At 41.0% G+C, this 144,179-nt stretch overlaps 4 protein-coding genes and 1 long non-coding RNA gene across 9 annotated transcripts; 3 read left to right on the forward strand and 2 right to left on the reverse strand.

Moving 5' to 3' along the window:
* Nucleotides 1-3,326: 3,326 nt before the first annotated feature.
* LOC136713928 (uncharacterized) lies at nt 3,327-6,878 on the reverse strand. Its single transcript, XR_010804991.1, has 3 exons — nt 6,778-6,878; nt 4,585-4,699; nt 3,327-4,377 (listed from the first exon to the last, which is right to left on the reverse strand). It is a non-coding gene; the product is annotated as an uncharacterized LOC136713928 (long non-coding RNA).
* A 4,568-nt stretch (nt 6,879-11,446) lies between these two features.
* Nucleotides 11,447-19,497, forward strand: LOC136713876 (up-regulator of cell proliferation). 3 transcript variants are annotated; one of them, XM_066691101.1, is made up of 4 exons: nt 11,447-11,526; nt 11,635-11,695; nt 13,249-13,419; nt 13,772-19,497. In XM_066691101.1, the coding sequence occupies exons 3-4, from the start codon at nt 13,395-13,397 to the stop codon at nt 18,502-18,504; spliced, it is 4,758 nt and encodes a 1,585-aa protein (XP_066547198.1). In that variant the 5' UTR covers nt 11,447-11,526; nt 11,635-11,695; nt 13,249-13,394; the 3' UTR covers nt 18,505-19,497. The 3 variants fall into 3 exon arrangements, with proteins under 3 accessions (XP_066547198.1, XP_066547200.1, XP_066547199.1); XM_066691103.1 differs by lacking the exon at nt 13,249-13,419; XM_066691102.1 differs by having other exon boundaries at nt 11,450-11,695.
* Nucleotides 19,498-41,776: 22,279 nt separating this feature from the next.
* Nucleotides 41,777-63,489, forward strand: cldn19 (claudin 19). 2 transcript variants are annotated; one of them, XM_066690617.1, is made up of 5 exons: nt 41,777-42,692; nt 50,066-50,230; nt 52,964-53,048; nt 53,284-53,430; nt 59,492-63,489. In XM_066690617.1, exons 1-5 carry the CDS (start codon nt 42,470-42,472, stop codon nt 59,538-59,540), a joined length of 669 nt encoding a protein of 222 aa, XP_066546714.1. In that variant the 5' UTR covers nt 41,777-42,469; the 3' UTR covers nt 59,541-63,489. The 2 variants fall into 2 exon arrangements, with proteins under 2 accessions (XP_066546714.1, XP_066546715.1); XM_066690618.1 differs by having other exon boundaries at nt 41,779-42,692; nt 58,979-63,489.
* Nucleotides 63,490-64,764: 1,275 nt separating this feature from the next.
* On the forward strand, nt 64,765-77,003 carry LOC136713936 (claudin-16-like). 2 transcript variants are annotated; one of them, XM_066691184.1, is made up of 6 exons: nt 64,765-64,923; nt 67,179-67,308; nt 69,566-69,668; nt 71,232-71,396; nt 71,910-72,101; nt 72,956-77,003. In XM_066691184.1, the coding sequence occupies exons 1-6, from the start codon at nt 64,898-64,900 to the stop codon at nt 73,042-73,044; spliced, it is 705 nt and encodes a 234-aa protein (XP_066547281.1). In that variant the 5' UTR covers nt 64,765-64,897; the 3' UTR covers nt 73,045-77,003. The 2 variants fall into 2 exon arrangements, with proteins under 2 accessions (XP_066547281.1, XP_066547282.1); XM_066691185.1 differs by having other exon boundaries at nt 67,187-67,308.
* A 2,082-nt stretch (nt 77,004-79,085) lies between these two features.
* LOC136713547 (claudin-16-like) lies at nt 79,086-81,839 on the reverse strand. Its single transcript, XM_066690665.1, has 5 exons — nt 81,747-81,839; nt 80,631-80,766; nt 79,823-79,956; nt 79,228-79,288; nt 79,086-79,165 (listed from the first exon to the last, which is right to left on the reverse strand). Exons 1-5 carry the CDS (start codon nt 81,837-81,839, stop codon nt 79,086-79,088), a joined length of 504 nt encoding a protein of 167 aa, XP_066546762.1.
* Between the last annotated feature and the right edge of the window lie 62,340 nt (nt 81,840-144,179).

A 144,179-nucleotide genomic window follows, 5' to 3' on the forward strand; every position in this document is an offset into this window, starting at 1 on the left:
CAACGTGATTTCAGTAAATTAAGCTACCAATTATAAAAAAAAAAACATTAAAAACACCCTTATTAGTCACAGTATGTTGTAATCCTGAAAACTGTGACACTGCCTTGGTGTCTCAGTACACAAACACCCCCGAGTTGACATAACCCAGACCACCCCAGCCTGAAGCCACAGTGGGTGCTATGCCAGTGAGATCTTCTGCTCCTTCTCTGGGTTCTTGTGCTCCTCCTGCTCTGCAGTGAACGCCCGAGACAAAAGCAGGACAACAGACAGGCAGGGAAAGAGCAGCTCAGAGGGACTGGACTGAGGATCTTGGCCATTGTACACAGTGCTAATATTAGATGTCTATGAAAGCATTCTGCACTAATGAAGACAGGAGGATTTCAAACTATAGGTCCCCACTGCAGTTCTTATAACATTCAGAGATATCAAAATTGAATGCATAAGAGTTTCACTTTCACTTTGTATTAATCACATAGTGTGCAGTGTGTCTTTACATAGTTGTTTATTTTGTGTTAGTTCTTTCTGGTGGGGTCCCAAAATTGCAACAACCGAGTTACAATTCTCTAGTATTTAAGGTGTAAGAAATCCTATTTCTAAGGAATCCACAGGACCACAGTGAATCAATAAGATGATTGTCGCTAATGAATTGAGGAAGTGTTTTTGTTAATCAACGTTTTTCGTCACCTGTCCTTGCAGAGTTGGCGGTAGCTTTTGACTTAGGTGCTACAAAGTCACTATCACTATAAGTATCGACCTAGAACACATCTAGGGCTATTCCCACTATTTCTTATGGATATCAATTCCCCTTAATTCGTCGTTTCGCAATTTGTCGCAATCTTCAAGAACGCATCCCTGGTGATGTTCGAGGACCCCCTGTAATACAGTAATATAGAGAAATAGGTGACAGAGATACAGAGGATCCCCAGATTCAGCAAAGGTTCTGAGTCCTGAGCAAAATAGGTACGGTCATTTATAGGACGAGACCTAGAAACCAAACAAAGAAAAAGTCCAATAATGGGAAGAATTGGAAGAATTAATGAATATTCATCAAATGCTGATTAATATGCCAGTTGAGTGTCTGTGTGACTGAAGCTCCTGCCATTCGCGCCCCAATAATGCCCCCTCTTTCACAGTCACTAAGATCCTTTCCTCTTGCCATCATGATCCAAAATCAAGGTCAGCTGGCCCTGCTCACCAGTTGTATACATGCCACAGAGCGCAATAGGATGTTAATTGCTTAATTGTATCATGCAGTACACCTGTTTGGAGGCATCTGCATTCGTTATGTTCCTCCACTCATTCATTCAGGTTTATCCCTTAATTTGTCGCTCGTCTGTATGTCTTAACCTTTGATACATTTCCACCTCAACACTTTTGTAACCTAGTGGATGACTCTCTGAAACAACAGGAAGGTTTGTTATCAACATAGACAAGTTTACCTCGTCAGGAAGGCAGGAACATTAAATCTTATGGGTATTAATTTAAACAAATATGGGGTAAATGTTGCACAAAGAGAAAGCTGAAAAAAAAACACAAGGTAGTCATTGATGTAAATAATACAAAATAAAAGATGAGCATTCCCCATTAATTTAGTTTTGTCACCATGCTGGGGGCTCTGTAGACGGGATCTAGGAAATGGTCTCACACTAGGAAGGTGTAGCGTTAAGTGGGGGTGTATTTTGATAAGAGCATTCATAGCTCTGATCTGAAGAAGACCTCTCTCCCAAAGTTATCAGATTTCCTGATAGGCATGTGAACTGTTCTATATCAAAGTGGCAGTCTTGGGAGGATGGCACCGAGAATGGGCCGAATGGCTTGGGATCCCTGCTGTGAAATGTCTGGGGAATAGGGCCTAGAGGTAATAAAAAAGTGGACGAGAGCTGAAAAGATGGCATGGATTGACATCAGTCATAAATCAAGCCCCCTCCAATAGGACACTGGGGGCTGAAACCAAAATCCAATCTCACAAACTCAAGAACCAATCATCTATTGATCTGACAGGCATTTAAAGGCAATGCACGGCACCTTTCTCGCTCTCTCTCACCTGAACCAGTAACTCGCTGCCACAGCTCAACCTGTAGCTCTGTTGCCAGAACCGGAACCAGAAACCAACCAAGTCTTTGCTGGCAACAGAAGAGTTAAACTGGGAGAAGGAGATTGAGCCGTATGAAGAATTCCTTTAAAGGACTTTATTCAGTTAAAGAATTTTATAAACTGCGCTGCCCGCCTGTGCCCACCTGATCAGTGGAGTGTATGCAGCTGAACAATTGACTAAGTCGACTGTATACGAAAGTGTTCAGTCATTTAAATAGCTATTGAGTCTTGGAACGAACAGGGCCCTGCTTTCCTCAAAGACTTTCTCTTCAAGTAACTACGGTGGAAACCCTGCATGCAAAGAAGATTTTGTGCACAACCTTGGAGCCTTCAAACCAGTGGAAAATCTGTTTGGAAAAGACTCTACTTTCACGAAACCCCAACTTCCAGGTGCATCGACTGAGTGTAGGTTCTTGGACAAAGCCGAACCGGACTGCCTTTGTTCCAAACCACACGGACCTCGTGCCGTGTGCTGTTATCTGAGCCCGAAGCCAGAGAGGCCTCTCTGCGACGAAGTTCAGATAAGTTTAACAGTTTGGAGTTCATGATTCGTGACATTTGAGAAATTAGAAATGTTATTCTGTGAATCATAAACTTTAGAATGTGTAATATCATTTAGTATTTTCTTAAATATAAATGCGTGTTGCATTAAACTGTTTTGTTTGACAATTTTATAAATAAAATCTGTCAATGCCAAGAAAAATCTTCTCATTCCTGTTTAATGGTTTAGTCTGAAATTGACACAAGTTAATAAACAACAGAACAGACACCAGCAAACCATCCAACTCAAAGTCTGTAATCAGCAATTCAAGTCTGTAAAGTCATTAAAGTGAAACCATTAGTTGTCTTGTACCACTCCTCATTAAGACAACCGCAGTGAGAACATCCTAATCATATCTAGACGCTGTCTGTCTTGTTTTAAAGTCTTACAAGATTGCAGGGCCAGCTGCCAAACACGTCCACTGATAAAGGAGCGCATGTCACATGACCGGCTCCCCCTCCGTCTCCAAGTGTGGACGCTACGAGAGCCATGGTGCGGTGGGGGACTGAGGGAGTTCCTGCTGCTGGGGAACTGGGAGAAGCAGGAAGTGGACACCAGTCTGACCTGCCAGCAGAGCAGCGCTTTATAAAGGGGGCCACGGACCCCCACAGGCTGCTGTTCGGGCCTGTGCTTTAGTCAACTGTGCCACAAGCTTTTCTGTATGTACTGAATTAAAAAAAAACACACAAAATCAAACAACTATTTTATTAATCAAAATATTAAGCAAAGTCGTGCATTTCCTGTATCTAGATTAAAGTGAATATGATTTTGAATACTTCCATGCAAAACAACAGTACAACAGGCCGATACACCCAGTGTGCAGATTTAACATATAAAATCACTGAATTCATGTCTAATGTGCTACCACAAAACGCTATGTAAGTAATCTCTAATAGTCAGTCAAAGAGATTTAACATTGGAAAATACATTAATTTTAACAAATATTAGATGCATGATTCCCCCAAAAAGTTGAAAAAAATCTTTCAAAAATTAACATTAACCCAAAACCTAGCTGGTGGATTTATCTTCTGTGAATGCGAGGATCTCGTACTGCTGATAGGCACGGCCACAACCCTGTGCTTCACCAATCCAATTGACATTGACATTTTTCGGTGGGGGTGCGCAGTAGATCTCGCCCCCATAATCTGAGACACACCACAAATTACCATCTTTAGAGATGCCCATAAAATAGGTCAGGGGACCCCACGCACAGAGCCCAATGACCTTCCTGCTCTTCAGCCAATCATCATCTGCATTACTTGGTGGCCTCCTTTTAAGCAGTTGTCCATCCTTGGTCACTGCGTACATCATACCTTGCGGGTCAAAAAATACTCTAAGAAAGTCCCACCTACCATTTCCTAGTTTTGTTGCCACACTACTGAGCCAGGACACATGTATGTCATCAGGAGGAGGACCTTTGAACAGTTTCTCCTCCTTTGTAATAGCATAGAGCATGCCGTCAGGATGGAAGAAGAGCAATCGAAATTGATTCCAATCAGCTTTTCCAACACACTTCGCTTTCACTTCCAGCCAGTCTTCTTTTGGATCAGACGGGGGAGGCCCACAATAGATATCTGCCCCACGGACTGCAAACATAGTCCCATCTGGACTGAACAGGATATGAGAGAAGCCTTTCAGATACCCGACGTGCTTGGCTCGAGCTTCAAACTTGTCACGGTCATCAGCTGGGGGAGGACCCAACTGGGCGTATCCATTGTGCTTCACTGCAAACAGCAGAGTACCTGAGCAGGGTGATATCACATATTAAATACTAACTTCAATGGTAGCCATTACAATATCTATGATATTTACGCAGCACTGTGTCACAGTGTGGAGATGCAATGTTAGATGAGCAAAGTATTGTTAATTATAATTGTAGTTAATCACTGTATGCAAGTGGTTTAAAAAATGTGTGGGTCTTAGAATATACATTGTCTTAATATACTCACTCATATCTCCAGATCTTGAAGCTCTAAACAATGGATAGATTCAAAGTGATCCTTATTGGTTGACCAGATTTTAAAAGGATTGTTGCCAAGGATGACAGCTTCTGTCCTGCTTCTGCTGTGAAAGAGAATAAACGTGTTTAATGCGAGGAAAGAAACTCTGGAGCTGAAGACGGCACAGTTCCATGTTGTGTGCATTTGGCAGGTCAATTAGGCTCTGAACACAGACAGCTCAGACCTCCAGGTTTATGAGAACCCAACGCTGCTGCTTTCACTGTCTGGTGCCCCTAGGAGGCAGATCAGCCCCAATCACTAACTCTCTGTTCAGTTCAATCTGCAGCTGAATTTCACATCTCTCTCTACATGTGCATCCCGTGGGATTTCCTGGTCTCAGTCAAGAAAGAACTGAATCCAGTCTGTCATGCATTCAGGCACTTTAGCACCAGTGCACAATTTCAAAGGTATGATAACCATTAGCTAGAATACTGGTATTGCATGGTCTAAATCATGCAACTTCATTCTCAAAAGACTGTTTTAGAGAATACAATAAGATGAACATGTTTAATATCCTATGGAGCTCATTTCATTGTAATAGTAAGTAATTGACAACTAATTGTGGGGGCTTTCTTGGTTGTGACCACATGCAGCCCATAGCTCCGCCGCTTCCCTCACACACCCACTAACTGTGACATAGCCACGTCTTTCAGTTCATTAGTTGGAGAGGTTAGCGATGGATAATTTAGTAACATTTAAAATCTAACATCAATCAGTCAATCGATCGATTTAAATGGATTATACCACCTGATATATGTGGAAGCGTTTCAGGGCGCTGTACAATTTCTGTATTCCATCAGTTAACGCTTCTCTGTTGAAGTACCCAATGCCATATTGTTAAAATGTCAATTAGCGGTTTCTACATCTGGGGGTGTCCAGCTCTGGTCCTGGAGAGCCCCTACCCAGCAGGTTTCAGAGGTAACCCTTGTATCACCAATTTATAAATACCCGGAAGTTCTTTGCTGTGATCAATGAAACAGGTGGTAAATTCAGTCCTTTAGAAACTGTTGGAGCAATTCTCTGAATACCTGGGTTGACTTGCTAAACTGATTAATCACTCACATGTGTTCCCAGTGTTTCGAAATTGGTGATTTACGGTGACCTTTAAGATTAAGTGGATTGAGCATTGCATGACAGAGTTAAACGTTTTAACGAGTTTAAAAACGAGTTTTTCTTTTTAAAACATTTACTAAATTAATCAAATGTAACATCCCTGGATCACGCCATGGATCGGGGCAGGGGTGATCGGGGCAAATGTGGCACTTCACGGAAAAAAGCGCTGGGGAATGAAAAGGGGCACTCTGCCCACCCTGGATTAATGTACATGCCAAGCACATGTCCTTTCAAGCATTATATGGTGCAGATTGTTGAATAGGAACTGCACCATATGTATTTCATATTTCCAACATTCGTTTACATTTTACAGGCATACATATTTCAGTCTCGAATTACTTATATCACAGAGAGAACAGACACGTGTTGTGTGGGACAGGTGAGAGGCGTCACAATCTGAACAAACTCCCCAGCGATGTGGCTGAAGAGACAATGTGGGAACATTCAAAAACAGACTGGATAGGATCCTTGATCACTTAGTTATTAATGGACACCAAACGAGCACGATGGGGCGAATGGGCTCCTCTCGATTGGACACTCTTAGGTTTGTAACACTGTTCACTCATAATACATGGGAGGCTGGATGTATTATCTCGCTTCCTCTCCCTCCAGTAACAAAACCGCGTAATCTATTAAACAAATACAAAAAAAAAAAAAAAAAAAAAAAAATGCATATAAAACAAAATACATGAAAAATAATAATAAATGAAAACAAAAATATTGGTAGTCCCTTCCGAGACGCATGGCTGTTGTTTCTCAGGTTTGGTTTAACGCCCTTGTTGCTCAAATACCTGAAGTGTGAATTGTCCAACCTGCAAAGACATCTGAATGGCTGCATATTCAATATGGTATTTTTCTTGTACTTTTATTTGGACACAGGTCATTCTGAAAGATAAACTTTACATCTTTACTTTGCATATATGCATATCTACTTTTAAGCCATTTTCTGTCAGGATTTGAATTGTAAATTGTTGTATGCACATGTAATTTTGAACGTGAACATTTAAAACTTTTAAAACGAAAACTTACCAAATAATGGCGGATGTCAGCGATGGCTTGCTCTGTGCTAGGGTGTGTTGTGTGTTTTCCTACAGCTGATCTCTGTGCCAGTGAACATGCCCACGCCCAGGGCAGGAGGACAGTGCGCACTGCGTCACCTGTGACGTCATGCACTGTGTGCGTCATTCCTGACAGGGACGCCCAGCAGAGACAGAACCGCTTCCCTCACACTCAGCTGTCCAAGTTTTGTCCAAAGTGACACAAAAACATTCACCCATGTATTCAATATCAACAGAACGAAAAACGACATCGGTACAAATACATGTGTATGTTAAGAGCATGTGTAGTTTGTGCTGCACATCATCATTTCACAATAACCAACATAATACATTCCGCGAAGCGAGCACCGCACAGCCGGGCAGCAGCTCGACACCTTGGGAATTCACCCTAAGAAACAGTTGTAACTTAAACAAAAAACAGTCAACAGAGACGTGAAATAAAAGTAACAATGTCTCAGAACAATAAAACAAGTTACAATCTGACAATCACCAGCAGGGGGCGACCAACACTCGCTTCAGCCGAACCCGAGCAATACATTACAAGTGTAATTAAATTAATCTTAAACACCAAGAACACCAGTGAATAAATACAAAGATAACTATAGCAAACCACTGCACACGCACACACTTTCATAAAGAATCAAACTAGGCATAAATAAAACCAATCTAAATAATATCACAATTACTAAAGGAGGCTCTCACCCGCCTCCCGATCACATGCATCCACAATGAACAATTCACACAAGAAAAAAGTTGTATATTAGCGCGGCAACGGACAGTTGCTCCGTATGAAAAATATAAAATCACATTCACAATGTCAGCACAGTGACAGAGCAACACCTCAGGGAGTTCAACTTACCCTACATTAGCGTGACAGGGTATAACTAATAGTGCAGTGAGTTATCAAAGTCATCAGAGCTAGCCACTGGCATATATTTATTATATTTGCAGATTCCAAAACAGGCTGTTTCAAGCATTGCATTAACAGAACAAGAACAAAAGACCTTTAGATTCAGATCCAGAGAGACATTTGGCAAAATGTGAAGGTGTGCATCAAAACTTTAATTAAAAAAAAAGTGATATTAAAGAGCAAGAACAACGAGTTTTAGAACAACCAAAAGCAAAGGTAATGGCTGGCTTTCTCTCTAAATATTTTGAGAAGTATGAATAGTTATTGGTATTTCTTTTGATGAGCGCATCATTATAGAAAGAGTGATGGAAAAACAAAGTCAGAGGTCATGTTGGGCCAATAATATCTGGATGAAATGGCTTTTTTTTTTATCCCACAATGGGCACCTATTGCACTGCCATGAAATTCAACAATTAATTATTTTGTCTCTTCTGCCGAGGCAATACCTAAAGCAGTGTTTTGTCACCACCCTTATCTTTGCGCACATAATGCAGTTTGTTATCTGAAAACACAATTGCATTCAACTTTATATGTTTTCTCTGAAATTACAATACATTAAATAAATGTATTATAGTCTATAAATAAGTGTTACTTGACCAATAATCTCGAATTACCGTCGTCATTGGATAGTTAGGACAAATCAGCAGGACAAATTACATTAGTGTATACGTGCATGTGTATATAGGTAAGTTCAGAGTCATGAGCAGAGGAGTGAAGAGGCACACTAGGGAAACGTGAAAGCTTTGATTTGAGCATCATCTACTATTGCTGCCAGATGCGTACAGTCTGAAAGTTGGGTGGTATTCAGACCCCCACAAATTACCCCCTGTTCAATCTACACCTACCTCATGAATGCCCCAGGTCTCTGCACAGGCGAGGCTTTGTATTACACATAGTGCCATAAGGAGAAGAGCCTAAAACGCTTAAAGTGGAAAATGCTTGATGTTGTTTAAGGTGGTTTCAACATAACGATCCAGTTTTAAACCAGGAAGCGTGTTTGCCCCTCTCTTCTTCCGTTTCCCATCGTCCTCCTGCTCACATATGTGACGGAGATGGATTTATTAGTGATGACACATTATCTTGGACACAGCCAGAGAGGCCTACACTTAAAAGTGAGACAAACCACAATAACACCACACCTTAAACTGATTTAACAGCACATTAAAACATATGTGAAAAAACACATTTCAATTCCCTTTTAAGTTTACAGTATTCGCACATTAAGGCATTACAAGTAATTTAAAATAAACAGCATTCACCTATGAAATATTATATTTTGGTCAGTCAAAAGACAAGATATCCCTCGACTAATTGAGTTTGAGACTCAGGCATTTCACTACAATGCAGTTTTATTGAAATTGGAAATAATGTATTTGGTGACATTTTGTAAAATCTACAAATGCGTTTTACATTAAATCTTTTTTTTTTTTTTTTTTTAATATTGCAATTATAGGTCCTTTCCGTGATTTAACAGACACATGAAGCATCACTGAATTCATGGTTTATGTGCTTCCACAAAATGCTATGTGATCTTCTCTAAAAGTTTAGATATTATATTAATGAGATTTATATATACGAGATTTTAAATGAAAATTCATTCATTTAAACAAATATTGAATTCATGTTGCTGGAAAAAGTAATTGATGTAAATCGTAAAAGAAAAACATCCCATAAATGTTGTTTTTGATCATAAAAACACAAACTTCAATTTGGCTCCTGATCAAAATGTGCTGTCAGACAGGTCATTTACAGATTAACGTGTACAACACTTGATCATCTGTAACGTCATCTTGCGCAATTTCCACTCTTGAGACTGAGGCGCCCTTCCATGTTCCTGTGACAGTGGTCTTGTGTCCAAACTCAGTGACAACCTGGGCTTTGTAAGGAACATCCATGTCTCCCTTCTGAACGCTGGCTTTAAATCTCACAGCCTTGCCAGGGGGCACCGTCACACTCACTGAGGAACTTCTAACAATCTGCAGACACACAAGAGCAGACATTGACAAAAGCCTGTGCTGTTACAACTAGGACAACTGGGCTCCCGATTGGCTCCATAGGATTCGTGATAAGGTGATACTATAAATTCACTTATTTAATTGAAATTTATAAGTGTACCTTACGCTACATAATTGGTGCCCTGTGTGAGGAATCTTAGACTGAAAAGAACTAGTTTCTGTAATAGTTATTGGAGAGCTTTGTCCAGAAATCCAGATTCCAAAGTTTTGAAAGAAGAAAACTTTTGTCGGCACGATACACTGTTTGTACTCTAGAGGGCGCTCTAAACTGCCCACGTGGTATGTGTATGGTTTCCAAAGTCACAAAAGGTTAAGTCTGTTTTAGTTACTTGTGATAAATTGTTGATATCCTAAGCCTTGGCATTAGAGTCATTAGGTGATTAGTCTAGTACTGTTCTGTTGGGTTGTTACTGAATAGCCAAAACAATGATTACCCCAATGTCCCCATGTGAAGCATTGATTGTAAAGGTATCAGGAACAGAGATTCCTGAATTCCTTGGATGCCTAGGCAGTTTGGACTTTGAAGTAGAGGCGTGTCGAACTCAGTTGGTAAACGACACTACGACGCAACTCGAAAAAGAGTCGATAGAGGTGGTGAAAGTTATGGCTAGCTTAGCACTTGCGAGCTCAAGGTTAGTGAACTGGAGCATAAGCAAGTCTGAAAAACTGAAAAAGCTAAGAGAAAAGCCAAACTGCATGGAATGGATTTAGAATTTTTATTTTATTTATATATTAGGGTTTATATATTTAATATAAATGATTAAATATTTGAATCCTGCCTGGACCTCCCAGCAGTAATACAGTCTAACAATGCACACCTAATCCTAACCAATCCTAGCAAAAGAGGACTTTATTCCTATAAATACACTGTAAATAATTATCAGGACAAGGAAGTTGGGATACACAGATTACCGGAATGGCAGAGCAAAAAAAAATAAAAATAATAATAAGTAGCCGGTACATTTACTTTCATTTTTAAAGTGTCACTGGGTGGGAGTTTAAAGTTTGTGACACAAATCACAGGCGTTAATCCATGTGCATTTATCAATTAAATCACAGCAATCTGATGCCAAATCACACCTTTATTATTAACACAATTCTTTAAAGAGGCTCTTTAATTTGACATCAGACAGTTTGGTAGTCAATTTGTGATTTGTCATCAGAGCTGCGTGATTTAATTGAAAAGAGGACGTGGATTAATTACCCTAAAATACACTTTAAAGGTACGTAGAGAAAGCAAAAATAAATGTGAAATCGAATAAGTCTATATATATATATTCATTCATATTATGAATGAATCTTGCCTTGTTTTATATGGTGGTCTTCTTGATCTTTTATATATGTGTAATCATTTTTCACCAACCTCTAAACAAGAAATCATGGTAGTTATTGAGCAATGAACCAAGTCACAATGTTGTCTTGAGGGCTGAAGGGTATTTAGGGTGTTTCTTCCAAATGATCTCTAAAGAACTGAATTCCCCAAAATATCGGCTTAATTGAACCGAATGAAGTATTTCCAGTGGCTCGACCAAATCCAAACTTTGACCAACCCTTGAATCGCAAATGACAAACGTGCACCCACTCGCATTTTGAGTTGTAAGAAGTAGAGAGTGGCTTCTGAGAATACATTAATACATTAAACTGCCATATGGTACAGGTTTGTACTTTGCACCCAGGTCAAAGTTTTGGTTTGGTACAGCCTGATTTACGAGTGTCTGATAAAACCAGCTCAAAGCCACTCTCCAGAACACAAGAGCAGATGCTTGGTTATGAATCCTGGGATTGTGTCAGTGAAGTGAGTCCTAACCTGTCACTCATTCTTTCTCACTTCATGTCTGCTGGTGTTTAGTAACCAAACATTGCACTGGTGGACAACAGGTCTTACAGCTGTTCTCTATATCAGTTTATTTTACAGAAGAATCCTTGAAGTGAAGAGTTACGGAAATAAAACTCTCCCATTTATGGTAAGCTATTTGATGTCTTGTATTTTATTCCTTTGAAATCATATATAAAATCTAATTTTCTTTCATCTGTGCTTTAAAAGATTAAATCTTTTTCCAGTTATTTTGACATGATCAGGCTTAAAACAACACGTAACAAGTGGGTAAATGTAAATGAAGCATTACTTGAAATCACCTACTCCAGCCACTCTATATTTATCTATATTTGGTCATATTGTCATAATGGAAATATATTTTAAAAATCCTCTTTTAAAAAAACGATTGTATTCTAGGAAATTAATTGTGATTGTGATTGAGACATTTGCAGCATGTATAGATCAATTGCTATTTGCGAGGCAAAATACTGCTTCCACAAACTGTGAGTAATTATGCGAACCTTACCTTTTATGTATTCATGTATTTATTTGTAACAACTTTCCAATTCCTTTCAGTGGTTGTAGAGAGGCATAATGCTCGTGTAAATATCCCCCAAAAGGAAAACCACGACTGAATTATTAGCAATCCTTAAGAGAGAGTGGCACTGTATTCTCAATGTAAACCTGACTGTAAATAACATTGTATTCTACTGTAATAGTGTAATGCAAATATGGAACATACACCGATCAGCCATAACATTATGACCACTGACAGGTGAAGTGAACAACACTGATAATCTCGTTATCATGGCACCTGTCAGTGGGTGGGATATATTAGGCAGTAAGTGAACATTTTGTCTTCAAAGTTGATGTGTTAGAAGCAGGAAAAATGGGCAGCGTAAGGATCTGAGCGACTTTGACAAGGGCCAAATTGTGATGGCTAGACGACTGGGTCAGAGCATCTCCAAAACTGCAGCTCTTGTGGGGTGTTCCCGGACTGCAGTGGTCAGTACCTATCAAAAGTGTCCAAGGAAGGAAAAGCGGTGAACCGGCGACAGGGTCATGGGCGGCCAAGGCTCATTGATGCACGTGGGGAGCGAAGGCTGGCCCGTGTTGTCCTATCCAACAGACGAGCTACTGTAGCTCAAATTGCTGAAAAAGTGAATGCTGGTTCTGATAGAAAGGTGTCAGAACACACAGTGAATTGCAGTTTGTTGTGTATGGGGCTGCGTAGCCGCAGACCAGTCAGGGTGCCCATGCTGACCCCTGTCCACTGCCGAAAGCGCCTACAATGGGCACATGAGCATCAGAACTGGACCACAGAGCAATGGAACAAGGTGGCCTGGTCTGATGAATCATCAGTTCAAGGTGTTGACTTTCCCCAGATCTCAATCCAATCGAGCATCTGTGGGATGTGCTGGACAAACAAGTCCGATCCATGGAGGCCCCACCTCGCAACTTACAGGAATTAAAGGATCTGCTGCTATCGTCTTGGTGGCAGATACCACAGCACACCTTCAGAGGTCTAGTGGTGTCCATGCCTCGACGGGTCAGGGCTGTTTTTGCAGAAAAAGGGAGACCTACAAAATATTAGGCAGGTGGTCATAATGTTAAGGCTGATCGGTGTATTAAAAAAGGGACAAAATATCAGCTATATTTATATTTTCAGCTATTGAACACTAGTTTTACTTTCACTTTCAGTTTGACAAAGGACTAGATGTGCTGTGAATATACAGTATGTCTGTCATAGGCTGCGAACACTATTTTCATTATTTAAAGAGAAACTTCTGGGGACAGAGCTTTCTTCTGGGAGCTGAAGTCAGGAAGGAATCTGCAGCTTCTCAATCATGGCATTCACACAAAGAAACAATGGTGAGAGGATTTGTTGCAAACATACATAAACAGAAATACAATTAAGACGCTTGATGCTGATAAATTCACATATAAAAGATGACTTTAGGAATAACCCTTTTTCTTCTTTAGATTTTCTCCCTCATGGGGCTGAAGTAGATGGAGGAAGTGTGTAGCAAAGCAATGCCGGGAAAGTGTGCTTGTTGCTGAATACTTATGCTTGGGAATGGGGAAGTCAGGCACAAGGCTGGGATGTCCTCCTATAGGACTTCAGTCTAATCTAATTTCCAGCATCTCAGTTGTGTAATTATGAAGTTATTTATTTATACATAACTTCTGCCTCTGTCTCTCTTTCTCTTTCTTCTTCTGTTAGTAGGGCAATGTCTGAAGGAGTTGCTCTGCCAGCTGGGGATAGAACACCTGTATCCTGGAAAACTGACCCTCAACTCCCTGCTGGAGATCAGTCAGAAGAGTGTAACCGATGTGAAGGTGCAGTCTCTCAGGGATCTGCCGTGGCTCTTCCTGAAAAAGCTACTGATGGTCAATACAGAAGCTAGATGTCTCACACACAACAGTGATGAGGAGAATATGCAGCAAATGCTGGCAGATGTGAACAGCCTGAAGAGCCTGCCTGATCTGTATGGTGCTGAAGACAATGTAGTGAACCCCCTGGATGTAATCGTCACTGTCTTCCTCTGTGCTGACAGCTTCCTCCGACAGGAACTGATGTTGAAGATGTCCATGTGCCAGTTCTCTGTTCCTCTCCTGTTGCCCCAGGGCAGCGGGGGTCCGTGCACTTTGATGCTCTGGGCACTACGAGATGTCTTGAAGGAGTGGCGGCCACACTCTTTAGCTGAAACACAAGGGTTTGAGGAGGACTGCATCATCTGTGCAGAGATGCCTCTCATCTCCTTCGTTAGGCTGGGTGACTGCAGTTTGTCCAAGTCCCATGTGCTCAACAAGGTGCTCAGCAAACCTCAGGAAAACCACAACTTCTTCATACACAGAGACATGGAATGTGGGGATGTCCCCAGGAGAGTCTCCAGTGGCTTGGTGGAGATCAGCTGGTACCTCCCCTGTGGAAAGAAAAACCTGGATATCTTCCCTGAACCTATGGCCATTGCAAACCTGAGAGGTGACATTAGCTCCTATGAGCAGCAGTTCAGGTTCCTCATGGAAACATCAACAGTTGTCTTTGCATTTCTGGACAGCGTACAAGAGGAAGAACACAAGTTGCTGGTTTCTTTTGAGAACATCTCATCCAAGCTTTATTTGGTTGTGAATTCAAAGAAACAGACACAGCAGCAGGATCTGGCCACAATAACAAACATGTCTGCAGAGCTGAAACTGGAACCCAAACAAATTCTATTTAAAACTGAAAAAGTAAATGAAGCAAAGTTTGCTAATATACTTAGTACAACAATTAAAAACATTGTCCAAAATAACTGCAAGAAATTTAACTTGCAAGACACAAGGGCTACAGCAGATGAGCTGGGCATCCCAGTTGATGAAGTTCATGACACCACATGCTGCAGCAATGCAGAAATGAGAGCTGAGGAGATTATTAAAGGGATCAGGGTGCACATAGTGACACAGTACAAGGCAAAGCAGCTGCCTCTACAAGGTGAGCTCTGGAAGAAGTTAGCCAAACTTGAGAAGGAAGAGTGTAGACTCAGGGATGCTGGAGACCAGCGTCTGGAGGTGTACAAATCTCAACTACAGCAGGAGAAACAGGACCTCAGAGAAAAACAGAGCAAGTATAAGCTGACCAAAGCGATGCAGCACTTTATCGAGAATGTGTCGAGCCCAGATAGGCTGGAGAGAGCCTTCTATTTAAAGTGGCTCAGGATGAAACTGGATGTGTTGTCTCGCAGACAGCTTTCATCTCTGCGCAACAGATGCAATGAACAACTCAGGAAAACCACACAGGACAGGGAGGCCATTGCACAGCTGGACCAGCAGCTGCTAGACTGCTCACTGGGGATCGAGCATTTCATGAGAGAGATGGGGCAGATCTATGAAGCGTCCCTCTGCAGCTCAGGGAAAGGAACCCCGCAGGTGCTCAAGCTCCCAGCTGTGGCTGCTGACCTGCTGCTGGATGGCTTCCCTCTGGAGCTGGTTGACGGAGATGCATCCAACATCCCAGTGAGGTGGGTGAGAGATGTCCTGATGGAGCTCCACAGGAAGGTGGGTGAGAACAGCAGGCTGTTAGTAATGGCAGTGCTAGGGGTTCAAAGCACAGGCAAGTCCACGCTGCTGAACACTATGTTTGGTGTCAAGTTCTCCGTCAGCAGCGGCCGGTGCACCAGAGGAGCCTACATGCTGTTCCTCAGGGTGACGGAGGACATGAAGGAGGAACTGGGCTGTGATTTCCTCCTGTTGATCGACACAGAGGGCCTGAAGAGTGCACAGCTGGCCCAGCTGGAAGACAGCTATGAGCACGACAATGAACTGGCCACGCTGGTGACAGGCCTGAGTGACATCACCATCGTCAACATCGCCATGGAGAACTCCTCCGAAATGAGGGACATCCTGCAGATAGTGGTTCACGCCTTCCTCAGGATGTCTGAGGTGGGTAAGAGACCCAGGTGCCAGTTTGTGCACCAGAACGTGGCTGGGGTGTCGGCGAAACACAAGACCATGACGGACAGGAAGCACCTTCTGGAGCAGCTGAATGAGATGACAAAGATTGCGGCTGACATGGAGAAACATTCCACGGTCAATAAGTTCACTGACGTGCTGGACTATGATGTTGAGAAGAATAACTGGTACATCCCAGGGCTCTGGCATGGTACCCCTCCTATGGCACCAGTCAACACTGGGTACAGTGAAGCTGTATACGAATTCAAGCAGAAAATGTTTGCGGTTCTGAAAAGTTGCAAAGATGAGAAACCCCTCGCAAAGATCCCAGAATTCCTGGAATGGATGAGCAGTTTGTGGAAGGCTGTAAAATATGAGAACTTCATCTTCAGCTTCAGGAACACCCTAGTGGCAGATGCCTATAACAATCTCTGTACTGAATTTTCAGAGTGGGAATGGACATTCAGAAAACACATTTACTCCTGGCTGGTGAGAGCAGAAGATCGCATTTCTAACTTTCAGGCAGATGATGAAAATCCTCATGAGAACAGCAGCATGGAAACATTGTTCATTGATTTGAAATCAGAGGTGTCCTTAGAACTCACATCTGCAGAAAACACAATGATGGATAAACTGAAGGAGTACTACAAGAGAAAGGAAAGGCACATCTCTCTTGTGGAAAAGTATAAAGCTGACTTCATGAACTGTGTCAGAAGTCTGCAGACAGAGGCAGAGAATACTGTGCTCAACAAGTTGAGGAATGCAATGGAAATTCATAAAGGGATGACAGAGGTGAAAGAAATCCACAGCAAGTACACAAGCCTAATTAAACAGAGAGTGAGGAGCCTACTGGACCACTGCAAGAACAGCAACACCCCCCTGAGTGAAGAGCAGCTCAAGGATGAGTTTGAAAACATGTGGAGGGACACCGTGTCTAATCTGAGCTTTCCTGCTCTGCAACAGAAAGATATTCATGCAGTGGTGCTGCACCAGCTGAGAAACAACTTACAAAGATGTGGCAGTTCAATAAGAGAAAAATTAAACAATATCAATGATCTGATTCAATGCGTAGATGAAGAATTTAAAGTTAATCCTAAACATATCAGTTTCTGGAATAAATTTAAACACTTTTTTGCACAGAATGATATGAAAGCACAGGCACAAAAGATGGCAAATGCTATAATCCAGAGATGTCAAGAGTTCATCTCAGAGAAAGTAAAGAGCGGGACAGATTTCAATGAGATCTACACCACAGAGCTGCTACAAATGACTGGTGACAGCCTGAAAAACCACCTCCTGAAATTGAACTCCTTGTTTGAGTTGGATCTGAAAGTGCACATTTGTGCTTTTGCAGTCAAGGCATTCGTTCAGATGCATGAACACTTCCTCAGAGAGAAGGATCCTCGCAGACAGCTGGAGAGATTCAAAACGCAGTTCTTCTCAGACTTCCAGAACCAGTACCACAACAAGGACCAGTGTCAGAGGAAAGCTCAAGACTTCACCGATCTCTGCCTAAGACCTGCGGTCACAGAATATGTTCAGCGAGCTCTGGGGATCGAAATCGTGGACAAGATCTTGACCAGTGGCCAGTCGCTGGAGTACAGCTCGCGTTCCTTCTTCCAGTTCACCATTCTGAAGGAGCTTCTGGAAAAGGATGACTTCCAGTACTATGCCTCCTACATTCTAACATACGAGACCTTTGTCAAGGACTGGATATTAAATCAGATTGTAGAACATTTTTCAAGAGATGCTTCTATTGGCGATTTGAGAGTCAGACGTCTGGAGAGCATTGTGGCCAAAGTGGAACAGGCCATAGAGAGAGCAAGGGGTGGCCTGTTAATGGATGGAGACAACAATGCCACTGGTTTTATTAATGAACTGTGCAGAACCCTAAGCAGTGACTTGCCGATCCCCAGGGATGCGGTGGGAGGAACGCTGTTTCAGATCACAGCCAAGAGGGAATCCTTCGCCCAGTCTCTCTCAGATTCTGTCAAGGAAATGAAGATCTCATTACTTGGAGAATTCTCTGCAGTCGAAGATATCAAGGAGACGCTGGCCAGCCTCTCGTTCCGGCCGCAGGACGAGCTGTTCAATAGGGTGTTCGGCTGTGGGAAGCAGTGCCCCTTCTGCAAAGTGCCCTGCGAGGCGGGAGGAAAAGATCACAGAGTGCACCATGCCTCGGTGCATCGCCCTCAAGGCCTGGGCTGTTTCAAATCTGTGTGTGACAATAAACTGGCAGAGATGATATGTACTTCACAGGTCTGCAACGAAAACATGTTTAAGACCAGTGTCACAGGAGGGATACCCCACTCTTATAAAGATTACCTGAAGGTTTACCCAGACTGGAACATCCCCCCTGATGTCAGTATAGAAGCCTCAGATTACTGGAAGTATGTCTTGGTCAGATACAACCAGTTGTTTGCCGAGAGGTTTATTGCAGAGCCAGCAGATGTCCCAGAAGAGTGGAGACGCATTACCCAAGAAAAGGCCCTGGAGAGTTTAAAGGTGTCATTTAACATTAGATAAATAGATTGATGTTCATGGGCAGAAAGGTTGTTCTATTCCTGATCTACACAAATCCACTGCACAGCACAGCTCTTCATTGCCCATTTTATTTACTGCATAAAACCATGAGGTTCCCTGTAAGCTTTAAGTTGTGGCGTACTGTGCCTTTTGGCCATGGGCCTTCAACAACATACAGATACTCCACCTCGTACCCAGACCCTGGCAGCGCACACACATTTCCCCCTGGCATTGTTGTGTATGGATAATAGTGTTGCTTGAGGTTCGATTGTCATCTGATCTCGTGATTTAATGCAGAAGACAATGTGTTCCAATATGGTAAAGCAGTTTACTGAGAAACACAGCATATGATTGCATGGACTGATCTAAATATAGTCTAAGCAGGATCAAAACTTTGAGGGGAAAATAATATTGCATAACACAGTTGTGCAACAAGGATAAAACTATGGAGAAGTTTACAACACAGATAAGATAACATACAATACCTCTTTTGTGTCAGAGCCCTAACTATAATGTTGATCAAATTGTGAGGAAAATATTTCTTCTGCTTTTACTTCTCTGAATTGTATATATAATGTACCACCATGTATGAAATGAAGCTGAAATGACACTCAATCAATGCCACAGGAGGATGTGCATCTGGGAAAAAAGCTAGTTGCTTTATCTTAAACTCCCAGTTTTAGGATTACATATTTGTCCCCATATCATCATCGATTATAAAACAAGTTTGTGTACTTCATAATAGTCAATAACTTCCTTTGTTGGTATTGGAGGCAACTTCAACTAGATACTAGTACATTCATTTTACTGATTGTATTGAAATCATACAAACAGATCAAACACCAGCTTTAAACATTATTGTTGTAAACAGAACCTAATGCCACATTGAAAAATCCAAGCTGTAGCAGCATTTGTAATGATGAAGATTACATAGTAAACCATTCATCATAATTATCTGCATTATTGTTTTTTAAAATAAAATTGTTAGGTACTTTATACTGAGTGGGATTTTTATGGACCTGTTTCTCTTTCTTTCTTTCTTTCTTTCTTTGATTTCGATGTACTAGTCCTGCTGTTTTGTGGAGATGGACACACTATTCATATTAACTGTAACTTTGGTGGAAAACGGTTTAAAAGACAATTAATGCAATTTCCACAACTGTCCTCATGTATTTGTAGGACTGTTTAAATAAAGCGCCTGTGAATTTTCAATTCTATCCTATTAGCAACTTTTAACAGTTCAAAGAATAACCTTCACCAGAACAACTGTCTGAAGCTGAACCGAGGTAATAATGGGTAATAATGACGTTTGGTGCTGACTGATTACAAGTGCTTAATTAGTGCCAGAGCGCAGTGTGAACTAGACAGAGCGGACGTACAAGGGAGGTACCATAGCGTTTAGTGTGACAACATACGTATCATGCTTTTCATCAATATAACACACTAGTGACATCATCAATCCATTCATTGATAGGAAAAAGTCAAGACCAATCAGAGCCCTGGAATGGTGCAGTTTGGTCCCCCACACATGGGGTCTGTTCAGTGATTATGAACACATTGAAAGGGTTCACAGCATTCGCACTGTACTTGATCGGTTTATATATATGCGCTAACATTTTTGAAATCCATAAATTAATGTGCTTGATATTTTATTTAGATTTTATTATTTTAACTTTTTAATTCTGATATATAGGCCTATTATTATAAATTTCTTTATCCATCTCTCTACCTGAATTGTTTGTTAGGCCTACTGCATTTTTGCTGGACTGGAGAAATGGTAATTACTTTTCTGTACTCTACCAGATACCTGAACATATTGTATGTACTTAATTTAACCTTAATTGAAGTAATAATCTGCTTAGATTTGACTTTTTAAACTGTGTAATAAAATAATAGTTGTTTATAAGTTATTTATAAAATGTTGAACTTAAAATAATGAAAAGGCTCTGATTTAGGAAATTATTACTTCAATTAAGGGTTAAGTAATTGGAACAAAATCGGTTGGAACAAAACGCTGCAGGGTGGGGGTCCTCCAGGACCAGGGTTGAAAACCACTGCTCCACAGCATACATGACACCCACACATGAAACATGCAAACAAGCCACATAGAAGAGGACAATGTGCTTAGTGTGGTAATATGCACAATTGTTTTCCTTTATGATACGTCTTCAACACAGTGACTCAACTAGTATTAAATAGCCCCCTCTAGTGGTTAAACCCACTTATCGCTATATCGTCATGTGTCTCATTTGACCTCATATGCGGTGTAGTATTCTTTACTGTAGTAACTGCATGGGTCCTTCACACTACTGCAGCTGATTAAAAGTTTCAATATCACACAATTCAATAACTGGATACTTTTTAAAAACAAATGATATAATCAAGGCTCTTGGAAAGAATTAATTCATGCTCAAGGATAAGAATATTCCTTATAGTATAGAATAGTTTTTCCTTCTGCTTAAAGACAGCATAGGTTTTGAAATGAATGAAAACTGAAATTGGGCATTAAACTCTGACCCAATTGAAGTGGTTTTTTATCTACTGAGCAGAAGAGTAAAATAAGAATACATTGAAAGATTCACACTTCATGTAGAATATATCTAGCTATACTTTATATATTCTTTTATTTTGGCAAAAAGAAAAATAATATTATCTTTTTCATACACATACATCTACATAATATGTATTATATTACATTGCATAATCCATCTATGTCCTTGCATGATACCTACAGTTGCTGGTGGTCTACAAACCACATGATTCACCTACAGAAGTGAAATATGTCCTTGCACCTCCTTAAACTGACACACGGTGGCAGAATATACTGTTTCCCCCACATATTTCAGAGCTCATGTTTCACATCTGACTGCAAAGTACAAAACATACACAAAATAGTGTCTCTGTCTAGGTGTGGGCGTAGGCATTAAACACACATTGTAATTCCTGAATTGGGAGTAAATAAATATTTATCCACTGTTCTCCAATTCTATATATTCCTACATGATTTGTGGTACTCCCTTATATGAATATATTATTATTATTATTTTTATTTCTTGGCAGACACCCTTATCCAGGGCGACTTACAACATAAGTGCAAACAAAGTGCAAAAATACAGAGAAGTACAAGGCATCAATCATTACAAATTCAACTTAGCTAAAACAGCAATTCAAAATAATACATTTTACAAATTCCAGTTTACAATTTACACAAGTACAGTAAGAGACTTCCTACATCCTGGACGGTGAAAGCTAAGTGCTGTCAAAATGTAGGGTTACAGACGAGGGCTACGGGAAAGGGAGCAAGAAGAAAACATTCAAGAACGCGAGAAGCAATAAACTGAAGTGCTATCTAGCAGGGATAGAGGACTAATATTACAAGTACTATATGAAGGTTAGGTCCCCAATAGCTCCAAAAAGTTTATCTGTATATAAACGTCACTATGAAAACCCTGAAATCTATGTTTCATATCCTTAAATAACTATGTCTTAGTATTCCAAAACATTCTCCCATTTAACCACAATCAAAATGGCAATTGATAATTAGAAAATGCCGCCCTGTAGCTCTGAATGCTGCTTCTTAAATAAGTAAATTCAGCAGACATGTTATATCACTAAAATCCTAAACATTACAGAATGTTTTGCTATAAAAAATACATTTTGGGACAGAGTTAACATTTGATTGATTTCCCTCAGGAAATGAGCTTGAAGAGAACAGTATTTGATCAATGTATACCAGCAGTGCTCACTTATGGCTCTGAAACCTGGTCACTTACTGCAAAAATGTTATAGACACTGTGGATGACATACAGAAGCATGGAATAGCAAGAAGAGATTGAAAAATAAATACATGGATCAGAGAACAAATTAAAATATATGACGTAATTGAGAGCATGAAAATGTTAAAATGGCAATGGGCCAGAAACATTGCTGTCTGGGTTGTCACTCATAGTGTAGCTCCCGATTGCATCCTGCACAATTAATATCCCTAATAAGCATTTCACATTGACAAGACAAATCCCCATACAACCACATGACGTACGAGTGTGTGACACCCACGGGAATCTTTTTCTTTGTTTGTTCAGAAACTGGCTTCAATCATTTCATACTTTTGGACATCATAGACACTATTTAGTACTAGTATATGGTTAGGCCCTGTGTTTCACTGGATAACTGCACTAGTAGGAATAAGTATTATGGAGATAGATTGAGAGAGATAGAAAAACATACAGTATTTTGTAATTATTGAAAGATACATTGCACTACATTTGACCACCAGCAGCAACAGAATAAGATTCATAGTACTGTGTTGTAAACTTTAGTTTAGATTCATCCTTTTCACATAAATAATTACATACAGGGAAATTATATTTGGTATTATTACTAAATGTTATAACTGGAACTCGTATTCTTTCCTATGTAGCTAGTGGGATGCTGTGTTAGGAAGGGTGCAAAATGGGGATCTGTAGGGTAAAGTGGGATATCTGGATGTGGGGGTCCTGGACTGGTCCATCGTGTAAAGCATGCTAGCCAGTGGGGGTACCTGGGTGGTGTCAGTGCAAAAGATGATATGTTTGTTGCACAAAGAGTAAAGAAAACAAAAGTATTCAAACCCATCATTTGGTCATTCTTTTGGTATAAATGTTGTTCATTGAACTATATGTTATCAATGGTGTCTATTCAGAGTGGGCAGCGCAGTGGAGTTTTCACTTTCTCCTCCTGGCTGCATGATGTTTGCCCTGTAGTAGCAGAGAGAGAGAGTGTGTGTGTGTGTGTGTGGCCTTGTGATGGACTGGCCAGGGTGCACCCTGCCTTGTGCCCTGCCTTGCGCCCTGTGACCGCCAGGTTAGGCTAAGTCTCACTGCAACCCTTTACTGGATGAAGCAATTATTGTATATGGATGGATGGATGGATGGATATTTGCAGGGTTTGAACACTGAATTACTGAATTTCCAGTTGACTGAATGGAGTAAAGACATGGATTTATATGTAGAGCCAGTCAAATGTTTTACACTACATCCATTTTAACTCAGTGTAAGACTGGTATACAATACATTTAGAGTACAATACAACCTTCATTGAGTTATACAGAGAAACAAACAAAATAAGCAGTATTATAGTGTGCTTCAATAGCAAACATTTCCCTCTGAGAATTTGACCTGTAGTGGGCAGTGTCAAGCAGCAACGCACTGGTGCTATAATGCTGCTGGAAATGAATGCATCTTTCCATGCAGTGAGTGTGATCGCACGATCATTGTAGCAGAACTCTAGCTTCTTACATGAGAAGGCAATTATGCCAGAGAATGCAAGCAATGGCTATCATAATCAGGGGACATTTTTCTTCTTCCAACAGAACAGTCTGTCATATCAGAACCACAAAGGTTTTAAAACTGTAGTCAGATTGTACTTAAAAAAATCTTTGATTTTGCTGCACATTCATGAATTACAAACATTTTAAGTAAAACTGCAATTAAAACCCAAGCAGATGAGCTGTGATGAATAACAACAGCCCCCCTTGAGTTTCTAACAAAAACATGCTTTCAGTATCTGGACTCCTACAGCTGCCACTGAGCGTGGGGGTGTTCAGCAATGAGCAGAATGTCTAAACCTCCGTGGAACAATATTTAAATATCATGAAGAGCACAAAGACACTGCAACTACTGGTCTAACACATACATAAGACTCAGACGCACTAGGCATTACATTATCTAGCCATGAGATGTATGTAAACGTTGAACAAAGACCTCATTTTTAGAGCTCCTCTCTGAAAACTACAGCAGTTCAACCGAGTAGAAAAGAAACTTGTGAAAAAAGTCAATATTCTGGAAGAACGGCATCCATTCTGAAAAAGCAAAGCACGTATATTCCAACTGTACCATGCGCTCTCTGTTCCTGCAGGTTTATCTAAGGAATTTACCACTAATCTCCTACGCCATTATAAACCCCTTTTTGCGGTATAACATCTTTTATGCCCCATTAACTTTGAAATATTTACTGTTGGGCATTCAGTATTCTCTTTCAAAGACTCGGGTCACAAATCTCTGCAAAGGTTTCTCAGTTAAAGCCCTGACAGCTGGGCCGGCGAAGAACGAGAGCTGAGAAATGGCAAACAAGCCTCAATGTGCGGTAAATCTTGTGGAAACCTGAATAGAGCATCTGGTTTGATCTGGCCTGTAGCCACGCTTAATAACACCTTAAAAGAGTGAGCTTGTGTCATCTGCATTCCCACGTGACTCCCTTTCTTGTCTGTGGCATTTCCAAGGGTTAGACCAGTTCAAAGCTAAGGTGCTGCAAAAAGGTGGTGAAGAAGCTTTCCTAAACTTTCCTGCCCATCTCAGCAATACATTCCTCCAACGCTTTTGTAGGACAGAAAGGTTTTGTCTTGGTAGCATGAATCGGAATTATTTATTAGTATTATAATTATTTATTTTGTAGCAGATGTCATTACTCAGGGCGACTTACAATTTTCACAAGAAACATTTTCATAGCATTACAAAGTGCAGTAAAATACAATCAGAACAAAATATACAATAGCATCCTGGTACAAATGAATGATGACAACATACAGTTTAATGTAGGCATAGGAGAAGTTGCTGTAAAACTGATACATTAGGAACCTGCAATAAAAAAGATTTGCACTTGGTTTTCAGCTTTGCCTTAGTCTAGCTCCTAGTCTGTCATCTGCCTGGTTCTTTTGCAAATGACTGCTTAAGATAATGATCTATGTTACAAACAAACAAAAAAAGCATGTTTTGAAGTCTAAGTACTGGACGAGTGTAGAAGGACTTTGTTATGAATGTTTGAATAAACTGATGATAATAAACCTTAAAGTGAACAACCCTGTAGCTTAAAACAAAGGCAATGTGTTTGTTATAATCACTTCTGCAAAGTGTGAGAAATGTTATGCAGGCAAGAGTACTATTTCAAGGAAAATTGAAACACTTGCTTTGATCTTAAATCTAATGCCATCTTTAATCTTAGAGGGAAGGTGAGGGTGGATCAAATAATACCCACAGCTTCATTAATGAATTAGGATTAAGATCACATAATGTTTATGTATTTTCCTGCATTGTGAAATATTCCAAATATAAACACATCCTCCTCCTGGTGACAGCTGGCTCTACCTGTGTGACATCACTCTCTGGAGGCACCTGACACACAAATGCAGAAATCATCACAGGTTTGGCACAATCTTTGTGTCTTTATAAACCTCGGCATTGCTTTCTATTTCCAGACACTTCCACTATCAGGTGGAGCTCAAAAAATAATAGGGAACATTCTTTCCCTAGTAGTTAATGGCTCCTTAAATTAAATGTAGAAATAAAACAAACAGGTAGAGGTTTAAATGTCAATTGTCCTAAAAAGCCTCTCCCCACCCCACAGTATTTCCACAGCTTATCCATAGTTTCCACGTTCCGGACAACATTTTAACATAATACCTTGAGCTGAGCTGTGACAAGATTACTAATGTGTGCAGAGTTATTGTGGGTATGAAGTCTGCACATATGACCTAACACAGGCTGAACAAATACAGACATTGAGGAATACAGGTGGACAGAAGCCTTTTTAGATGCCAATAAAATGTAGTGATGATGGGAGACAAATGGGCCAAGGCTTTGTTGACCGAACCCAATAGCAATTAATGTAAAAGGTTTTGGTGTCCCACCAGCATTTGACTAACTGCTGCAGTTTCTGTGTCTGGGGGTTTCTGACGGCCACAAAACTAGAGGAAAACCCCCCCCCGGTTTCAGTTGTAGGAATATGTATTTTCAAATTGAACTCTGAGTTTACTTGTTGGTGATTGCTAAGGCACTGCCACATAATGTAGTTTCAGGACGTAAAACGCCTTCTTTCTAATCATTCAAAGGCTATATTTGGAGGATTACACTGATGTTGAAATTATTTTATCCATTACCATAGTCTGTAAGCGTAGTGCAGTAGAGATTATTACTTTATTACTGAACATTTTCACCACTGTAATCTCTCTGACCAAGCCAATGACAAACTACCAAAACAAATGATATTATATTAGCCATGAGTATTTTGTTTAAAAAGAGCTATCCTGATTTTCTCCAGTGCTTCAACAAGTATAAGTCTCCTGTTTGGAGTCCAGGTTGGGCCCTGCGGTCATTAATTTGGATGTCATACAATCCCAAGGGGAAACATGACAACTGGCAGAGCACTACCGAGGCAGGGTGGAATTAACCTCAGCTATAAAAATACATCACTTTAAATTCAAAATTGAACTAAACTCCAATTCCAAAACTAGACTATTCTTCCAGGCATTCAAAAATAAATAATAATTAATAATATATATATTAAATATGCTACATATGGCATCAGAATTGATACAAGTATACCAACAATGACAACATCATACATATTTTTATAGCTCGTCATGTGCTCATGATTTCTGGCCTTTGTCACCATCATGAAAGAAAAAATCACCAAGATGCTACAATTACAACGCTGAATTACACACACTTTTCTGCCTCGCAGCTCTGCACACAAATGTAATCTAGTGTCAACACAATAGCTCCTGTTCAAGACATCCTGTACAGGCTTGCTTTGTTTCTCAAGATCTACAGAAAAAACATGTACAGTATCCCCCATGTCAGCCTCTGACACTAAAGACCAACACGACTCAGAAGCACAAACCTTGTCACCCAACATCTGCACCGATTATTCACTCTCTCAATGGTCCTGTGTAGTCTGCAATGACCTCAGAGGGCATCTTCTAAACGCTCAAACAAACCAGCAAAAAATGACATGTTCAACCACGACGCTGTTCTCAGTGATTGGTAACACATTTGGTTTTGTTGATAATTAATTAATGACATTTAATGCCTCTTTAAATTAATTTTTTATTAATTCACCACATGAATGGCAGCTATTTAATGCCACTTGTTCCTACACTTTAAATGCGTTACTGTGAACTTGTGTAATATCAGTGATCTTGCCTGCAATGACCCCACTGCATACAACAGTATAATGTATTTTGTACTGATTTTGTTTCATTTTAAGTAGTACTTATGCTATATATTGTACTTTACTGCTATTTATGTAACTAAATTCTTTTTTTTTTGGAAATAGGATGAAAGCAAGTTATATGGTACCTAATTACAAATAATGCAATATCTAAGGCTTTGGTGATGGGTACATAAATAGATAGAGTGAGGCTTCTCCTACTACAATTTTGTAATGCAGTACAAATAGTAAATAATACAAATTGCAAGCTCTTAAGAGAACATTTTTGGAAAGATGTTACATTATTTAGATTCATTCCATTCAGTTAATTCTCTGTTTACACATTTAGTTTTGTAAGTAGGCACTGAAATGCTAAAATCTCACTGGGTACACTGTTTTATGGGCCATGTGTAAATCCAAGCCCCTCTGATAAAAACATGACATTGACCTGTTGGCAGGAGACTGATAACTATAAAGAAAACATATTTGGAAACTTTTATTTACAAATGAATGGGCCATAGCTCTATTAAATGTAACCTTTGAGGGCGGATTATGCTCGTTTTCTCCACTCGGAGGCACGTTTATAGATGAAAGCAACCATTACAGGTAACCACAGAAACAGGCCCAGCATGCGCTTGTCCTGGCAGGATCAGGCCCGGCGCAGCAGGCCGCAGCACAGCTACATTAATTCCAGGTCTTTGAATCGCGAAGGAGGTTGTGAAACCAAAACAACAGGCTGATGAGACCTGACACGGTGCTTTGGAGGGGCTCCCCTGCAGCTGAGGCCCCTCTTGGTATGTTTTTAGCCTCAGGTCTCACACAGCCATGTTGGATCACAGTGTACACCTAATTTGATTAATGTGTTGAATAATGAAACTCATGGGAGAATTAGAACAGGTTAAAAACTTGTTTTCTGTCAAACCTCCAAAGAGATGACGTTGGACTAGCTTTTACTTCTCATCTATAGTTTTTACAGTCATTAAGTCTACAGTAAACTTTGCCATAGTTGTAGAATGGCCAATAATCACTCAAAATTAGGGTGATTTTTAAAAAGTGTGCTTATTGTAATGCTGATGCTGATGCTGATGACAGTGTTTGTTGCTGTTCAGTATATTGGGTATTTGGGACAGGTGCATGAGTACCACCCCCCTCTCCAGCACAGACAAATGGTGGACACAAGGGACAATGAGTAAGATAGCGCTATTATAAATAGCCCTGGGGTGTTAAAAAAAAACAAAAACCAGTTTGTATGGAAAGACCATTCAGAAAATAGTCAGTATAAGGCAATGTTGCATAGTTTATATATCGCAGGCAGGTTGTAATCCAGAGATATTTCAAACAGACAAAATGGTGTTAGGATGCTTTGTACTTCATGGTTGGTAGTGAAGCAACAGCACACAAATCAAAACATTTCGAACTGCAATGCCTGTCAAGAACAAGAGAAACAGAAACACTTCTGCTCTGAACCTTGTCGTTCATGCGCATTGATGCTGTGGGCGGCCGCGCGGACGGTGACTCCAGCAGGCACCGAGATGAACCGTCTTGTTATTCCAGTGGTGTAGATCATCCCAGTGCCTGGCTGGGACGAGCTCCAGATATCTGCCCGCTGCGGTGGGGCGTCTGTATCTGCCGGGTGAGTCTCATTGGAGCCGGCAGTGCAAGGAGCACGGGGGGGGCGTGTGAGAGCAGCCCTTCACACAGCCGGATCCGGCAGAAGAGGGATTAGAGATCAGTGCCTTTAAAAAGGAGTCTTTATCACAGGGTTCTAACAACAGGGTTTTGGGTGTTGTGTGTTTAAACAAATACTTGTGCAAATTAAGCTCAACATGCCCGACTTGAAACACGCAGTGCTGAAGTGATGCTACAAGGGTAATATATTGAAGCATTACAGTGTGACAAGACATTCACACTCTAGTCCACGGACTTTATATACATTACTGTTACTACAGCTGATAAGAAATGACTCTAGTGACGCCCTCTCTTTTTATTTCAGCAATATACATCTGATTGAAATACTTCAGTTATGTTATGAATGCATATCTCTAAATAATGAAAAATAAAAGGACACATTTTAAAATAAAATAAAACTGCTGATCCCACAATACTGCATTTTCCAAACAATTGTGGCACAGATCCTGGGTGCTTACACCTCCTCAATTAGACAACTGGATTGTCAATTAATCAAATCAATAATGAGCTGAGCTAAAACTGTCAAATGCATGGAGGGGAGAGTCTGGTGTTTGAGATCCCCTGCTCTCAGCTGTAACATAACAAACACTGTCTGATTTATATATTGTCTGATATTGTACCAAGGTGTGTCTCTGTGACCTCCAGACTTGGGGCTGCCCGGCTGGCTTGCTGAAGGTGGACTGTGGCTGGGTCAACTGAACTGTCTGACCGGGCTCTGACTCCCGCAGTGCTGCGATTCGTCAGAGAGTCTCATATCCTCACAGTGCTGCTGTTCAACTGGATGCCCAGTTCGCCACATTTCTTTGAATGGATTTAACAAAGTGGGTCAGTCTGAGGCAGCATAAATAGGCCCAATAGACCTACAGAGCTTAGACAAGTTGCATCACTTTTTTATGCCCCGTGCCATTGACACTTTTCATGAATCAGATGATCAGTCACCATAAAATATTCAAGGAATGCTTCTTCCCCTTGACCTTTCAGATTCAGGTTGTCTCCGGTTTGTCTTCAGCAGCTTTTACAATGAGCGCAATGACCAAAACCCGACACAAAACTCTTAATGACATGGCACTAGGTAAGTATACTTTTACATTCTCTCCTTTAATTTGGATACAAAACCAAATACCTTACTACTATATACGCAGACTCCACTGACTGTGTGAACCTACACTGCAACCGATACGTCAACACATGAACAGGCGCTATAGGCAACTCAAGCTAAACCAACCGGAATGAACGGCACAGAAACTGTTAAGAGGGAATACTGTGGAAACAGACCCGCACGGGGATAAGACTCATTCACGTACATCCGTACAACTTGTTCACCCCCATTCTCAGGGCGTGGGCCATCCCAGGGCTCCCTGCCTGGTTTTCACTCTCAAGCACTTTGAACAGGCCCTGAAAACGACAACACGGCTGCTCTGGTGTATCATCCCAGTAAGACATGCTCTACTCCGTCTGCCACCGCATTTCAAGACCCCCGCATTGTGTGCCTGTCCAGCAAAGATGTCATTATATGTTGTCATAATGATGGCCGTGAGTCACCAGATGGGAAGACGAGGAGCGGCCGGCTCCACTGCACAGAGAGCAGGACCACACTGCCTTGCAAACAGTCCACAGGCCTCACCCGAAGCTCCTAGTGCCTTTTGAAGATTTTTTTTTTTTTTTAATATAACACAGGACTTCTTGTTTTTGTTTTTGCTACATTGGTTCACATCAAAAGGAACTGGATATGAGGTAATAGTGAACTATTTCTTAAGCTACAAAATCTCCAGTTGGACAGTAAGGCTATTTCAGATTCAGTTCAGTTAGGCACACATGAGAAAGGAAAGCAGCAACAATAAAACAAAACAGATAAATAAATAAAACGCCGGGCAATTATGTTATTATGATTTTTTTTCAACAGACCGAGCCAAGTGTGCAGTGAATTATAAATGTCACATTAAGCATTGTTTACTGACTGACTTCAAGTGTGGGTTTTGTCTTGGCGAGAACTGGAACACAATAGTGGATTAGGCCGGCGGCACATTCCACCTCTAATCTCTGGGTCTTCAGCGCCTTCGCCGGGCTCAGCCGCTCTCCCCTGGGGGCCTGGCTGCAGCCGCGGTCTCCATGGGCCTGGTCTGCGGGGCGCGTTGACATTCGGGGTCTGAATGCCAGCCTGGGACACCTCTAGGGAGGGTAGGGGATGGGGGGCAGGCATTGGGGGCTTTTCTTCTCCCCTGAAGCACCACATGTCTGCTGGCAGTGACAGGTGTTTTTCAGAAGGAAAAGCAACAGCGCCACAACGGGCCTGTCCGGGCCTGGCTGTACACACACGAACAGGGAGCTCCCCTCGGGCCTTTTAGATGCTGCGGTTGTCAAGTGTGCGCTAATGGCTTGGAAACGGAAGAAATGCTGACACTTAAAACATGCTCTGGAACGGACCGTCTGATTGAGAGCTTACTGGTGGGCCATGATTGACTCACTGGGGAGGGGGGGGCACAATAACAGGAGAGTAATTACTGAACTTTAATCAGGCCACTCAAGCAGTTGCAGAGAAAGTCTTTCTGTTTCCCATGTCAGAGCACGAAAACACGTCCCGTCTATGGGAGGTCCCATTCAGGCACTGGGAACAGTCCAGTCTAGTTAGCGGTGATTTTTTTTTTTTTTCTTTGATGATGCCAGCTGATCGTGGAGCTGAGGGGGGCATTAGGAGTCCAAAGAGCCAGAGAGGAAGGGCAGGCTTTGTGTCCATTTGACTTGAGAGCTGGATGGGAAACCCTGCACTGTTGTTGTACTATAGGAACGAATAACCAAAAGCAGCAAGAAATCGACCTTGTGTGTAAGGTAACAAATGCATTACAACGTGGAAGTCTACAATACCGGCTGGAATTCGGCACACAGTCACCCATTGAACATCCAAATCAACATGCATTCCTCATCATGACACTAGTGTTCACTTCATTCCTAAAGGAAATATCCTGATTTTCAGCTTGGGATCCTTTATGTTTTATACAGTGCATCCGGAAAGTATTCACAGCGCTTCACTTTTTCCACATTTTGTGATGTTACAGCCTTATTCCAAAATGGATTACATTCATTATTTTCCTAAAAATTCTACAAACAATACCCCATAATGACAACGTGAAAGAAGTTTGTTTGAAATCTTTGCAAATTTATTAAAAATAAAAAACAAAAAAAGCACATGTACATAATTATTCACAGCCTTTGCTCAATACTTTGTTGAAGCACCTAACTTCTTCCATTTACGGATGATGGAGGCCACTGTGCTCATTGGGAACTTCAATGCTGCAGAAATGTTTCTGTACCCTTCCCCAGATCTGTGCCTCGATACAATCCTGTCTCGGAGGTCTACAGACAATTCCTTGGACTTCATGGCTTGGTTTGTGCTCTGACATGCACTGTTAACTGTGGGACCTTATATAGACAGGTGTGTGCCTTTCCAAATCATGTCCAATCAACTGAATTTACCACAGGTGGACTCCAATCAAGTTGTAGAAACATCTCAAGGATGATCAGTGGAAACAAGGATGCACCTGAGCTCAATTTTGAGTGTCATGGCAAAGGCTGTGAATACTTATGTACATGTGCTTTGCTTGTTTTTTAAATTTGCAAAGATTTCAAACAAACTTCTTTCACGTTCTCATTATGGGGTATTGTTTGTAGAAAATAATGAATTTAATCCATTTTGGAATAAGGCTGTAACATAACAAAATGTGGAAAAAGTGAAGCGCTGTGAATACTTTCCGGATGCACTGTAGATCTACATATAAATGCCACCAATGTTGGCACACAGGATTGCAGCCCATGTGTGCCTGTCTGAGTGTCTGTGTGTGCAGGACGGGGGGTCAGAGTCACATGGCAAAGAAGCACAGAGAAGTGGATCAGAGAGGGCACCAGTAAAGCAGGTTTGCAAGGATAAGCATTTTGCTGAGTGTATGAAATAAAGGGCCCAGAGTGAAAGTGTCCCTCTGTTAGCAGACTGTGAGGCATTAAACCTGCTAGTATTTGGAATGTGCAGGTTCATTATTAAAAACTACCCCCCTATGGCTCCTGCACAAATGGAGTGTGTATGTTGGGGTAGGATTTTAGACAGCTCAGTGTTTTCAAAAACTGTTGAACATGGAGTGAGATAAGTTTATTGTTAGAACAAATCAACAAACCAGAGACAAAGGTTGTCAGTATGTTCAGTATGGAAAACAAAAACCTCAGGTATGACAATTAGAAAGCCGTGGGGGAGTGTACTGCTGTTTGTGGATGGCTGAGAGATGCAGGTATGAGATTAAAAGAGGTGGATCATTTATATGGGACCCAGATTTTGTCTGATTTCCCATGCTTGTTCTTCACTTGCTTATCTTTCTTCAGTTTGGTTGTACTACAACAATAAATGTGTCATATATATATGTGTCATCATATAAATGGCCCACCCTGTACATAAGAACAAGCCACAAAAAGCAGAAAAGATTGAAAATGGCCTTTTACAATCTAGCTAATGGTCATACAAAATGACCAGAAAAGCTCAGTTTGAAAAATAACATTATTTACAGTGGTTCCAAAGGATCACTGCAGGTCTCTGCCATTACATTGAATTCCTGGGTAAAGGTAGTCCTATGGAAGATGCTTTTAAAGTCAGACAAGGAAATAAAAAATATGGGAAAGAAGGATTAACATGCAAACCACGTTCAACAACAGTTAAAGTGACTAGAGCGCCTCTCCCACAGCACGGGCCTGTCAGCCGATTCTGGCTGTTATTTTAGTTAATGCTATTCAGAATGACCTCTGACCTCTGCCAATTGCCAATGGACAAACTAATGCGCTGGGAATGATGAATCATAATGCACTCAGGACCGCTCACGAGTAGCCCATTACTGTCATAATGCAGACTGAAGGTGTGTTAGGGTTCATTAATCATTTACAAAATTACACTTCTATTACAGATTACAGTTTCCCATTTGGAGAACACATTTAGCCCAGCTGGACGTCAGCTGGCTCTGTACCGCTCTTACAAGATGTTTAAGAATAACCAAAGTGAGACACAGTTCCCATGGTTTATTCAGAGATGGTACAATTAGATACATATTTTACCAGATGCAAAATGCTTTGTGGAGCATCCTGGGAATGTTCAGTATTATATTCTGAATAACATCCCTGCTTATCCTGGTATATATGGATGTGTTAAAGGTGTATGGAGCCCCATTTCTATTAGCTGTAAAATAAGTCCAGGCTGTAGTCTTAAACTGACAAACTGATTCCCTCCAATGGCAATGGCCTGTTTTGTTTCAAATTTCAAAATCCTCTTTCTTCTAATCCTTTCTTTACTTTTCTCTTTCATCTCCGCGCAACTATACATTTGGTCGGGTTTAGTTTTTTTCACATGAACCCTAACGTTTAAAAAAAAAAAGGAAAAGACTGACTGAAAGCTGATTATGGTGAACATGAGATCAAAGCACATGTACAGTGTTTATGGTTTCTCTGCTTCTGATCTCTATATGTCTCAGTCCAGGAATGCCTGATCGCATTATAATGCAGAGTTTTGGACTGCCGGCCTAATCCACTTTACATATTGTATGAACGTTCACCATTTTGGATGCAATTCACCTCATTCCCCACTGAGTTCATCTTCTAGTTTATCCCCGTCTGCAGTGCAACTGTTCCTACAGAGGTCCAGCATGCATTTCACCAGGACCCTTCAAATAGACTCACTCATGTTCTTGTCACGCCTGAAGCCCATTCCTCACTGGATTGTGTTGCTGACCTGGACATGCAGCCCTATAAAGCCCTTCCTCCAAGTTGCCAATGGTCTGCTATTTGTAAAGTTGTGTTAAACCAGTCACTAGTCAAGGGCCAGGCCCAGTGATGCATTGAGATTGTGTGCTCAGCCCAGGTGTTTTGGTCACCTCCCTGACCTTGCAATGCTAAGTGCACGTGTCCTGTGTGTCAATTCCTACGCTGGGAGGTACAGGATTGTTCATCTCTGTCGGTGCTGCTGAAACGACACAGAAAAAAAATTTGGAGGCTGTTTCTTTTTTGCCTCTTTCGGTAAAATACAGAAATAAAGACTGCTACGTACCTGGTGGGGTTTGCTCATTAGTGTACACACACACAAGCATCTAAAGGGTGCTTTTTACTCCCTTTGTTGGAAATATTTGTTTATTTCAAATCACTAAGATACGGAGCCTCACAAAAATGTCACCTTGACCAAGGTGTTCAGAGCGTACAGACTTGCGAGAAAAGCAATTAACAGACAGACTAATGTAATGTAAAATTGTACGTTCTGGCCTGCAGGTAAAGTACAATGCTTTTTATTTTGCTCCACCAGACTGAAACTGGTTAATGAGCAAACGGCACCTTTCACTCTGATTGACTGTAAATCTGCGTGTTGCTACGGGAAACTTTCAGAGAGTTTCCACAATTAAGAGAAAGCATTACATTTGCATTTAGTTTTCCATCCACATTCAACAGTGACTTTGCTGGCTTTTGTGTTTTGTTGCGTAATGCCTACTCAGACACGATTAATGTGTTCTCATAACAAGACCTATTTTTAATACTGCTCTCCTGTGATAGTCAGAGAATTGCTTGCTGCAGATCAATGTCTCTGCTGTTTCATACATTTCACATGGCCCTAACATATGTCACTACAGATAGAGGCATAGTTACTTTTGTCAGCATCAGGAGGAGGGGCACGTTATGTCACAACTTTGGCTTTTACGTAATGTGAGACTCACTTAATCTTTAAAATATGTGATGGCTTAGCCTAGTACGTCTGCATCTCATTTACATTTTTGGGGTACTCCAGTTTTTGTTGGTTACAGCTTACCTTAGAATACATACTACAAAACCCTGTCCTCAACTGCACTGGCTGCTGCAACAGGACTGCAATAAAACAGGCCAAACACATTTAGGAAGTTCCTGACAGGGCAGAAAAAGAGTTTTCGTATTTTAGTTTTCTTGTATTTTCTTGTGATGAACTCCAATACACTGTAATCCCCTCACTGGACAATATCAAACAGTCCAACTATAACTCAAATGGAGGCACCAACAGGTATTTGTCTACCCGATATTTATGAACCAACACAGATTGCTGGCATCTCATTTAACAGCCAACAACACTTTATTTTTGTTTATCCGTGTCTTCAGTCATCACTGGTGTTGGAATCTTTTCTAACTTGTTCTTCAGGTCTGCTTCCTGCTGGCTCCAGCAAGTGCTGTTACAGCTTTGCTGTTACATCTACACCGGCGGTTTCAGATCTGTAGAGTTCGACCACCAAAAACACAGATTCAGTCAGGAGAGAAAACAAAGGCCAGTCTGCCCTGCTCTCGTCTCAGCTGAGTCTCACTGTGCTGTGAGGGCTTTGTGCCGGGGCACACAAGCATAGCCACATGGTATTTTAATCCAGCCAAGAGCGAAGGGTGTTTGCAAAAGGCTCATTTAAGGCACACAGTTGACTGGGCTGCAGTCTAGTGTAAACACTGGAGAGAGGGCCAGGGTCGCGTTGAGGCTCAGCTGAAAGGTTCATGGTTATCTCAATAATTAACCCCCAACAATGATGCCAATCTGAAAAGAAGCTCTGAGCACGACTCCCTCCCTTTAACACTCGCATAAAGGGGATCGCATCCCTTTCCGACAGGATGCTGCGTGCTACAGTAAAAGAAACTGGGAACACTTGGTTAAGTCAGGGCCCCTCACCCACCAGTACGGAAAGATACTATTACTCCTGGTTTGATCCTATAAAGTCAAGTTGTCCTCCTGAACTGGGGAAGCAGTCTGTCAACCAGAGGTCCAGCGACATGTGGTCGATAGAGCACCTCCTTTCATTCATTCACCCTGGAGTGCCATGGCATCCTTGTTTTCATTCAATCTGCACTCTTATCCTGCTCATTTAACTCATTGCTGGCTTAACCGGACAACGATTAACAACACTTCCCAGTTCCCAAGGTGCCTATGATTGAAAGAGCTATAAAACCTGTTGGCCTGTGATGGTCCAGGACCCCAATGTCCGGCTCAGTACAAGCACTGGGTGTTGCTCTTCCTCATTCAGTGTAATGTTTTTAAATATACTGGTGTTGCTACTCTTGTAATGTTGTGTATAGGTAATATACTGTATGTTAATAAGAACATAAGAAGAACATAAGAACATAAGAAAGTTTACAATGGAGAGGAGGCCATTCAACCCATCGGGCTCGTTTGGTGTCCATTAATATCTAACTGATCCAAGGATCCTATCCAGTCTATTTTTAAATGTTCCCAAACTTTCAGCTTCTACCACATCGCTGGGGAGTTTGTTCCAGATTGTGACGCCTCTCTGTGTAAAGAAGTGTCTCCTGTTTTCCATTTTGAATGCCTTGAAGCCCAATTTCCATTTGTGTCCCCGGGTGCGTGTGTCCCTGCTGATCTGGAAAAGCTCCTCTGGTTTGATGTGGTCGATGCCCTTCATGATTTTGAAGACTTGAATCAAGTCCCCACGTAGTCTCCTCTGTTCCAGGGTGAAAAGGTTCAGTTCCTCAGTCTCTCAGTAGGACATTCCCTTCAGACCTGGAATAAGTCTGGTTGCTCTCCTCTGAACTGCCTCTAGAGCAGCGATATCTTTCTTGAAGTGTGGAGCCCAGAACTGTCCACAGTATCCAGATGAGCTCTAACTAGTGCATTGTACAGTCTGAACATCACTGCCCTTGTTCTCAATTCTACACTTTTGACATTATACCCTAACACTCTGCCTTTTTTATTGCTTCCCCACATTGTTTGGATGGAGAAAGTGAGGAGTCCACATAGACTCCTAGGTCTTTCTCATGCGTTACTTCATCTAGTTCTATTCCTCCCATAGTGTAATTATAGTGGACATTTTTGTTACCTGCATGTAATACCTTGCACTTGTTCACATTGAATTTCATCTGCCATGTGTCAGCCCACAACTGAATATTATCAAGATCTGCTGAGCCACCTATTTTAGTATCATCTGCAAATTTGACAAGTTTGCCAACTATCCCACAGTATCCCAGGCCCTAGTATTGATCCCTGTGGAACTCCACTAACAACCTCACTCCAGTTAGAAGTGACTCCTCTAATCGACACCCTGTGTTTCCTAGACATCAACCAGTTCATAATCCATCTACTTACATTACCCTGAATGCCTACAGCTTCCAATTTGAGGATCAGTCTTTGGTGTGGAACCTTATCAAAAGCTTTTTGGAAATTTAAGTATATCATATCATATGCTTTCACATGATCTACAGCTGCAGTTGCATGTTCAAAAAACTCCAATAAATTAGTAAGACATGATCTGCCTCGTCTAAACCCATGTTGACTATCTCCAAGAATATGGTTTTCATTAAGATGCTCCTCTATTTTCTGTCTAATCATTTTTTTTCAACATTTTACAGGTGAGACTGATTGGTCTGTAATTTCCTGGCTCAGTTTTGTCCCCTTTCTTGTGGATTGCTATGACATTTGCTGTCTTCCAGTCAGTTGGCACATCCCCTGTTCTAAGTGTCATTTGGAATATTTGAGTTAGCGGCCTATAAATCATTTCCCTAATTTCTTTAAGTACTGTTGGAAATATCCCATCTGGCCCAGGTGATTTGTTGGTTTTTAATTCTGCTACTCCATTTAGTACCTCCTCCTAATTTATCCTGATCTCTCTTAGGATTTGACTGGACTGATTGTCAACCTGTGGCATGGTTTTATTTTTTAAAAACCTCTGTGAAAAACACATTTAGAACATTTGCCACATCTTGTTCATTTTCCAAGATACCTCCATTTTTGCCCTTTATCTGTTTCACTTCCTCCTTTATTGACCGCTTGCTGTTGTAATATTGAAAAAAGCTCTTTGCATTAGTTTTAGCTCCAAGAGCTGTTTCTTTCTATTTCCCTCCTTGCTTTCTGATCCCTTTCTTAAGATCTCTTTGCAGCTCAACATATTCTATGTATTCTCTTTATATTTTTTATACTTCTATTAAACCATTTTGGCCAGTGTTTTATGGTCCTCAATTTGCTAAGTTTTGGTACAAATTGCTCCTGAGCCTCAAGTAGTATATTCTTAAACTATAACCATCCATTTTCAACTGACTCTGTATCCAGTGTGCTCCAGTCTTCCTCTTCTAAGTGCCACCTCATACCTTCAAGGTTTGCTTTTCTAAAATTGTAGACCATTGTTTTAGACTTGGTCCTTGTTTTTTGAAAGAATGCCTCAAAGCTAACCATGTTGTGATCACAGTTTGCCATTGGTTCTCTAACTAGTGTCCCTCTGACTATCTTGGTCATTTGAAAAGATCAAGTCAATGCATGCACTGTCCCTGGTTGGTTCTCTGACAAATTGAGTTAGAAAGCAGTCATTTACCATCTCAACCATTTCTATTTCTGCTTCTGTAGTCCCCACTGGGCTTTCCCAGTCTAAGTTTGGGAAATTGAAATCCCCCATTATAAGCCACATCCTTGCTTAATGCAGTCCTGATTACACTGTACAATGCAGCATCTTTCTGAATATCTGAGTTTGGTGGCCTGTAACACTCCTACCACTAATCCTCCACATCTCTTGTTCAAAAGTTTCACCAACAAAGATTCTGTTCCGTTACTGGGATCTAATACGAGTTCTTCTGCCTCAATGTCATTATTCTAATATTTAATATCTAATGTTTAGAAACGAGTCATCTTGGGTTAAGGCATGAGATACATGACTGATACTGATGACTATTATCCTTACTACTAATAATAATCCTGTTTCCTCAGTGTTACTGAATCATTAACATGTCTGTGAAAGAGTTGTCTATGTGGGGGTCAGAGATCATCAGAGGGACAAAAAGACACTGGCCTTTTAAGGCACCAGTTAGCAAAACTCCACACAGAAAATGTGCCTCTCAGTTCTGCCAAATACCGTGCTCTCAGTGACAAATGTGAACGGGTAAAGTGGTGTCACACGGATGAGTGGGCTCGCTGTGCTTCTTCAGGGAGAGTGTTTGATATCCAAGCTCTGGTAGAGCCCTGCGGATGTGTCATAGTTGAATCAAACAGAAACCCTGTAGCCCTCTGCACAGGGAGACAAGACTAAACATCTTATCATAGATTAGTATCTGTATGTTTAATGTTTTTAAATATAATTATGGTGGAACAGGGATTGTTCAATGCAGGGCAGACTTAAGCTCACCTGTGGATCCTGAGCCCAACTCAGAGCATTGTAATGCTTTTGGCCTGCCTGAAAGTCACATGAGAACACAGCCATTGTAAACAGAGTGCAGAGGAACGCCAAGTCCTAGATCTCTGGTTTGACTTGGTCAACATCTGGACAAATAACAACCATCTGCCATCCTCTAACAAAGATTAACTCTCATCGTGCCATACTGGTCAAGTGAGGTGATCTCAAGAGGTTGGATAAATCCTGGGCTCTGTATTTCTATTGGCCTTCCCTTCAATTTCTCTAAGCCAATAAAAATGTCCTTTCCCGTGTGTGGGATGTGGGCTGACTCCCATTCATTTCAGCACTCTGCTTGCTTTGCATGTCATTGAGGTAACAATGATATTTATTGTGACAAGGCAAGCAGGAGAAAAAAGCATTATGCCTTTACTCAGCCAATTCCTGCTCCATCCAGAGATTTCTGCAGCCGATTGCCAGATTTTCCGGGCAGAGTAAGATGGGCTGGAACAACCTTTTCTTAGTTTTGACGATAATAAATGATCATACACAAATTATCCACGGGTTCATGGTCACTATGATATGTGTTATCAGCTAGAATAGTTATCTTCCTCTTCTGTGTTTAAGAGTTGTGGGGTTACATCATGTGTAAGGCTTCAAAACATGTTCTTCACAATCATTTAGATTATTTTGTTAACTGTACAACTTGGAATGCAATACTATAATAAGCCAAAGAAAATAAACATAAGGACATAAGGACAAAAAACAAGATCTTCATTTTGAACGACAGGAATACTAGCTTGTTATATTAAGCCAGACCATTAAATAAGGACGGGACTGGCATATTTTTCCTGTTGTCAACAGTATAGGAAATGAATGGGGCTCAAATTAACTGAATTATTCTGCATCATTATGGCTGTTAATTATTGATTGATGTCTAGTGAGACAACACAAAAAGTCAAGCAGCACCAAGCATAACACATAAGGGAAAAATAAACCATGCCGTGAATGCAGCCCACTCTGCTGACAGGACAGTTCACTGTGGTAATGAGGTGTCATTATGGCTCCAATAGGTAGCAATTGTCTTAAGACGTCACAGTTCTGTGCTAAAATAACACTGGCATTGTGATGTCTGGAACAAAGATAGCTGTCTGGTGTTACAATGCTCAATGTTAGCAGCAGAATCAACTGGTTGGTAAAAGCAGATTGTGCTTTAAGAGCTGCTAACAAAAAGAGCCAGCTGTATAGTCATGGGGGTTATACTGATGTACTGTGGTTGTGGATTCATTGTGAGAGTGAGACCCATTTGTGCTTGTGTAGATCTTGCTATGTTTGTGGACTTCGAGCAGATACACCGCACTTGGTAATTCCACTGCCTGGCATTTCTTATTCTCCCAGTGGGCGTCTCCTTGCCGCCGTGCCGTCCAATCAGCAGGCTGCCCGACGGCCCTCTTTTGCATTCTGCAGCAGTGGAGTCTGTCAAGGCTTTTTTGTTCCCAGTGAAGTTTTTATTGCCGTTCAGCCCCCCGAGCACCATCCAGACCCACTGGAGTGTGACAAGAAAGCTATGCGGTCTCTACACAGCCTGCTTCCCAATCCTGACGGCTACTGCACACACTGAGCAAAGCCCTCAGACCAGCTTCCAAGCCTGCAGGTAGGGGATTTCTTAAAGAGACACTGCCGCCCCAAAGCTGGCGCCGGTCTAAATGAAGAGCAGTCCTCCTTTTCGCAGCCTTTTGAATTGCAGGGGAATAAGGGGGACCTCCAAATGACAGAGCTTGCCACGGCCACGAGCGACACAAAGAGGGACTGGCAACTGACTAGAGAGGCAACAAAAAAGGACACCGCAGATTGACTGTGCTCAGTTGGTTTTGTTGGTTTGTTGATTGGTTTGTCTTGTTCAATCCTTCTTTTTTGGGGGGAACTTTGGTGGAGAGAAAAAAAAAAACTTTGTGAGAGTTCAAATTAGCTTGATCTTGATAAGGGAGGACTTTTGTGTTTTCCTTTTTGGTCTGTTAGTTTTCTAATGAAGTGATTGGCTCTGGCGATAATAAACACGGAGGAGTTTTGAGGACTTTCAAGACTTTCAGAACTACAAAGGTGGAAGAGACGACGCACTAGAAGGACAAGAGGAGGAGGAGGAAGAACAATTGCTTCAAATAATAATTACAAAACACAAACAAACAACAGAAATGGCCAATTCTGGCTTTCAGCTCCTGGGTTATTTCTTGGCGTTGGGTGGGTGGATTGGCATCATCTCGACGACAGCTCTGCCCCAGTGGAAACAGTCGTCCTACGCTGGTGATGCCATCATTACGGCTGTGGGGCTGTACGAGGGGCTCTGGATGTCCTGCGCCTCTCAGAGCACTGGCCAGGTGCAGTGCAAGGTCTTTGATTCGTTGTTGTCTTTGGATGGTGAGTATCAGTGGGAGCTGGGGGTTGTCTGGGCTGGTCCACTCAGTCACATTTAAACATCACGTACACGGAAACTTAACATATGATCAGGCGTAGCATGTGTAGCAGTGACTCCTGGTCACGACACCGTGGTGGCAAATCCAAAGTCCTATCTGTGTAGTGAGTCTCTTACAGTCTTTCTGCCTGCGCTCCAGTGCTGTGTGGTCTTCCAGCAGCTCTTTGGTGATCACTTCTACTATATTACTCCATCCTTTGGCCCGTCTGTCAGGTGTCTTGTCTGTCTGTCTGCCGCTATAGCTCAGTATATGTACCCCGCAGGCAATGACGTTGAGAGAGTGGGAATATTCCTGTAGGAGTCCTCTAGACACCCAGTTCTCAGGGCGAGCTGAGCTGCCGCAGTGGAAATGACCCAGCAGTGCCAGTGCCACACCATGCGCCTGGGGAGGCAGACACAGACTGTGTCAACATGGTCGATCTTAATGGTGTGGGGAAATAAAAATAATGACATAATAACCAACACTGAGAAAATCTGATTAAGGGCTTTAGCTCCAATTCACAAGTCTTTATCTGATGATGAGTTTAATGATTTACAGTAATTGTTTCTTATGATACAAATCTTTTCTGTTTTGTTAAACAGAACTCAGACACCTGCGTCTCTTAAATAACAGTTCCATTAACTAATCATGGACAAAACCTTATATATATTCTACAGATAAATAGAAAAAGATGATTAGAAAATTGTGTGCTGATATCAGTATAATTTTGCTGAACAGATACAGAACAGAGGCTCAAATTACAATTTTGAAAAACATAAGAACATAAGAAAGGGCCATTCGTCCCATCTGGTCGTTTGGTATCCATTAATAACTAAGTGATCCAAGGATCCTATCCAGTTTGATTATAAATGTTCCCAAATTTTTAGCTTCAACCTCTAGAGCAGCGATATCTTTCTTGAAGTGTGGAGCCCAGAACTGTCCACAGTATCCAGATGAGCTCTAACTAGTGCATTGTACAGTCTGAACATCACTGCCCTTGTTCTCAATTCTACACTTTTGACAATATACCCCAGCATTGTGTTTGCCTTTTTTATTGCTTCCCCACATTGTTTGGATGGAGAAAGTGAGGAGTCCACGCAGACTCCTAGGTCTTTCTCATGCGTTACTTCATCTAGTCCTATTCCTCCCATAATGTAATTCTAGGGACATTTTTGTTACCTGCATGTAATACCTTGCACTTGAATTTCATCTGCCAGGTGTCGGCCCACAACTGAATATTATCTAAGTCCCTTTGAATAACCTGTGCTGCTGAGATTGTATCTGCTGAGACACCTATTTTAGTATCATCTGCAAATTTGGCAAGTTTGCTAACTATCCCATAGTCCAGATCATTAATATAGATTAGAAACAGCACAGGCCCTAGTACTGATCCCTGTGGAACTCCACTAACAACCTCACTCCAGTTAGAAGCGACTCCTCTAATCGACACCCTCTGTTTCCTAGACATAAACCAGTTCATAATCCATGTACATGTATAATTAATGACAGTTATTCATGAATATGGCAGACAATATTCCAGTTCATGAATACATATTGATGTAAAATATCAATTAAGCCATAAAAGTGAAATCCAGAATACATTTATACAAATTAAATGATCTTTATTTTAAGAATGCTCTTATACAAAGTTTATTCATAATACCATATTATTAATTACTTTTGAAATGTCTCCTATGATTTCTAATCAAAGTATCTTCATGTAACTGCCAGACATCAGGTCCTGGAATGAAGTCACTCTTATACACACATAAAGTAAAATTCTCAATTGACTAATTTGAATCATGCTGGTTCACCCAGTGACAGATTTCCTTCACCCCACACTGCCCCCCCGCAGTCACAGGGCACATGTGTGGTCATTGCCCCGGTCAGGAACCACAAGGTCTCTATGATCTGTGACCTCTGCAGGTTTGATAGGTTAACAGGAATAATGACTCCGCTAGGTTAGAGTAATTTTTTATTATTACAGTATAACCTCAAACAGCATGTTTGGCCCAAATACTCCTATTAAGCTCCAGGTTTTTAATCTCAAAATGAAATCCTGTTAAAATCAAACAAAAATATGAATTTAAATAAATAAAAGAAATGAACTAAAAAGCAAACTAAATTCAATTTCCTCTTCTAAAGATTTAGATGAACATGAACTTTGTACTTTTAATTTGGAGAATACAAGCTGTGAGAAACAATTTCTGTTCCTCCACCACTTTAGGATTTATTACACAGCTGATTACATTAATTCACTACACAAATATGTCTGATAAAGGTTATTTGGCATCATTCTGGATTTCATTGACTAAGTTTTCAAAGGACTGAATACCACACTCTCTCTCTTGCCCATAAGTGGCATAAATACGTGTCATTGTGTCTGGCGGTGATCGGTGGTTTGGAGGAGAAGAGCTCAGTGTTTGGCTGAGAGCTCTGTACAGAACATACAATCTCCCCCCCCGACCAGTGTCTAAAAATGTTTGCTCTTGTGTGACCTGCAATCCCTGTAAACTAACTAAACTTATTTTGGTTTTAAACCTGTACATTGCTGCCTGTTTTTGGAGCTCACTGTCTTCACTACGCCTTTAATGGTTAAATCCATCAAAATGCTTAGCCAGTTTCTGACCTCAACAAGAGCCACCCTGATCCCTGCGGCTCGTCCGTCCACACGCCGCCTCTCTGTACAACTGGTTCTCAACACTGCTGACACAATGGCCGGCACAGGGCAGAGAAAAGCGTGTTCATTGATAATACTTTGATCAAAGCAACCCTCTATCACACATTGCTGATTGAGGAACATCTGCTTCTTGATTGCGCTTCCATCACTACAATGAACTACTTGCATTAATTGCCTACATGACAAACATCTCCACTTCACTTGCAGTTTGTAATTATTGTAAATATGTTTGTTTTACCACCTGTTACTAGTGATTCAGAATTATATTAACAGAATCAGTTTAATATCGGTATTTTAACTGGTTCGGTGACAGATAGATTTGTTCTGTAATGCAGGTTGAATGGTATTGCTTTCACAGATAATACATATTTGTGCAAATGCAGATGTTGGACAATGTAAACAATAATATCCCTTTCACTTGCCCCCCCAAAGTACATAACCACAAAAACAGAGGACTACAAAAGGTTTACATATATTTTGTATAAGAAATAGATAGGGGCACAATTATTAAAATAATATCAACTGGAGGAGATGGTTATTGAAAATGGAAGGATGGGTGGACAGATGGATGGATAATACCATATAAATCGATGCTCAGTTATTGAACTGTTATTTCTACAGTTTTCTACTTGTAGTTTTACAATCGTTTTATTTGATTGATTCACTTGACTTTAATCAGCAGTGCTTCCCTGGTGTGTTGACCAGAGCCCTGCGCATCGATACATTACAGTACTGTCGGTGTGTTTTAAGAGTGGTGAATTAACAATGATGCCACGCTTGTCCTGTGGCTGAGCAAGGGGCTGAAAGAACAAGTCTGTTATCAAAACTACCTTAAAACATCTGGATCAGGTCAATCAGTCAATCAAACACACGGCCTGAAACTTCTGAAACTGATGATGATGTCTTATACTACCTCCAAAGACCGGTGAAGATTGTGATTGGCAACACTATGCTGTATGATGTATGTATTCGATTCTAACATTTACACAAACCTATTTAAAATGTGTGGACAAGATATTCACCCGAGTTACACTGTGGTACAGCTACACTGTGGTCCCTGTTTCTTTGTTCCACCCCCACGTTTCTGTGCAAATAATGCGGCAACTCATAGCCAGGAAGAATAGTAATAGAAATGTATGGGTTTGTTGAAATACATTGATACTCCGTTCCACCCTTCAGTGTTTTTATAAATGTACAAGAGATACAGCTTTGGTTGTGCTAATAGAGATTATGTATGTGCATCCCTATTTTAATATGAACACTGGGCATGCTGAGTGGTTAATGGGCCTACAGTGTTAAAACAGTGTAGGATTAAACTACGGACCCCCACAGTAACATATTCCCAAGCCCCCACACAATGCAGCTGCGAGTTGCTCATGTATATTCACTGGGGGCCGAGCTGAGTGGGATCCTAACCCCATCCCACTGGGGCAAAGAGAAAAAGCGCCTACTGGAACTGCCTCACAGTCCCCCCCACGCTATTGTTGCCGATGTGTGTTAGGTCATTTGTAAAACAGTCTCATCAATGTTCTTGTGCATGCGACACACAGGAAATACTACAAGACCGCATTGTTTCTCCTGGAGACAAAGCTAGGATGGCTCTTTTTGAGCTGTAATTGTTATGTGGGTTAACTATGAAACTGAATAATCATCAAAACATTTGAGGGAATGTAAATGTAAATAGGTAAATAAAATGTTAAGGAAACTTTGACTTTGAAACTTGATGTTTTACTGTAACCACACAGAAACAGTAGAGAAATTAACAGAAACAAAAGGCTTATACTATATTTCCATGAGGAGTAGTAAGCTTGATTAAAAACAAGTCCTTTGCAATCCAGTTCCAGTAGAAGTAACCATCTTACACCACAGTCTAGCCTCTGGGCAGCCATATCACAGCCTCACACCACAATAAACAATATCAAACCAAATACACACAATGAGCACCTTATTGCAATATGTTAGTGACTGTGTTACTCCTTGAGTAGCGCCAGGCACTGCCAGGCTTGGCATTCATTTGAAGGCGGAGAGCGGGGAGGCGGGGGGGAATCTTTCTTCAAACTGCCTATCTTCAGAAAGCACTGCTGGATTAGAGGCTCTGTCTGAATTATCACATTTTCTTTCTGGCTTCAAAATCACTATTCATCTAATGTACATTGATAATAAATCGCATTTAGTTTTAATTTTGTATCTCTCCATGTCTCGGGTTAATTATTCAGTTCTGCTGAACTTATCATCTCTACAATAATTAGATATTCTTTTCTTTTTTTTAACTAAAACTAGAACCTTTTCAAATGGATAACAATATTGGATACACAACATTGCTTTGGGGGTCTGTCTGAACCAGACTACATCACATCAGTCCTTGCAAGACCATGGCTCTTTGCAAACCGCCCCAACTGCATATTGGCATTGTGAAGCATTTGGAGCATAATGGGAATTTGCTCTTTAAGATTAAATGGCAATCTATAACTGGACGGAATGAGGCCTACATGGGCTTTTGTGGTTCAGCTGTATTGCTGGGGTTGAAAATGAGAGATGAGAGGAAGCGTCAAAGTATTAAATTAGTGTTCAATTAACATTGTTGTTTTTTAAGTTCAACCTTGAGTTTTTTCATGGAATGAGTCAACAGCACAGATGTGTGCGCTTGTTTGGCTTGGTTCTCGCATGTGAGATTATTTATAGATGAGAACAGTGAAGTTAGAATGGGCTTCCAATAAGAAATGTGCTGAAGCCAAAATGTTGTTTTGTTGCGGATCAGTGCAGCTAAATATCCATTTAGAGTGTACTTTAGCTGGCAGTTGATTCTAGATTATATTGGCTTCTCAACATTGTGAAACCAGTCAAGAGTCTTTTCCCTTTAATAACAAGTTGTGTTTGATATTTGCATTCATATCTCACCCCCATCTTTTCACTTGGAGCACGTCTTGGTTTCAAGTAGGATGAAAGCAAAAATCTGTTATTTAATAATATTAGTACGTTTCTTACACCATTGTGTTGCAAGGAGTATTTCCAAATCAGAAAAACAGATTAAAATGACCCCATTCTGGTTGGAAAGAAGGCTGTTTATTTAGGTTTGGATATCCTGACAGAAAGTCCCATGAGCAAATGCCAATTTCTGAGGCATAATTATTAAACATAATAGTTTAAAAATGGAAAAACTTCAATGTGGGAGGTATAACCTAGGAATGAAGATTAAAACTTTTTTCTGAAACACTGCCTATGAAGACTTAAAGTCTATGGCAGCAGCTAGAACAATCTCCCTTTGTGAAAAGCGTTTCTAATCCCGCCTCTAAGAGCCGTGAATGCGTTACTCCTACAGAGTTCGTGGACTTCAGAGTCTGTGTGGGTAATTCCAGGAATTCAAGCAGCAGCAACCCAGACCTGACACGGGCAGCGCTAGTGAACAGGCCGTGGAGGAACTGAACTGAACTACTTCACAATGGATAAAGTTAAATAGAGTAAGGAAAAAGCAGAGCACTACCAAAACAACACCAACAACAATAATAATAATAAGGTATATATCAGTAGCCTCCAGTTCTAGAGAGCACAAATACTGAAAAAAATACATTTTTAAATTAGCAGTTAATCATCTTTTTCGCAAGTTATTTGTAATGGTTCCTAGAAGTCCTAAGGACATGAAGGCATATCTACATAACTACATTTTCCAAAACACCGGTTTACTTCATGAACATTAAATGTCTCCAAGCCTTTATAATAGATGGTTTTAGGGTGACCAATGAAGCCTTTTGGATTGAGGCCCTTAAGGACCACGCTGGAGGCCCCTGATATTCATAGTCCTGAAGCAGCTGTGTTACACTGTCCACTGATCCACTGCACCTGTTCAATCTTAGTTTGCATATTCAAGAGTTTAAGAAGAGCTGACGAGTCCCACTTTAAAACCTATCAACCAGTCCAAACCAACACATCTCGTTCGACAAATGTATTTAAAAAGCATGCTCTGGTTGTATGCACAATCTCCAGCAGTCCTGTGATGGAAAGGGTCATAAATACATGTTTCAGTACAGCACGTGACTGGCAGGTCAACAAGAATTTTATGTAAATGTGAAGACGTCTCATTATCCTCCGACGACGCTCCAGCACATGGGTGCAAGAAAAAACAAAAGTATCAAAACTGAGAAAAGCCTAAATAAATATGATATAACAATACATGAAACTAGATCATCCTGGGTTCACTAAAGACTGGCAGACAGATTTTAACAGCTTGCCTTTGCTAATGACTAGTACAACAATTACAACTTTCTCTTGATTTTACTCATTTGTTTTTTTCCCAAGGGGAAAAGACTATAGTGACTTAAAATAGAATCTATACATAAAATTATAAATATACCATTTAAAAATGTGTTTTACGATGCACCAACTGTTGTAGTTTGGAAACCATGGACAGCATAGTTTCGTATAGCTGTGTGTGTTAACATCAATTCTGACTTCTCTTTAGACTTTGGCATTTAAGTTCACCACAATGTTTGTGCACAAACAATATGTGGCATTTTTTAAACACAAACAATGCCTAGTGTAATAAGCAGTGACGATGTGTGCTTTGGACGAGGCCCCTACGCAGAGCTGAACTGAACTGAGAAATCACAACCGCGACCTGCCTGTACCCCACTGACCCACCGCGCCCCGCGCCTCTGTTTCAGTCCACATCCAGACGTGTCGGGCGCTGATGGTGGTCTCGGTGCTCATGGGCTTCATCGCCATCATCGTCAGTGTGGTGGGGATGAAATGCACTAAAGTCGGGGACAACAACCCCATCACCAAGAGCCGGATTGCTGTGTCGGGAGGAATCCTCTTCCTGCTCGCAGGTAAGGGAACGAGTCCGACGGACAAACAGTGACAATGCAGGTGACGCCATTGCGCTCCATATACGCTTCTGCTCGGAGTCTCGCTGACCCAATGCACATTTTTATTTCAATGTATCCTTTCAAAGTTGGAGACCAATGGATAGGTCAAGCACATGCTATTGGAAATCACAGCAAAGCCACTTGATAAGCGAGTGTGACACTAGACTCACAACTTACAGTCCGTTTTGTTAGAAAGGGAGTCTTTTTTTGCCAGTCGTTGAAAAGTAAAGTCTTGATGATTAGTTTATGCAGTGGTTTTCAGTGTGTTATATACACTGCATAATGTTATATATACAGCTCTGGAAAAAATGAAGAGACCACTTAACATTGATTTCAGAACCCTTGGAGTGGTCTCTTAATTTCAGACCTGTATATTATATGTTTGTATGTATGTACAGTGAGGGAAAAAAGTATTTGATCCCCTGCTGATTTTGTACATTTGCCCACTGACAAAGATATGATCAGTCTATAATTTTAATGGTAGGTGTATTTTAACTGTGAGAGACAGAATAATAACAAAAAAATCCAGAAAAACGCATTTCAAAAAAGTTATAAATTGATTTGCATGTTAATGAGTGAAATAAGTATTTGATCCCCTATCAATCAGCAAGATTTCTGGCTCCCAGGTGTCTTTTATACAGGTAACGAGCTGAGACTCTCTTAAAGGGAGTGCTCCTAATCTCAGCTCGTTACCTGTATAAAAGACACCTGTCCACAGAAGCAATCAATCAATCAGATTCCAAACTCTCCACCATGGCCAAGACCAAAGAACTGTCCAAGGATGTCAGGGACAAGATTGTAGACCTACACACGGCTGGAATGGGCTACAAGACCATCGCCAAGCAGCTTGGTGAGAAGGTGACAACAGTTGGTGCAATTATTCACAAATGGAAGAAGCACAAAATAACTGTCAGTCACCCTCGGTCTGGGGCTCCATGCAACATCTCACCTCGTGGAGTTTCAATGATCATGAGAACGGTGAGGAATCAGCCCAGAACTACACGGGAGGATCTTGTTAATGATCTCAAGGCAGCTGGGACCATAGTCACCAAGAAAACAATTGTTAACACACTACGCCGTGAAGGACTGAAATCCTGCAGCACCCGCAAGGTCCCCCTGCTCAAGAAAGCACATGTACAGGCCCGTCTGAAGTTTGCCAATGAACATCTGAATGATTCAGAGGAGAACTGGGTGAAAGTGTTGTGGTCAGATGAGACCAAAATCAAGCTCTTTGGCATCAACTCAACTCGCCGTGTTTGGAGGAGGAGGAATGACCCCAAGAACACCATCCCCACCGTCAAACATGGAGGTGGAAACATTATGCTTTGGGGGTGTTTTTCTGCTAAGGGGACAGGACAACTGCACCGCATCAAAGGGAAGATGGACGGGGCCATGTACCGTCAAATCTTGGGTGAGAACCTCCTTCCCTCAGCCAGGGCATTGAAAATGGGTCGTGGATGGGTATTCCAGCATGACAATGACCCAAAACACACAGCCAAGGCAACAAAGGAGTGGCTCAAGAAGAAGCACATTAAGGTCCTGGAGTGGCCTAGCCAGTCTCCAGACCTTAATCCCATAGAAAATCTGTGGAGGGAGCTGAAGGTTCGAGTTGCCAATCGTCAGCCTTGAAACCTTAATGACTTGGAGAGGATCTGCAAAGAGGAGTGGGACAAAATCCCTCCTGAGATGTGTGCAAACCTGGTGGCCAACTACAAGAAACGTCTGACCTCTGTGATTGCCAACAAGGGTTTTGCCACCAAGTACTAAGTCGAAGGGGTCAAATACTTATTTCCCTCATTAACATACAAATCAATTTATAACTTTTTTGAAATGCGTTTTTCTGGATTTTTTTGTTGTTATTCTGTCTCTCACTGTTAAAATACACCTACCATTAAAATTATAGACTGATCATTTCTTTGTCAGTGGGCAAACATACAAAATCAGCAGGGGATCAAATACTTTTTTCCCTCACTGTATATTGTATATATCAGTCTTCAAACCAACTTTAGGTACAATGCATCTTTTCACAGTGATGCCTAATCAAAGGCCTCTGTGAAGTTAAGCTATACTAAAAGGCCTTTGGACGATCAATTTAATTTAAATTTAAATTTAAGATCAGTATAACAATTATAGAAATAACTGCCCGGCTTCTCTTCACAGTTCAGATTTTAATAGAATGGAAATTACAGTAACAAAACCATGCAAAACTGATGCAGAAAATTTAGCTGTCTAGTATAACTGTCACTGTACTGACCTTTTTCCATGATTATTATGATTTTTAATAGTATCAATCATAAACCTACAACTGCCTTGAAACACACATGGTTATAACCAATTGCTTTAACTTTGGTGAAAATGTGTCTTATTAGTGGAAAGTAAACAACTTAGATTAGCATTCAGATGTAAATTCAATTTCAGGTAGTGGACCTGCACCTCAATGTGAAGTCTCCTGAGTCTGGTATACCCATGTAGAGGGAAAGTGTACCGTATGTAACACAGTGAACAAACTTGCCAGAGCAGCGTGTTGGCGTCATGTGACCCATGTCATTCATTTTCAGCTGGGCAAAAGTGTAAATGTTGGTGGAATCATTAACAAATAAATACAAGGTGTCCTGCAGCCCACCTAATAATACCAATATGGAGGCAATCATGCACTACTCATATTCCTCAGACTTGTGTGTTTGTGTTCTGCAGGTCTGTGCACGTTGGTTGCCGTGTCCTGGTACGCAACGCAAGTCTCCCATCAGTTCTTTAACCCAAACACACCTGTAAATGCCAGGTACGTTTGCCATTTGTGTATCTATGTTAATGAACCGACTAACTGACTAAAATGATACCCATCTTCATTTTGAGAAAAGTTGCAAACAACATATTTAGTAGTTTCAAAGAGAATAAACTAGACATTAAAATAAAAAGTGACTGATCTATGTGCTCTCCCCCTCTCGCTCCCCCCCCCTCTCTCTCCCTCTCTCTCTCTCTCTCTCTCTTTTCCCCCCCACAAACCTCTCTCTCAGGTATGAGTTTGGCTCGGCTCTGTTCGTGGGCTGGGCAGCCGCCAGTTTGACTATGCTGGGTGGCTCGTTCCTCTGCTGCTCCTGCCCCAACGAGGAGAGGAGAGGGCAGCAGTACTACAGGCAATCCCAGCCCTCCACAGCCAGGGAGTACGTGTAAATCATACTAGCACTCACTCAAAAGAAACCAGCCGAACAGAGGAAAGACTGTGTGGCAGTCAGGGCCGAGTTCTGGTTTAATTTATATCGGTCATGCGGTTTTAAATCACGATTACACCCCTGTTTCACTGCTTCTGGGCTGGACAAAACGGTAGTGAACGATCAGAAAACTCAAAAAGGTGCTTCATTACATCAGCAAAACACTGATCTCTCCAGATGTAACGGGTGCTTTAGGTAAGCTTAGCATCTCTGAGTTCAGCTACAATACATCAATCTCTGATCAATTAAAGCAATCGAATTGGGGGGGAGGGGGGCTCAATTACTCTGCTTAGAAGACTTACATTTTCTTGGGAAATGCTCCTGTTCCTCATGAAGTATAAGTCTACCTCTAAAGTGGAGATTTTCATTATAAAAATAGTCTTATAAACATTTTAGAATGGATAAACAACTGCTGATTTTTTAATGGTCTGGAATAATTGTTTCTCTCAAACAGGAAAACAAAAATGAGTTTCACATGAAGTCAGGTTGGCTTATAAATGTAGAAAAGAAAATAAGCTGTAAGCCATCATTACTCAGCAATCAATTGCTCTTACTTTCTTCAGTTTTAAAACAATCACAGTCTTACAGTTTAGCCCTGGATTAAATTGAAGCTTCGACTCGATCACAGATGACCAGCACAGAAGGTGATGGAGGCTCGTTTCCTCTATGCAATGTAAACCCGTCATTAAATCCCAGCCTAGACTGTCACTTTCAACAGCTGGATGAGTCAAAGCGTTGATGTAATCCAGGCCTTGGTGTAACTTTCCCTTCTTTCGAATCAATGTTTTTTGGCTGCACTGTAAAAGCAACATCTGTACGTCTGCAAATACACTGATGTGACTCGCTCCTTACTTTAGAAAAAATCAATTTAAATATTTAGTGATTAAATGGGCCGCTGTGGCCTCCGTAATCTCCCCCCTTGAATATATATTTTTGAAGGGAACAAAACCAAATCTAAATGTTTTAAGAGTTGCTCACGGATTATAGCAATCAAATCACACACAAATTATCAAACCGGTTCTACATTGTCTACGGTTTATTGTTTACAGGAGTGGAGTTTTAAACAGATGCGAGCAACATCTATAGAAACTCAAAGGGCAACTGAGCATTTAACAGGGTGGGGGGTGGTGGGGGAAACCAGGCCCTGGGTGGGTTACTGTAAAAAGAGGGACAAAAGGATTTTAAGAGGCAAAGTGCCCAACGTGGAAGTAAACAGTGGTGTAATCGCCATGGAGAATAGAAACGGCCATCAGAAATCGCAATTAAGAAACAAAACAACAATGCAGACTGTCCCTGCTCTGCCGGGCCTGTGTTCGCAGTTGGGAGGCCGGTTGACTCCTCCACGTTACTCTGCATTGTGGAGGTGAGGAATTATGAGCTCTCCTCTCTGTGTCGTGCAATTGAATTCTGTGGGACACTCTCAAGAGCCAGGAAACATAAATTATCTGACTGATTGCCCAGTGGGGCCTTATATGCAATGTGGGAATCCATGCTACACTGACTGAAGCCATAAGCGCACCAAAGTCACAGAATCACTTAATTGAATATTTGAATCGCGAGAATGAACACATAAGGCATATCTTATACCGAAGAAAAGGTGCCCTCAGCCAACTGCAACATAATGGAGAGGTGAACATTGTAATTTTGAGTCTCCGCAATGCAGAATGCCTCTGATCATATTGCTAATGAATATTGAAACATTTCCACAAACTTGCTTTAATTGGATTCTCTAAAAATGATCAAATTGATATATATATATATATATATATATATATATATATATATATATATATATATATATGATATCATAACATAGAAGTCTAACTCTGTGAGACAAACAAAGCATTCGTATGTTCATATGATACATTTGAACAATCAATAGAGTCTGTATTAGGCCTCCCAGGTCAGTGCATTTTCCACAGCAAGGTTGTACAAACCTGAATACAGATATGTAGAAATGAAAATGAAATTCCAGAAATTTAATTTGTGGAATCATTCAACAATTAATCTATCGTGGGTTTACAGTATTCGACTCTGTGCTGTGAGCAAACACAACAAAAGATGAAGGAAACTGACACTAACTATCCGAGCCATACTTCTCAGCTCAGAACAAAGGCGTTCTGTGCTTTTCAAACCCAAACAACAAGGACTTGTCAGCAACAGACGTGTTGAAACAATCAAACCATAACAGACAGCAAGTAAAGGAGGCTTACATGAGCCTTTTCCAGCTAACAGCTAACCGAAAACTGAAAACACAACTTCAGTAATAGCTAGCACTCAGTCTAACCTAAATACAATATCTTAAACAAGACAAAATGTGACATTTCTCCCACTATGGGACACACATGGGCAGCATTAAATAAAAATCCTCAGGGCACAATTGATCCAGTTATTTAACGTCAGTTAACCTCCAGGTCTTTTAATACAACTGGCTTATCCATACTATGCTAGACATACCTTTTTAAATGTACAATTATTTTTAGTATCAACATCTTGCTGTGGAGTAGTGTCTCCCTGTCAGTATATTACTGCCATTTGCTTTCAAAAAAGAAGAAAGCTCAAGTTATAACATGAATCAATATCATATATGTGGCAGAGCAGATATAATCAAATAACGTTTCATACCATGTACACTGCAATATATGCATTACAGTAACCAATATAGTGTCTATAAGGCAAAGCAAACCCATTGGAGGCTGTCGGTTTCTCTCTGACTAGATATCAGTAATCTCGAGCTCTTGAGCAATCCTGAGAAATCTCTTAAAAACCAGAAGACCAGAGCTGGAGATCCTGTCATGTATATACTGTAGACCTTGACTAGACTCTCCTTATCCACCATGTTGCATTTTGAAAGGTGTTCCTCTACTTTGTCACTATAGTGCCTTATTGTAAAATAACTAATACAAAATAGCAGAATCTAAGAAGTACTAATCATGTAGTAACAGAATTATCAGGTGAATGATATATAATCATGAATGAGAATATATATAGCTCAGTGTGTTTTTTAGTTTGTTTTGTACTATTTAATATATATTTCATTTTAAATAATGTTTTCTGAAAGGTATATATCTGTTTTTATATTATTAATATATTTATTCGTAGACGCCCATATTCAGGGCTTACACATTGCTTGTACGTACAATTACCCGGGTATCCAGCTGGGTTTGTACTGGAGCATTCTGGGTACAGTGCCTTTAGGGTACAGCAGCAGAGCCCCCCACCTGCTCCAGGGTCCAGAGCCCTGACTACTGCTGCTTTATAACTTTGACATAGTATTGAAATGCTGTACTACCTTCTTGGCTTCAGGAATAGTTATAAAAAGCTTAGGTTGGAAGTTGAACCAGATACCCTCCTCTCACTGCGGTCCATCCTGTAATCAGGAGAAGGCGCTAAGGAGCTCCAAGAATAATAATCACAACGGAGAAAAAACTCTGTTGCTACTCTTTTCTATTGCAGAGGTCCGTTTCAACCGTGATCTCTTGCTCTGATGTACGTGAAAGGCAGTAACGCCTTAGCAGTGTTGTGCCAATACAGTCTTTTTTTGTTGTTCTCTTCTTTCTTTTCTTCTGCCACTCAACAGAAAACATGCAGCAGAGCCACAATTAAACTGCCAGCTGGCCAGCCACAAAAGTGTAGGAGTTATCCAAAACAATACTTCACTTAATGATACATCATGAGGTGAAAGTGATATAAACAAAATACTTTGATGTGTGGCAAAAATTTAAGAGAAGTCGTCTTAAAGTTATTCAAAAACATTTTCTCATGCAGAAAATGGTGTGCAGTTCTGAGCATCATATTACTAACAGTACAGTGCTGGCCTGGAGAGAAATCACAGTTCAGTGACAAGTGTGATTCCTGGCTTCAAAAGCAAGCCATACTTAGTGTTGATAAGAGGGACTTTGATTCAGGTGTTCAAGATCCCGAACCAACTCCTTCAATCGCAACAACGAAACAAAAACAGACCAGAGCTCACGAGTGCAAAATAAGATCAGCTGAAGGAGGAAGGAAGCATGCCTGTATAGAACAGTTTGTGGGAGTCTGCACCGAACGACACAGCGGTGTTGTTGCAGACAGTTCTATATCAGACAACAAGGAGGATAATAAATATGCTAGCAATAACCGACAGTGTTTACATGCTTTATGGTCAAGAACATGGCACAATATGCGCTCATTATTTCCAGTCGGGTGGTGACGGGAGCTCCACAGCACAGCAAACCAAGAGCCCTCAGCTGAGCCAATACTGCCTCTCCATCTTTTCCAACTCAGCTTTGCCAGTGTTCAAGGGTCCGCCATTTTCAACTGTTTCTTAGCTATGTCTTTTCCCTCCTTCGAGTTTGCTCTGCTGCATTACACTGCTTTGACATTTTGATTTACCACAGTTAACGCTTATAAGTGTAGTATCAAATAGCTCACGCGTGTATATATATTGGTCATTTTAAACAGTGTAATTATCATAGTCTAATGCTGGAAAGCACCAAGTATGCAGTAAATGTGGAGTAAGACCGTGATGACGAATGAAAAATGTAATTTGCAGTTTCTGTATCCAAGCGAGGTAGAAAAAGTATTTTATGAAATATTGTATTAAATATCCTGTAACACGCAGACCTGAATTCACCTGGACATCCTTTGCGTTTTAACATCACATTCAAGGCCAGAAAACCTCAATTCACAAAGCAACTGCACATTACAAACCTAGTACTTAGTGTTTGCCAGAGGCTTTGTGCTTTCTGATAGAAACCTGCCACGTTGTGCTGCACTTGCTGTGGGCTGACATTTTGATTTGGCCCTCAGCTTTTTGTTTAAGCTTATTTAAGAGTCTTCTTATTTGGTCAGGAACCTGATACTACAGAAGGACCATTAATGTGCAGAATATTTAGGACATTTGAAAAGAACCATGTCATATAGTCTGCAGAACATCTGTACAAGAGACTGTGTACAATGCAATCAGGATTCACAATTCGCAATTCAATAAGATGGGTTACACAGTGGATTAAGGATGCTGTGCATGGCGTCCAGGGGAATGCTTTGTTTGTTGACATGTTTTCAATTGATCATCCACCATCGCACCCTCCATTAGAAACACGCAGGGAGGAATAACAGCAGTCAGACAAAGACAGGGACACTCTAGTCCTGGAGGGCCAAGGGTCTCGCTCCACCCCAGCTCTCAGAGAGGGTTTAAAGAGGCCCAGAAAGCCTGCAGGCCCGTGTCTCTCCAGTACCAGAGTCCCCCGCAGTGATTGAGCCCCACAGCGGGCAGCCTTTCAGACAGGAGCTCCTCACCACTCTGACACCGCCCAGCTGTCCCGCATTCACTTAACTGTCCAGACATCTAAGGCAGCTACTAACAGCAGTTTTGCAGATGTTCAAGATAATCCCCTTTTGCCTACACAACCCCTTCCCCCCAACCCCATCTTCTACTAAAAATCAAGCAATCAGTCGAAATGTATCTTCTTTCTCCTTTAATGCTGTTCTTTGCCTGTCTCTTCTCTTTCTAATTCAGGGCTGAGTTGTTGAGTGAAAGTAGTTTCCCTGACTGATCAACCCCTGCCTTTTTATCGAAGATTTTCCAAGTTCCACTTACCTTTTCCCGTTTCCTTGTTCCTTCCTAGATTCAAAATTTGGACCCTTATCACTTCACTATAGTTTAAATTTGTGCTCTATAAATAGATGTGTCTGTCAGCATCTGCTATTAAAACTATGAATTCAAGGTTTTCCCCGTCTGCTCATGATTGCCCCACCCATCACCTCCCTGTGATTGAGGACTCTTTTTGTGTTTTATTTTGTATGACTTGATTGAACAGACTCTTATATTGACAATGTGGTCTCAATGCTGCATCTTGTGTGACTAGTAAAGTGTTGTGCGTCTTTTACTGCCTGATGCTTTTATGCCTTTATGTCATGATGTCTATAATTCTGATTTTATTTTTATTGGTTTGGTTGATTTTGTTTTCTTGCAAATGTACCTGTATATTGACTTAAACATGTTTTTTTTTCTTTTTCTTTTAAATTGCAGACCAAATGTAAAAAGTTCTCCACCAGACAAGGGGGAGCAGTACTTGTAGTTTGGGAAAGTGAACGCCCCCGTTGGTCATATGCTGTTTAGATTTTGCAACAGACAAGACACTCTCTTTAGGCAAATGTAAAGCTAAATTTATATACATAAATAATTAAAAAATAAAAATAAAAGTGCCTGCAGATGTAAACCATACCCAAATGGATTTAATTCTTACAAAAGCAAAAACTTGCTCACCCAGAATACATTCACAAACCCTTCATGTCCCAAACATTGTTTTTTAATTCTATCTTGCAAAACACCAGAGCAATCTGTTCTTATGTCCACAAGATTCAATTCTGGGACCACTTCCTGTATACTCATTTTGTTTTAGTGGGCAAACAAAGACTGAATTCTTTATTGTAACTGAAGTTACATTTTTTTTTGCACAAAAACACCAGATATCTAAGTCAGTTTGTGTGGATCCTGCATAAACATCTCCACTTCCACATTGATAAAGACATCCGGAAACCTGTGTACAGAAGCATTAGACATCAGCCCTGAACTGTGTCACTGCAAACCTGTGGTGCATTTAAAAAATATAGTCCATTAATGCAGCAAAGCAATCTATTGACTCCACTGATGTACAAAAGCAACTATAGAACACATTTAAAAAACAAAATCCTACTATAATTGTAATACTAGGTATGTATGGTTGGTTTAACAGCAAAGTTAAAAGGTACCTCATCAGACGTGAAGATTCAACACCCACTGTGTCAATCAACCCCACTTCAGGGCTTTAGAGATCGCTCTTCAAATCCACACATCCTTAAGACCCTGGGGGAAAAAAAGATGTAGACCAGTCAAGCAAATAATTAGCACACTTACATTATACAGAGCTCAGCTGGAACCCAAACTAGAAGCTCCTGCAGCCCCTGAGGACTGGAGCTGCTGCAGCAGTGTGAGTCGTGTCATATTTCAGGCTTCTCTCCACGCAGGTACGCACTGCTTGCCTTGTGATGAGTTACTGTGTTCAGACGCACCTGTGATCAACTAATACAATCAATAAAGCACAACCATATAAACAAACACCTTCATAAACAGAATGCTGCAATGCTGGTACTTATTCCCATCTCTAAAACTGAGGGCTTGTGGTGGGAAGTACACATTATGGATTAATTTGCAATGTTGTTTGGGTACACAGCACTACACCTAGAGTCTCCCTTTAGATGCGGTGTAATGCTATGGAGATGACAAAAGCATTCACTGTGTTTCCTCCATGACGCACTGGAGAGAATGCTGTACCCAGTATGGGAATGCTTTATACTGAGAGACACAAGGATGTTATACCTGAAGAGGCACTCAAACACTCTCCTGAGATCTAGATTGTTTCTGGTGATTTTCAAGAGAACATTAAAAAAATGATGAGACCCCTTTTAGTCTCATCAGCACCCCTTTCTTATAATTATAATATCAGTATATTAACAATAGATTAATAGTCACTGAACTCCTAAGCCTAGTCAAACGACCCAAATACCTGTCTGTTACACTCACCTAAATTAAACCAAGATGTTTCCGTAAAGGGTGAGAAAAAAAAAAGTTTGCATATTTGCATAAAAGACAATTCAGCAAAGGGACTATAAAATGCGTAATCATTCATTTCAGTTCAATTTCAGTCATAATTCACTAAAGAAAGGGAACTTTAGCATCTACTGTAACTGAGAATATAGCACTGAAATGTTCTTATAAAAAGATAATTGGAGACCTAGACGATAAATGTGCCTTAACAATGTTAATGACACTGTGGACCACCTAACGAGATATTCAAAGGACAAATACGACAATGTCAAGGTGCAACATGATGTGATGTGCTTATTTCTGATGCAATGTGTGTGATTGACACTGGGACAGAAATAGTTCAATTTAACTTTGATAGCACTATCATAACTCACTCATGATGTGCCAAGTGTTCAGAATATGGCTGATGGTCCTGCACTGCACTATTCCTGTGTAAAGTGAGGATATATGTGTCAGACTAAAATCATGCCCATTCCCTACTCAAAACAGAACCAAATCACCTCAATTTGACATTTTAATCTTTATAGAGCTTTTCACATTTACTCTACTCCAAAATGAGAGGGCTCTTTTTTCTGTGTCTTCCGAGAGTAATCAATACAAGATTTAATGGTCACAGGTGTCAGTCAGCCAACTGTTACTTTTTAATTGTTTATTTTTAGCAACCGTGTCAGCAATGAACACACTACATCATAGCTATGTGCTTCCTGCTGTATTGTTTTGTTGGCCAAACATGTTGTTTCGAAATGACCGAGTGTGTGGCTTGATGTTCTGTAACTATTTCAATACAAATAATGTTTTGATCACACACTGTGTTGTGTCAAAGATCATGTGCAACTAAGGTTCCCACAACACAATATTGTCACACTCACAGTGAAAATCACACCACAGAAACTAAGAACAATTCAGACAAAAACTGTTAAACATTGGAAATCAAATCAAATACATCATAAACACTTGTCAGATGGATGAGAATCCACAAACAGCATCACATTTGAGTTCCATTTTAAAAAGTGAAGCCATACAATTTGTTCTCAGTTTAGTATAGGTTATTGAGAAAAAATAAATTAGATAAGGATGTTAATTTTGCACTCTTAAAAAGCTTAGAGAAAAAGTTGGTGATTATTTGGAACAGAACAAATTTTGCAATTGAGAAAAAAAGAGCCAGGTCTAGATTTATTAAACCCAAACAAATCTCGAACACCCATTATGAAGTAAATTATTTAGTTATCCTTCATTCCGTTAAATGAAAAAATAGGAACATATGACAGACACACCTTGATTTACTGAGGTATGACCAAACTATGTTTAAAGTGGTCTAGATCAATAGTAGAACAATAAATATGCAACTTTAAATATATTAACAATAAGCACATAATTAGTCTGTCTGGGAAAGCATGGACTGTATTAATATGATAAACATGGCTTGTGTGAAAGTGTGGACCTTGTTGGGGCCACATATTGTGTGAAGCCTCATGAAAGATAAAGCAAAAGTGTGTTTTTCAAATAGAAAATCAAACCCTGGACCTTCAAAGCACAGGGCTTTATAATATAGAACAAAAGAAAGCACAGAGGCCTAAAACAGACAGACACACTACTTACACAAAGGCAAAGTAATAACAATACAAATAAACCATCCCATAACACCACACGAAGCAAGAACTTCACTAACCTCACTCAAAACCAACATGAAGAGGCAGTCCTAAACTGTCCTAAGGCAGCCTTTAGTACAGCAGAAGGCATCTCCCAGGGTGTCAGACGGGTTGTGTAGTGAAAACTGAATACAATGTTAACCCGTTCTGAAGAATGGACCACTCTCATTGTCATAACTTACGCTACGGAGAGTGGGAACTAGTTTAAAGACAAAAAAGGAGACTGCATTCAACTTCAGGATTAAGAGAGCTAGTTTTGCTAACATTGTTGAGGTATGTAAAATAGAGACAATAATTTATCATACAGTCCAAGTGAAGACACGCAGGTGTGAAAGTTTTATTTCCCACCAGTGCAAAACAATTTAAACTCAGCATGTTTTCAGACATGATCGCCCGTTTCGGTAATCGATTTTAACACATTTAAACCCATGTGATTACAAGAAACAAAACCCATAAACAGTGTATGTGTTTCTCAACAGTAGTCTGGTTCTAGCTGACCTTGTTAGGTAGCTGTTAAGCAAACTATTAGAAATGAATAAAGGATACATTTTAAAGAATAAATAACGAGCGTCTTTCAAAGGTGTAAATACAGAGGGTGTCAATTCATTGGCCAAAGGTGTTTGCCATCTTTTTGCTGTTTTCCTTTACTTACAAAATGCCTGTATTTCCCCCATTGGAATCATATCCCTCAATGGATTGTGACGATGTATTTTCTATCAAGTGTTTATATTTATGCCTTATTGTTTTATGTCTTTCCCTTTTTAATATGTCATTAAAGACCTTTTAAACAAAGCGATTATTCCGTGCTTCATTGGTATTCCAGATGTGACAGATACACCTCTGTTCTGTGGTTTCAAACACCGATGGGGTCAACAGGCCCCCCAGGGAAACGAAATGGTCTGCTCTACCTTTCTGAATACATCGCAGCATTATCACGAGATAATCACATCATACCAAGTTTGTTGGGAAAGTTAAAAAGTTTCTGAATGCAAAACTTGGGGGGACTCTTGCCCAGCACTGACTTCCTATTCATTTCTACACAAATTCCAGTTTTAGGAAGGTAAAACTATTAACTCTGTTCTTTAAAGCACAGCACAGACTTTATCTGCAACATGTGACTCTGTGACAACCATGTTGTCATTTCCATGCACGCTTTATGTCCAAGACAAACAGACAAAGGTGAAATATTTCATATTTGTGTTATTTCTTTATGAATCAGCTGAAGCTGTGAAAGAGTGAGTTATTTTTAAACCACTCACATGAACATACCAAGCCATCAATGCCATCTGACCAGAACATTCAATGTCTATTTGTAAGGGTGATTCAGTGCCATATCCAGATCTCTTCAATAGAAATATGAACTACATGCTATAATCGTGACCTCCTTTTAACTCCAACCGCTGGCAGGAGCTGCAGCCTAGAATGAAGCTTCCCAGTGGTTCTGGTGGCTCCACTCAGAGACCGGGCTGAGTTCATACAGTGCTGGTGCTGCTGGATTGAATATGGACTGACTGTGACTCAGGTTTCCCCCCGAAATGTGCCGGACAACAGACCACTGCTGGGGTTGAACTGTGCACTTGTACAGACAGACATTCATTTACCAGAAACATTCTGAGGACTGGAAACCAAGCCCAGTGGGTATAAAGGGTACCTTTTTGAATTAAGTGTTTTGTACTGGAGGGCAAAAAGGTCTCTGTTGGGTCAGGCATTCGTGAGCGGTCATTATAGCTGCGGCCCTGGTACCTAACACAGGGACCAACGGCACATCTCACCTCTTGAAATGCATGAGGGAAAATTACCAGCGAACAACGGCGGGGCCACACTGACGTCGCCCTGAGCCGTGCCAGTTTACCTTCAAGATCATGCTTTTAAACCCATTAACACCATCATTGCAAGTGAAAGGAGCCCCTTCATAAAAATTCAGAGCACATCTGACAGGCAATAAGAATCCTAAAAATAGGCACGGAAAACGAGCGTTATTTATTTTTGGCACTGGGGAAAAGTTTTCATTTGCTCTCGGCATTATTCAGGGCAGGGTCTCAGCCCATGAGGGCCCTTCTGGATCGTTCTGGTTCAGTCTTGCGGACCGTCCCGATTTTTTCAGACAAAAAAAACAAAACTCCAGTATCACAGCTCCCTTGCGAAGCGGAGGTCAAGAGACTTCGTTTTCTACTGGCGAAGCTTCATGTAGAACCCTAACATGAGTCCTGCCTGCTCAAAGTGGAGGTAATTTGGCTTTTTATTTTAAATATACTCTCACACATGAAGGGAAATCTGCATCTGCTGATTAATTGAGAATATGAGTCCTGGTGCCTGATTGAGATGTTTTGAACCTGCAGGAAGTGTTGGTTTTGCGTTGGATTTGTAGTTTCCGTGCTGGATTTACATTAATTTCTGCTGATTCTTGTTTTTCAATTTGTGTGGTTATTACCGTTTGTGAAGAAGAACAGCTGGAACATTTCAGTTGATAGTTTTGTGGGACAGAAAGACAGAGATAAAGAATTCAGGTTATAGAAAGTTGTCTTTTGCTGACAACATGTGGCTAAAGCTTAACATAATTTAATTTATTAATTTATTTTTTAAATGACCCGGTCATAATTGTGTTGGTTATTTGTTTGATTTTCTGAACTTAATTATTTTCCCATAAACCTCAAGAATGAAAGCATATCTGTCTTTTGTAGGGCGCAAAATATACAAAAAGAAATGATTGGAATGTTTGAGGAATGGCTCAATTATATTTGCATGCTGGGGATTTAAACTTTCAACATGTAATTTAAGATATAAAGAAAACAGTGTTTATGGATCTAATCATTGTGCAACTCCCAGGGGAAACGCTGTAGGTTCAGAAAAATGCCATTCAACTTATTTTATAATAGTGAATGTTTTTGGTTTTATTAAATTCAACGGAAGGAAAAAAAAGGTGGAGTTCTGAAATCGTCAAAGTCTGCAACATGTTTTAAGTATATTTTTAACTTGTTAAGCTAATTAGGTCGGGTAAGGAAACATTATGTGAAAGTTTAACAATCACATCTGACGATGTTTGAATGTGGCATATTTTATTACATATTATTAAATACAATTAATATGTATTGTTGCTTTCATACAAAGTCAAAGGAAAAGGCTGATAATTGTGCAGCTAATTAGAGAAAGTCCAAAAGTGAAAGAGAAAACAAATGTGTTTATGAAGTGAATCTGATAACAGGATATTCAAATACAGATGCTTAAGCTCTGCTTGTTATTTGGAGTTTAGACCATTTCAGGCCTAAAACAGCAAATTCCCAAAACAGAAATTCTCTTTTATTCACCTACCAATGATATTACTCAACCAATTAAAACAAATTATCTCATAATTTTCAAATTACACATATGCTTTTTTAATTAACAGTAAAATGTTTTTATATTTTTTATATTTGAGCTATAACATTTAAATTTGTTAAAACTGAGAAAGATACTGTCAATTCTGTTCCTCTGACTAGAAAATTTGATGTGTATTTGTAACTGAGAAATGGACCTAAATATTTACAAAATGTCTTGGATATTATTGAACAGTGGGTGAAAATAATGCAAACCTTTATTCAGATCTCAATGCAGACAGGCTGTCGGAGGTAAGTGCAATATTGTAACTGAGAAATGGCTGTTGGGCAAAACAGAAAAGCGGGTCGATCTGATCAGCAGGATGTACTATCAGCATATACAGTCACAATTCAGCTTCTATTATTTACACAATATTCAGTTAATATCTTATTCATAATATTGTTTTAGAACATAACTAGTTTTTTTCCCCACCAATTTCCCAATTTCTTAATTTACTTTCTTAATTTCTTAATTATTTTTACTTGTATTTATTTATTTTAAAGGTTCTTTGAAGTTGTTCCAAAAAAAAAACCTTTTTATCACCATTTAAAATGGGAAACTAATTGTGAACTAAAGACAAAACATTGCAAACCGAAAAAAGGACAATAATTTGATTCACATCATGGAGAAAGTCAATCTCCTCTTAAAAGGAAATCCTCATGAGCGAAGAGATTGATATATTGATTGGTAAATTAATGTCATGGGGGTAATTGATTATTAAGTCTGCATAGCTTTTTCCACTCATTTATATCGCCCTTTTAAAACTAAAATCCTAAAGACAATTATTGATGAATAAGCATTAATAAGTTAGACGTGAACATGGTATCTTCATGGTATTTACAAATTATACAATTAGGAATGATTAAATCTCAGCAGGACATAAAATAAATGCTTGATAATACAAAGATAATACTCATGTTTCAAGTATAGTAATGTCTCGACTGCCTACAATGGGTCTCCTTTTTGAGAAGGTCAGGTTTGACTGAGAAATCTTCCACATCCTTCTAGATTTGATTGAAGGCAGTATTTGTTTTGCTCAGGGACTGGCCACACTTCTTCCTACCCCCTCAAAAGGCAACAACCAGCAAAGGGTGCTCGGTTTGGTAAAAAGTGTTTTATTTTTGGAGTCCTCCAGAGTTGAGAATGATCGTGGTGCTCCAGTTCATGGCATTCTGCCTGGCCCTGGTGTCCACCCTCTTCCTCATCGTGGCCACCTGGACAGACTGCTGGATGGTCAACGCGGACGACGACTTGGAGGTAAGACCACAGCACAGCGTCGGGTGACACAGACAGGGAGCGGGGCAGGGGACCGGGAGAGTTATGAGGAGATAGGAAGCTATGAGAAGGATGAGTAAGTGTCCGGTGATGGTGAAGGACGTGTGGTGATGTCCTCACAGTCTTGGTCTCGCAGTTCTGCTACAATATGGTTGCTCACACCCTGTGTAGCAGAAACAATCGAAATATGGATGTTTAAAGTTCTTCGGCCATATTTCAAACATCATCCCGCCATCTCAGTTTCCTCAGTTTCTCTCAAATGGGACTTTTGTCCTGTGCCACTTACATTTGAGAGAAATGCAGCCGCATGTTTACAAATCATTATAAAACAAAGATGCAAAACTCACCAAGACAGAGCAGGAGCAATGCTGGATATGAAATTAAGTGTAAAATAATAAATTACCAGCTAAATGTATATATATGGGCCCTGCTAACTGATTTTAACAAAATGTACAACTCAACTTTTCCATAGGAAGAATCGTTTTGAAGACCCCAGCACCCCCATATAAAAATATGCTGAATATAAATAATAATGAAAGAATAAAACCCACACTGGTAAATCATAATTATTAAGTTAAAAACCGAGTTCTGTTTAGTATACATTCATGTTTATTGACAATTTATTGACAGGAAAAAACATTGATTGTCAGGTCAGGTTTTGAAGTCGTTGTGGTAAACAGGTTTTTCGGTGCCACAGACTGTCTTCTGCTCTGTAATTAGGCTGTTTCTTGCATTGTAGCATCAGAAAGGTTGGCCTACAATGGGAAATCTGTCTTTTAAATCATTGCTCTATCGTTAATGATGGGAAGGAAGGAGTCTGGGGAAATACAGATTGCTGTAGGGAAACAAAGTAAGCCTTTGTGAGGCATCTGAGTAATATATTTTCGTCTTTTTTTATTATTGTTTTTCACATCTCATGTACATACCCTCTCTCGGTTTCCCGGAAAACGGCAAAGAATAGAGCCATTTAAATCACAAACATTTTCTTAAATGATTAAATACAGCACATAATTCATTTGCTGAATAAGAGAAGCATTGTTCTCCTGCTCTGCGCTTTTACAAAGGCGCGAATCAGACATATTTCACAGGCCGGCCTCAAATCACTTGCTTGAGGGATCAGTGATTTATTGTTTATTTACAAAGCTGTTAAACGCCATAAGCCACGAACCTTCAATAATTGTATTAGTTTGAAATTCAAAACACAAACAGACAAACAGCACACGCTCAGACAGTAAAGTGCAATGAGGCTTGCGATTGTAACTCTCCTGAATTATGCGCAGCTCGTCTGTGATAACTGTAATTGTACACACTGACACTTCCTAGGAACTGCAGGGCCCTGAAGTGATCGAGCATCTAGTTGGGACTTTTACACCAGTTTCATGCCAATAATCATTATGAGGGTTGGTGGATGAAATGTCATTGCTGATTTGAAACATTAACTCAAACCTTTAGTAACTGGAAAGGGCCGCCACGTGTCGCGAACACAGAGATACTGAAACTGTTCTCGCTGGACCACCCTTCAGCCACTGACCTGAGAAGAACTGTGAAGAGAAGAACCCAAATCAGTCAAACTAATACAGCCATTAGACAAACTGATATAAAACATGACCTTTGTTTTACACAACCAGTTAAGAAGCGCACGTTTTTCCAAACCCATTTCTTGTCAGTCGGCACAGACTGGTGCTCAAATGCTTTCATCTCTCGAGGAAGCAGATCATAAGATGGACAACAAACAGGAAGAGCCCCTCTTACTCATGTGGGTCTGAGAGGCGAAGGACACAAAACCTGTTGCTTCTTAAAGGAACCCAGACAGGCAATGTCTTGGTTGTTCCAGTCCCCACAACCCTTTGTGTAAAGAAGGGCCTTTACTATCTCTCTCCTAGAGGTGATACATGCATCTTTCTATTGGGTTTGTTTGAGTAAAACACAACCTTTAACAGTTCAGATGAATCACTGTGCCACCCATTAGACGAGAATCATGGTACAGCAGACATTGTGAACATGTGAGAGGGATAAAGTCCACTTCAGAAAGTGAAGCTGTTCACCTTTTGATGAATGTGACTTGAGCTACGACAGTTGAAGTTCAGCCGGAAAAGACTTGTGACTAAAGAGCAATGGGTGAGGGTGAGGGTGGGAGCCTGGGAGTAGGAACAGGTTACCTATACAGTCCAGTGAACTGTTTCTCTGTGGCGAGACGGCAGAGGGCTTCCTAACAGACCTGGTCTATGTCTCCTCACAGGTCAGTCAAAAATGCAGAGGCTTGTGGTGGGAGTGTGTCACCAACACACAGGACGGCATCCGCACCTGCGACCAGTATGAGACCATCCTGGCTGAGCACCCGCGTGAGTCTGTGCCTCCATCGCCTGCCGGGGCAAAGAGCTGCCATGACAAGACTTGAAACTAGACGTGAAATAAAAAAGATTAAAACATTTGGCCACATTACTTGATATGGGTCACAATTAATAATATATATATATATATATATATATATATATATTTAATATATTAATTTAATCCACCCTGAACCATTACTTTTTTTTTAGAAAATGCACTTAATCCTCCAGTCAATAACAGCAAGAAAACCTTAAAAATGTTTGCCTACCAAAATCTACTAAACACTTTCTTTTTTTTTTTTAAACCAAACCTGTTTAAACTTGCCAGAACCTGTAGCAGCCGGGTCAGTGTTTTTCGTTCTGATTTAATGATGGAAATGTAAGGTGATGTCCTGTCCGGCAGTTGCCCGACACCTGCAGTTCAGTAATTGCAGAGAGTAAAATGCCATTTTGTTTTCCCCCAGCAGCCGGGCACAGCATTAGCGAAAGGACATGAACTCACCAGTCTCACCAGCAGGCCGCCATGGCCTCATTCTTAATGTCTTTTCTGCCGCACTAAATGAACCTGAAGATCAAATTCCTCAAATCCACCCAAAAACATCTGATTACATTCCAGAGCGTTGAAATTAATGTTCTGAAAGATACATTATTTAACAGCTCACCAAATTACAGGTGCAGGTTTAATCTTCATTCAGTCATATAGGAGGGATGTTATAGATTGATTGGCAAACAAAGAAACAGACAGACAGAGAAATAGAAAGAGTAGATGTAGTGATCAGAAAATAGGGGGAGGCAAAGACCTACACCAAGAAGATGTACAATGGGAATGCAGAAAAGGTTTAAAAGTGAGAAATAAAATGTAGACATCTACATTATTTTGTTGGTGTAGTATCTTATTTTTATTGAAAGCATTATTATAATGAATGTAGAAATTATGAACTCGTATCACTTTCCACACCCAGCCTTTGAAAGTGGTTTGACACAAACTAACAATGTATGAGGAAAAGGGCCGTTGAAAGAAACAACATGATTAGTGTCCCACTAGTTCCATCTGCTGGTGAGATCTTTGCAGTTCTGCTGAACGATTTCCTTTTAGCTGCAGGACTGACCCGGCTGCTTCTCATTAGAAACTGTCATTGCACACAATCACCACAATTAAACCTGTATAGTGTATCAGTCCTGAATGTCCAAAGTGACCCTTAATTCTCTTCAAATGTACCGATGCTGTTAGTGCTGATTTGCATTTGGTTACAAATCATAATACTAATACAAAATGTCTTGTATCTTGGACCTGTACACTTTTAATCACACCTGTGGCATGGATTCAGCGGCCAGTTGCATGAAATACCTAAAATGTCATTCAACATTCATCATTTGAATTATGTATTAATGAGCTTCTTCCTTAACGAGCAAAATAAATTAAATGTACCTTGTGCAACAGCCTTCAATGCAAGGAAAACACACATGGACAAAAAAAAAAGAAGGGAACGTCAGTCAGTGGATTAGTGCAATGGGGTTGTGAGTGTGTGAGCCCAGGTTTTGTGACGTCGGCACCTGCTGTGTCTCTTGCAGTGAAGATCGTGCTCACGCGGGCTCTGATGATCACAGCCGACATCCTGGCCAGCTTCGCGCTCATCATCCTGGTCCTGGGCCTGGACTTCATCAAGCTCCTCAAGGAAGAGCCGCACATCAAGCTGAGGATATGCTACTTTGCCGGCTTCATATTTGGGTTAGGAGGTATGGTGGCTGTGTGGTGCTGTGTCAGCGCTGTGGTTCCTAGAGTGGTCAGGCCTGTATAAAGAGCTCATCGCCGATTGGTGGTGGTGGTTAAACATGAACATACAATGTCCCACACATGCAAAACACTGCATGGGGTTTAAGAACATGCAGTCATACACGGTAACTTCCTATGACCAAAAGTGAGTCGATTCACCAAGAAGGGAGATAAAGTGACATGAATGAAAAGTAAACTTCAGAGGCACGCCTCTTTTCGGTATATGCGTGTATGACACATCTGTCTATTTAAAAGTCTCCACAAAGCACACGCCTCATTGTGTGACCTAGGCAGTGTGTAAACTAAGATATCCACTGTCCCAAGTTTTTATCTTTGAGTTAATATGGTTAAAGAAGGAGGAAGGCCATCACCGACACTCAAACCCTCTCAACATGGAGATCAAACTCCAGTGCAGTGTGAGTGAGTGTCTGACGTGAGGTGAATCCCACACCCAGACCCCGTGTGCTGTGTTCCAGGGATCCCGGGCATGATTGGCTCCGTGTGGTACGCGGTGGACGTCTATGTGGAGAGGGCCACTCTAGTCCTGAAGAACGTCTACTTGGGAATGCACTATGAGTTCGGCTGGTCCTGTTGGCTGGGCATGGCTGGCTCTACTGGGTGCTTTCTAACCTCCATTGTACTAACCTGCTGTCTGTATATTTTTAGAGGTAAGAGTCCAGTATTACTAGATACCTAGCAGACAAAGCATCGTACAGGGCATTGCATAAGGCAGACACTTATCATCAGTTACAAATGGTTTTGGAGTCTTTCTTCTTACTTATTATTTATTATACATATATACGCAGACACGAACATTTATTATCTCACTGTTACCAGATAACAAATGCAACCTTTCCCTGTAAATAAAGTGGGATATTGGTTATATATTTAGACAATTTTATAAGAACATAAGAAAGTGTCCAATCGAGAGGAGCCCATTCGCCCCATCGTGCTCGTTTGGTGTCCATTAATAACTAAGTGATCAAGGATCCTATCCAGTCTGTTTTTGAATGTTCCCAAATTGTCTCTTCAGCCACATCACTGGGGAGTTTGTTCAGATTGTGACGCCTCTCTGTGTGAAGAAGTGTCTCCTGTTTTCTGTCTTGAATGCCTTGAAGCCCAATTTCCATTTGTGTCCCCGGGTGCGTGTGTCCCTGCTGATCTGGAAAAGCTCCTCTGGTTTGATGTGGTCGATGCCTTTCATGATTTTGAAGACTTGGATCAAGTCTCCACGTAGTCTCCTCTGTTCCAGGGTGAAAAGGTTCAGTTCCTCAGTCTCTCAGTAGGACATTCCCTTCAGACCTGGAATAAGTCTGGTTGCTCTCCTCTGAACTGCCTCTAGAGCAGCGATATCTTTCTAATAGTATCTTTTTATATATAGCTCTCTTAACAGCAGCAGGTGTAATAGGTAGGGCCCTGCATTTTGTAGATGTCCACGGTGTCCATCCCTCATCTGGTAATTGAAACCTGTTTTCTGCTGAAATACATGCAAAAACAATTCCTCACTTTTCTCTTCCTGCAGACGCCAGATCTTCACAATATAACAGATCCATATACCAGTATGGAAGGACAGCGGCAGGGAAAAAATACGCCATGGATTCCAGAGTGTAAAGACAGGCTTGGAACTGTGCATCAGGCAACACCAGGGGAGGAGGGGGCAACGGAGGAGCTCAACGCTGGGAGGAGGCCTGATGAAACTGCCGGATATTACGCGTGTTAAAGAGGTAGCCAGCCTGCGTCAGAGGGACCCTGCCACCAACGCCAAAGACTTGCGATCCACTACTGTGTCATTCAAATGTCTAGCTGGGCTTTTTTTTTTAATGTCAACATACGATACACAAGCACCCTCAAGACTTTTTATTCACTACTGAAAGCTATCCCTAACCTTAGGACACTTTTTTTTTTCGGCTAACCCAACCGCACTGACAGGAGAGTGCGGACTCATCTATAGCCATGGATTTGAATGGTTTCCTTTCTTTTCTTCCAACAACAAAAACCTCAGTCAGCTTATCTGATGCCTACTCCACCTGCATGAAGGGAAAAGACAGATGCGCACATCCAGGGTGTGATAACAGCGGCTCATATCTTCTCTGCTGCCAGCTGGGGGGCCAGAGCTTTTCTCCGAGTAATCTGGGCAGCGAGACTAGTGTCAGTCCTCACTTGTGCGCTCGTGGTAATCACTGAGGTCTAAGGTGCCGACACTTACTGCACAAACTACCCCAAAGCAACAGCAACACCAAGTGCTTTACACAAAAAAAAAATTCCCAAACCAGCAGCAGAAATGGTCAGCTTTATGATTCCCTGGTGTGCAATTCTACTTTTACATAGCAATGTGAATTTATTCCGGTGGTTTCCATTTCACTTAGATATTCATGTTAAGAGGTAGGAGTCCATCAGTACACTAATATGATGTCCATGCCGTCTATAGGAAAGAGACTGTTCTGTGCATCCTGAGTATGTTTTTTTTTTTCTCCAACCTGCCGTGAAGTGCATCAGCTGAGCCATTATTTACCTTATTTACCAGTATCACGTTGCTGACAGTAACCTTTATAAGGCTTTGTGCTGTAAGGTCCCCTTCTCTGTACATGACACAGTTAGCATTGTTTTGCAATGTAGAATAGGGTCTTATTATTATTATTATTATTATATATTTTTTTTTACAAAACTTCTACATGCCCAGCTGAGGGCACACATGACCAATCTCAAAAGGCACTTGTTTAACTCAGGATTCCCGAGGGCTCAGGGGTCTCAGGTGTTTGTTGAAAATGACCCTGAAGTGGCTGAATTGTCCCAAACACCTGCTTAAATCAGTAGAATTAAATGTTTCCCAGCGAGTTAATGGTGGCCTGCTGGCTTAAGATAAAACAATTCTGACACCAGAGCAGCTGGGCAACTTGACTTTTGTTTCATTAGACCTTAATACACCAGTAAAAGTCTGTGACGCTGGGAGAATTCCTCTTGGATTCTTTTGTTTACCCATTAATGTCAAATTTGTATGGCTACCTTCCCGAGATAATCCCAGCAGGGGAGGATTTATATGCACAGACACGTTCCCGTTCCGGTTATCAGTATGAGAAAACCATTCATGTTAACTTAAGCCTTAAGTCAAAGATTCAATAATAAAAATCCCTTCTTTTTTTCTTCCCTTTCTAGAATAATCTGCAGAATAGTGGTAAAGATAAGGCTTTACTGTCTAACAGAGCTTGAAATCCATCACTTTTTGATATACTATTGTCTTTGATATACCTCTGTTCTGTATACTTTGGGTCTATTTCCACAATAGTTGAAAAGCACCTCACGTTTCACCATTCGTCCTCTTCAGTGTAATTTACTGAAGCTGAAACATTTGTTTCCACTACAACCATTTCTTACTGCAGATTACGTGAGTGATTGTTTGACATGGGGGGGAGATACACATTTCTGCATGAGAGAAAAAGGTATTGAAGTCTGAGCTTCGTGTTCTCTTGTCTTTGATAAGGCAGGTCCTGTTTTTACCCTGACGTAACCCTGTCAGGTGAGGGATTTCAGTTCAGGATCAACTGCTGTGGTTTCCGTCTCCCTGCCGGGATTACTGATCGTGCCAGATTTACGTGTAACTCTGAGGCCTCTTATCCTGCTGTTGTTGTCTTTCAAATTGCCTTCGTATTTATTTGTATGGATTGTACAAAGCTGGAGCCTCTTGCAATTAATAGTAGATATGATGTTTTATTATACAGGTTATGGCTGTTTTAGGAAACAGAAAAGTTAACCTTTTGTTTTTAGAATCCATTTATTGTTTAATTTATTCAGGCACATTTTTTTATTTTTTTATTTAGTTTTGTTGTTGCATGGGCCCAAACAGGTAAAATTAAATCTACAATGAGTGATGTACAATAACGAAAATGCTGCAGGTGAGAAATGTTGTTTCCTTGAGCTCTTCTGATATAAAACACAGAATGCTTAGGAGAAATGTGATGTATTGATGCACATGAAGTGAATGCCAGGAGGGGAATCTCCCATTGGCTCTGCAGGTACTGAGTCTGTATATATATATATACACACACACACATATACATATACATGTCACCCATAAACCCACTGCCACTTACACCTGGACTGAATCAAAAACTCTGATCGAATGCTCAATCAAAAATTCCAAGACCAGTTTCTGAAGGGATTTTCCCAACACAAATCGATCAATAGATCAGTTTTGCATTGTAGTTCGGGAGCTAATCTGAGCTTTGGACTCAAATAATTTTCTCGGGATAATCTTGTAAAACAATCAAATGAATGCTAATTTTATTTATTTAATCAAGGAAGTACCTGCATTTCGAAATCTGTTCCCCCCAAGGCTTACGAAAAGAAATTACAATACCATATACCAATTGACGTCCCACAAATGCCTGAAGACAAACTACCAGGAGATTCTTTGCCGAATAAATAAATGTTCCTACTACAATATCCGACTCAGACTGATATATACCTCCTGCTGTCTATTCCTCTATTTACTTCTGTGCTACGGAAGTCTTACTGCCAGCTATGACGGCAAATTTGGTATTTTTGGGGAGTCCGTTACCTTTGGGACAATAGATTTTGAAAACCTAGCTCTGAAAAAAAAAAAAAAAGGAAAAAAAATAATCTGTAATCATAATGTATAATGTGACTTGGAACTGTTTATCGTGTATTAAGTGAGAATATGTATTAATGAGGACCAGAAGGCATTTTTCAGTGTATATTAATGGAATGAAGTTGTCTCTAGTGTATAATGACAGATGGGATTAGTACGAATACAGTGATTAAAGAATGATAATGTTGTGTCTTGTTATTTAAGTATATTTAAATGTATTTTTTTAACTCAAAGCTCAGAGTTATTTTTTCTTTATTTAAATTTGAAAACAATCATCCTACCCACTAATGTCTTCATCTTATAAACTAGAGACTGTAGAATCAGAGGGAGTTTTTTAAAGGCTTTTCACAGTTTTGTTTCTGTACCTATTATGATTTATTACAAACGTCCCCCAAGCATTTACTAAACTAACAAAGCCTGAGAGAAAGAAAGCGTGTTCTGAGAATTCATTTGCAAAATATGTTTTTCCTCCAATTTTAAACTTTTTTTTTTTCTTGGGGTATGATTGTTTTGTTTTTTGTAAAAGATTTTATTTCTGACAAAGGCCTTATTTTTGGTATTCTACACATTTCAAGGTTTGCGTGTGTCTGATTGTATGGATGATGATGTGTTGGTATTTAGCTGCAAAGCATGTAAAATATATTTTGAGGTCTTAACACATAATAAAGATACAATTCGAACATCTGTCTTAAAAGTTTTGAATAGTTTAAAGACAAAAAAGGAAACATTTGGTGGAACATTTCAGCACATCCTAACAATCGCTCAAAATATCAGTCAATCACTCTTTCTAAGCCTAAGCTTTTCAGACAAACGTTTCTCACTGCTGGTCTGTTTGTAACGAAGCTACAGAACAAGATCGCAAGTCTTTTGGTTTAAACACATGAACCAGTCATTAAAACTCTGTTTAATAATATTTTAAGGTTATTTTTAGGAAATTGTATTCATGTGGTTCAAGCAATGAATTGGACGCTCATTGTTCTTAATGTTGAGATTGAGTTCTGTAAATAAAAAGTCAATCACTTGATCCAGGCACACACTTTAAGGATGATGTTCTTTTTTTCTGGGTTGTAAATGAAGCATCTTTTACCTCATATCCAACCCTCTGTTCACAGTAATTTCATAACACTTTGTTCGTTGCTTTTCCAGACAATATGAAAAATAAGGATTAACACTTTTCAAGAACAGGCTCAAAGTCCTAATGATTTGAGGTTAATATCATTGTGACTTCAGTACAGCAGTGTTTCCTGTCAGTAATGCTAATTCCAAATGATCTTCTCTGGAATTTGGGAAAATGTATGTAATATCAAACTCAGTCATGATATCCAAAACAGAAGGTTAACTAAAAATACTCAAAATAATAAAGCAGATACATAAAATAATAAATACAATGTCTCAGAATCAAGCCATAATTTCAGTAGTATTATTTTACGGTGTCTGTGATCTCTATTGTTCTGGAAGGAGCTTAATGCTCTTCAGAAGTGTTATGGACATTTACAAGTCCTCCAGGGTGAAAGATAGTGTGGTCTCAACACTATTTATTTTGCTTTAGAAGGAAAGGACCGGTCGACCTGATTTGCGAATTAACAAGATTTTGACAAATTAATACAATTTTTCAAACCTGTTTAATCGAGTGTGTTTCTGTATTCTGTATGAGTTTCACGATAAAACAAAATCAATACATAATTTACCAAAAAAATCATTTTTATTAATTAGCAAACTCAACTTTCTTAACTCTTTCTATAAATACCCATGTCATATATACACCGGCATCTATGCAAATTAAATTGTAATATCACGGTGCAGGAACATCGCACCTAGACAGTAACCTTTCACATTCGGAAGCTATAATAACCTTATAAACATCAAGGGATGCAGAGAATTTATATTTGTGGATGATCCACGATTTTTACCTATCCACGGCCATCCTCCCCATCATTAGCGTGGATAATTGAGAGTCTACTGTACGTGATTTGTACTCCACTCTCCTTGCTGTAGGATCAGATACATCGTTACAGTTCTTTGTGATGTAAAGCTAGGATTTTGCTGTTGCATTTCTCTTTTGTTTTTAAATCGGAATTAAAGTATTTGTAATTAATTTGTTTGGTTTTTCAGACATCAAGCTCAACACAATACAATCATTATACAATGCTTGTTTGCATAAAAACACAACTTGTGTGGTATTGTGTGATTTGGTATTGTAGAGTATCGTTTTAGCTTAATACAAAAATAAAATGTCAGAAACATGACAACACTTCACTCCAGGAGTTCGGACAACCTCCATAGACATATATAGTGTTTATTTGGGCCTAGTCTCGCTTGACTAAGGGAACCCTGACTTGGCTGAGTCAGGCATGAGATTGGGGATTTCTTTCTCCTGAACTTCATATGAAAACTCAGTAAATTGAGACTAAAACTGTATTGGTGGGATGCTTGGGAAATACACAAACAGAAGGGGTGAGGGGCAGCAGTGTGTCTTTAAATCTCATCACTATCCTACACAACACACCTGTGTAGTTGGACACATCTCTGCTCCTGAGTGATTCAGCTGGGAAAAGCCTTCACCTGCAGTACAGCCTAGGCCCTACAGCCCAGACACCGCTGGATCCAAAGTGAACCATCTCTGGGATTCCTCACAGGCAAATACACAACTGACAAGAAATGTTAACAGTAAAAACGAACAAAAGAAAATTCTGGAGGCCTTCAAATGTCTTCCTGAACTTTACCTTAGAGATGAAGAGCTGCCTCCTCTGTCTCTTTGTGAATAACCCCCCGAGGTGTAGTGTACTGACAGCCTATTCAGATAAAGAAAGTACTCACCACTGACAGCCCCTCCTGATAAGGACTTAAAAAATACAAACAGGAAGGACAGATTCCTTTAGGGAATGGCGTACTCAAGGTAAAGATTTAAAGATACTCTTACACGCAAAAGTCCACTATTTATTTATTTTTCTGTGGCTTCTTCAACTAGAGCTTTTTCCAGAGAGATCCGACTCTGATTCAAATACAGGGCAGAGAGGAGAATCCCGGTTATATGTAAGTCTTACTGTTAGCAGCCCCTTCGTCGGGACGTGGGGGGGTGCTCTGTAGTGCCGGGGGTCTCGGAGTTCTCCGCTGGGCAGCCTTCCTCTGACGGAAACAGTTTACGGTCAGAATGATCAGTCCAGTAGCCAATTGACAAGCCACCCCACCTGAGGCGAACCAGTAGGAGTAGCCCAACTCGTACGTCACTCCAGGTATGCCGAACGCCACCTTAAAAGAGCAGATCACCTTCAGACAGACATCGGTGACGATGGCATTGATCCAACTTAATTATCCTTGATTATGCATGCAGAAGGTCTATACAGGTGTATTTATAGGTACCTCTTGTCTGTATTTGAGGAGAGTGTCAATACCGTACCAGAACAGCCCCACCGCACCACAGACACCTGGCGAGGAAACCAGGGCTGTACGTTAGACAACAGCAACCTTCTCAACACCGGTCTGTCTTGTACTTGTACTTGACTCTCTGTGCTTTAATATTTCACAAGGCGAGCATATCATCTTATTCATATTGAGGGTGTAGCATTACAAAGTGCCAAGTACTTATTGTGTGTATCCTCATCCATTTATAACAGAAACCTGTAAACCAGTAATCCTATAATAATAAAAGTGGGTAAAACACGACATTTAGAATTTAGAATTTGAAAACGGAGAAGAAATCAAGACCCCACTGAGGGTCTGAGGGAAAATGGAGAGGTCAAAACAATATTCACCAGCGAAGAGAAAGAGGGCACCAGAGCTCACGGTCAGCTTGTCTTTCTGGCTGTCGGCATCGCAGACCAGCGTCGTGCACTTCATCCCACAGACGAGGCCCACAATCCCCACGACGCAGACCCCACAGGTGACAATCACTAATGCCCGAGTCACGACCATGTCCACTGTCAGGGCAGAGGGACAGTTATAGCACACAGTGTGGCGTTAATACAGCTGGTCACGGGCAACGCTGAGGGTGCGTGGCGATGGACAAATGTCTCACACAACCCTTCAGCTGCATTCGATGTCAGATTAAAGGAAATAGTGTGTTTGGAAGGAGGATACATTTATTTAGCAAGCTCAGAATATATATTTATTAAATCTGCTTGGTTTGTAGTAAGGGTATCAGGACAAGTCAAACTCGAGTCAAACTCAATTCCTGCCCTAAAGGTAATCGGGTGTGGCAAAAAAAACCTGAACTGGATATGGGTTTGGGTTTCTCCACAATGCTACAACAATGCTTGTGTGAGATACACTTTGCCTGCATGCAAGTTTATTAAAACAATCTTTTTAATTGTTCAAAATGTTGGCAACAGTAACAACAAAGCCAAGCACTTCTGACTAAGGAAAGAAAACACTGCTCAACCAATACACACATGCATACACACAATAAACTAATCAAATGAAATACATCTATGCAGTTGTTTTATGGCTCAGGGCCCAGGATTTGAGAAGGACTCTCCTGAATGGTAGGGATCTGTAAAATCTGCCTAATTTACAATTGGATTAAAGTCTGGTGTCCCTGCGTCTGGTGTCGTTGATAAAAGCAAATTAAACAGACATTACACACAGGGCTCACCAGGCAGGTCCCCCAGGTAGGAGAGGGGGATGTCACAGGTCCAGATGTTGGCCATGTTGTCAAAAAGACACTCGCTCCACAGCCCACGACAGCGGGCGCTCAGCCCCACGGAGGAGAACTGGTCCTTCGCATCGTGCTGCAAAACAACAGAGTAGCAAACAGCCCAGCAAACACACTGAAGCCTGAAACAAGTGGTCAGGGATTGAAATCAAACACACTGTACTGAGCGGATGATTGTGTAGTTACCCTTTTGTTTTTGTATGTGAGTGGATATAATGAGGACAATAGCACACTAAATAAACATTTTTGTTAACAGAAAAAGCAATCTATAGTGAAGTGAAGCTTTTTAAAAACATTTTTTTTTGCCTTTTTGTTTCTAATTGCAGATAAAACACTGAATAAAGCACAGGCACGCACAGTAAGTGACAGCCAGTGTTTTCAGTATTCAGAGAGATATGGCGCTGGCATTTGGTGCTGTGTTTTGATCTTTGGCTTAATGTGCGTGCACAATCCCCACGCCAGCCCGCTGAGAGAGCTGTTGCTCTCTGTGCCGTCCCCTGGGAGCTGCTCAACAATGAGGTCTGCTTCCTGCCTGGCTACCTAGAAAAGGGTGTTACAGATCATTAAGACTTAAATTTCAAAAACAATTTCCACCAGCTGAGTGTCCCGGTGGCGATTCTACAGGCGCGCAGCACCAGCCATTCAAAATGGAGGCTGGAAACGTCTTGTATCCGTGAGGGGAACAAATTAGGCCTGGCAGAACCATTGCATGTGAAATAACCCATAATGAGGAGTTGAGTTCTCACTAAAATAATTTGCTTCCAGGCTTTTATGGTCACAGCTCTTCAACTCCATTTACTTAATTATTTTTCTTATTATTTGCTAACTTTTTTCATATCAACATGTGTTGCTTCAGTTCAGTTCAGCACAATATTAACACTTTCCAGATGTCAGGCTTTTTAATGCTTTTCTCGTGTCCACATTAGGATCCCTCTGATGTCTGGTGTACAGCAGGACCACACTTCAGATTAACCAGGTGTCCCCATGGAGAACCGAGGCCACACACCAGAGCAGAGCCTGGTCGATGGCTGTCCTGATCTAAAGCTTCTCTCTTACCCTCCAGCAGTCGGTTGCGTTCGCCAGGATCAGAAGGCCGATGCCAGACAGTCCTAAAACAAGACCCAGTATCTCGGCGGCTGTGTTGTCCATCATCCCCTGGCTTTGTCTCAGACACTTATCTTCTGGGCCCCACTAATTCACTCGGCACACTGCGGAAAATCACACCACAAGCGCACGTCTTAATGTTGTTAGCTCTGCTTGCTCACTATTCAAGCCTGTTTTATTCCTTCACCCCATTTGGTAAAACTTTTAGGTAAGTAGGCTTTTCAAATTGTAACACTTTACAATAAGGTACTGTGATTCCTCATGAATTAATGAATACCATAGGATTTAATCATCAATACCTCATGAACATCCTCTGAGCTGAGGTTGAGCACATGAACCCGCACTTACACTAACCCTGTTGTGCATGTGATTAACATAAGAACTCAGATGAAGTGCATGACATATTCATGTGTTTATCCTGTGGTATTCATGTATTAATTCATGAGCAATCATGGTAGCTTATTGTAAAGTATGACCTATGATATTCTCCCAGAGATGTTTATCCATTTTAATAAATACATAAATAATCCTCTTTAATATTAATTTGCTCAAATGGCTTTATTTGAATGCTTCTGAAAATGTTCAATGTGTTATAGGACAATCATCCTCTCGACTGATCTACTTAACGAAGAGAGAACTTATAATCTTGCCAGCATTGGAAATTAATGAAAACTTTGAATTGAATCCTGTCTGTATCCGTAGGAAAGAAGCCAGTGAATAAGTTTCATATGGTTAATGAAAGTTCAGTGAAGGTGAGTACAGGACAACCCCAAACAAACAATTTTAAATGTCCTGATATAGAAAACGTTTATCCTTGATGTTCCATCTCTATATGCGATTATCCATAGCGGGAGAAAAAGCCTGTTTATGGCAGCCGGCATTGAGGAATTCAAAGGCATAGTAGCTCTTACCTTCGTCGTATCAGGCGCTGACGCAAAACGTTACATCTTATTTTAGCTCCACGCCATGGAAACCCAATTGGCTTCTCCATAAAGCTTCATCCTGACTGTCCTGCAGTCGGAAACCCTGCAAAAAGCGAGTGAAAATTAATGATTTTTCAGATTTGTACGCTTCTGATCTCTCTCACGCAGTGGGCTGGGAAAATGGATGCTGGAGTTTGACAAGGTGCCAGAAAGCCAGTGGGGTTCACAAGGTTTCAAGATTAAAGGCCGATCCAGAGACTGTGACCTTACATACATTTCACAGCTCTCGTATTATGTGTTGTTGTTTACAGGGAAAATGTCTTGACAATGTCTGCTGTTCTGATTACAGGCAATTATGAGTCCAATTATCAAATTGATTATGCAGTCTAAGGAGGGTGTGGAGCAGAGTACATGCCTCACAGATCCTGTTTTTAGGTTATTCACTGGATTCACTGTACATTCTTTCATTGGTCTGGGTCTGGGCATCTTTATCAATGTTATATCATTTGTTTAGATATGTCTTGAACTCGCTCGGCTGAGGGCCTGGCCACATGGATGATGCATCGGACCCCCCAGTGTGGAATAACCAGGGATGATTTGCCCTTCGATGTAGGTGGTGTTTGGGGAAGAGGGAGGGATTTGAAACAATGGATGCTGGGAAGGTCTGACTGGGCTCGGGGTGAAAGCGTGTACCTGGGGAAATCAGGTTATACACCGAGATACTTTGTGAATTAGCACGATGTCGTAAGTTGGGTATCTGTGCGGTGATAAAGTCACATTATACCACTGTGTGCACTTTGGTAAGCAAAGCGGTATCTGTGCCTCATGTTCTGCAAAGTCTAAGCAAGCAGTTTTTGCCCACGACTGCAGGAGATCAAAAACACACAATTCAATGGGATTATTTTATTTATTTAAAGGAAAGAGGAAAAAAAACACACACTGGGCAAAATAAACACAGCGATGGGTTTCCTTGTTCCAGACAACTACGGAGAGTCAACATCAACACTGGGCTTAATGCAGGCTTTATAGACCTACCTGCTGTGTCTGGGAATGACTGTCTCTGAAGAGAAATAACACAGCCATGACCTTAAAGTCCCGGCGCCGAGAGACTAGCCTATTACCCGAGTGACTGTAGAGACTGCCGTCATACTTTATTAGACCTGTCCGCCAACTGGCTTGACTTCTTCTAGGGGTTTTCTTAATAAAGTAACCCAGTCCATCTTTGTTTTTTGTTTTTCTTTTTTCTGCTCTTCGCCTCTCTTGAAATGCTCTGCCAAGTGTCAGCTCCCCACTGGAGGTATGAGGAGCGCTGGCTGGCCTCCAGTCACCAATTGATCTCAGCAGACTTTTCCTCAGACGCCCAGTCCGAGGGAAAGCAGCTGCAGTCCGAGCCATTCTTCTTCTTTTAAAGGGGACAGCACAGACGCAGAGGTGCAGGTAGCATCAGAGAGCCGGCAAAGCACAGAAAAACTGGGATTAAGAAAGGCGTATGTTGATGTAGGTCTTGAAGGTCGATCTGTGGTAAATTAATTAACCTGACCCAAACGATGGATGGCTGAAGACTCATCTGAGAAGTCTCCAATCGAAACCTTGGGAGAGCAAGCTCCACACTTCAAGAAAGATATCGCTGCTCTAGAGGCAGTTCAGAGGAGAGCAACCAGACTTATTCCAGGTGTGAAGGGAAAGTCCTACTGAGAGACTGAGGAACTGAACCTCTTCACCCTGGAACAGAGGAGACTACGTGGGGACTTGATCCAAGTCTTGAAAATCATGAAGGGCATCGACCAATCAAACCAGATGAGCTTTTCCAGATCAGCAGGGACACACGCACCCGGGGACACAAATGGAAATTGGGCTTAAAGGCATTCAAGACAGAAAACAGGAGACACTTCTTTACACAGAGAGGCGTCACAATCTGAACAAACTCCCCAGCGATGTGGCTGAAGAGACAATTTGGGAACATTCAAAAACAGACTGGATAGGATCCTTCATCACTTAGTTATTAATGGACACCAATGAGCATGATGGGGCGAATGGCCTGTCGATTGTAAACTTTCTAAAGTTCTTATGTTCCTATCACTGCAATTGCAAGTGAGCAGCAGTAGATGGCCTCCAATCCCTTCCTCACACTCGGCTGACTCCCGTCCTCAACCTACTTGCAGTCAATTTCCATTTTTATCTGAGATTTGGGACAGCATATTATATACCATCTCAGCTAAATGTGTCCCCAGTGAGCACGTCAAAGAACTTGAAACGAAACCATTATTCTTGTTCCGTTAACAAAGAAAAGCCTTTCAGGAAGTCAGGCCAGCACTTCTATTTAAGGTTGCACCGTTTAAAAGGCATACAAACTTGGATGCAGTTTAATTAAGTATTAAAAAGCGATGAGTTCTTATAATGCAGCCTGGCTTGGCAGAATACGGTTTGCTCATATGCGCACATTTGTCGCTCTGCTGTAATGAAGTCTGAGGACGTTGGGGTGATTTTATATTCCAAATTAACTCTCTTATTGATGTCTGATTTCATGCTTACACCGCAATGGAACATTTCAGCAGCGCATTATGTGCTGGTAAGCAAAGACGTGGCATTACTTGTATCCTAATGGATGTGGCCTAGATATTTCAAAACATGCCGTGGTCTTTGAACTAAATAAATCCACTGGTTCACAGGGTTTGAGGGGGTAAAAAATAAAAGATAAAAGCTTATTTTTGCTGAAACTACAGGTATTTATTGTAAAATACAGTGTTTATAACTGAAGTACCAGCACAGTAAATATTTAAGTGCATACATGATGGCTAGCTGTGGCTGCAATGTTAAGACATAAGGCAAACAGGGAAACAATGTTTATTTCTGAAGTATTGAAATGTCTTGTTTTTACAGTATTCAGATGTATAGTATTGATAGTAGTTTAACAGGCTGCATAACCTCCAGGTTAAAACACACCATTTAAAAGTTACTATAGTTATTGTCTGTACTGCTGTAGTGCCATCTGTTGAGAGGCACTGTGATGAGATTTTACTTTGTTATTGACGTCTCTGTAATACAATTAAATTGAGATGAGTTTCCTTTTGCTATAATTTATTCAGTGCCTACAACTTGTACAAGACAACACATTTAAAATGTGTGCATTTTCTTAAGTTGTTCTTGGGAACTTCATGAACTGATCACAGTATTTTAGTAGAAAACAGACTTATGAGATACAGCAACTTCATTACACATCATTAAAGTCTCGCCAAAATTAAAATCCCATTTTTATTCATCTTACTGTGTTGTTATAGTGTGTAAGTAAGATATACACCACTCTTCCAGATTGATTCTATCATATAAGCAACTTTTAAAAATGTAACATGCCAGGATGTTACGTGAAGGAACATCTGGATGATCTGAGAGCTTTGACATCCGCCAATATTTGATGTTTAAAATTATGATTTTTGATGTTGTTTATGAAGTTGTTTACATAAGAGACTCGATCTGGAAGAGTGGTCTGTATCTCACTTACTATAAAGATACAAAACTAACATTATCCTTTAAGTCCCATATGGTATGTAAAATGAAGGTTCGGTTTGGTGAGTCATGTGACCAGCCCTGTGATGCCCCTCTCATGTGACAGGCACTGTGTCCTCTACGCTCCCCGGTGTCATCCTTGTGGCCGCGGTTGTCTGTCTCTGTGACACTTTTCTTCCCTTCTCCAGTGCTTGTGACTGGTGTGTTGAAGCAGCCTGCCTGTACTACTGTCCTGGTCCTGCCCCGGGATATTAACTGGCACCTTCTCCCAACGCTACAGCTACGCTTCGGCGATTCTCTCCACACCCTGGAGAACTTGGCTTCCCTTGTCCCAGAACTGGAGTTTTGTGGGGAACATTGCACTATGAAAGCAGGGTCCTTATCATGTGCAGTATTTATGCTTCAGAATGTATGTTGATGCTGCATCCTGCATGGTGTTATACCATTCTTCACTGAGTACTTGCCTTATGCAATATAATCGATATTCAGTCCTAAATTAGGTTTTCTTTATGCAACACTTGATTGTTTGTTTACAATATTCTGAAGAAACAGTAGGGCAAACTCATACCACAAAGTGTTCGTGTCACTTGTGTTACTGGGCTGTTTTAATAAAAAAACGTTACTCACTGATTGATCTTACTAGGATAGAGATGAATCTGTGCAATTGAAAATGTACACAGATTGCAGACGTCCCTTCCTGAAACATCACTTAGTTAATTGAATCACTCCTACCCACCACTGCAATATCAAGGATATTATTAGCGAACAATGTTACGCACTTAAAAGCACAAACAAGTCATTGTGTGTCCAGACTGCAGAGATTTTCTGATGCATATGACCGAAGATTAAACCCATCAATATACAGATTGTGAGGTTAAAGGGTGGGTCTTTGAGCAAATCAGAGAATGTGAGAGGTGATGGAAGTCATTGAAATCAGTCAGAAAAACAGTGAAGGACCAGCCAGAAAACAGCAAAGGCAGACTCCTCCAAAACATGGCGTAAACATGGCCTGGCATTCCTGCGCTCGTGAAGGCCGTATGCACTTCAGCGGATGCAAATAGCACAGAGATAGACAGCGACAGTAATCCTTGTGCAATTGTGACTCAAACAACTCCATCTGTATACATTACCAGACAGACAAGACATCATCCTGCGAAAACAAGGCCAAATTACAGTAAAGTGCTGCCATAAGCTTTCTACTTCCAGACATTTGTAGAGGTTTTCAGGCAATTGCTTTTGAACGCGGCTATTTTAAGGAGCTTAGGCTATTACTCTGAAACAAGTCTTCTAGCCCACACTTTTGCTTCTCTGATACATATACATATATATACACATATATATGTATATATATATATATATATGTATATATGAACAGTTTAAACATTGCGGCTCTTGTGAAACAAAGTATGCTTCCCCTGAATAAATGACTGTGTGCATGTCTTAGAAAATAAATTTCAAGCGTGTCAAAACAGAGGCTTAGTTCGGCTTCAGTCTGTAAATGTCATTTGGGCTGGGATCTGCAGAGCTGTGGACGTCAGTCTGTGGAGCAGCTCTGTAATAACAGACGCATTTAGTCCTTTAGTATCAAAAGGCAAAAATGTAGAGTGAAATATGAACACAAACACGGGGAAAAACATGTCAATATCATAATTACATGCGTGTAACACTAAAGGAGATGCACATAACATGATCTACACACACCAGGGTATTGAGGTGTTAATTAAGAGTGGTTGCATTGCGCTAGATGCAGTTTGAGGCATTAACATTCCTCACTGCAGTTGTGCGATTTGAAACCTCTCACCCTTCATTCCTCAGAGACTGCAGGGTCGCACATTATATATTTTTTTCTTGCTGGCAGGCAGTTGATGTGCAGCTTTCACATGAAGTCCCATCAACCACAGAATAAAAAACAGAAACAACAATCCACTAAAATCACGTGTGTAGATACACAAACTAATGAAAAGAAAGCACACTTTACCACGTATTTCTCTAATTCCATTTTCCTGACTGCACCTATACACTGTTGTCTTCAGCTCTCTGCTTTGAAACCTGTAAAGTGTTATCACCAGCACTGCACTACTCGACACTGCACAGTACAGAAGATCACAAAGCAAGCATTGCATAGTTTATCATTCTTCTGTTATATTGCTGTATTGTATAATCTAGGGGGGGGGTTGCATTGGATACTATATCTGCATTGCATAATAATATAGTCCAACTCAGATAACAATAACAGCATTTTTATAATTACTACACACTTAGCTTCACATTTAAATTGCTAAGTATTTATACAAATTGCAAAGTGACATCCTTCCCTTTTATCCAAACTGTCAGATGGTACTCATCTTGTATCCATAAAGACCAGGATACGATGCATCTTTAAATATTCAAACAGTAAGATCTTTATACCTTCTGCATTTTCCCAAACACATCAAGCAGAATATACAATGAACAGTTTGACTGCTTAGCCCTGTCGTCTTTATGCTAGCTTAGTAAACAACAGAAGCTCGAGTTCTGCTTGATTTGTAAATTCAATGCATGGTTTGGGAACCAAAATCCCCCCAAACACAAACGTGTGGCACTGTTGTGACTGAAATAGTTTACCATTTTTCCAGGATCAGGTGTGCTCTGTAAAAGACAACAACTCATCACTAAGAGTCACTCTAGGATAAATATCAGTTTTTTAAGGTGCAACCCAGATCTCTCTGTATTGACAGCTGGAAGGGTGAAGCAGCAGGAATAGGTCCTGCGTTCTCTCTGAGGTTTCAGTTTAGCTCGTATGATTTTTTTCTAATCTCCTCACGGGTCCATTCTATTGAACAGTCGAAGCCGACAGCGGTGCGGTCCGAAGGCGGTGGCTGCCCGGCTCGAACTCCGGGAGAGAGCTCACACCAAAGACACGCAGCAGGAGGTAATTGAAATAGGAGTTTACAGAGAGAAAGGCTGCCCCCCTACTCCAATTAGTCTGGATGACTGATTGAAAGCAGTACAGGCCATCTGAACCAATTATCCCGACTGCTCTGCCGTTGTCCGAAATGGTTTCCTTAATTTTGTCGAGGCTTTCGAATACCAATCCGCCCTGCCTGCAGAAAGGTGAGCGATGAAAAAAAAACCTCCCTCCTGTGAAAGGGTCATAGAAAAGTAGCGCTAAAAGTTGGCAGGAAGTGAAGGTAAAATAAAACACTAGTGGCCCAATCCACAGCTGCTATTTCAGACCTTTTAAAGGGGGCAGAAACCAGCAGAAATCAAGCCAGAAACAAAGGCTACAAAAGAGATACTAAATATTTGTGCATGTCATTATAATTTCTTGGCAGATGCACTTACCCAAGGTGACTTACAACACAAGTGCAATACAAAGTGAATGCATGTGTGGCATTCCACCTATTTTTAATTCCTATATTCCCATAGTTGTATTGCTAATAATAACGATTAATACACTGGAAGAGTATTGTAACTTGTTTAAAAGTGTTAATTTGATTAATCACCAAATGGTATTTTTATTTCTCCTACGCATGGGTTCTGTAAAAATGTTGTTTTTTCTATCTGTTACCCATATGTAAACACTCATGGTCATCAGAAATTTTTCATCCCAAATATGGAGTTTTAAACAGAAGTTCGGGAGCAGGGCAGCCCGAAGCAGTCTGACTTCTGCTTTCTCAATGCACTTTCCCAGCATGCATTGCCTTGCATCCATCCTCTAAAGTTCCCATAGTTACATGAGTCCAGGGCAAAACAAACTATTTACCTTCCAATACACATGTCTATTGGGGTTATCCAAACTGTAATGATATTATTTGCCAAACTGAATGCAGGATCAATGTATAAAGCCATCATAACACTTATAATGCATTCATATTCCATGTAGCTACTCCTGCCGAGCAATATGTGTCGGTTGCATGTAGGCATATTAATTGTGGGGGGTGCTGTGCGTGATTATGCAGCAGATCAGCTACTGTGGAAAATGGAGTGCATTGTGCATTTAATGAGGTACTATTACTTTAAATTTGTACTATTATACTTTATGAACCAGAAGGAACCCAAACCCCCTGTCCTTTAACTGAGAATGACTTATTACTGTGCTGTTACTGACCAGCTTGTCACACAATCGGTGGTAATTGATTTGTGTTGCTAATGTCATTTTATAAAAGTACTATGGATATTAGGTTTTCAATCAATGTTAATGATTGATTTAATACTTACACTTCATTAATGAACAGTTATAAGTATGCTCTATCACTTTAATTGACAACAACACATTAATATAGATGTTACCCAGTTTAATGTGGTTTTCCCTGCAGAGGGTCGCAGCTCATATTAATGACATTACTTTTCCTGCTGTTAATTATCAATGTTTTGCACCTGATCAATATATGATGTAAAGGAAATGCCTTGAGGCAGTTATAAGAGTTTCTGCAACTATTCTTCCCTTTGAGTTGAGGAACAATGTATTGTATTGCCAGGACCAGCCAGTCCCTGCCGTCCCTCCGGCGCCAGCTCAAGACCCACCTGTTCAGACGGACCTGTAATCCCTCTGCCCCCTCCTCGACAATACAACACTGTTACTGCACGTTTGAATGGTTACTGCTTTCTCCTCATTCTGTTATTTTGACAGCTGTAAAGTTGTCTATAGAAAGTGTACTTGTAAAAGACTTGCAAGCTGAGTTAATGCTGAAGTTCAGCATGGAAACCAGTACGTTTTGCAGGTCTTTTTATCCTTTTGATTTGGCAGAGGGAAAGACTTAACAGAAAATGATGTGGTCTCTCTGTACATGTAAGGCACAGGGGAATATAGCTCATGAAGTGCATGTGAGCATCTAACTAAACAACTTTCACAAATAAGAGCATTTATCTCACGGTCAGTGAAGAGACTCATCAAACAACGACAGACACTAATGCAGTTGTAACTCACTGGCACATTGCATTGTTTTTGAACTGGACAAACATTTGTATTCATATTTCTCCGAGTCTGAGAGTTGTTTAGCAAACTTAGGCGATGTGTCTTGAATTAAATGTTCTCTGGCAGCTGGCAGCTTTCCTCAATTTGGAAAAAATAAATATATAAAATAAACTGTGATGGCAATTTGGAACAAAAGGCTTGATGACTCCCCCTCCCTCCCACACAGTGAACTGTGAAAGAAAGCAGCAGAAGCACTAAGATTAAAAGCCCTCATACGCTATTATCTAGGAATGATTTCTTCAGGCTTTTTGCTGTCCCAACAAGAAAACAAAAAGACAATATGAGGACAGCACTAGCGGGGTCGTTTCTGTACATCACATCTGTTTAAGCCGACACAAAACAAAAGCGACTTGCTTGTGGAGGATCTATATTCACTTCGATCCGTACAAGGTTAAATAAATAATTGATTCGGCTTGATGACAGAATCAATGCGGGAACTATAGTTTCTCTAGGCCTTGTCAGCGGCGCGAAAGGCTCAACTTACTATGTCATCCTTAGGCTGGGAAAAATAAAACAAATGTCTGAATTTGGCAAGTGCAGTGTGTATGTTGTATACAACAGTTCAATATTTGAAATACCAAAAAAGAAACAATGGAGCTTTTAAAAAATGTATTTTAAAGCGGTTTTATTTATTTGCTTGAGATGTTGTTTTTGGTTTGGTGGGACGCCCAGCTGTCAGTCTTTAGTGAAACAATGTTTCATCACAATAACTGCAGATAAATGACTTGTCATGTTGCTTTTATTTGCTCTGCCATTATTGTGCTGCCTGTGAATCACAAGCAGCCAGTGAATTATTACACTTGTGTTTTATTTTTCCTTCCCTCAAACATCACTTGAGCCGTAGTTTCCTCGATTAGTTGACCATAAACAATGATTTTAGTGCAATTTTTCACACAAAATGCGCTATAGAAGCTATTAAGTAAAATATATGCAGTTGAAAGGGTTTACTATAAATGTGTAGCCTTCTCTGTTTACCTCCCCCTTTATAACTATTTCAATGCTAGTCCCAAACTTGGCTATACAAGGAGGGAGGAATGTATAGACTCTAACGAGCTGTGGGCTTCAGACATGCACCATATATTTACAGATCCAGGCCATGTGGAATTCAGATAACATTAAATATACATGTTTTGTGTTTCATTAGTTCAATTTTGTACAAGAGCCGGCAACTACGATATTGGGAGTCTCATTTAGTTCCCTGGCTATCTGCGCCTGTTTCAGTAGACACTGAACCCATAACAGTAACACCAGGCCTGGCGTGTGTGAATGACTGGCTCTCTCTCCATACGGGCTCTGACAGCCTGCGCTGGATGTGCTGTTGACTCTGTGGAAAGGGGCCACACGCCGGGTTTAAAGTGTCTGACTAATTGAAGACTTTGTGAAATATAAATTTTTGATGAGCCTCTCAACTGAGCGTGGAAGTTAAGAGCGCCGGCTCGCTGTACCTGCTGTTCCCTGACGCCCCGGTTCAGTCAGCATCCCTCCCTGCCCGGACGGTCACTGTGCACTTCTCAGAAGGCCTCAGTCTCTGTGATTTTGAATCCACTACACAGGATGTCAATGGGATTATCAATAGAGGGTAATTTACCGCAATCACATCCACAGATATAGGCTTGATCTACCTGGAACAAAACACTCACCTGAAAAGGCTGTTTTACAGGAACTGATTCTCACACCAGTCGACCGGGACAAGGGAAGTTATGGACACTTAATGAGCCAGTACATTTTCTTCACAATTAAATGGTACCAATACAAAAAGTGCCTCTTTATTTGCATCTTGTATAAGTGGAATCGGGAGAGATGCATTTCTGAGGTTCTCTGTCATTAGTACAAAGGGCTTTTAATTTCCTAAAAACAAGTAATTGCCAGGAGTCTCAGCTCATTGAGGCTGTGCTCTTAACTTCCAGGAAGAGCAAAAACAAACAAACAAACAAAAAACAACATTGTAAATTGTCCAGCAGTGAGACGAATTGGATAGTTAAACTCAACTGAGCAACTTGAGATCTTAATTTTAAAATGCTGGTGTTTTAGTATAATTAAAACTGAGAATTGAATAATGAAACAGTACATCAGGATTCCAAATCGCTTCACAACTGAGCTGAACCAGCGATGGCTAGTGTACCTTATGATTTACTACAGTGCTCCCTCCTTGAGCACCTGTGCCCCATGGGAATCAATATTACCTCTCACTTGAGTAAATGACAGAAAAAAGTGCAATTATCAGACAAAAACACACAATCCCCCAACCTGCCAAAGCTGTACTCAGATTTTAGAGCGCGTTACACTATGGACTGGGCATGATTATTATTTTGAACAGACTCGTGAAAAATACAGCCCAGTAACCGGGCTTGAGAACATGGAAAATTGTTGTAGTCCTTGAGTTAAAAACGAGGGTGTGGACATATGGATACTGCAATATGAAGCCTTGATAATAAAAAAGCAAACAAAAGCGGTTAGATGCTGGCCCTTATGTCTGTGGAAATTATGTAATGATTTCCATGCACAGGTTTTGAATAAAGCTTAGTTTTTAAGTGATACTTGCTTGGAAACGTGTACACTTCGAACTAACAGTTTACACTTAATGTAATTGAAAACTAATGATCTTCTATTGCACATATTTCCACATTTTCTTTGAGAAGAACATCGATCTACCTTTTAAAATGCCAATAGCTTTTAAAAGCACACAAAGAGCAACGGTTCTTTGTTGACAATTCTTGGATTTACACGGCTCAAATCCAGCCACCTGATATAACATCTGTAAATAATCTGCTATTCGTAACAGCCAGATCAATTCTGAGAACAATACCGTTTAATTTTCTCTTGCCTTTTCGCTCCCTCAGCGATGGCTGTGTGTGTGTGTTACATTGCTGAGGTGTGACAATGCAACCGAACAGTAACATTTACAATAATACACACAGACGACATTTCTGGCATCTCAGTGAACAAACTAGATTGCATCCAAAAAAAACTAAAAACAAGCAGCACACATGCAGGACCGGTTCTGAGGAGAAAGCTCAAATTGTGTGCAGCTGCAGCCGAGCCGTACAGCTGACAGCTGCAGTTCGGGGGGGTGGCGGAGCAACAGCATCGCGCAGCTCATTGTGGCTTCATCTGACGCATTTACCGTGCGCGGGATCAGCTGAATATGGAACAGCCTGCCTCGTGATCAATAGAGAGTGGAGCTCGATCCACCGCATGTAGAGATTAGTGAGACAAAGCTCAATCGATGCAAGGAAGATTCAGAAGAGCGCTGTGTGGTCAGATTCAATAATGAGTTCCCACATTGTGCCGTTCAGAGTCGAGCTGTAATGCTACACAGACTGACTGTTTCGGCAGACAGTACAAAACTGACTACCCCTGTAAATTAGTGTCCTGTTCAAATAAGTAATCCTCCACCTTTTCTGAACTTACACACTACTTACTCACTTGTGAAAGATTTGTACCGCAGTAATTTGTCAGTTTTCCCATGGTTTTCCCATGGTTACTATACCTCTTCATGCTTAACCATGATTATACTTTCGTACACTCTGCTGTGGTCATATCATAGTTACTACAGTAAACATGTTTAAGGTCATTACATTAATACTGACTATTCTAATTGCAAACATACTGAGCAGTTTTCTATTTCCGACATGGACCATTTAATTCAGTGCTTATTAATGAAATCTACAAAGAGTAAACACTTTTGCCGGAGCTATAAATCAACAGCAAAATACACTGCATAGTCCTAAACCAAACTATAAATATACATGCCTAGCAATATATACACGCAGATTCAGATCTTTATCAACTGATTAACAGTTCATACACATAACAAGCTACCCCTTCAAATGAAGTGTGATCTGTTTTGGTGTGATATTATGATTATTGTCAGTGTGTGACTTTGAATGGCTCGTTTCTGTGCATATGGCAGGCGTAATTGAGTTCTTTCCAGCAGCACCAAGACTTTACCTTAATAACCTTCAAACTACAGCTGACAGTCGTAGAGCTCATTACTGGCGAGGAATCAGCAACATTCCCCGTTTAATTTAATCAGCTTTCTCTATTGCAATAATACGGCGCCTTAATTGGCTCTGTCAGCCTCGCAAAACAGTTTCCAAATAGCTTTCCCAGCACCACCTTTACGTTTCTAATTAAGTCCAATCAGTGAGAGTGATATTTATCGATTCGGCTATCTGCGGCTGAAGGAGAGCGCATTCTTCTTTATAAGCCAGAAATAACATTTGCCCAGCATCCACCTCTAATTTTAGTATCAGTAAAATAATTATGATTGATGTGGGTGTCTCTTTGTTCTTTCCAAGCATTAAATTGATAAAACCAAAGAGAAAAAAAAGGCTGAGAAACTAATTAATCTGCTGCAATATGGGAGCGTAAGTGGGGGGGGGGTAGTTATCAGGTTTAAATCAGCTTGCGTTGTGGCAACGTTTCTGAGTCTCCCACTCGGAGTTTAAATATTACATTAGGTTTATTAAATGTTAATTTTGGAAGGAGTTGCAGAGGTGAACTTCCCTGTCATTTAAGGGCAGTGTTCTGCACTCACTCTCTTTCTACCGCTCTGTCTTTCTGTTTCTCTCTCTCGCTTATTCTACCTCTTTCTTTGTATTTCTGCCTCTCTTGCTTATTCTACCTCTTTATTTGTGTGGAAGCACTAGTGAGCATTTATAAACATTGTTACAGAGTCTAATTATTGCTATCTCATTATCTCATTATCTAATATCTCATTCCTATCTAATACCAATATACACTAATAACTACACACACTAATTCGTTGTGTGTTATGAAGATAACTGAGTGGGGTTTGATAACGCAGGGCACAGAATATATACATCAAATACATAAACAATTCTGGAACATCAATCTATTAAAAAGTAAAGCTTTTAGTTTTAACATTTGTGTGTAGTACTATTAATGGGAACTGGGGGCCAAAGGTGGACTTGCCAGGCCATTTTTTATATAGGTGGGCTGGTCAAACCCAGGGTAGACCCGCACTTTACTTAGACCCAGAATTCCCCAGCCATCCCCCCGACCCGGGTAAAAGTCCAGGGACGTTTTTTGGTCCCAGTCTGCACCTGCTGGGGGATACTGTACTCTGCAGCTTTGCTTTGGTTTAAAGTGTGTAAAGTGCGCTGCGATGCCTTGGCGTCAAATGAATCCCTATTGTCCAGTTATTGTTCAGACCCGCAGGACTCTGCATTGTTTTCAGGAAGAGCCAGCACCTTGCCCTTTGATAAACCCCTCTGAAGGGAACACAGCAATGGCCTCCAAAACCTCCCAGAAAGTGGACAGTGTGTCCTCAGGGGCAATGAAAACAGCCGGGAACCCACGGCCCACAAACGGACTGCAATTAAGACCCGGAGCTCGGCGCCTCGACGGATGCTTTCCCTTCATGTCTCTGACTGAGGAGAGGAAGCCAAGGATTAACATTTAGACGCCGCGGGGGTCACCAGGGCCAAATCTGCGGATCCATTCACGGGAGGGTCAGAGCGGGGGGTGACTGTGCCGGGGAGCTAGGGTCAGAGGGCCGAACCGGGTGGCAGCTCTGAGAGGAAGACGGTTTGACTCGCCGGCGAACATGGTGACCTTGGGTTAGTGCTGAAGCAGCTTCTCCAGATGAAGCGGCCCCAAGGACGCAGCGCCGGGCAGAAAGCTAATGCTAGCGCCGGAAGAGGCTGCTTTTTGATCAGCCGCTCACTGCTTATAGACAGCCGGGTTCTCAACTGTAATGCTTCCAATCCCCCCCACAGTAATTGCACCAATGCAGATAGACAGAGCTGATTCAGGTCTCACCGTCAAGACCGCAAGGGCAAAAGGCTTCAGGATTGTATGTCTGAAAGAGAACACGCTGGGTTTTCACAAGGTGAGGAACTTCTTACTAATCATTTACTACTTAGAATCAACAATTACTTTTTCAACCGACTGGCCTCATAAAAGCTCACCACTGTCGGGAAGTCCGAGGAGCTGCTGCTGCACGAGCCACCAAGGATGGATACAGATTTTACTGTTGTTAGTTCTGCAGATACCCGGCCAAGTACCTACGTAGTTACAGAAGAACCATCTCAACTCCAACCCACATAACTGCATTGCTTAAAAGAACAAATATGCACAAATAAAAACAAAGAATCAACATGTCATTAGTCTCACAGTGGATTCTACTTGGTTTGTGCGTTTGATTCTTTTAATCATGAAACCGTTTGAACTTGAACGTGTGTTTTTTGTAATGGTGTTTTAATTGGAGCAACCCACAGGACAACGTCAGAGCTCAGAACACAGTCCCAGAAAAATGCAGCCCGCCCAACTGGACAGAACGAGCAGGAGCGATCTGTGTTACACTGTTGCAGTGGTTTTCAAACCGGTCCTGGAGGACCCCCTGCCCTGCTGCTTTTCATGCAAACTGAGGTCTTAATTGCTTAATTGAATCCTTAATTGCCCTAACAAAGCAATATACCATCTGAAATGTGCCTACAAAGCCAGCCAATGAGCTACTGGACAAGCAGGCTAATTAACTAACTGAAATATTGTTTTACTAATTGCTCATTTAGAGGGGTGCTGTGGGATCTACACTTTATAAGAAAAGGAAGAGCAGACAAATACTAAATTAAATCTGTTTTTAATATCTTGAACATGACAGAGGACTTAAATTGCCCTTGAAGACTGCAATCCTTTCATAAGATGGTATAACAGTGTGTCATTCCTCCCACAGTGCAATATATACAGCGTCAACATTTCTGGATTCCCAGTTCAGGTTCATCCCAGAGGTGTTCTATGGGATTGAGGAGCTAAGACTTATATTCATGCTGGTACAAGAACTGACATTCATAATAAAATGATTTAAGTGTGCTCTATAACCGAACTATCACAGTCATGGGCAACAAAGCATAGCACAGAACCTCTAGTGCAACCCATCGCCAGCACAAAGAGGCTAATCCTATTACTCCTGGTAACAAAGCATATCTACACAGATTCTGGGGCGCAACCAGCAGAACTTTTTGGGGGGTTAGACCACCAGACACCAAACTCTTACTGTGATTTACAGACGGTGTATGTCAGATGATAATATTCCTCTTTGCTAGTTGGTCTGAGATGTCAGTCTTTCATTGGATGATGTGATCATGTGACCACCACAGAGTAGCATGCTGTTATTAACAATACGGATGTGTTTCAGAGCCGACACGTTAAACTAATCAAACCTGACTCAGGATCCACCCCCCAATCATTGCGGCCCTGTATAGATTTTGTGTTCCAACAGGTTAACATCGATTTACTCCAGATTTTTGCTGTGTCTTTATAAAACATGACACTGTTGGTATAAAGTCTGTGACATAAACAAAACCCATCCAAACTGTGTGTGTAGTGCTCGGAGGGGGTCCGGGAGGGGAGGCTGGTGTCCTTAAAAGATGACAACAACTGCCATCTCCCTTTCCCTTCTCTCAATCGCCCTGGACTGCGGCTCCAGCTTCCCCACGCTTGGTTGGCAAAGCGCCGCACTGGCCCTGCCACTGAGTCTCTCTCGGGCATCCCACAGAGATGATTAGCGCTTCGATTACTACTTCAGATGAAAGAAATTGCTCAGGCAGGTCTTGCACTCTTCAGCCTTGTGAATACCCTCATCAAAAGTGTGGAAGGAAGAAGAAAAAAATAAAAGGCCTCTCAGCCCATTAGTGTTACTTTAAAGAGATGCTTTAATTGTGCGATATGAGGGCTATTACTCAAGAGGATGTTGGTAGCTCTTGCTGTGACAGCTCGCTTGCCTTGTTTATAAAATATTTGAGCGAGTCATTCGGGTCAAGGTATCACCCTGGGCTATTGTCACATTCGCTTTTCACTAGCCGATTAAATTATTCTCCTTTTTTTCTGTTGGGAAGGGAATTAACCTGTTGTTCACCGTTTTGAATAGTGCACTTTTTTTGATTCGTTTAAAACACATCACGTCACATGCCACAGATCTGTCCGTCTATTCTGACTCAGGGACAGGTCTCTGATTTCTGGGTTCTCGGCCATGGGACAACTGTGAACAGTTCTGGGCTCCACACTTCAAGAAAGATATCGCTGCTCTAGAGGCAGTTCAGAGGAGAGCAACCAGACTTATTCCAGGTCTGAAGGGAATGTCCTACTGAGAGACTGAGGACCTGAACCTTTTCACCCTGGAACAGAGGAGACTACGTGGGGACTTGATCCAATGACACCCCAGAGTTTGTATTTTACGGTCTTTAGCCATATACAAGAAACCATTTAAAGTATAAAAATAGTGTAATTCTGATTGCGATGCACACATTGTTAGAATAACGCAATATTCATTTCCAATAATACAAAAAGTAGGTTGGTCAACATGCATTAAGTATATGCTTAGAATAAAGATAAATAACTCCTAAATATGTAACACAAACTCGTTACCGATTTATAATCTCAACTTTAATAAACAGTATAAATGAGAAACTCCTGAAAGGGACTGTGATATTTAAACCAATTCCCCAGAGGGCTGGGCTTATCTGGCAGCTGTTGTGGAATTGAAAATCAGGACATCTTTCTTAACGTCTTAAGAGTATCATTCCTGCCCAGATAGTGCTCATATTTACTTGATTACTACTCAGACACGCCTTATTTTACGCCAGTCCTAACTCACTTCATATCAAATACAGTCCGCTATTCTAGCAGCCCCGGTCCAGGGAAGCCAGACCCCAGCAGATGATATCGTCACCCTAAATCAGCAATGTCTCACTGCTGGGAACACATGGATGATTTTGAGAAATGAGCGATGGTGCGCTGATTGTTTTCAGATCTGGCCGGTTCTCCTTTTGGAAAGCAGCTAGAGGTTCATGTTTTCTAATGATCCCAAATTACTTAACTGATAAAACATACCTGGCAAACATTGTTGTATTGCTGTAAGAGTACTCTGTAAGACTCTGTAAGGCTTTACCAACTATTCCAGCCTGTTATGCTATTGAAGACACTCTGTTAGGTTTAAAGTGAGGATACGGGCTAGAATTAAGATTACGATATTAGTGAAGGCTTATTTTACAGCAGTTATCCTTTGGTTCAGCTGCAATCAAAGCAGAAAAAAATCACAGACTCATAACAGATTACCTTCAATGAAACCGGTTGTGATTTAAATATCTAATCTATTATCTAGTGCATAGTTTTTTTTTTTTAACAGATTTAAGGTGAATGTGGTCATTAGAAGCTGTGAGAAAATAGATATAGTTTGATATCTGTTTATTAGATTTCATCTTGAACATCTATTGAGATTGATACTGCACATAATTAGGCTTTGATGAATTAGAGAACAAAAAAACATTGCTCGGAAAGCTAAGAGATTATTTTCTATCGTTTTAAGGAGGACAACACTGTCTCGTTGTTTTTTCAGTGGGATGTAATCATTTGTTTCAGAACGGTTTGGCAGGATTTAGCTACAATTATTTCCCTGGCTGTCCCCCAGTACGTGCGCTAATGTGCCTACAATCTATACAGGGGTCAGATTAGTACAAAAGGAGGTACAGGCATCAGTTATTGAATTGTCAGACAGAAAACCGAGTTTTAGCTCCACAGTAAATCATTACATATTGCTTTTTGATTAATTAGCAGAGCACATATGGGTCGAGGAGGGCTTTCTGAGGGGCAGACAGAGGCTGCAGTCAAGGTTCAGTATCAGAAATAGGGCAATAATTGGGACACGGGATGCTTGTGCTGCTATTTTCATGAAGAAAGCATTCTCCCCAAGCGATGGCAAAATGCAACTTTTAGAGCGGGTGGGAAATGAGTCGACGAGGGCTGGAAATGTCTTATTCACTGAAAAGTATATCGGTAATATTGGGTTGTATTTCTGTAACATTTAAAACCTAAATACAACTGTAGGTTTTATCACACAAAAGACACATTTATTATACATTTCTTAGCAAACACCCTAATCCAGAGGGACTTACAATTGTTACAGAATATCACATTATTTCTACAATCAAACAAACAATTATACAGCTTGGTTTGTACTGGAGCATCCTGGGTACAGTGCCTTGCTCAAGCAGCCATTCTTTAAAATAAGATCCCTTTGCTATGGTATGCAATCCAGCTAACATTGACCTTGATCCCACCAAGTAAAGTGCAAAATTAATGAAATGCTGATTCTGTTTAAAAACATATTTGCTCACGTGTTGTTCATGCTTCCATTCAGAAGTTCAGAGACTGTCTGTGATATTGTTCACACAGATTGTATACCTGGAGAAAATGACGGGCTGTTTCAAGGCTGTTTGCACATGCATTTTTCATGTGCGATAATAGTTCAGATTAACCACACCACTTAAGCAAAGAGGGAACATCAAGCCACTTTAAACTATTAGACGACTACAACCAAATTCACTCAGTTGTGCCAACGAGGTGATCATGAACCAAGATAATGTTTTATTCTCATACACGAATTGTTATTAAATATGTAATAAATATATGGTTATAATTTAAGTAGTGCTAAAATTCCTTCCCCCGCAAACACATGGTTTCACATCAATCTGCACACAAACTGCAATCTTGTCTTTCGCATTACCATGAAATCTCTGAGACTCTGGTATAAAGACAGCAATGCACACATTCTATGGACAGTTATAGCGATCTCCTAAATACTCAAGATCATTTGTTTTTTGCAGAAGTATGAAAGCCGATTTCATTTTGGAAAGCTGACAAACACAGGTACATGATAAACACACATTCACACCCTGATTAAATATACACTGACACACATTTAATTCAGTGTGTGTGGTGTGTGTAAGTAATTCTGCAGGAATGTGTGTGTCTGTAGCACAGACACAGACTTCCACAGACACACTGTTTGCCAGTTGCTAAACGAATAACGCTCCATACTTCATTCTCCAGTCAAATGCGTCTTGATTATGAGCTGGGCTATTAGTTTCAGCTGTGATCTGCGAAGTTTGACTCACATTAGCCTGGGCCACCAGATGGGATGGAGTTAATTGGGTTTTTGTCAGAAACCAGCAGCTGTATAATAACTGACTTTGAATCTGTTAAGTTTCAATCAATATTAATCATTGTCAGCACTTTCCCCTGGTTATTGTGTCTATATGGAACAGATTATGCTCTGTTCATAGCATACGGAGAAACAAAGGTTGAAGAAAACCAAAAGTGTGCAGAAGACTGTCTTGCTGCTCTGCTTGTAGTTAATTGTTATAGAATAATAGGATGTTCAGACACATCTTTATAATGCCAATGCACTAAAGCAATCCTGCTGCTGCTACTCCAGTCTGACGTCAGGCCCTGACATCCACTAATGCCCCCCCCAGGAGCAGTGGCACGTTCCCATCATGCCGCCCATATGGGAATGTTTCTGGCTCGCTTGGCCCACTGCTGTGGTACTGACTGTACGGAGAGTAAATTGTTCTCATTGTCATAAATAATGACATCAGCTTGCATGAAAAACAGCCTGAGACAAAAGCCAGTTCCACTGACAGTAATCCGTGTGTGTAAGAAATCTACAGATCTGTAATTAACACACTTATTATGAGTTTGGAAAAATAAATAATATGAATCATAGTATATGCTTGTGTGTTTGTGTAGTTCTGTGTAGAAATATATAGATTTTTAAACTGAAACCCTTACACACTATTGTTTTGTCGTCTTATTTATAATTTATATGTGCAGAGCCAAGCCACCCACCCAGGAGAGCCGGCGTGATTCCACGAGAGCCACAACACGCTCGATTGATGGTTATGTGAAAATCTTACAGGGAAAATTATCAGAAGCGCTGGATCGCTAACGACATTTATACACCGCGCCTCCTGGGTGCTTGAGCAGTGTGCAACATGCATCCCTCACAGAGCTGCATGCAGATGTTTAAAATGTCATGTGTGTTTATTTCTTTATTTATCAATACTGTAAAGATATCGGCGGACTGCTGCTCCCCAGCGCTCTTGTACAAATACCGAAATAAGCAATACTGCATTTAACAAAAAAGTGTGCAGATTTTGATTTGTAATCTCTAATTCAGAACATGGGCTACAGGCATCCTGGAAATCGAGACACTGATATAGGACAGGACTTTAAACTTTCCTCTAAATGTAAAAATATTAAGATTTACATCAGGCATTAGCTTAACTAAATACCATTGATAACAATTAGAATAACGAAGAGAGGCTGATAACACATTTGTATCACCGTGCATCTGTCCTCAGCTACTTATTTTGTGTTGCTTGCCATTTTAATTATAGCAAAGTCGCTGTTTATCTCCTGTACATTAATAATAATCACATCTAAATGCTAATACATTCATGTATGCATTTATGACTTGTGAGGGTGTAGATTTCCCATCAGGAATGAGAAAAATAGATTGGTAAAGCGCGCATCTCGTCTCAAATCTTTAATTCGGTTCTGTTGGATATACATAAAAGAGTCAACCCCACCCCGGTGAAGACTTGCTAAACGCCACCGAGCTCGAGTTGCGCTACTGTCTTACATCCTGCACGATGTGATGGAACTGATGTGTGAACCCTAACCTCGGTTCAAACATGAATCTCGTTAGTGTTTTTGTTGGACTGCACCCCATGTCTTGTCAGGTTTAGGCTGCACAAATGAAAACACGCAGATTCAATACTAAGTAGATTTCAGGAATAGTTATTGTGGAATTGCAGAAATTATTCATACAATTTGGACGCAGCTGTAAAATGTGAAGAGGCCCCAGCTTTGTAGAGGTATTCTTGTAGTCTTGATTTACCCTTTAAGATGACTGACTTTTCAACACTTTCAAAATATTGGTTATTGTTACTTGCTCCCTTTCTCCCTCGCTGCTTGCATGCCATGTTCAAAGCTATAATGATAAAAACAGCACAAGGGATTTACTGTTATTTTGTTCCTTTTACAGATTTAACCATTTTTTCTCTCTCTCTCGCTCTCTCATAGGAAATGGCCTTTCATTGCATTTTAATAATGAGTCGGTAGGTTTTTCTCTGGGTAATTGAAAGGTTTCTTATAGATCAGCATCAAAATCCCCCCCACCTTCCCTATATCATCTATCAGCTATATCATCATTTTATCATTGTGCTATTATTCATAAATCTTGTTTTTTAATTTCATCAGCTTGATTCCACAGGCCTGCCAGCACATGGTGCAGTTTTAGAGGAACATGGTTCTCAAAGAAGTAATCTGTTATCTACACGCCTGACTTTAAAAAAATTATAGAAGGTTAGGAATGGCAAAAGATTATATCCTCCCTTCTAGGTCAGGGTTTTTCCAAAAGTTGTGTTATAATTTCAACACACAGCACAGACACTTTGGTCTAACTCGACAAGTCTTTAAAGGAACAGCGTCCAGGTGCAAACAGATCCCCAACACACACAACACAGACTGTAGAACGGATCATACAAGTGCAAACAAACCTCCTATGGACTTCAGTTGCCCAAATACATAGTAATTAGCTTTATAAACCCTGAAGGCCTTTTAATCTTATGTACTCTACAGGGGCCAAACACTCCTGTGATCTTCACCTCATATTTTTGGTATGAGAACTTGTCAGACTTTGTCAGAATTCCTCCCACAACTCTTTTGGAGACTCATTTTGATATAAAATGTCACAATATTTACAGAAACTCTTGAACAGAATACCAACAATCGTGCACCAGATAATCCCTCGTTACTGACCGTATACAGATTCTGACCGTATACAGATTCTGACCACAGTTTTCAATCCTTGAACATAGCAATGGCCATCTCAGGAAGGTGTGGGCACTGTGCACAATAGTCGCTGGTCTTTTCTTGTTTGGTTATGTTTCTCTGACAAAGTTACTCTAAGAGCTGTAAGCTGCTGCCATGAGCTTAAAAACTGTCCATGCTTAATGCGTTCATTTGCATGAATTATGCATTCATGGCAAAACTTCAAAGGCACGTAGCCAGTCCAGTCTGGGACAGCGCAAGGCACACAAATTCTGATCATTTCAATTATTATTCTGGGGGAATTTCCTTCTGGATTTATGCATATTTCAGCCTTCTGGGGGAACAGTTACTCCTGAGCTTCTTGGGTTCAGCTGGGAACACAGTGTTTTAACAAGTTAAAGTTTGTAGATATGGTTCATCATAAAGCCATGTTTACCTTGTCCCCTGAAAGTGTCAAGGCAGGTATATTAAAAATTCTGGGAAACGAAAAGGAAAGGAAAAGCAGATACACACAGGCCCTGTATAAGACAAATTGAGTTATTTGGGTTTGTTCAATATAGATGCTGATCAATACTAGCAATTCTCACAGGAGGGGGGGCATATTTACAGCATTTCATATTTTGTTCTGCTGCATTGGGTACAACATAGCAATACTTCTCAGTTTCTCATGTAAAATAAGGTTTCTCAGTCTGTTCAAAGGCAAAGCTAGTCTTCCCCCTTTGTGTCTGGTTATTAAAAAAATGCTAACTTTGTGTTATTGTTGTTGTTCAGTCAACCCGGTTACCTGTAAATCCAAGCCAGAAAACACCAGATGGGAGCTACACAGGCACTGCAGCAACAATTGGCAGAGGACGTATAACTAGGCTAACCTCCCCACTGCTTGTCCTTGCTTCAGCACTGCCGAAAGAGTACACACTCCTAACCCGTTATTAATTACTGTCACTCCCGGTGTCCAGCTCACGTTCTCACATCTGATGACTTCTCTCACTGACCACCACCAACATGGACATCTCTGAGCTTTTCAAGGCTGCATAACAACACAGACTAGGAATTTCAGATGCTAGAAAACATTTCCACAATGTTAGAGATCTAAAAGTCTGTAAAAGTCTCCACACTGAATGGAGTTGTGTCCTTCAGAAGCCAGTGGTCTGAATCTGGGCTGACACCAGGGCTCTCTGAAGCAGGGAGTGGTTTGATAAGATTGCTACAGACGAAAAGACTGCAAATATTCACTGAGAACTTAGGCTGCATAGAGCTGACGCTGAACAGATCTTCGCAGCAGAAGACTTCACTAGTGCCAGGTCAAGCTCAGTACACGTTTTGACATGAAGGTCCCGGGGAAGCAGCTTCAGAACCGACTCAGATATGGTTCAGACTAAAACCTTGGTGGGAATGGCCCTTCATTGTACTTCATTGTGACTGAGATGTGGTGATATTTGTGAGAAATTAAGTAAACCATGTGTGAAGGATGTTGGCAGTTACTGTGCAAAGCGTGTGGATTTCAGCCTTAGAGGGACTGGTGGCGTTCAGCGATTCATGTTGATCCAAGCAGCACAGCTCTGAAAGTAACCGCATCGGACAGGCAATCCAAAAAAGTGGTTTTGTCTTTAGGGCACAATCCGCCTACCTGTTATCCAGCATTATCCATCCAAATTGAACGAAGCACAAGCAATTTCAGTTCAGAAACACAATCCCCAAAAAGTCAGATTCATAATAAACCATTCAATAAATTACAAGTTACGTTTCATAATTGAAATCAATTGAATACTTTAAGACTGGTCTAGAGACTGGAAATGCAAGCGCCTCCGAGACAGTCAAGCTTGTGGTGTGGAGGTAGGGGTGAATGACTGAAGGGTGAGCTACGGACCTGAACACCGAACTGCTCTGTGTTCGGAAAGTGTCGAGTTTGCTTACACCACCAAATATGATATTACAAAACCCCAAGTAATACTTGCCACTTAAAAGACAAAAGGTAAATGTCTACACTCATGACAGGCGCTGTAAGTAGATGTTGGAGAGCAGGAAACAGGGCGGACGGCCACAATGGGAATCTTAAACGCTGTGTAGTAACACAATGAGATGCTCAGAATTTCTTGGCCTGGATAAGGGTGTCTGATTGGTAAATACAAAATATATTAAGAAAAAAGCAATGTTTATTTATGTAAATGTTTGCAGGCAAACTAAATTTCACTCTGGGCTGTTCTTGTGGTTTTAATTGTTCTGCAGGAAGATAAAATAGTGATGATCACAGTCATATATTATCTGGAAATACAGCTAGTTCTGTAAATAAATGACTCAGACCACAGCCCCCCAGTCCCACACCGCAGCCGGCACAAGCCCCTGCCTAGAGAAGCTTCTATTGACTCAGGATCACTATATTGGGGCACACAACACAAGCAATAGATCTTATACTGCAAATATTATTTTAGATAATAAAGCTATTCATCTCATCGAGACAGTAACTGTTCACTGTCTCAAATATATATGGTGCACCAGGGGCTCTTTCACAGGAAACTTAATTAAAATGCACACTTCCACTACACAGCCCTGCGTTGTGCCGTCCCCTATTAAACTTGCCGTTATAAATGTTCTTGCTTTAGCCAGCGAAGCAGTTTTAATATGCAACCTTATTATCGAAATACTAAAAAAAAAAAGTTGTTCTTACACGAACCGAGACCCGGCTGAGACCAGGGGGCACTGTACATTTAGACAAAGCCTCTCCCAGTGCATTAATGCATCACCTAAAGTCACGCATGCCAGGATGTGGTGGGCACTTCACAATTATTTTCAGCCCAGACCTCTGTGCTTCTGTTAAAGCAACTTCTAAATAAGATCATGAGAAGTTAAAGCTAAAGCTCCCTCCAGGTTGTAAATGTTTTCAGGCCCCAGGCTCCTACTCTGCATTGGTGTCAGACTTGCATTTGTGCAGTTAGCTATCAATGATGACAAAACTGCCAGATTGTCTGATTTTAATATGGGTGTTGATAGGGAGGGAGACCCCTGGTTCAGGGTTTCGCTACTCAAGCTCATTCCCAGCTCACGTCAGGTTGGGCTCATTCCCACAGCCATGCACTCGACTGGGTCATGACTCAAGGTGTGGACAATTCAGCACTTAAGCACAAGTACGCTTAAACCCAACAATTTCACACCCATATTCAATTACTGTCCAACGATGACATCCTAGTTCAGTCAACACTCAAGACTGAGTCTAAAAGTGGACACCTCAGGCTTCAGGAATCTGGCTCTGGATCAATTGGATTGTTAAATAAATACAACCCAATCATAATAAATACTCCAGACACAGTTGCACGTCTGAAAAAACAATCAAAGTTAGATTTACAAAAATCTCCCTGTGGTTTAAAGACTCAACCTGCCTACGCAAATTAGAATGACCGAAACTCGAACACAAATGGAGAACAACAAAGCTACCAGTATTTCACATTGTGTGGAGAGATTACATAATGAAGAACGAGCATAACCTGTCCTCTGCTCTCTCTGTGTAAAAAGACTCAAACAAACAAACACACTTCTTTAGTGTAGCCAGACTTACAAACCAACACTGAGACTCATCTGTGGGCGTCCCTCTGTTCTCAGCCCTTCACCTCGATATTAACACACTTCTCTATCTAGCCCTCCGCTCGGAACCGAGCAACCCGCTCGAATCGGACCGGTACAACCGAGACGGTGGTTTATTCTCTCAGAGTTCCTGGGACCTGAATTTAAACTTTGAACTTCCATTTCAAAGTGTCCTTCATGTCAACATTGTTTCTGTCAAGAGCTCTTAGGCCATTTTTTCCACTAAGTATCAAATAAAGCTGGTCTGACTGATTTTAAGCAGTTTTAAAATCACAAGTTGAAAACAAACTCAGCTCCAGGCAATCCGGCTTTCTGTACAGCACTGAATGAAAAATAAAGGGAGCAGTTAAACCAACAAAAAGCTGCAGTTAAAATTACTGCTTTGAATAGTAGAAATATAAACGTTTACTTAAGAATATAAATAACCGAGTAATTGGGGAGAAGGTAAGAAAAGGCGTGTTGCACATGCAGAAACACATACAGTACAGGATTCAAGGCCGGCTCATTATAAATCTGACTAATGTAAAACTTAACAGTTGGATTGGGCCAGTTTACATCAATACCTGTCAACACTGATTGCTATTAAATTACCTTCGTTACAGAGTGGACCTCGTTATTCCCCAGAAACTCCGGGGGCTCTTCCGAGCACCGAGTAATGAGCGCAGGAGGCCGTGTGTCTTGAAAGATAAGTGGCAACCATGCAAAATAATAAAGGAAGCAATTAAATCCAAAAGAAGATGTCTCTCCGTTTTTTTTTCTTCTCCAGCGATAATTTCTGAACAGGCGCCAGGGTGGTTGAGGAAGCGGTTTTATTAATTTTGCTTCGTTACCTCTAGCACATTAGCAGCGTCTCATGAACAAGAAAGAGGACAGCTTTTATTACAAGCAGCAATTATTAAAACCACACACACACACCCACGAACCCACACAGACACACAGACACACACACACACACACACACACACACACAGACCCACACACACACACACACACAGACACACACACACAGACCCACACACACACACACACACACACACACAGACCCACACACACACACACACACAGACACACAGACACACACACACACACACACACAAACAGACCCACACACACACACACACACAGACCCACACAGACACACACACAGACCCACACAGACACACACAGACACACACACAGAGGATAGGAGAACGCAGAATCTCTTCCTGGAAAAAACAAAAACAGACTCCCATACACACAGCAGAGTTAAGGGAGAATCCCTCGGTCATAAACACGTACATTACACCTGACAAACACATCTGAACAGAGGAATGACTTTTCTCAGCTCATGCTGGCTTGGTTGGGTCTATTTGTGTATGAAACAGTGGACGATTGCAAGGTTAGATGGCTCTTAATGCATGTATCAGTTCACAGGAGGTGGTCAAGTTGTGCGTGAATTGTGCATTTAAAATCTTTACATTTGCAGCTGTTTTAAAAATGAAGCTGGGGATTTTAGCAGTGATTAAAGATGTCAGCCTAACACTTACATAATGTTTCAGCACTCTCACTGCCTGCTCTCTTCCACCCCCTGCCTCCCTCCCTGTCGTACTTAACTCTTTTATATTGCAACTGTCTCTTCCATCGGGAACCAAGTTTCTGACAAACACACATATATGGTGTTTGACTGTCAAGAATTTTCACTGACCATCAGCATCATAATTAAGTTTTTTCGTTTTATATGACACTTAAGGCTAGTCCAAACCCAAACCCAAAAGGTAGTTTGTTTGTTTTTCAAGAAAGATATCGCTGCTCTAGAGGCAGTTCAGAGGAGAGCAACCAGACTTATTCCAGGTCTGAAGGGAATGTCCTACTGAGAGACTGAGGAACTGAACCTTTTCACCCTGGAGCAGAGGAGACTATGTGGGGACTTGATCCAAGTCTTCAAAATCATGAAAGGCATTGACCACATCAAACCAGAGGAGCTTTTCCAGATCAGCAGGGACACACGCACCTGGGGACACAAATGGAAATTGGGCTTCAAGGCATTCAAGACAGAAAACAGGAGACACTTCTTCACACATCTGAACAAACTCCCCAGCGATGTGGCTGAAGAGACAATTTGGGAACATTCAAAACAGACTGGATAGGATCCTTGATCACTTAGTTATTAATGGACACCAAACGAGCATGATGGGGCAAATGGCCTCCTCTCGATTGTAAACTTCTTATGTTCTTATGTATCAATATGGCAGTCTATTTATACTGTATCTTATTGTTTTGCAAATATTGTTATGAGTCATAAAGGACAAAGTAATTAGCTATTTCAGATGACACTAATGAGCTAAACGTTTATATATTTACTTCTGTACGAATCTTACTGCACAAGGTTAGATTAAACAAATGAAACAATAAAAGTTACACCAGGGACGCTATGAGATGAAGGGAAAAAACAACAAGGACAACAACAAGAACTGCGAATGTTGTTTACACACGTTAACCAATTCCAGAAGCACATTAAAATACAGAAAATAGCACATTCCCTGAATTGCCTCAAAAATAAATTCAAAAATCAAAAATAAAATGCCTTCTGAAAGTTCTGATTATTCAGAAATACTAAAACAAGGGTACGTGTCAAACAGGCACATGGAAGTTTCCATTGTTGATAGCAGATCCCTATAAAGAGAGAGGTTTCTCTATTGAAAGAATAGAAAAGAACGCTGTCTCATTAATTTGTAACACTACTGATGTGGAGTCATTTTACCAAACCACATCGGTACAGAAGAAGGAGTTCTGGTGCAAACAAAGACGCAGCTGACAGAGGGCAGATCCCAGACGCTGTGTTTCAAATTTAAACCTGTGCGAAGAACACAAACGCGGTTCTGATGATGCGATTCAGGTTCACAACCTGTTGACCTTGCGATGAAGGAAGAAGAACATATCTGTCACGAAAAGGCCCTGTCTCACTCCCAGTCCTGTTCTCAACTGCCTTCCAATTAACACCTGGCAGAATGTGTCTGAAACACGGAGCTGCTGTTCTACACACACGATCACAACCTGTCTTCAGTGATTCTTTTGAGTACAGATCAGGATCTTTAGGGATGGAAACCCACGCAGTCTCTTACTGCATGGAACCATAGAACGTCTTTCTACATTATAAGATGGGACATTTGTTTTCCTGTAAATCCTGATCTCTATGCCATAAAGTGGACCTCTATGGGCACCTGTCCGTTAAGAAAATCTCTCACACCTACCAAATCTCTGGTGCATCGCATGTCCTCCAGAGTTCAGAGGTCCCTGGGCTCCATCGTAGCACGACCTCCAAGGCTGTGGGCAACTGGAGGAAGGAGGAGGAAGCCACATTTAAATGAACATATTTCTGCTTCACAACCACATTTCTGTTACTGACATCATCAATTGATGCATGCAGTCATTTATATCTTCATCATCAGCACCCATTATTGATGCATTGCTGTGGAGCGTGACTTTGGATCTCCTCTAGTTCAATTTGAGTCAGGTTTCTTACTTGTATCCGAGAATGTGTTCTGCAGATTTTAAGTTGTTCAAATAAGCTCTGTTTATCCTGATTTTTCTTTTCCCCCAACCCAAAGCTGAACACCTCTTTCAATGGTTGCCACGAATAGTTTTGGAGAGATCTTCTCCCCTTGACGTCCTGCTTTACAGATCTTGATCTTGAGAGTGTCTTGGTGGAGTCGGATTGTTGATGTAGCGTTGTTGTAGATATATTTATTAAGAGTTACATAGGTTTCCTCATTGTGTTGATTTCTTAGAGCCCTGATGACCAAGTTTGTATATACTGGATCAAATGCTTTCTCGTAGTCAAGAAAGCCCAGGCACAGAGGAAGCTCATATTCTCTGCATCTTTCCAATACTTCTCGGAAAACTTGTATATGACCCATCATGTTTTATTCACTTCTGAGTCCTGCTTGTTCTCGGGGCTGGACGATGCATTAATATCTCTGTAAACACTTTGTATAAGATGTGAAGTAGACTAATGGGCCTGTGGTTCTCCAGATCTTCCTCGTGTCCTTTCTTGTTCAGGAGAATGACAGTTACATTGATTCACGTATCTGGTATGTGCTTCATTTTGAGCGACACTGTGAAGTTATCAGATTTTTGTCTTTTTCTTCTCCACTTCTTTCAGAATCTCCACTGTGACTCCATCGTCTCCAGGTGTTTCCCATTTCTCATCTTCTAAATGGCATACGCTACTTCTGGAATCACATCTGGTATTTCAAATGTGTCCATTGAGACTTCTTTTCCATCCTCTTCTTTACTGCTGCCATCCCTGCTATATAGATTTCTCTTGATAATCACATCTCTGCTTTTGCTTTCTCTTTTTCAGGACAATTTTTTTTCTTTCCTATAAGGAGATGTTTTGCATTTTTGATGTTCGTATTATTTTCAATGGTTGCTCTAATTGAGGTATTATTAAAACTCTCTCACATCTTCAGTAATACGTTTCCTTACAGTTCTGCACAGCTCGATCTCATTACCTTTTGAGTCTAATTACCTTTTGACTATTTTGTCTAGTTTTCTTTGTGTGTGTGTGTATATACATACATACATATATATATATATATATATGTATGTATATACACACACATACTTACTGAAAAAGCAACCTATTAAAAATGCTCTGCTACAGTGTAACAGTATAATTAACAATTGTGAAAATGTACAGATGACCCTGTGCCTTTATTAGGATATGAACTCCCAGCATGCACTCAGTGGGGGGTCATTATAGCCTTGCAGTTCTTCACTCACAAATACCCACAGGACACGGCTGCATTACCCTGCCTTATCATTAGTGGCTCATATTTATTCTAGAAAAGCATCAGTCCAAGCTAAAAGCAGTACTTCATTCTCAAGGTAGATTTCAAAGCCGTTGAAACACAAGGTGCACTTCAGCCTAGAAGCATGGATTTACTCTATTATAAACCGTTCAACTAAAGCCAAATGCTTTATGCATAAAACACCAGACTGAATGGGATTATGGCAGAACTAAATCAACTGCAGTTTACCCATCATGTATTATGTTTTGATCTGTAATTTTATACTGTATTGCACTTTTATAATGCTCTTATATTTTGTAAGTCACCCTGGATAAGGGAGTCTGCTAAGAAATAAATAATAATGATAAGAAGAAGGGCATAAAACTGAAATACATGGTATATTACAATCATAGACCTGCCTCTGATAAAATGCCCGAGATTGGATTGGTTGAGCGACTCCCCGGATAGCGGTCTTGATTCCCATGTTAGCGGCCACTACCCACTCTTATCTCCTCCCTCCTGTCCCACTAAGCAAACCTTGGGTGTGAAATCAGGGAGGAGAAATCATTGCTTGCACAAAAGCTCTTCTAAGCACAAGGCCGGTCTTACGACCTCCTTGACTTTGGAATCTTAAATCAAAATCAAGAGAATGCCAGATGCCATCTTTCCACTTACTTAAAACCCAAGTTCCCAAAATGCATCAGGATAAATGGATGGCATCACCAAGTCCACACTAACGTACCCTCTGTACTCCATTAATTAAAACAGGATAAAAAGCTTGTACTTCCACATTATTGCAGCTTATTACAGCGGCCAGATTGATCCTGCAGCAAGGTGAAAGGCTTTTACTTGGTATTTGATTTAAAAAAAAAAATAAATAAATAAAAAACTAATCAACCTCAATTCTCCTTTGGGTGACAGACAAGAGATCAATGTGTACAGGCACTATGAAGTAGAAAGGGCACCTTGAAAACTTTCTATTTGTTTGAAACATTTTCCTTTCTTTCCTTGTTTTTTTTCCTCTTTTTTATCATCTGGCCCTGGTGTCTCCATCAGGGATTTCCCATTGATTTTCACTTCAAAAGTGTCACCTTTGAACCCCCCCTACCCAATATGGGATACAGTGTTTCTTTCATTTTCACTCTCAGCTGGGCCTAGGGAAACACTCATGCTCTCAATTAATCCCAGTCATGCAATTCCTGTGCAACATCAGTGTGCCGGCGAACACGTCTCACCGTGTCGCTGCGTCGGCTTCTTACAGGCCGCGCAGGCAGCTTTGAGGGGGGGGAGAATTGCATGCTGGGAAGTCTCTCTGTGTGCTTGCAGTTCTTACAGCTGTTGCTGGCATTTGCATAAATACAGGCAGCCTACCTTCTGCAGATCGGTAGGAGCTTACTTTATGTGTAATGTGCCGATACTCAAATAATTACTTCTCCGTAGAGGGTAAAACATAAATACATAAAAATAAAACATTTAAACACATCCCTCTCGCTGCTCTGTTGATATGTAACCGTTATATAATAACAGGACGTTTTCATAATCGGTGCCATGTCAGTACAGTGGGTGCCGTCTCAGAAGAGCCATGGAGGTGGTTCTGACATAACGTACTGACGCCCCCCGGAGCAGTCATGTAACCACTGTTACTGTCCATGTGGGAATCTTTCTAGTTGCAGTGAAAAGTAGTTCAGGAAAGGTGACGGAGCTTCTCCAAATCCACAGGGGCATGGAGGATGATGCTTATTTATGCAGCCTCTACCCAATACGATACAGGAGGTGTAGGACTTGAAAAACACGAATACCACCGTGTCAAATTAAACACCAGCATATAATGTATTAATTAGTGATACAGATATGTATGTGTATAATATTGATGTTTTGACAACCATAACGTGTCTGAATCAGGGTGGAGGTCTGGTTGGCTCATGATTATTTATGTAAACAGTGCAGAGTAAATAATCTAAGACCCTCACAGTAAAAGAAATACATAAATAAAACCAGTTTATATGCAATTTATTACTAATCTACCAGAGACAGAGTAAATTTTAGAATGGCAAGCATCACACAATAGTAGCCTAAGCCTTTAAATGTTAAGATCTTTCCACTGACTTTAAAATGCCCTTCTGTCTCAAAGTGTCTGTGTCCAATGATCCACATGGGGCGATGTATGCGGTTCTTAAACAGTTAATCACTTTTTTGTTAAATCCAGTATGGCTTATTATATAGCTGCCTTTTGTGATGAAACAGTATAATGATAATTAAGATGTTACAGGATGTTTCTGGCTACATCAGAAATATTGATATGTTTTCCCCTTATTGTATACACACACACACACACACACACACATTGTTTTGCATTGTGGCAACAGCATATGGACTGTAGCTAGACATCTTTACAAGAACGCAGGGAAACGGCAGTCTGCTCTCACGGACATTTTACTCAATCTTTTCTGACAAATGAAGAAAACTTATTTAAAAAAACATTTTAATCTCAACTCAAATACATCCAAGTTATACAATGTACCCTCTGAAATGTGAATTTGTTGATTTAGTGACTCAGTTTCCATGCTGATGAATCATCCCGGCCTCCTGCAGCGCTTTTACAATTTGAAGTGTCACTCCTGTGTCAATGTCATTCTCTCCCCCTCCAGAAACTTCCGTCCACAGACTGGAGGAGCATAATTGTTCTGTGCGACGCTATTCAAGACGGATTTCAGGCTTTAAAAAAAGTCACTTGATCAAGCTAAGTGGATAGAAGTGTGCTAAACTGCAGTAAATGGTTTATCTGGGAGTCGGTTTATGCTTCAGCTTTCCGTCCCTAAGCAATTCCCCTGCTACGCTTTATATTCCCTGGCACGCTATATAGTTTTCTAATATTTTATGGAGTTTTAAAACTGAAGTTCGGGAAGAGGACAGTCCCCATCTGAATTCCACTTTACCAAGCACAAGTATCACAAACACACTTTACCAGCATTACCTGTATCAGCTCCTCGGCTCGTTCCACCTAGTGGGGGGTTTCAATGACCCCGTCCTTGTGGCCAGGGCATTGTTCCCTAGTTTAGGGAGTCCAGGTCAAAATAAACGCTTTACCATCTACATATGTCCTTTGAGGTTGTGCAAACTCCTGAAATAATGTAAATGTAGTTGATAAAGATCATTCTCATCAATTGAGCAGGAACTAGAGGCACAAACAAACGCCTGCATGCGCGACAACCCTCGAGGACGGGATTGTGCTGAATTCCTACGTCTGAACTCTTTATAAATTAGTAGTTTCTTGTTTAGACACACACTGACATTAAGATCAGAGGGTTGCCCCGGTGAGACGCCACGCTCACCCTATGAAATAAAATAAAGTCTCTCCATTCGTTTGGTGTGGAGTGAAGGCTGCAGTTTCGCCAGTCTGAGCGTGGAAGCAGCAGGCTCCCGGGAGTCGTGCTGGGACGCTCTGTGCTCAGTTTGTACCTCGGAGGCATCTGGAGGGGACGCACGGAGATGGACTCGTCTTGTTTGGGCACAACAGTCGCGAAGCATCTGCTGGTAGAAGGCGGCTGACTAGGCAGAGACATGGGAGGACTTTTCTTTTTTAATCTCCTTAGTTTGTGCGAGTGTGAGAGAGTGGTTTTACTGCATTACGCCCAGATTGGGATTAGACATTGCAGACTGCTCAATAAGGATTTCACTCCCAGAGCCCAATTAATTTTCATTTTCTTCTTTGTTTTCCCCCCAAATCCCCACCTCTCATCTAAAGTTTAGAGCATCTGATTTTAATCCTATGCAATGAAGCAAAGTGCGGAAATGTGTGTATTGGTACTAAATGGTAATCCATGTTATTAGCCTGAAACTGAAGATATTTCTGAAGGACTCTTAGGATCCCAAAAATGTGAAAAATTATTAGTGCATTTCAATTGATAACCTAAAACAATGATCAATATGGACTAGAAATTAAACACTTCACTCCTTACACTTTGCTTTAATGTCGAATGAAAGCAAATCTATGAATGGTTGCTTGGACACAGTAATTGCTGTTGTAAAAAAAAAAAAAAAAAAAAAGGGGGCCATACATTAAGATCGCAAGGTTTTTAACTTGCACAGTTCAGCGTTAGGAGTGACAGTCACAGCAACACCACCAAAAACAACATCTACTTACAATACGTAGAGCTCCCAATGAGACGCACGCTGGGCGAGAATATAGGCTGTTATTCGCAAATGAGGGGAACTATGCAACACCATGCAGCTGATAAGTGATTGTTATTTTAGAGTGCATTCATTTCTGTAGGTTCACCTGGGAAACCTATTCTCCACAGCCCACCTCTAGTGAACACATGGTTGAAAAATCCCACCCTGCGGACCTCTCAGGAAGGATGGCATTTGGCTCGTATAAATGCCCCGCCACGGCGGATAAACGCCATGAGAACAAAGAGCCGCGGACTCATTTACCAGCTTCAAATTGCTCTGGCTCGCCGTGTCTTCTTTAAAATTGCATCTCTCTGCAATGCGTGGCCCCATTGCCTTTCTCTGGTTATTCGCCGGCTCCATTCCGACTTTTATTATTCTTCCTCCTTTTAATCACAGGTGCTCTCAAGGTTATGAGCACTGTCTGCCATCCATCCAAATGACAGAGTTAGAGCTTCCCAGAAATGTGCAGACCACTGTGGATGTTTCCCCCAAAGAGTACAAGGTAGTAATCTGGAGCGGATGGGATCCTTCAGATACCATTCTGCTGAGGGTCCCTGTTCAAATTATTCCCTGACCTGTTCGGCGCCTCCCAGCAACATGCAATTGCCCCCTGGGATTTGACACTCGCAGTCAATTTTATTCCCCTGTCACGTCTGCTTCCCCTTCTGCTCGTGTCCCGAAGCCTCTTTTGAAGAGGCTAAAATCTGCCCCGGTGTGAAATGATACCTTTTCCACACCTTGGAAAGAAACTGCGAATCGAAAAAGCTAAATTTTAGAACATTTCTGAGCACGAACCACTTAAAAGGGTAATGTCTAAGAGTTGGTGAAAGTTCAGAGGGGAAAAAACACAAATAAACACCTCTGAAGTCTTAAGCCATAGTTATTGATGTATAAGGCCCAGAGGAGCTACATATTGTCATGTCATGTCAAATCCTGAGCCAGATTGTTGGCTCCCAAATTACAGAAGCAAATTAGTTATTAAACTGTGCCAATAGTAGAGAGAGGGTTGCGGCAAAAACCTGTAATACATTTTTAATGTGAAGTTACATCTATACATATCAACCCGACTTATTCCAGGTCTGAAGGGAATGTCCTACTGAGAGACTGAGGAACTGAACCTTTTCACCCTGGAACAGAGGAGACTACGTGGGGACTTGATTCAAGTCTTCAAAATCATGAAGGGCATCGACCACATTAAACCAGAGGAGCTTTTCCAGATCAGCAGGGACACTCGCACCCGGGGACACAGATGGAAATTGGGCTTCAAGGCATTCAAGACAGAAAACAGGAGACACTTCTTCACACAGAGAGGCGTCACAATCTGAACAAACTCCCCAGCGATGTGGCTGAAGAGACAATTTGGGAACATTCAAAAACAGACTGGATAGGATCCTTGATCACTTAGTTATTAATGAACACCAAACGAGCATGATGGGGTGAATGGGCTCCTCTCGATTGGAAATCCCCCAAAAAGTTGTAAGAGAAAACTACAGTATTACTCCATTACATTTTGTTTACTTAAAAATACTCGTCCACATTTTCATCATGTTTGTTTATTGTGACCTGGAAACTGAGAATATTGTAATTTAATATAATACATTTACCCCCTATTTGTACTGGCAGTCTTCAAGATCCATACATATCTAGTTAAATATCCAACATTTCATGAATAAATATAATATTGAAAATAAATAAAACACAAACCTAGTGTCTACCATTCTACTGCATCAACTCTGGTTTCTGTGGGTAGAAATATACGCAATGAACTCCCGTTAACTTCAGAGCATTCACCTCATATACAGACTTTGAGGGGATGTTTGGCTTGTGTTAACAGAGTGGCATTATCATGTGTAATAATTCTCTTTGTAACACAACTACAAAGAGAGGTGGTGGCCTTCGGGAAGTTCTGCAGCTGCGTACGCCAGCTGCCCGAGGTGTTGTGCTATGAGAAACACGTCTTAACATTTCCCAGGAATAAATAATCAAACTTGTAACAATCAGTGATTTCCAAGGCCCCCTTACATTAATAGTTCACTGCCTACCAGAGCAATATTCATATTTTGTTTGTGCAATTCTCCATCTGTGCCAGCTGAAGAGTTGAAAAGTGATGTCGATGGCTGTGCTCTGACTTTTAATTCACGCATCGTCAGTGCTGCAGGAGAGTATGTTCCTAATAAAACAGGGCTGCATAATGCAACGATAATTAGAACAGTGTCTGTGTATGTGGTCAGACGTTTGTTAAGTAATGCAAGAAATATATTTGAGGGAAAATGTGTGTCAGCAATATTACCATCTCCCCTGTCGGTTTCAGAAGTGAAAACTGAATATGTTGTGCAAAAACGACCGCTTACTGTAACCCTTTTTTTTATCTCCGACATTAAATTCACAACTACTCTTAGTTATTTGATCTGATACTTTGCACAGCAGAACATTTAGATATTTCCAGGTCGGCTTAAACTATGTACTAGGTACCTAAAACTGTTAAAGAAATGAAACAATTACAAGTCTATTACAGCAAAGGAAGAGTTCAATTAAGTAATGGTGTTCTCAGCTGGAATGAAAACCAGTCGACTTGGGGTCAAAAACCTTGCCCTCAGGTGGAAACAATGCAAGATCTCAATCGTCTAGAAATCCTGAGCGCAGTCTAATAGAAGACAGTGTGATTACAGGATCTGAGAGGTTGGTTTTCAGCTGGGGTCCTGGACCTCTCTCTTGGTCTGAACATCAATTTCAGCTGAGGAGCAGTGGACTACATGCTACATCCCTTCAAACCTGCTCTCTAAACCAAGGCTCTAAACTTCAGTGTCCAGTGGGGCCGCAGTGCCTCCTGGGTTAGGTTCATAGTGATTAAAATTGATTAGCTGATCAAATAGACACATTTAATACGGGCTATAGTGAAGAGCACGTTTTAACCTTAGACAACACATTGTCCAACACAAATTGGCACCTTCAATATTGAGGTTTGCATCATTTATGGTCACTATATACAGGTAGTGGACCAAAAAATGTGAACGCCAATATAAAGTCTGTCAAAAGGGCGTTGGGCCACCAGGACGGCCTGCATACCCCGTGGCACAGAGTCAACCAGTGCCTGGAGGTCTGCTCTAAACGTGATGCAGGCTGTGCGTCTTGGTTCACCTTTGTATTAATGTCTTAATAAAAATCACTGCTTTTACAGGATTACTTATTAATGCGCAAAATAGGGGGGGAAATAGCATCTTCCTCAGAGAAACATGCAGCAGGAACTGTGATGTCTGGAGACTGTATCTAATTATTGGCCATGTGTCCCTAATGCCCATGAAGCACATCTACGTGCTGATATACAGCCTGCTGTCTCAAGTATTAAAAGAGATCATAACTTTCTATAGTAATGGTTGTTCAAGCTGTAAAAATTGTTACTTGTTCAAGTAAAAATAAATAAAATAACCTTGGATTTATTAGTTTAGAAAAAAACAACTGAAAACAATACCAACAGGCTTCCAAGATGGTAGAAGTTACATTGTGTGTCTGTGGTTTTAATAAATGGCTGACGCATTATTTCAAAGCCTGTCACTAATAACTCAATAGCCCGAATCTATTCTTAAACTACACTTAACGTAACCCTGTGTTGCTTCAGCTCTCTCAGGACCGCTACTCGGATCAGTAGTGGCTAGTTTGCACTGGCCAAGTTTAGATATACCGCGGCTGGTCCGTTTGAGTCCAGGCTGTGGCTCAGGTGCCCCTTCGCCTGTGCCCAAACCAGTTTCAGGTGGCACTGTTTCGTATATCGCATCCACTGAGAGCCAGGCGCAACGTTACTGCATTTTTAAACTGTAACTACAATAATGGCAGCTGCTATCAATGTGAGAGATGCGATAGAAACTTTTCCTAAGAAAAAAGATCTGCAGATGCATATGGAACTGTATTAGTCATTCTCTGACATTGAATGGGTTGTGTGCTTGATTGTGTTTATAAAGCAGTGCAAAGTGTGGGAAGTTCTGAAGTTACTTTACAAGAATTAAAAAAAGGCTTAAGTTTCTAATAATAGAGTAATCACTGCTTCACGGCAAAATGGAGTCCCTTAATCACCTTCAGAAAGCTTGGTACTTCATTGTAATCAGTCTAACAGGTGTATTGTGTGTCTGGGCACAGCAGTGTGTTGTTCCTTTGTCAACATAGTGATCTTTGAAATGAAAACACAATATTAGCTTATCAAGTTGTGTAATGGTGTGAAGTCAGCTGTACAGGTGAACTCTGGGACCAGCAACAGCACCGAGACAAGCACTATACCTTTATGAAGTGCTTTTAATTAAAGAATGCATCTTTATTTTGTTCGATGTCCATGCCCACGCTGCTCATCCAAAAGGGCTGCACTGACGGGCGCAGTCATACTATGTATCTGACAGTTATGGGAATTTAAAACAAATGTTTAAAAATTATGTGAAAACAAAAAAAAATTACACACCGGTTTCCACCTAAACCATCATGAAAAGCAAACTGGCCTTTTGACAGCTAACAGAGAAGGAAATCCAGAACCCAGAACCACAGGTCAGGTGTGCCAGAGAAACAAATATTATACACTGCTTTTGCATTGTAAGTGACCAGATGAACATAAAATTACTGTTGACCTAAATTAATTAGTGTTGACCCAAGGAGGTCTATATTTTATATTTAGTTCATCTAGATTATCTAGCAAATATATATACAGGGTTGGGGAGGGTTACTTTTAAAAAGTATTCTGTTACAGAATACTGATTACCGTGTTTTAAAAATTATCTGTAACCTAATCCAATACATTACTCCAAGTCAGTAACGTAATCAGATACTTTTAGATTACTTTTGGAATACATTTTTTCCCTAAAAAAAACAAAAGCAGCCGAGAAGTGTTCAAGAAGTGAAACAAAATGCACTACACATTCTAATATGGATCACGGATTGAAATTGTTTATTTGTATCCACAGTTCAAACAATTAAAATGGTAATTAAGATTTGTGTCAGTTAAATTATCTTGCATATCTATACTTTGCATTTTGTAGTAGTATATGATTTTTTAAACCATTGGAACTGCATCTTGATCAGTACCGGTGGCAGGATGAACTCCACAGGGGGCATCAGAAATGACAAGGGGCACAAGTAGGTCTTTGATTAGTGGGGGGTCAGTGATCGAATTGCGTCTGAGGTCGTGGATGGTGCCGGCGAGGAGCGATGGGGGGTTTGAGTAAAATTACAGACAATCTACGGCAACGCACATCAGTTTTGTAACAAGAATGCACATTTCCATAAGACATTTCTACAATTAATAACCGGATCAAACTTGTGAGGGGCACAATATTCCCACTTTTGCCCCCCGTGGCGCCGGGCCTGATCTTGATACCCTTACATTTTTTACAAACCGACATAAATCAGACATATCAATAATGTGTTAATGTCAAAGAAGGTGCATCACGTTCAGTCATTTGAATGCAGGAGTTGGTTTCAGTTTCCTGCCATTATCACTGATATAATGTAAGTCGCCCTGGACAAGGGCGTCTGCTAAGAAAGAAATAAATACATAAATAAACAAATATAATGATAATAATATAGTGAAACATATTTTCTTTCAAACTTAAATAGGTACCTTGTCTGTAAATTGTAAGTACGTTTAATGCTTATGAAGACTACAGTTTATTTTGTTCTGTCTGTGAAGATACACGGATCAAGCAACTTGTGTTAATAAAGGGGATTTAAACGCCCTGTATTATTATCCATGTTATTGTTATCACAGGTTTCAATTCACCAGCACCAGAAAACACAGTTTGAAGTCAATGCAATATAGGGCGTTATTTTTAAGTATCAACAAGTGAGGAATGTTATGCATCTTGTTTCTGCAATTAACACATCATTGACGTCTTTTAAGTGAAATCGGTTTGTAAAAGTGTACAGGTTTGACCTGTGAGGATCCTGAACGCAGACTCTGTCAAGAGCACCGCACAGCACATCATGGGTCAGGAGTTTGTTCAGTCTGTGTGATTTGTTTTGTTTTAGGCTATAAACGCCTTGTAAGCTGTTACTTTGGTATTATATTCAGTTTTTAATTATTAAAGTCACAGAACCAGCTAGGATGCACAGGAACTATTTGTAATGTACGTGGATGTATATTAAATTGAGATAGGATAACTTATTACTGCAAGTACAAACTATCGATGACGTTTTTGGTTATACTATTTCTATGCTGCCGTTTTGCTTATTATGCTTTCATAAAAATATGTAATTATTAAATCGTATTATTATAATTGTGATTAAAATTCATATTTTGTACTCGTTAACTTAATGTAAATGATATATAAGTAATCAGTAATCTCTTACTCTTTTTAAAAAGTATCGGTAATCAGAATACTCGTCTGACAGGAGGAACGTAACGAAAAACAAGTATCAAAATTGTGTATTCTGACTAAGTAACGCCACTACTTGTATTCCGTTACTCCCCAACCCTGTATATATAAAGGTAAATGAATAACAATGGAATGAACATATATCCAATTTCTCAATATATAAATAATGACAAAGATCTAACTGAGTGTTTGTGATTTAACAGATTTCTGTTAATTTCCCTTCTCTGTTCTCACTGCCTCCTATGAGTTCTTCACCCTCAGACTCCACAGTGACATCTGGAGTAACATCTGGTATCTTTCCAATCTTCACCCTCTTCTTCAGGTCTTCAAAACCTTAAACTAATAACTAAGTCGTGTCATTATCTCCATCCGTTTCTCCCTGATGATCCCTGAGTGACCGAAGCGCGGGGTGACCCCCGAGGACTGCGTTCAATGTGTGCGTCTGCAGCTGGACGTGTATGTTAAACATCTGCTCATAAAAATGCATCCTTGGGGCTTGCTGCCCCACAGCAACTTTGATCAAATCCTCTGGTCACTGAGCAGCATTTCATTAGCTTTCCTGCGGAGGGACAGGGAGATTGCGGCATGCGGTTTAACTTATTTTGCATTTACTTGCGTGTCACATTATCTTCTAGATTCCCCAAGCAGCAAAGTGAGGCTTTCCATCCAGTCCATCCTCTCCCATGTGAAGATTCCCACTCCCACTTCTGTGCCACTACTACGTCTATTAATAAGAGTGATTCAATGTGTCACTGGGATTTCAACATCAGAGAAAGTGCAGCAGTTGAAAAGAGGTGATTTAAGCCACAATGTGTTCTTATGAAAAACACACTTTAATTTTATGAGGAGTAATAGGAATGACATGAAGGAATCGACCTCATAAGGAACCTAATATACTAAAATTCTTGACACCTTCTGTTTTTCTCCGTATACAAAAAAATATAGTACAGCCACAGCACACAGAAATCTTCAGGATGAATGAATGTCATTATGATTGCTAGACAGGAGTTGAGTGCCAAACTGCTCGGCACTGAGACACAGACATCGAAATAAGACACTGGGAGTCAGAGCTCCTGTATTTAGACCAGTCTGCATGAGAATGAGTGGGTGATAAAATAACATTTATTAAACATATCAAACTTGGGTTTTGTCAAAGCTGGGGCCTACCTGAGGTTGTTACTTGAATACTTTTTAAAACGCCACAGCTTCACATTATTTTGAAAGCGATTCTAATATAGGAAGGACAAATTCACAATTAAATGGGTTTCACAGATTGAATTTGACTGCTTCCCAAGGATTCTGTTTTTATTTTGCATCAGTACTCCCTTTCCCTGTTTATTTCTGACAAACGCTCCAGCCTGCAGCGCACAGTTCAGTGTCAGAGCCGTGAATTAATCACTGAAGCAACAGGTCAAACAGCCGCATAGGCCTCAAACTACTGCAGTACAGAGTTTAACACAAGACAAACATTTGTTATATTTGAGTGCAATATCAATGTCAACAGGGTCTCTCCCGTTTACAATCGCAGGATTAATAGCTATAACTATATTATAATTCTTACTGTGAGACTCCTTGAACATAATTCCACAACTTGTTTAGTTTAAATCCAAGATGCTCCTGCAAATGTGACTTTTGGTGTGTACGTGTGATTCATGTATGTTTGAGTAATACATACAGCCTGGTCTGAAGCCCACTGTGGACCTCTCAGAAATAACCAAAGGGCAGAAGGAACACAGTTTGTCTTTTCTCCAAGACATGGGAATTGGTTTATTTTCAGAAACCCTAAACCTTCATTGGCTGAACGGGGTAATGATTTCCTATGAGCCATTTCCATTGTTTGATGGTTTTCATTGGCATTGTGAATTTGTACAGGTTCAGAGCCTGTCAGAGCCATACAGTGACTGCTCTGTTTTTAGCTGATATATAGGCTGCTACTGCAATACAGTGTTTTGTTCCATATTCTTAAACGTCATCTTTATGATGTATTCAGTGCAGTTTTGTTTCTCCCCTAAAAGAAGGAAACTCAACAGGTTAATAGTTCCCACATGGGGACCCTGACCGAGCTGAAGAGGATCTCGGAAATAACTTGGTCAGCATAGTTTGCAAAATAAATTGAAAATGTTCAGCAGGCCACAAGTGCATAAAGGGATTGCCTTTCAAGTTTATTGCTGTGTTTTAGACTTGAGGGGTTTAATTTAGAATCAAGTAGAAAAAATACATCATGTGAGCAAAGAGGGCGAGAGAAACTCTCTGGAGGAAGACATGACTACAGTTTTGGAGGTCAGCGCAATGACTCAGATGTAGAAATTTCAGTGCTTTACAGTTTGGTTGCCAATGTCACTTAACGTGAACAGCAGCAGCACTCACACTGTGGGCTGATGTATAATTTAAAGGTAACTTAACATCTTTAGCAGCTAAAGACCAGGAGAGGTGTAATTTAGATCAATGCAATCAGGAACCGATTCAGTTAAATCATTAAGAGCTCAAATGATGGATCTGCCAGGCCAAGGGCAAGTGGATAAAGGTTTGATGAACCATTAAGAATCAAATCAATTTTAAAGAATACACATATTTGAAATAAAACCAGTTGGAAGAAAAACTGAACAATTATGATTTCCTTTGAAGGAAATGGCTGAGGAATGATGCAGAAACAAATACATTTAAAACAAGAACAAATAGTCTACTTATTCATGTAGGCATTTGTATACATTTAACTTGGTTTAAAATCTAGGCTTACATTTGCAAATCCAATGGACTGACCCTGTAACGCGCGTCACTGGGGTCAGATTCACACTGTGAGGTCGACAATGGTCCCGTTACAAGTCTGGAGTTTGTTTGTTTTTTATCTCACGAAGCAGATACACAATATACAACAAACAACAATCAAATGGATCTGAAGTCGGTGATTTGTTTGGTTTGAAATGTCAGTGCGGCTGCACAGGAGGCAAAGCTCTTATCAGATGTCACCCCAGACAGAGAGAGGCCCGCTGTGTTTTAAATGTGCTGTGATATGCCTTTTTATTCGAATGTGTGATAAACACAAAAGGAAGCGATGCCTCTTATAGCCGGGCTCTCTTCACGCCCTCTCGGCTGCAGTACACACTTGTTTATCCTGCACCGCTGTGTGGGACTGCAGATTGAGGCAGAGATATTGCGTGACAAGGGCTCTCCTGGGCTCCACTATCATTTCAAACTGTTATCACACAATCCTCTCTCCCAAGGGCTTCCTGCCAATCTTCGGCCTTGTAAGAACTTCAGACATTAAAGCCACAGCGCTGCGTTTAACCTTCATTGCTTCACAGAGATATCCAAAGTGAAGGAGACAGGCATTAAGCTACGCAGAGCGGCCCCAAAAGTAATCTCTTTGAATGCATGGAGGAGCGGGAGGGTTACGCCTGAGTTTTCAAATGTCACAGAGGTACTCTGAGCACGTCCACCCGCCTCCATGAGTGGCTTTAGTGCCATGAAAGACAGACTCGTACACACCTGGGTGAGATGAAATCGAAGAGGTAAATATACCTGCAGAGATCAGCCCTAGAAAAGCTGGATGCTAGAACAAGACTGAGAGGGCAGGGGAAGGTCATGCCCTCGTTGTGCGGCGTGGAAATCGTGGAACTGCTTGACAATCGTTGGGGATTTGTAGAGCGAGGAAAGGAATGACCTCAGGATATAGTAAATGACTTACAGTACCGAGAAGTGTTCGAGTGGTGAGGTCCCGGTACACCTGCGTGGTGGCTGGGTTTGAAACCTCTGTTCCCGGGCGAAGTCTCCACAGGGACAGACCTGAAATTGACAGGGCGCTTTAATTACTTTATTAATGGAATGTAAAACGTATAGCCTTGGCCCCGATAACAAGGACACATTGTGAAATAGAAAGAAAGCCGTGAATTTCGCTATGGCCAAAAGTTCTCCTGTAAGCGACTAAAGCTTTGCATCGGGTCCGTTTGTCCGTGGCGAACACTGCAATGTCATCTAGACCCGTCCAGAAACACACATCAGCTTCGATTAATGCCTAATGTAGTTATATATATGCAATTTTTGTGTGTGTGTTAATCGAAGAGGCCTTCATCCAGCAGTGGATCTATAAAAATGGCTGCGGACGATGATAGTATATATATATATATATATATATATATATATATATATATATATATATCCTTTGAATTAAGAGCCTTTAGACCAATGCATCGAATAAATCCATCAAAAACACCATTTATTAGGGTACATCAATTCTGTTAATTAATATATTCCAGGTTACAGGGAATTCATAAAGAGTGCAAAACCCATCAGTCACCCCTACAAATGATTATTTGAATGCTAATAACAAGGTCAAATTTTGTTCTCCTTAAATTATATAAATTAACAGATCTGTTTTACAAATGTATTAATTGTCACCAAAACATTCAGATGAGTTTGTCAAATAGTCAGTATCGGTGCATAAACATATCTGTCAAACTCATTTGGATTCATACGAACTTCAAGCAGTGTGTTTTCAGAAAACATACAAATCGAATTGACCTGTTCGTGGGGAAGTACAATTCGCAGTCTCAGAATGAATTTCTGCCTGAGATTAATTAAAAGTCTGCTGAATTTTACCTTCAACGGTTTTCAGGATACTGCATTTCCCCTTTAAGTGAAGATTTTGTCTTACTGCCGTCTAATTGGAACAGAAGAAGCAAAAGTTCTGATTATCATTATTTTTGTACATGCGGAGTGGAGGAAACTAGCCACCTGTCTCAAGGTTATCCATACGGTGTCCTACTGGGCTGAGAGGAGTAAGCTGGTGGGGAAGTGTGAGCTGTTTGATTCGATAGCTTATGCTTCAATAGATACGGATACAGCCTGGAGCACAATCCCACTGAGCCCCATGCAGTGACGAGCATTATAGTACAAGACACATTACAGCGTTCTCTTCAGTGGCACACACGCACACACACGCACACGACATCTGCAAAAACTACATTCTTTGGCTAAGCAGTTTAGCGAATCTTTGCTTGGCAAGTACTGCAAATGAGAACAGAGCTCTGGCGGTGCAGCACGACAGCATTGCTTTAAAAGGCCAACTTCATGTGCACGTCGAGCAGTACAGACCACATTAACATGAGAATGTAACTGCAAACTGCTGGCGTGTTTAACCAACAAGCCTCGACAAAAATCTGGCCTTAAAGGTTGGGAGTTTCCTGGCGACAACCAGGCATGAAACATCCCGAATTCCTGGAGATCTGCAGAGAGTATAAAATGGGATCTTTAACTGTTAAAATATCACACCAAGTCACATACTCCACATTGTTCGCTAAGTGCTCTCTTTACTTGAGCAGCGGACACAAACACCAGAGTACCGATATCCTGAAACTAAGGCAACGGACACAAAATCATGGCAGTTGAACTTTTGTGCAGAAACATTGACAAATACAAGGGTGTCAGGTTCCCAAACCGCAGCTCATATAGTCCCAGACATCAGTGATGGCACAGCCGACTGTGGCCAGAATTATGAAAGGGGTGCCGTATATTTGTCTACATATCTCTACAGATAGCGCAGAGGACACACAGTGCAAAAAGACACACTCCTAAAAAGAGCATGTTCTGAAGGAGAGTAAACCATTTCTTACAGTTGATTCAGTTAATTCATCAAACACCAAAGTCACAAGAAAGGCAGACGGATTTTAAGAAAAATAGCATCTGGTGACCTGCTTTCGGCGCAGATCTGAACGAAATGAATCGGTGTAATCTTAGCAGAGCCCGCTGTTAAGCAGCAGAGAAGAAAGCCAGCGCTAAGAGTGTTTCTCATGCAGCACGGACATGCACGACTGTAATTGCAGTAATGAAACCACTTTGCACCGGAGAGAGCAGGAGACGTGCCCGTGCTTAGCACAGAGAACGAGTAGACCAGCGGCAGAGCATTACAAGAGAGGAGAGGCATTTCGAAACGCTGGTTATAAATAGTGTAAATTACTGCAACGATGAATGATGAAATCGCTGCCATTTCTCTGTCTTTTTAAATGATTATCCGATCGCTCTGGGTTTTGTACAGGAGGCTGTCTGTACCGTTACGACAGGACATCCGTATGCAGGCTCCCAGGGCAAACGCCATCTTTCACTCATTCCTCTCCATCTTTTTCATATTAGAAATTATTAGCATTTAGATTAATGGCACTATTTTGGAATAACAATGTTCACACTGTGCTTTAGTGCTCTTCTCTGTGGAGTTTTATTGAGATCCAGGAGTTTTGATAATAGAGGTTTGCGGAAGTGGGTTTGGTTCCCTTCATGAAAGATTGGGATTGTCTTTATATGGAAGTGATGGCGGGACTTCGTTTGGGGGGGGGGTTCAAGCTCGCAAAAAAGGTCCAGAACTAGAGATTCAGCCCCGAGTTCAGTTGTTCAAAATCATGAAGGGTATCGACCACATCAAACCAGAGGAGCTTTTCCAGATCTGCAGGGACACACGCACCCGGGACACAAATTGAAATTGGGCTTCAAGGCATTCAAGACAGAAAACAGGAGCCACTTCGTCACACAGAGAGGCGTCACAATCTGAACAAACTCCCCAGCGATGTGGCTGAAGAGACAATTTGGGAACATTCAAAAACAGACTGGATAGGATCCTTGATCACTTAGTTATTAATGGACACCAAACGAACATGATGGGGCGAATGGCCTCCTCTCGACTGGACACTGTCTTATGCTCTAACTGGCAAACACTGAATATTGCAGCAGCGATGTGTATTCTGAAAGTTACTGTTTTGATTTTGGGCAGTTTATTAATTTGTGTATAAAGGTTCATCTTGTTTCATGTCACTGAAGAGTCCTCTGCCCTTTACATCTGCACGTCTTATTCCGAAGCCTATCGATCTATATAATCTACAAAAACACTACTGAGTTTACTCTGTTTTAGGCATCGCACAAGGAGCAGACCTAAATTACACCTGAACGAGCAGCATCGCTTGGCTTTGGCCTGCATCAGGGGCTGTGACAGCAGGTTATATAATCTGGCAGGATCTGCGTCTGCACACCCTGACCCATTCACCCACATGTTGTCTTAAAATCCAGATAAGGACAATCCTGTTTCTGTGAGCACATATTTTCCGTGACTGTATCCTGCTTTGCACCGTGAGAGAGAAATAAAACATTCTCATGAATGAAACATCAAAGCCAACGAAAACAAGAGCAGAAAATCCACACGCAGAACGTATACATTTTTAATGTCCCAGTCAGTTGAATGGTCCCGTTTCTCCTTCGTTTATTCAGTGGGGGAGGAGAGCACCGCGAGCGGAGGCCACCGGAGGAGTGGGCCGAAGTTTCCGTGCGAGAGTGCCGGGGGGGGGGGGGCGCGTGCGGCCAGCGGAGATGATGGGCTCCGACAACTGACATGCTGCGTCTCTATCTTCCGTGACTTGGTGAAAAGGAGAGGCTGCCCCGACGCTGCCGAGAGTGCCACCGCCTCTGCTACATTAAACCCATGGTGGTCATAGATAGGGTGGATAGCGAGCGGCTCAGGGTGACACCGGGCCGCGGCGAGGAGGCGGTTTGTCATGGTTTCACATCGACTGCCATTTCACACGCTGTGAGGCAGCGAGGCGACTCTCAGCAGGGACCCGACGTCCCACACTGCGTCCAGAGGGCCACCAGGGTGGGACACTAGAGCTAAATCGATCGAATGGAATCGCACTTCTGATCAATCGAAGTCGGCCGAGAGGAGGTTTTTCAAATTGCCTGGTTTATTACTGTCACAGCAAAGCATGAACCATTTTTCATTTAGAAAGTACTGTTGCCAAACTCAGAACACTTCCAGTTGATAACGACTCACTAACTGTAGTTAAGTCTGTTGATTGAATGATTTCAGCAGCAAATGAGTGCTGTTATGTATTTTATCATCAGATTGTTATTGAAGGTTTTTACATGTCCCACTTCGAATCCCTGTTGAAGACGACAACATGAAAAACTAAAATAAACAAATGGGTCGTCAGCTTCCCTGTTAGTATTGATCTATCTTCCATTTCCAGTCGCAATTAATTAATCAGATTCTGACAGTTCATAAACATAACCAAAACTGTTTTACCATAGATAGAAATAGATCTCTGCGTCATTAAGATGGATGAATTAAAATAAATATATATCACTAGCACTATTATTACAGCTGCCTTTTGCTCGGCCATTATAAATGTACAGCTTCTCGAGTCAAGGATCGTTTGAAACGGGAGGCTGCCGCTCTCAGATGACGCACGATCAGAGTGATTGATTGCAGTCCGTGTGAGGAATGACCCACCACGGGGCTGTCTCTTCTAACAGCGTGGCAGGGGGTAATCTTAGGCCCACTTCTCAACAGCGCTGCCTGGAAAGAGTTAAACAGCCTTTGGCATTCGATCTCCTCTTTGCGTGTGAAAGCGGTGGTTGCTTCAATGCATCTGGGGAAAACAAATTCCAGTTAGAAACACTTCAGTTGGTGGCACTGTAGGACAGTGGGCCCAATGCTTCCTCTCGCCAGATTATCACAGCAGTAAACACTCATCTACTGCTTTCAAAATAAAAACAAATAATATTGGTCTCAACTGTCCATCACTCAGAGCCATGTCCTTCAAACTACTGATTCAATCCCAAGAGATCAGACATGAGCCACTCAGTATATTAAACTTGTTAGGATGCATTAAACACTTATTTAACCAAGCAAGGTGAACATTACAGTGTTCTCTCATTAGTGCCAAAACAGGCTGCACTGTTTATAATGATCAGTTTGTTTTTACCAGAGCAGTCTTCACATTATTTGCATATTTTTTTAAATTTCTTTTTCAGATTCTGCATACACACCGTACCTATTTAACTTGACATAATTAAAGCTTGTAATACAAGACTGCTGGTTTTATTTCAGATACAAATTACAACAATTAGCGTGTCTCAAGGGCTCAGCTTGTAAATAAGAATAAATACAGCAGGGTCTATGTGCACAACCTGTGTTCAGACTGTGGCACTTGATAGGGAAGACATTTGTCTCATTGCAAAGTGAAGTTGTCCCAGGCCATTGACACTGCAACACACAAGAGAGATGCTTCCTCAAAGAGCAGGTAAAGGGAGATTGCTGCAGGACTTTACACTCTGCCATGTTTCACAAAGTCTCTGCAAAGACAAATCGACCAGCGAGGAACAATACAGGATCTACAAAAAGGACAATGGGCAGACTCTTAAACCAAGGCTCAGACATTTTTAAACAACACTGTTATGCGCGGAAAAACAAGCCAGTCTGTTAACCCGTCGAGCTAAAGCCGACATTTTCCCCGAGCTTTTGTGGGAGGATAATCTTCCGTTTCGCATAAACACATTTTGTCTTTGCACAGCGTTGCGTCAGTTGCCCGTGCCTCGGTTCTGCAGTTCGGAGCTGAAAATCCCACCCAGTGGCTCCAACCTCCATGCAAGCGGCAGAGTTTAGCCCTTTTTATCTCAATCCCCAGCTTTCATGTTGCGTTTTCGGAGGAGATTATCAGATGAGGAGTTTAGCTCCAGAGCTGGCAGTGGTTGCTGTGGGGGACGGGGCCAGTTGCCTGTGGGTCTTAGGCTTGAGGCTTGGATTGAAAAGGAGAGGTTCAGCCAGCGAACAAACCTACCTTGAAGGCAGATACAGAGAGGCAAGGACGAGGCACAAGTTTGAGGAGCTGTGCGACGCTAACAGGAACAGACTGTCCCTGCAATACTTCATCGAGGGCTCCCCAGGATAATTCGACATTCGTGGCAATCTCACGCCCCCCCCAGCCCTGTCGAATGAGCAGATCTTGGCTGCCGCAGCCTCGCATGCGTCCAGGAAGACCTTCCGTGCAGCGGTGTGCTTCACGCTCACAACACACAGCAGGGGGGCATTGAGCGAGGATGAGCGCACAGCCACGCAGTGCAGAGCGAAGCACGAAAGCCTGGACGCGCTGCATCTGCACTGAGGGCTCGCATGATGACACGAGACAGAAGGTGAATGAGAGGTCTAGGTTAACTATTTATGCTGTTAAATAAAAAAAATAAAAAAGTTTGTGCGGATTAGTGAAGCACGCTCAAATTGGAAACACATATTTACACATTTCTTTATAGTTTATCATATATTTCAGTTTATTTAATAAAAGACATATTGCCACGGCATTGGTTTGGGTGGTATTTAAAGGTTTTCAGTCATTGGTGGATGTGCAAATCCCTGCTATAACATTAACTTATTTTTCATAATTCCGACAAACTTCAATACCAGAAACTGAAGCAATAAACATATGGAATAAAGCAATAGTAACATGAGAGACAAACTGCAATTAATGCACATTGACAAGGAATGTTTACAGGGAACACAACATGAATAATGTCTCTGCACAGAACTAGGATGAAGCGGATGGAAATAAAGCTTGCCGGATCATTTGCGGTCTCTACTTGGGCCCTGGGCTTTTCAACATGTGGTAAAACTACTGGAGCTTTTTAATCATCCGGTGACACCGTGGGGGAAACATAAAACTGGGAACAACAAGAGAACAATTAGAAGATGTCACATTGCAGGACTCCAGACTAGGGGATCTTTTGTGAGGTCTGCATGACTCCCTGATTGGCATAAAACCACAGAGGACTGGAGAGACGGGGGAAATAAAATGGGAAACGCACAGGCACACAAGCAGAACAAATACAAGACCACAACAGACAAAACCTTTTGTCAGCAAAACACAAATCCGCACAGGGGTGGGGGCTGAGCGTCCATGTCGCCTCTTTGGTAGAAAGTTTGTTCACAATGGAAGTTAGAAATCATTAATGCGATCTTTAGGATCCTGGCAGACCTGGGAACAAACACAGCTCTGATTCTGTCACTCATGATAGGAAATAAAAGATCTGATAGTGTGCCAAGGACAAACTACAAATGTAATTTATAGAGATCATCGATGTAAAATCAATGACACACAATTTTATCCTTTTTAATATTTTAGCATTCATCTCATCGCGATAAACATGTTCTATGAGGATAATTCAGCCAAGTTACAATTACAAGCCGCACTTCTCCCGTCATGCAAGCACCTTCAGCAAACCAGACCTGGATGCATTTAGCCAACAATAAAGGAAGGACTGTACTTTGATCAGAGATTAACCAAACACTTGCCCTTGAATTCTCATACTCCGGGTGTAATTTTGAGCTCTACGTAGGGACACACCTTAGCCATCATTCACAGTTCAATGGTTGGATTAATAGTGATTAGCAATGCCATTGTATTTCCATTTTCAGGTACCAACTCTGATATCAGAAGCCACGAATGCAGACTCATCTCCTGGCCAGAACGGCAAGTGATCCTTCACCAGATCCACCAAGCCACAGAAATATCTGATCCATCTCCTAATAAAGTGTTGTTGCCTTCAGTACTGCAGGCAGAACGCCTCATTTGATGCATGATCGAACTGAATTTAATTATTGTGCCTGCTTTCTTTCTTTTTTCTCTCTTCTCTGTGTTCTTGCCTTTATCTCCTGTTTTGGTGTTATACCGAGTTAATTACTCCACGACTTTCTCTTTAGTAAATAATGTACCTCAGCAGGAGGGTTAATTCAAGCTACGCTGGGACACACACACACACACACACACACACACACAAAATAAAAGTCTAAAAAGTAGGCCGCCACAGGCAAGCTATTCTTGTACATTCACAGCACATCTGTAATGGACGAGCCGAAGGAGGAATTGATTTTCGAGGAGAGCGTTTATTTATTTATTTTATCTATTTCTCCGGCTGTCTGTCAGATCTCTCGACCCACCCCTTGGCGTTTATAATGGTTTCACTCAGGAGAGTAAAGTGGAGAACGTTACGTCCCTGCGTCCCAACCCCCCCCCTCACTCCTAAAGTGACTCCCTTGCATTTTGATTCCTCTCTTAAGCTCACATTCTGCCGACAGCATCGGGTGACTTTTTGGCCCAGCAAATCATTTATTCCTTTTTGATCTTTTTCTTCTTCTTCTTCTCTCCAATTCAGACAATGTTTTCTTCTTTTTTTTTATCACCCCCGCATTGACTTTCTTATTTTTTTGCCGGAGCTGTTGTTTTATAACCATGAAAGGGCGTTACATTTTAGAAACGAGATAACACCTGAACCTAGCGGTGACCTTGTTTGACACAATCCAATCGCAGTGAACAGGACGTGTGTGTTTGGGCTGCTCTCCATTGGAGGCCGGGTCTTTATGTTGAAAGGAGATTAAACAAATTAGTTTGGGAGGATTAGACGGGGTGGTGTAGAGCATGCGGCTTCCCTCGTCCTATTTCAATTCTACAAATCAGGGGGTTTCCACTTGCCACATCTGGGAAAAGACTCCAATTAAAAAGCATCATAAGCCCTGCTGCTGTGACATTTGTGGGTCGAACGCTGTGAAAGTTACCCAACCTTCTCGCGCTCCGTCCTTCAAATGAGAACTAAACTCGACGTCTTACTGAAACTAACTCGGCAGAACTTCTCAGCGCCCAGTTGACCATCTAGTTTTGGTAAAATGGTTTGGTTTGGTTTGGTAAAAAGCTTCTGCCACTGGATTAAACATCATGATTGACTGCTGTTCAAGTGCCTGGGAGTTTGACCTGTTTGGCCTGTCCTCAACCTTACAAGAAAGCCCTGCTGTCTCAGTTTTAGACTCTGGCAGGCAGACAGCAGCAAATATTAGAGACAAAAGTCCAAAAACACAACAGCATAGCTGTACACCAACACAAGTATACATCATTAGCAAACCATGATCTTTGATCTGTTTGCAAATCAACTAATTTAAAGTGTATTTGGAAGGAAGTAACTGATAACGTTTTCCCAATTTTGAGTAAATACTCACATGTATATTTGTGTTCCTGCTGGATTTGGCAATACCCTCACAAAGAGATCTGCTGGATCAGGCTTTTACAATGGAAATCAAAACTGGTTTCATACAAGGCTCGGTAATGGTTGTATGCTACAGTAATGAGAACAGAGGTATTCAGGAAAAAATAAACCATTCCATGTCTCAGTAATTCCAGTTAAACTCCCACTAACACAACAGATGAGAAGACTGCAACCAGTCTCTAATTGAATAGTGCGGAGAATGATTGTCTTTAATCACACATGTCCTGTAAGAACATCATAAAGACTGCTCCAGAAGAAACACTAGCATGGTGATGAAGGTCTCTATCCAGCCCAGTGCAGGACACTATAAAGTTAAACATTGTGGAAAACAGGCATTATAATTGCAGATAAAATAGAAGAAAATCAAAAGTTCTTCCTGTCCCTAAACGCTACTAACAGCTATATACGTGCTTGCCTTGTCTTCAGACATCTGCTGTTAAAGGCTCAGTAGCTTTACCTGGAAGGCAAGCCTCCAATTCATCCATCCTGTTGTGACAGAGGGAGAAAAAGCAAACCTGGTTAGAACTCGCTGCACTGATCACGGATGTGTTATGTTTGTTGCAACCACATTTTAAAAATGTACCCTGTACACCAAATCAAAGTCATTTCACCACAGAAGTTGATGGTGCCAAAGCATTCCCAGTACCCAATGCAAAGACAAAAAGACCTTCAGAATGTCCTGGTATCAGAATAATCCTTGCGCCAGAAACTTGACATCACACTGCAAATCGTCCCGCCAGTGGCGTGCTCTTGCTCTGCTCTCACCTGACGGAGAGGGTCAGTGTTGGTAGCGTGAACGCAAAACCTGCAATCAATTCTCTGTGATAAGAAAACTCCCTCCCCCTCCATGCTCGGTACAAATTATTTTCCGCTAACTGTGCTTTGCTGTGGGTTTAAGGATTCACCCTTTGGACTAGGGGGCTCCAAAGTAGTAGTGTGGGTACCTTAGAGAGATGCACTTCCCTAAACCCCCAGCACTCAGTGTGCCAGATCAGACAGCCAGATCACACCCCCCATCCCAATACAAACCTCCTCTCTGCACATATTAAAAACCACCATCTTTCCGAGTGAGAAATTGACCTGCACAGCTTTAGTTTAAGTTTCCATTTTTCCAAAGACACTACTAGTAAAAAAAATACTAAATTAATTTTTGCATATCGGTTGTGTCTTTTTTGAAGGGCTCCTCATTTTCCACACACAGCTGCCACTAACACAGCGTGACGCCACAAAATGTTGTGCCGTTGCAGAATGCAGAAAGAGCCTGGAGGATGGAAATTGACTAGAACAAGGAAAAAGCAGGAGGTTTCTGTGAAAATCAACACAAGACAGGGAAGGTGTCAGAACTGGAGGACGTCTGACATTAGGAGCCTTGACCTCAATTAAGAAACAAAGCACTGTGTTCTCAAATTCCCATTTTCCTGCTCATTCCCTTCATCTAACACCTTGACACTATTCCAGTTTACCACCTAAACAGATGTATATTTGAATTTATTCAAACCAACAAATCTGCATTTTTTATTTTCCCCCACAAACCAAATTCCCGGCCTGGTTATGCCCAGCATTCATATTTTATTCATTTTCACTCTTGTAAAATACACACACACTTCAGAAGGGGGGGACGGGACACAAAATGAATAGATGCTCTGGAGCAGAGATTTCTTTTAAGAAAGAGGGTTTCTAAGAGGAAAATGCACATGAATAACTAAAAAGATACATTCTGAGAGAAATACCTGCTTGGCTCTTTTAATCTTGTGTGAAATGGTTTCTCACACACAAATGAAGAAGGTGAGATGGAATATTGCAGTTGAAGTTTCCAATAAGCGCTTCTGAAAAGGTCTAATACAGTGCAAAATAGGCCAGGAAAATAACAGCCTCTGCTTATTTTATTTTTTGTATAAAAGGTTTGGAAATTATAGTTCCTGGTTTGTGGGTAAACTTTTCCCATTTTTAAACATCTGCAAAGCCAAATTCATTTGCAATAGAATGACCCCCTTAGAAGGTATAGGCTGCAATACAAATTTAATACACACACACACGCACACACAGGAAGCTATTGAATGGATCCCAAGAGATGAACGAAGACGACCACATACATGTGAAGATGAAAAAATAAATGTTGCAGGCGTGACACAGAAAAGACAAGCTATAGATCAATGTGGAAACATCCTGGGGAGCCTTCATCCAGCAGTGGATAGACATGGGCTGATGGGGGTGATGTAGATACACACACACACCCACACCTAGAAGACCACGTACAAGACGGGAAGATTAAATAAGAAAATTAGCTGATGTGACCTAGAAAATAGATGCTGTACATTGAAACAGGTGGAGAATTTGGGGAGATCCTCATCCTGCAGTGGATCGATAAAGGCTGATATTGATGATGATGATGATGTACATGTGCTTTTACAAAACTATACCACCCAAAGTGCACAGCTGGCAATACAAAGTACAAAGGGGGTAGAACCAGTGGTAGAAATAACATGGGAGGCACAGGGACATGCTCCAGGACTTCAGAGAAGAGGGTTACTTCATTAAAAGATAATGTCATATGTGTCTGAAAGTTTTGATTTCAAAGAGATGGATTTAAATGGCACGTTTTGCCCAGTAAGGTCATTAGCATTACAAGGTGGCCTGGATGTCACACAATCATAAAAACACAACACAGTACAAGTTCCATGACGAGGAAGGAATGGCAGGGAAACCCGCAAACCTCTTACTGATGGTGTAAACAAACACTCGTTTGAATTCTTCATTCACTCTTGAACTGCTACGCACGATTCGTTTATCCATTTTATTTCGATTTAAACAAAACGTCCACGTTCAACTTCATTACAGAGAAGCTTCATTCCCAGAGGATTCGTTAACTGAGCCGTTACTGTAGCTTCAGAACATAAGTACAGGAGTTTAAAACACCAGAGGGGACCGTTTGGTTCATTTCGCTCATTTGACTTAAGCTACATTAACCAATCCCAGACTTCCACCCTAGCATTCATCCTCAAACCACATGGCTAGCTGTCCCCAATTCCCACCAGTCTTTGTATGTTTTCAGTCTAAAAGAACCTTATCAAGATTTCCACTAATGTTTCACAGTTTGTGCTTTAGCTTGGCTTTATCCATGCCATACATGCCTGATTCAAATCACTATCTCAATATCCACTGTGTCTTTAACCTGTGCACATAAGACACTCCTTTGAAACTGGGAAACCTTCAAGTCACTTGTCTCTGAAGCACCAGCAGCCATCCAAGTCCACGGCAGACAATTTTCTTCCAGTTGCCTTGTGAAGTATCGTGAGAAAGAGGAAAGTATTGTGCAGCAGATAAAGTGTAGACCAGCCTGGGAAAGCACAGTGAAAAAAGCTCTTTAAATAGGCTACGGAAAAAGCAGAATTACAGAGCTAAGGCACCACAGTAAACCTGAGAATTAACTTGAAAATCTGCTATAGTAAATGTTTAGAGGGCCAATGGAGGCTACAGAAGGGAAAGCGAATTACTCTCTGGAGAGAATCTTTTAAAATAAGCCCCCGTGAAGTTGAAACCGCGGTCAGGTTATTTGGGAACATCTTGGTGTATTCTTTGGTGAATGTGACTCTTATTTTCCCCCTGAATCAGCAGTGTTGTTGTCCCAGTTTCGAAATATCACAGAAAGCAATGGGTTTCTTTCCCTCTCTTGTAGTCTGATACCTCCAGGGTTTCATAATTATGCTAATAGGTGTGGCTTGTATTGAGGACATGCAAATGCAGTTCAGCAGCGATAGACTTTGCTTTGTGACTTCAAAGGGAGAAAACATCCAAACTAGATTGGAAGCTGAAGTGCATCGCGAGGACAAAGGGTGAGAGGTTACATATCAAAATGAGAGCGAACACTTCTATTTGCATAAATGGAAATCAGGACCTTATGTTCCAAACAACTACTTAATTACTAAGGATGGAACCATAATTAGGTGCTTTACCCGTAGTTTAGGGTGCATCTTTAACTAATGGGTCAACAAATTAGGGAATTTAGGAATTAGGAATTTAGTTTTCAACTAATTTAATCTGCGCATTCTAATTACGAGTTTGGCGGTTTGAGTAAAATTCATAATGAGCAGAACACTTTTCACAGTGGTGAATAATAAACCAGGCATTTGTTTTCAAGGTGTGTTTCCCAACTTATCATAATACGCATGGTGCTTTCATCACAAATCCACACACACTGACCCAAATCAGGATCTGCAAACCAGGAGATACACACCACCGAGTCTACAGGACTGTAGCAGAGGAACCACAGACCCTCAGATGCAATTATTTTGTTTGACCATCACAAATTGTTGCGATTAACTTGAGTATATGCAAACTGAAAAAGCAAGAGCAAAACTACTTTCCAAAAATACTCTGGCAAAGGTACTGTACTGAAATTCAGCCCCAATATAAGATGGCCTCTATTTTAAGACCAACTTATTTTTTAAAGAAGAAAATTGGTTTAAAATTACAAAAAGGTATAAGACTTTAAGACAGCTCCAGGAATTAATGGGGGATATAAACACTTCTTTACTAAGCATCAGGGGGTGTCAGTGATGTCTTTTATATTTGAAATACTCTTTTCCACATAATCACTGCAGGTAGAGAGATTTTTTCCAGAAGTAGGGCTGTTCAGCCACTTATTTACCCGAATAGATAATTTCATTGTAAAGCATTGTCTTGACTTGACTCACATAGTCCACAAATACACGACGAGTTCTATCTATTAAATGTTGTTTTCTTTAAACAAAACTTGTCTTGTACTTGGTTCAATATGGTACACTCATTTTTGTCCTTGTCCTGTAGCACGTTTTGCAACTCACTGGGTCTGAATAACAAAAGATCATAAAACCAGTGAGTTACACACATTTCCCTCAATTTTATCTACAGCCTCTACAGTACAACAGGTAAGAGCCACTTGTAAACACTCCATAAACTTAATTCATTACCTCGTTTGAAATGACGGTCTAAACCTGAAAGTACACTTGACTCTGATCTTTACAATGTACATGGTTCGTGGTTAATGAGTTCAATGCTCGATAGTCGGCTGCTGGAGCGGTTAGTTTCTTCCTGCGCCTGGTCTGGTTCTGTCTGCTCCCGATGCCCACTGAGACCCGGGCTGTGTGTGCGCCAGTTAGACAAATTATCGGTCTGATTAAGTAAAAGCTCAAGGCACACACAGCAGAAGACGCTTCAGCCGAGGTCTGCACTATAACACTGCCACAGATCTTGTTACAGAAATAGGGTTCTTGCTGGTTAAAAATAAAGTAAAACACAGAAAGACGACGACAACGACACAGACCAACCTCCCCGATCCAGGAATGGCCCGATCTAGCAAGCATTCGCTAATATTAACGTGGAATAATTCAGTTACTTTTTCAAATATTTAATACTTGGGATGAAACCCAGATAACCTTGTAGCTTTCCAGCATCAAGAAAGCAGATCCCTGGTACATGCAGTTATTTTGTGTCTCCATATAGATCTCATTACTTGAAATGTTTTCTGCATTTGGCAGCAATCAGAACAGAGCTAATTATTGATAGTGTGGGGAATTTAGTGAGAATGAGATCCCTTTCCTTAACACTTCTCATTTCCACAGCTTGTTTTCAACTGTGTTTATGAACGCTTCATTACATTAGCAAAATAACTTATCTCCTTCAAATCTGTTTTACAAGAAATGGTAAGATCAGCTCACAATTGTGCGACGGTAATGTGCTATAATGGCTCCTCGTACTAATACAAGCTGTAAACTACAAGTTGGCTTTGACAAGGGAATGCAGAAAATATGCTGCATTAAGCATGAAATGGTAAATCGAATCAATTGGACCAGCTTGTTTAATCTGATCTCAGCGAGAGTTCTGTTCAGTAATAAGATACAAGTGAAAACCAATTTGAATAAACAGAGGGGTAGATCAATGCAGTTGCCTACCAGTCGGACAGATGCACAGATACCCTGTTGCAACTTGAAGTGGTAGATTCTTTTTGGATACACCACCCTTCATAGAAAGATGAAGCTCCCTTTGGCTGTATTATCGGGTCTAGGCAGTTATCTCCTGGCCTGTTTCAGGGCTGATAAAGTCATGCATGACTCCTGTTACAAATGTTATATCTCGTCTGATCAGGCGCAGTTGCTTGCTTGATTTGTGTGGAGGTGGAGAACTGCAGTTTTCATCCTTCTGTGCTACATCTGTGTTTAGGCTTAAAGTTTGTTGACAATGAAACCCTTTTCTCAGTTATATGAAACACTTGAGTGCATCCAAGACAATCTTACAAGTTGCCGAAATACAGGCTTAACAAAAGCAAAAAAGCTTTTTCAATGGAACATTAAAATTCATTGCAGTGTTGGTGACTACGTGTACATTCAGCAAGAGTAATAAGTGAAAATAAATTCATTCTAATGCAGGATGAATTTAACCTTATCTAAATATTGTCAAAATAGTGGGGTCAACTTGTGGTCACGTTTAACTGCCCAATCGTCACCCTTCTCCTCTCCCTTGTCTAGTAAGGAGTGTATAAAGGCAGTTCAAAGGTCGGCACATAAGTGTGTGGGAAGAGCTGATGATTCCTGTGGACTTCACCTGCATTAGCCCTCACATGGCGTACCGTACACTGCGCCCCTCTGTGAGGAATGCGCCATATGGATTGTGCTATATTGAGCATTTCTGCAGATCTGGTATGAAATCTAAATATGGGCTGCAGTTTCAAACAACGACGGCTCAGTCTCAGCGTGAGGCCAGCCTGTTCCTCAGCGGACATTTAACGAGACTGAAAGGAGCCGTGCAGCCCGGTACTCAGAGAGGGGGATGTGACTGCAGCAGAATTAAAGGGCCACCCTCCCCCTACCCCCCACACCCAAAAGATACCCCACCACCCCTTCTTCAGGGAGTCACTGGGGGCTTCCAAAAAACAACACAAAAAGTTAAGGTGATTCACATGCTGAAGATTCATCTAAAGAAATGTAAAAGTATACAAGGAAACAAAATCAGTTAGTCCAGTCAGCTCAACTACTCAAACCCATCCCTAATTTAAACAGGGGAGTACAGTGGCAATTGTTATATATATAAAAAATAATGAATATATTAATATCATGCAGAGAACAATCAGAGAACCATTTTGGGTTTCTTCTGGGGCTTCTCTCCCAATCTGGAGCTCACCTTCCCTCAGCAAGGAAGGCACCTTCACTTCCCAGTGTGAGCCTTCAGGACTGTGCAAATGAGACAGATGAAACAATTATCTAATCAATTAATCAGCATAATGAGCTGCAGAATCACAGTGTTTGATGAGCGACCGGGCACCTCCATGACCTCCAGAGTCCGTGTGGTTGATAACGGAGACTGTGGAGCTGCACCACCACCGGCACGAGGTTCACAGCGCAGAACCGCCACATGGTGGATTTTAATTAGATACAAGCGGCTGATAATTCTGAGTTAATGGAAACTGCACTGTAATGGTAATTAATGAAATAAAGGCCACGGCACGCTGCTTCCCAGTATAGCCGAATGTGTCGCCTGTCCTTCCGGGTCCCTGAATGGCGAACCTCGCTGAGACAGAGAAGAGCAAGTGATATGTTCTGGCAATTACAAATATGAGACTGATGAGACCGAGAAAAACGGCTGCTCTCTCATTTCCATTTAAACCTCCTGTT

This window comes from Amia ocellicauda, chromosome 18 (genome assembly GCF_036373705.1).
Source record: "Amia ocellicauda isolate fAmiCal2 chromosome 18, fAmiCal2.hap1, whole genome shotgun sequence".
Taxonomy (NCBI): Eukaryota; Metazoa; Chordata; class Actinopteri; order Amiiformes; family Amiidae; genus Amia; species Amia ocellicauda.

Excerpts from the sequence above, each read along its gene's own strand:
- LOC136713936 (XM_066691184.1), top strand. The coding sequence starts at position 64,898 with ATGAGTCCTGCCTGCTCAAAGTGGAG. Across the intron at positions 69,669-71,231 it reads CATCCTGGCTGAGCACCCGC|TGAAGATCGTGCTCACGCGG; the intron begins GTGAGTCTGTGC and ends TGTCTCTTGCAG. Across the intron at positions 71,397-71,909 it reads CTTCATATTTGGGTTAGGAG|GGATCCCGGGCATGATTGGC; the intron begins GTATGGTGGCTG and ends GCTGTGTTCCAG.
- LOC136713547 (XM_066690665.1), bottom strand. The coding sequence starts at position 81,839 with ATGGACAACACAGCCGCCGAGATACTGGGTCTTGTTTTAGGACTGTCT. Across the intron at positions 80,767-81,746 it reads ACGCAACCGACTGCTGGAGG|CACGATGCGAAGGACCAGTT; the intron begins GTAAGAGAGAAG and ends GTTGTTTTGCAG. Across the intron at positions 79,166-79,227 it reads CTCCTACTGGTTCGCCTCAG|AGGAAGGCTGCCCAGCGGAG; the intron begins GTGGGGTGGCTT and ends TGTTTCCGTCAG.
- LOC136713876 (XM_066691101.1), top strand. The coding sequence starts at position 13,395 with ATGGCATTCACACAAAGAAACAATG. Across the intron at positions 13,420-13,771 it reads ATTCACACAAAGAAACAATG|TAGGGCAATGTCTGAAGGAG; the intron begins GTGAGAGGATTT and ends TTCTTCTGTTAG.
- cldn19 (XM_066690617.1), top strand. The coding sequence starts at position 42,470 with ATGGCCAATTCTGGCTTTCAGCTCCTGGGTTATTTCTTGGCGTTGGGT. Across the intron at positions 42,693-50,065 it reads TTCGTTGTTGTCTTTGGATG|TCCACATCCAGACGTGTCGG; the intron begins GTGAGTATCAGT and ends CCTCTGTTTCAG. Across the intron at positions 53,431-59,491 it reads CAGCCCTCCACAGCCAGGGA|ACCAAATGTAAAAAGTTCTC; the intron begins GTACGTGTAAAT and ends TTTAAATTGCAG.